We start from the raw sequence: 119,565 nt of genomic DNA, 5'->3' as shown, positions 1-119,565 counted from the left end.
GTACTTTGATTTCTGGGAGAGAGTAGGCTTTCTGTTTTCCTGTCATATAAAGGACACCAGGCTCACTCATTCCTCTTCCATCCAGTGTAGTCTGAGTGGGAGGCACCAAGGAATTGACCACCAGCACACTGCTTACCTGGGGTGAGTGGTTGGATGGGTTGTCACTTATTATTGACAGGGCGAGTTTCTGAGCTGGCCAGCAGACACTTCTTACAAGCAAGGGACAACTGATGCCTCTGAACCAGGTTTCAAGGACAAGGTCTCCCTAATACTGGCACTGAGTGGCTGGATAACCCCCCCCCCCCCCCCATTTCTCATGCTGGCCCTGACCTGCAGTTCCAATGGTCTTGTGCAGAAAGACCTCATCTGGCCTTACACAGTAGAAAAGTTATAATTTCAGCAGCAAAAATGGAACTAAGATGCCAAAGGTATCATTGCTGGATACATTGGCCAATCTATCCAAATAGTAGCCAACAGGTACTGGCAGACCTGCCTCTCTGCTCCATTCTGACTGCTGCAGTGAAGCCCTGAGCCATCTAGCAAGCTCACTATGCCTCCATGTGAGAGCAGCAAACTGTAGGCAGTGTAGAGTTTGGAGCAGGACTGACTTCCAGTCAGAACCATGATGTTCCACACTGTGAAAGCAATGGGAGGTGGTAGATGGACATGGGATGAGGGAGTCACAAAAGCCCCTTCCCTTTCAACCCAGAAAGTCAAGAAGATTCTTTCATTTGAGCCCATTTATGCCTGTAGTGTATTTTGTTATTAACTGAATAACTGATTCAGCACAGAATGTATGAAACACAGGAAAGTATGAAGGATAGAACCTAACGGTGCCCTTCCTCAAATCACCCAGGGTTAGTACTGGTGCATTTTCTGCTAGTCTTTCCTCCCTGGAGAGGCAAATCTCTACCCCTGATGACTTCTTGTGTTGCTCAAAGTTCTCCAGTTCCCTATCTGCCTGAAGGAAGTCAGCATTTGGAGCAAACTATGTGCCTATGTGGGTGCTGGAGCAGGACACTGAATGAGATGGCCTGTATCCTGCTCCTGTGGAGCTGAAGCTCTCGTGGAGGACAGTATATAGCAAAACATGGGCAATTCTGTTTCTTGATACTGATAATGGCTATGAGGAAAATAAGAACAGAATAATGGGAGTGAAGGGGAAACTTAGTGGTGGTAGGCACCCAGGAAGTGACATCAGGAAAGGTACCTGAGTTACAGCAAGAGTCATTCAATGAACCTGCAGAGCCCCCTCGTTGAGAGAAGGACGCAAGCAAAGGTACCAGGTGTGCAAGTCACACAGAGGCCGCCCAAGGACACCAAGGATTTTTACTCTGAGTGGATCTGAAGCTGCTAGAGGCTTAGAACAGGCAAGCGGCAGTCAGTAGTCTGATGATAGCCTTCATTCTGGGTATTTAATCTGGGATGCATGTGGGAATAAAACAGTATGTGAGCTGGGGCAGGGTGAGAAAAACCTTCCACAGCAACTTGAGTGAGTTGGAGGTAGGTTAGATTCAGGAACTAGGTGTGTTAATCAACTTGAGGTGGAGGATTAGGAAAGAGGTAATGTGAATGTACTTCCTTGGTTTCTAGCCTGAACAAACTGGATACAGAGATGTAACAGTATTGGAGATGAGGAATTCAGGTCAGAGAGAGCTGACCTCCAGGGAGACCAAGAGCTCTGTGTTAGATAGGTAGCTTGAGGTGCCTCCTGGATATCCAGATAGCTGTTGGGTGCCACAGGGTGATTGAGTCTGGCAGTCACAGGAAAGGTCTTCGCTGGTAATGGAATCCTGGAAACCATAGTGAGTGGGAATCTGTCCCCAACAGTCTCAGCTCGAGGCTAGGTGCCAACAGTGTGAGCCGATGACATGCAGAAAGCACTTAGTGTGTATTTATTAGGGGTCCAGGATGGGTCAGGTCACATCCATCTTAGATCCTCACTGTTTGTAACATAGAGATACCTCAGGAATGCCAAGTGACAGACAAGAGGCTGAATACTGCCCCTGAGTAACAGTCCCCAGATGAACATATGCTCTCATAGAAATTACCTGAAAATAATAGCACTGTGAAGATCTGCGTTTAGGAGCTTGGCCTGAATCATCTACGGCCGCCTAGTAGGTGAACGCCACAAAGACGTGTTGGTAACAAAGCAAACAGGATTTCAAACACCCACAGCCAACTGGTTTCTCAGGCTGCATCTCTAGTGCTCTCAAGAAATAGGGTCTAATCCCATGGCAGGCTTCAGAAATAAACTCACGTGTCTGGCTTGAGGCCGTTGCACAGGTCACAAATGTACTGCTTCCAGAGTTCATGCAGAGGGAGGAAGAGTCTGTATCTGTCATAAGTCAGGAACAGGTGCAAAGTCAGAAACATGAGCTTGGGATTTCCGGTGTTCAGCAAAACAGCTGGGCCAGGGCTGAGAATGAGCATGAGGGAGCACTTGAGACTGCGTGTAAGCCTCAATGACAGTGTGGCCAAGGTCAAGTACATTCCCCTCTTTGAACGTCAATTTCTTCCCTCGTAGAACCTTCTCAAGGCTAAATTTCTGCTCTTGAGAAGGGAAGAGGTGGCCCTTTCCTTGATGCCCTTCCCGCTGGCCAGTTGCAGTTGTGATGGTGGAGCCCCTGGTTCAGAGCAGGAAGAGCGTCTGAAGGTGGCAATGCAGCATCAGCCCTAACAACCCAGGTGCTGTTCACTCAAACTCCTTTTCCCAAAAGAAATGAACACATGAACATCAGTCTTGTTTAATTCACTGTTATAGGAGGTACAGGTAGCTAACTAGGTGTTTGTGTAAGGTAGCAGGATTGTCTGGAAGGTGAGAGTAGAGGACCAAAAGTTTTTCTCTGAGGTTGTTACCATTTGTCTTGGTGCCCGTTCACACAAAGCCAGGGTCAGAGAGTCAAGAACACCAGGCTCAAACCTGAAACAAGCACTTCCTGAAAGGACCCCAGGGAGACAGTCCTAGGGCAAAGTGACACTCTCATGCCTTCTGGGACGTGGAAGGCTATGTGGCTATAGAGTGTTATACAAAGCCTATAAATAGCAGCTGTAAACACAAACTCAGAATTATCTTGAGGGAGACATCCTCCCACAAGACAGTGATACATTCCTTTCAGAAACTTTGGAAATGCGTAGGCAGGACCTCTCCTTGGCAGTAACCTTTGAGTGGGTGATTCTGTCTAGTGCTTATAAAAGCTACAGGAAAGTATATATTAAGGAATATCAGTTCCTCTTTTCTAGAAAACTAAAAGACAAACAGCCTGTTGCCATGGGCAACAGACTCACTTATTAGTGAGCCTTGGAGAGATGCTAAATGATGAAAGTCCTCAGGCTCACCAATGCCTGCCTTTTAGAGGCCAAGCTGGGGGACACAAGAGAATTGGTAGGGGAGGCTGCCCCCTTGTGGCAGAAGGAGGAGCAGACCCTGAGACTAAGGGGACATGGCTGCCCAGTGAGCCCCTGGAATCACCAGTCCACACCCTGAACAGAAAGACTAGGCAATGATGAGTGGCAAGGCCTTTAGGAAAGATGGGCGTACCTCTGTTGCTCTGGGTTAATGTCAAAGAGCCTCATGTCTCTCCTCTGTTTGGCAGTGAGGCCTTTGGATTTCTTCTTCTGCTGCTTTGGCTTCTGACAAGTATTCCAAGACCACAGCCTTAAGTTGCAGATGGCTCTCAAAAGTCTTGCTGGCTCCAGTGAAGTATGCTCTGCTTCAGGAAGGCCCTCACAAAGGCCTCAGCCCGCTGGCTTCCCAGCTCCTGCTCGGAAACATGGTGGTGTGGTTTACTGTTCTGTTCTCAGACTCCAGGGTCCTCATGTCCTGTTCCTGAGAGCCACCATTTTTGCTGATCTAGGTTACAAATCCCTTGTCTTCCAAGTGTTTGCTACACACAACTGCCAAGATGTAAAAGTAACACTCACATGCTAACAGTGACACTGTCCTACACTGTAGCCAGGTCAAACACTGACTTCCTGTCCTGTTTCTCTGAGGTAACTCTATTGAGCATTCAAAATCCTTTGTAACACAAGACTTCTCTAATCCTTGTGGGGAAGGAAGCTTGAGAAATGGATGATACAGGTTATTTAATAAGTCATGACCACAAGACTAGCTTGAAGTGGAAGGGAGCTGGGGTTGTTAGGGAAATGAGCCATTCCAGAACTAGGGGAAATTGCCTGGGGGTTCCAGGCAGGTCAAGGAGGAGGAAATCTGACACTGAGCACCACAATCTTCTTTTCTTGCTTTTCATCCTTGTGGACTCCATGTGGCTGCTGTTGGAGAGGTCTGCTCCAGTCCCCCTTGAGGCAGAAAGCATGAAGTGCATCTCGGGCACTACTCACTCTCATCCACAGGACTGTAATACCCTAGGCAAGAGAGGGTGAAACCACTTCACTGTTGCGCCCAGTCCTGAGACACTCTAGTTTCAGCACCTCACAAGTTGGGGCAGCAACAGTCTATTCTTCACTGGGCAGCAGGCATCTCACTTGGCCTTCATCTGCTGCAACCCGGACAGTGCTCTTTCCTGAGGACCTACCTCTTGGCTGGGCCATTTGCTGGGTTCTTTTTGCACTAACCAGACAGTAAAAACAAGTCTGAGGCTAACTGCCAGATTTAGGTTAACATCAACCTAAATCAACGGTTGCTGATCCCCTCTCTCTGATAAAGCAGGGGGTAAAAAGACAGAATACATAATCTTTGAGGTAGTCAAGGCAGGGATGGCTAAACAATCCATCATCGATATCAGGACAATTTGGTTCTTTTAAACACATATGTGGTCTCTCTTTCATGGGGAAATAAAATCAAGGCCTTAAAAATCTTGATTTCAAGTATATTCTCTCTCTCTCTCTCTGTTTTTTCAAGACAGGGTTTCTCTGTGTATCCCTGGCTGTCCTTGACCTCAGAGAACTACCTGCCTCTGCCTCCCAAGAACTGATTAAAGGCATGCGCCACACAGCCTGGTAGGACATGTGCTCTTTATGAGCCACAGGTGACACTTCTACCCAACTGACAAAGCATGCTCAAGCATCCAGATAGAATTTGTAACACTCACTTATGAAATGGCCTGAGCACTGAACACAGAAGCAAGAGCAAGACATGTTTGGAGTGGGAGATGACATGAAATCTAGGAGACCAAGTCCCTCAGAGCTGACTCTGGTACCCTAAGAAAGGAGTCTGGCACAAGAAGACATCAGCACAAAAGACCTCGATGGGGTCTAATATGCTGACTGTAAAGGTGAAGAGTAATCCTTGGGAAAGGACAGCTAGACCAGTCTTAGAAGACATTGAACCATCTTTGCTCTCAAGTCTACCCTCCCAGCCCACCTTTGAAAGACACTACCTGTACATCGTGCTCCTTGGCTTCCTCATGAGAAAAGGCATGGTAAATCACAGCTGGGGGATGAAAGACAAAAATAGAAGATTACTTCCTGTTAGGAATGAGTGTAATATCCAAGGCTCTTCTAAGTATGACCTACACTTATTTAGAGACAGAATACTTGGTTAATATGAAAAGGCAAAGCTTTCTTGGACGATCCTTTTATTTTACTCTGCAGTGCTACGGGATTAAACTCAGTGGGGTTTAATGCATGCCAGGCAAGTGCTTCACCATGGATCCATGTCCCTGGTCCTACTGAATGCTGCTTATTTACATATTTATTTAAAGACACAGTCTCACTTTGCTGACTTAGAATTTGCTACATAGACCACAATGGCCTTAAACCCCTAATACTCCTGTCTCAGGATTCCAAGTGCTAGTTCCTGGGATTACAGACATGTACCACCACAACTATCTTAGATACTTCTTAACTCTTCCCTCTGGCCAGATTTGTCCTAGAAATTCCCAGGATGAGGTTTAAAAAGAGTACCTCTCAGCCGGGCAGTGGTGGCCCACGCCTTTAATCCCAGCACTCGGGAGGCAGAGACAGGTGGATCTCTCTCTGAGTTTGAGGCCAGCCTGGTATACAGAGAGAGATTCAGGACAGGCACCAAAGCTACACAGAGAAACTCTGTCTTGAAAAACCAAAGAGTACCTCTCAAAGCTTTAATGTGTTTAAGAACCTCTGGAATCTTATTAAAACATGGGGTTTTAGTTCCTACTCTCCAAACTCTGAAGGTTCAAAAAATTTCTCATTGGAATCACATTTAGAGTAGTTCTGATTTAAAATACAAGTTATAATTATGCTGGGGCAGTTGCTCACTAAGGAATGAAGACACTAAAACTGAGGTGACATTAATGGTTAGGGGGTGGTTGGTTGAAACACTACATTTTGCTGACTACAAGAAGTTTAAAACAGATTTTTTTTTTTACTGTTTAGAATCTATAAAATTGGCCTGACAGATAAAATACAACAGTCTTTCTTTAAATTCTAAATATGACCAGCATGATGCCAAAATCTCTCTAAACCTCCATGCTTCTGTTTCTTATTTGTTCGGAGGAAACCATCATGGTGGCACTGGGGGACAGAGTACAGTTGTAAATGTGGTAAGAAAGGGCAAATGACCAGAAAACATAGCTCACACTACACTCTATACATTTAGTCCCTGAGATGAGTGTGGTAGCGCACACAGTTGATCCCATCACTTCAGAGGGAGAGGCCAGCCTCCTTTACAGTCTGTTTCCAGCCCAGTCAGAACTATATAGCGGACCTTATCCCAACAGCAACAATAATAACAAACAAACAAAAAAAAAACCAAAAACCCACCTCTGTTCTCCTGTGCTTCCCTGAGTACATGTTTGACCAAGCAAACAAACCAAGGTAGTTACCAGTTTTACATACAGAATCTAGTTCTCCGTTGAACTGTAGATTGAGACTCTAGTTTGTTTATTGAGATTAATGTGCAGGGCCTGGGACCCTAGGAATAACTTTGTTTTACCTACCCCAGATGCCTAGCAACAGAGTTGGAAGTCTTTCTGCAGCAGTACACATGTAATAGCTCTGGTACACTCACTGCTTGTCAAGTAGTTGATTTAAAACGACACAAATATACACTTATAGATGTGTGTATACATTTATTTTAATCTCATTAACTTTTTAAAACAATTTTATATATAGTTATTCCTAGTTGAGCATGTAATAATAGTGAAGTTGAGATATTCCAAGGTACTTGACCTCTGATAAAAGGACATGGCAGGAGTGTAAATCAACAGATCAGAGGCTTAATCTTTTTAAGATTTATTTATTTATTATGTATATAGCATGTATGACTGCACGCCAGAAGAGGGCACCAGATCTCATTATAGATGGTTGTGAGCCACCATGTGGTTGCTGGGAATTGAACTCAGGACGTCTGGAAGAGCAGTCAGTGCTCTTAACCTCTGAGCCATCTCTCCAGCCCAGAGGCTTAATCTTTACAGTATCCCCTCTCCCTCTAATATCGCTCCAGTGCTTGCTTCCTTTCCTGTAACATCTCTTTTCTGCTCAAATACCAATGCCTTAGGTTTGTGATACTGCACCTAAGAAGGTTTTTACATGACAAAGGGTGAAAAGCCAGATGGTAGACGGGAGCAGGTCCTGTCAGCAGTTATCTGGGCAGGTAGTGGCTAAGTCCCGCCAAGGTCTTGGATCCACCTCTTCTAGTTCCCCTGAGCAGCCCTAGCTCCCCTGGGGAAAACACACACACTGGATCTTGACATCTATTCCTAGCTTAGAGACTGTGTCCGGCCACTTCACACTCTGCACCTTGATTTCTTTTGTGTACTATGAGTCAGTTCCCTGGAAACTGTCTTGGGACTCTGTTGTGACAGGTATCCCTGATTCAGCTTCCTGTTCCAGACCCTCTATACTGTCATCCCGGCCCAATTTTGTGTCTCTCATCCAGCTTACCCTTCATTGTCGGACGCTTCCGGAGCGCTTTGATGACGTTTCCTTCAGGTCTCACTCACTTTTTCCCTTTCTTCGCTTTGTTCAGCAGCTTTCAGCCACCAGGACTCTTTCTTGTTTACATTTCCGCTGGAAAAATTCGCTGTGCCCAAGGAACAACATAGGCACAGTACAATAGCAGACTTGCTCCAGGCGGCATCAATGGATGGGACCAGATCTCGGACACGGCGCTTTGTGTGACGCCATCGAAACGCGACGGGCTCTGGCGGTGCAGCGCCTTGGGTTTAGCTCTGCTGCCGAGGGAGGGGCTAGCTAAGCGCCGGTTCTGTGGCGGGTGGAGTCTGTTATTTGTGGCCTCTTCAGTTTATGGCTGTCCTGGCCGAACAGGAGAATCCAGTTGCGGGTCAGGATTAATGAAGTGTAGCGAGGCAAGCTGTCATGGAGAGGATGCGCGGGAGATTGGGACTACGGAGGGCAGAAATGGGCCTGAAGTAGTGAACATAATGGATGTAGTGGGGTATTAGGATTTCTTTTGATGTTTTTTTTTTGTTTGTTTGTTTTGTTTTTTTGAGACAGGGTTTTCTTTGTTACAGCCCTGGCTATCCTGGAACTCACTCTGTAGACCAGGTGGCCTCAAACTCAGAGATCTGCCTGCCTTTGCCCACTGTGTGCTGGATTATTTCCCCCCCCCCCCCCCCCCCCCCCGTCTCCCCCCAGGGGACTCGTGTCCCTGGCTGGCCTAGAATTCACTCCTAAGTTTACTAGTTACCTTTTGTAATGGTGGCCGGGGATTTGCTTCTATTTAAGCTACTATGTAATTTTTATGACCTCGTTTAAGGGTCTCTTTCCTATGAGTAAAATAGAGTAGCTTTAGCTGGCTTTGGGCTTTTTTGATTTTATTTTTTCCTTCCGAAGACAAAGTCTCCCTGTGTAACCCAGACACTTGCTACATAGTCTAGGCTGAGCTCCTAAGTATAATCAATATTCCTGCTTCAGCTTCTGGAGCATTTAGATTTCTCTTACTGAATCCAACCCAGAAAGCATTCTTGAGACTTGGAGCATTAGTTTCTGTCAATATGATAAAAGACAAAAAGTGATTCTCGTGGCTGCAGATCTGGGACACAAAGGCCCAGCCCAGCCTTCTCAGCCTGCCTGGGTTCTGTCCAGACATCGCCCTTAATTTCTGATGAGTGCTGGATCTAACTTGGATGGTGGGTGAGAGAAAGCAGAATTATGGTCCCTGTGCTCTCTTTAGTCAGTGATTTTTTAATATTGAGTACTGTGCGACCTCCTTTTAAAGAGGGAAAAGAATTTTTAGAGAAACTTGGGCAAAGAGCACCACATTCTTGTTTAAGAAACATAGGCTTTATGTCTTTGGGTGATAATTGTGTGCCATTTTGATCTTTAGCAGTACAGGCCATGGTAACGCACATATGCTTTAGACTTTGAGGCCAGCCTGACAACAACAGGATGTACACCAAATGTGTTGCCTTTGCAAAGGCCTGACACTAGTTTAGCATGTATAAGACTGTGTGTGAGAAAGTGCCCCTGGGGACTCATAAATGTGAACTCAATAATGAACACTTGATTTCTTTTTTGAGATAGGCTTCCCTTTGTAGGCCTGGCTGTTCTGGAACTGGCTATGTAGATCAAATTGGCCACAAACTCACAGAGATCCACCTTCCTCTGTCTTAAAAGTGCTGGGATTAAAACATTGTAAAAGATTACTTGACAAAAATTGTATATATTTATGCATTTAAAATAACACTTTGAAATTTGTATGTTGTGAAATGGCTAAATCAGTCTAATTAACTCAATAACCTCATATAATTGTTTTTTTGTGAGACCTTTAATATTTTAGTGATTTTTTTCCAAGTATTTAATTAATGAATTTATTTATTTATTTTTAGTGCTTAGGATCAACCCAGGACCTACCTGATGCTCTGTATCACTGAGCTATTCCTCCTTCACAATTATGAATTTAGATAAGCATAAGACAGTAGTGGTAGAAAACTTGCTTTGTACATTGAGGCCCTGAGTTTGATTCACAGAGTAGCAGGTGGTGGGGGTGGGGTTAGACAACTGAAAATATATGGGTCATTTTGTGGGTTGTAGATTCAAAAGTAGCATGGCTTCTGTGCCTATAGTGACAGAGGCAAAGGCCAGCCTCTCTCAGGTAATTAGGAGTCTGTCATTTTGAAAAGAATGATTTTTATTTTATGAGTGGTTTTTCTTTTTGGTTTTCTGAGACAGAGTTTCTCTGTGTAACAACCCTAGCTGTCCTGGAACTCACTTTGTAGACCAGGCTGGTCTCCAACACACAGAGATCATCCTGCCTACCTCTTGAGTACTGGGGTTAAAGGCATGCGCAGCTCTGTTATAGTGTTTTGACTTCATGTAAGTATGTGCATTGTGTGTGTGTGGCTGGTGCCTGCAGAGGCCAGAAGAGGGTGCCAGATTCTCTGGAACTGGACTTACAGAGATGGTTGTAAGCCTTCATGTGTTCAATGTGTATTGAACCCTAATCCTCGGCAAGAGTAGCAGGTGCTCTTAGCTACTGAGTCCTCTTTCTAGCCCAGTTATTAGGAATCTCTTAATGACTCTGTTGTGGGAATGTTCTGTATGGCAAATGTGTTGCTAATTAGTCAATAAATAAAACACTGATTGGCTATTGGCTAGGCAGGAAGTGTAGGCGGGACAAGGAGAATAAAGCTGGGAAGTGGAAGGCTGAGTCAGAGAGACACTGCCAGCCACCATGATGAGAAACAGCATGTGAAGATGCCAGTAAGCCACGAGCCATGTGGCAAGGTGTAGATTGGTGGAAATGGGTTAATTTGAGCTGTAAGAGCAGTTAGCAGGAGGCCTGCCACGGCCATACAGTTTGTAACCAATATGGGTCTCTGTGTTTACTTGGTCGGGTCTGAGAGGCTGTGGGACTGGCAAGTGAGAGAGATTTGCTCTTAACCCCTGAGCCATATCCCCAGCTTCCAGAATCTGTATTTTTACAGAGTGTTCTCAAGTGAGGGTTTTTTTTTTTTGAGACAGGGTTTCTCGGTGTAGTTTTCTTACCTGCCCTGGATCTTGCTCTGTAGACCAGGCTGGCCTTGAACTCACAGAGATCTGCCTGGCTCTGCCTCCCAAGTGCTGGGATTAAAGGTGTGAGCCACCACCACCCGGCAAGTAAGGTTTTCTTATATTCAGGTATTTAGTAGGGTCTCATTGTAGGTTAGATAGTCACAATTTTTAGGATGGTTATAGAAATATTAGTAAATAAAACCAACTCTGTACAGAAAAATTATACAAATACATTGGAAGGTTTTATAAAGGAAAATTTTTTGCTTATTTAAAAAATTCATTTTATGAAAGTGACATCTTAATTTTTTCTCTTTGTAGCAATGAATGGTAAACTTTGCATCATGGATATTCATGCATTTTCCCATGAGTGAATCTATGAAAATTCTGTGAGAATTTGAGGTTCAATGGCATGATGGTGACTCCACCCACCTCCAACAACTCACTATGGAAAACTTGAAGTAGAATTGGTGAGATGGCCAGCAGGTAAGGGTGTTTGCCATCTAATTCTGACCACCTGAATTCCATCACCAAATTCCACCAGGACAGAAAAGGACTGACTCCAGAAAGCTGACCTCTGACCTCCCTACACATGCTGTGGCACGTGTGTACCACACTCACATACACCTACTCCAGTCAGTACCAGTATACTTCTATAGTTGACATCTTGCTACATTTGTGCAGATTATGTTGGCTTGCTGTCTTAAGACCTTCAGGCTGTCGTATCAAAGACAGAAGAAGCACATTTTCATACAGAGACTCAAGAATAACTTCAGTTATTAAACACATGAATATTTGAAAATCAGGCCATAAATTGGATTACTTTCTTTTTCTCCTTATTTTATTATTTTTTTTCATCTCTGTGCCTTGGTGTTTTCCCTGCTTATATATCTATATGAGTGTGTCAGGTACCTGGAACTGGAGCTACAGACAATTGTTAGCTGCCATGTAAGTACAGAGAATTGAACCTCTGGAAGAACAGCCAGTGCTCTTAACCACTACGCCATCTCTCCAGCCTCCCTTTTTCTATTACAGTTATTATGTGTGTCTGCGAGTGTTGGCATGTGTGTGCCACAGCATGTGTGATGGTCTAAGGAGAGCTGAAAGAATCAGTTCTCATGCTGCACTCTATGTGTCCCTGAAATTGAAGTCCTGTCATCAGGCTTGGAAGCCAGCACATTTACCCACTGTCTTAGGGTTTCAACTGCTGTGATGAAACACTATGACCAAAAGCAACTTGGGGAGGAAAGGGTCTATTTCTCTTATATATCCCCAGTCACAGTCCATTGAGGGAAGTCAAGGCAGGAACCCAAACTGGGAAGGAATCTGGAGGCAGGAGCTGATGCACAGGCCATGGAGGAGTGATGTTTACTGACTTACCCCTCATTGCTTGTTCAACCTGTTTTCTTACAGAACCTGGGACCACCAGCCCAGGCGGCACCAGCCACAATGGGCTGGGCCCTCCCACATCAATCCCTAATTAAGAAAGTTCCTTGCAGGTTTGCCTACAGCCTGACTTTCTGGAGGCATTTTCTCAGTGGAAACCTCCATTTTGCCTGCTCTCAGGTGACTTTAACTTGTGTCAAGTTGACACAAAACTAGACAGCACACCCACAGAACCATCTTGCCAGCCCCTTAGTTTACTTCTTGCTGCCATTGACACTATAGGTACAGAAACAAGGGTGGAAAGGTTAACTTTGGCTCAGGGTCAGTGATCTGCAGTCTATCACAGCAGGGTGGGCATGGTGTAGTGGCTCAGTCCATGGCAGCAGAAGTGTGTGGCAGTGCTACTCATGTCATGGCTGACCAGGACAAGCAGAATGACCAGAACTATGTCTGGGCTGTAACCTTAAAGGCCACTCCTAATTATCTACTTCTGCCAGGAAGCTGGGCTTCCTGAAGGTTCCATCGCCTTCCCAGATAGTGTCGCCAGCTGGGGAACAAGTGGTCAAAACATGAGCCTCTGGGAGACATTGCAGATTCAAACCATGTGTTCCATTAGTGAATGAGATCCATTTATCTAAGGACTTCTGGTGACAGTGGGAATTACTTTCTGTAGCCCACTTCACTTTTGGATTAAGGAGAAACATTTATACTCGAGTTTTTGTCACTGCTTAAAAACTTAGTGATTAGAAAGAAATTAACCCCAAGCATGCAATTAGAACCAGAGGCCTTGTTAATCATGAGAGTTGTAAATTGTTTCATTACTCTTTTATTTCATTTGTTGTATGAAATATGTATACACACATGCATACATGTGCCTCAGCCTGCCCAGTGACAGGACTATAGGAGATCACTATCAGGTCCAGTTCTGGTTCTTTCCAAAGGTTATTTTATGTGAGAGAGACAGGCCTTTTGGGCTTTCACACAAGAAAGCCCTGTGTGAATTACTATGAAAACAGCAGAGGGTGTGGTGATATATTGTGTCCCCCAATATATTGTGCATCCTAATAAACTTATCTGGGGTCAGAGGACAGAACAGCCACTAGATAGACATAGAGGCCAGAAAATGGTGGCACAAACGCCTTTAATCCTATCACTTGGGAGGCAGAGATTCATCCAGATCTATGTGAGTTTAAAGCCACACTGGAAACAGCCAGGCATGATGACTCATACCTTTAATCCTAGGAAGTGATGGCAGAAAGCAGAAAGGTATTTAAGGCATGAGGACCAGGAACTAGAGCTTTTTAAGCTTTTAGGCTTTTGAGCAGCCGTTCAGCTGAGATTCATTCTGGATGAGGACTCAGAGGCTTCCAGTCTAAGGAAACAGGATCAGCTGAGGAATTGGCAAGGTGAGGTGGCTGTGGCTTGTTCTGCTTCTCTGACCTTTCAGCTTTCACCCCAATACCCAGCTCCAGGCCTTTTTTTTATTAATAAGACTCTTTAAGATTCATGCTACATCAGGGTGAGTATTTCTCATCTTATCCAAAATATTTGGGACCAGCAGTGTGTCATACTTTGGAGCTTTCTGGACTGTGGGAATGTTGGCATGGATTTGCTGATTGAACAATGCTAATCTGAAACTTAAAGCTGTAAATTGATCTGAAATCTGAAGGTTTTTCAGGACACTTTGGGTTCTGGGTCATTGCATTTCTTGAATTGTGGGTTCTCCTGTGCTTACTTCATAGGCTGGCTTGGACTACTCTGCAAGACAGCACTGCTTGACATTAGATACCAGCTTTATCCATGCCCTCAAAAATACAAGGCACAGATTATGAACTTCCTGACCCTGTTTTGCACTTGATCCAAACTCTGGTGTCAGTACAGAGGACTGGCAAGCAGAACTACAGGTGTTGGATAGAGGAGAACATGGATCCAATGGCACCAGCATTCTTCAGGTTGGTTGGTTATTTATTGTGTTTGGGTGTATGTGTGTGTGTTCACCATGCCATTTATGTGTAGCTCAGAAGACAACTTAAAATAGTTGCTTCTTTCCTTCTATCATGTAAGTTTAGGATACTGAACTCAGGTTGTCAGGCTTGGCAGCCAGCTTCCTTACTCACTGCCTCATTTTGCTGGCTCCATTCTTCTAGTTTAATAATATCGTCAGAGGCCACTGGAGAATAAAGAGACTGCCGTTAGACTTTTCTTCCCTGGCTTTATTTTGTGATGCTCCAAAATGTTGTGGATGGAACCCAGGTTTCCCACTTGCTAGGCAACAGATCTACTGTTGAGCTCTACCCCATCTCAGCATTGGGCATTTCTGCAGGGCAAATCATTTTCTACGTTGAATAAGTTGACATATTGGCAATAGAAATCACAGGCATGATCACATGCATTCCCCTGGTCAACAGATGGCACCATATTTTAATATTTGGAATTATCAGCAGTAGAGACTATGACACATACCATGTGTAGCCAGCCAAACATCAGTTTTTCAAATGCAATTCCCTAGTCTCTCAACCTGTGAAAGTCACTTTTTAGGCTATCTTGATTCCATGTTGTGTACTATAAGGCTTCATCTATTTTCTTGTCTGAGGCAGTGTCTCACTATGTAGCCCTGGCTGTCCTGGAACTCACTCTGTAGATCAGGCTGGCCTTGAACTCAAGAGATTCACCTGCCTCTACCTCCTGAGTGCTGGGATTAAAGGTGTGAACCACTATACCAGGTTTTCAGTAGATCAAGTTACTGTGAGCTGATTCCATGGAGTACAACTTGGTTTGGTTTCTATGAGGGGCTCACATGAATTTGAGGCTCTTTGGATTTAGTAGATATTCCTGAGACCCTGGAGGAGTTCCCGAGGGCCTCCCTGTAGGCTGCAAGGGCATGCACTTAATTCGTACTTGTACTCTCCTTTCTGACATGTTCAGTCTCAGAGAAGTAGACGCTGGCTTCAGGCCTCATTTTCCCCTGTGCATGCCTCCACAGTGATTCCTAATATTGGGAAGTGAGAGAGAGAAAGGAGTGCAAGCAAATACTGAAGTTTGGCTGTGTCGCTTGTGTCCTAACACCTAGCTGGAAGGAAGAGACCTACCTCCCCTCAGGCCACAGCAGACCTGGAGCGAGGTTAGCCTAGTTCTGTGAAGAAGAGAGCCCCTCAGCACAGCTGCTTGCAGCAGTTTAAAAGGCACATGCTTTGTGAAAGGCAGAAATAACTTTAGCTTCTAATGTCTCTTCTGTTCTTTAATGTGCAACATGTAGCTTAAACTTTAAAAAGCGGTATAGAAGAATATATGCAAAAGCAATGTACAAGAAAAATATGTGCTGGGCAGTGGTGGTGCATGCCTTTAATCCCAGCACTTGGGAGGCAGAGGCAGGCGGATCTCTGTGAGTTTGAGGCCAGCTTGGTCTACAGAGCGAGTTCCAGGAAAGGCGCAAAGCTACACAGAGAAACCCTGTCTCAAAAAACAAAACAAAAACAAAACCAAAACAAAACTTAATGGCCGGCAGTGGTGGCGCACACCTTTAATTCCAGCACTTGGGAGGCAGAGGCAGGCGGATCTCTGTGAGTTTGAGGCCAGCTTGGTCTACAGAGCGAGATCCAGGAAAGGCACCAAAGCTACACAGAGAAACCTGTCTCGAAAAACCAAAAAAAAAAAAAAAAAAAAAAAAAAAAAGAAAAATACGCAGATGCAGCAAACTACAGGTTAGACCAAGAGTGGATATTGCTATCAGAAGCAGCAAACGGTAGGCTAGACCAGGAGAGGACAGAGCTGTGGATGTCCTAGCTACCTGAACTGGAAGAAAAGACCCATAAGATACATCAAACAGTTTAGAGGAAAGGATGGACTCAGTAGGTGAGCAAATGATCCACAATAAGAGCTATAAAGACCATGCTCATGGTTCTCACTGGCAGTCTCATGTATAAAGTAAGCACATGGATAATTACTGAACATCAATCCACCCCAAGGTCACAGACACACTTCCTGCTTAGTTGTCTGATAAACAGTTACATGTAAGATGACCTTGGCAGCTGAGGAAAGTGTTCTGCCACCGAGCCCAATCACTACCCTCCTTTTTGCATTTTATTTTGAGCCCAGGGTAGGGTGCCCAGGCTAGCCTTGAAGTTGTGATCTCCCTGCCTCAGCCTCTCAAGTAGGTGAGATAACAAATTTGCATCACCAGGCCTAGCAACACTCATCTTCTGCCAGCTCTGAGATCTTTCCCTGAAGGTGGGGTTGGAGAAGAACTGATCATCAAAGCTGCAGGGGGTCTTCAGAATGATTCTTTAGTTTCCCACTAGATGTCAGTGTAGGATCAGAAATGAAACAGGGCTGGCACCTTCTTCCTGAGTCAGTGATTTCCCTCCATGCCTGTTAAAAGTCAGGATTACCCACTACTTCTGGGGATCACAGCTGGTTCTTGTAAGAAGGAGCTGGGGACATTCAGGACCAGAGTTATTTCTCTGTAAACACTGTAGCTGGATTTTGATTTAATATCTCAACAGAGCCAGGGGGCTTCCATGAGACAGAGGTTAAAGGGAAAGAGAAAGAAGAGGTGTGGTTACAGCATTCCTGAGGCTGCTCAAGAGGGTGGAAGGGCAGGAGGCTGGCCATCCCAGAGGACAGGATGCACAGGTAGGTTTTAGTGAGTCCAATACAGGGCTGCTCTGATGAATGCAAGGGGGTTGTCTTGTCACTTGGACTTTATCTTATGTCTATTATTTATTTATTTTTGAAGGTATTCTTTCCTCTTTTTCCATGAAAGGATTTTCTGCCCAGTGACCTTGTTATGGCTTTGGAGGGACATTCATATCTGCAGAGTGTCTATGCATTATATACGATCACGAGCTCACAAATTTAAGGTGCCAGTGTCATTTTCCTATAACAGGTAGAAATCAGACAGAGGGAGCTGAAGTCACTTAGGAAAATTGTTACTAATCATGATTATTGATCTATTTTGGCACTTAGTGTGTGTTTGATGACATTTATCGGTTCATCTCATCGGGATTTAGATTTTACCTCTTCTTCAACGAGGGAGAAAAGTTCTTGTACGAGGGGCTTAAAGCAGGTGGGATGGCAGGGTCCCACAGTGCTGAGGTGTGTATGTGGGGTGCAGACAGCATTTGTCAAGGAGTGCAGCAATGACTGAGCAGCTGGTTCATGCTTCCTAAGTGGTGTGATTCCAGGGAACACCATAACATGCCACATCCCCTGTCACTGTCAGTGGAGTAACAAGCAAGCTCTTGTTCCAGGGGACTGCAGGGCCCAAGATCCAAACAACAGAGAGGAGAGTCCTTCCATCAGCAGAGGTTACCAGCTTTCTTCAGGGTCATATTCTGGAATGCAAATGCCCCTGGAGAAGCTGCTAAATAAGCCCTGCCATCTCCCAAGGTACATCTGTAGCCTGTGTCTCTGAAAAAGTTGTGGTTTGAAGGGGAGCAAGGGAGTAGGTAAAGATCAAAATTCGGGGATAGTTTGGGTTGTGGATCAGACTAACTGCATACACTGGTTTCACTTTCCCTCCTAATGATAGTAAGATTTCATCTGATGGGCTGGAGAGATAGCTCAGTGGTTAAGAGTACTGGCTGCTCTTCCTGAGGTCCTGAGTTTAATTCCCAGCAACAACATGGTGGCTCACAACCATCCATAATAAGATATGGTGCCCTCTTCTGGCCCACAGGGATACATGCACGCAGAACACTGTATACATAATAAATAAAATAAAATAAAATAAAATAAAATAAAATAAAATAAAATATTTCATCTGACTAGGACAGAGCCCCTGGGATTTTGACTTTATCTCTGGTTGATGTAACTAGGGACAAGTAGCTTGTTTCCTTTCATTATCCCCTGGACCCCACCCACCAAGGATCCCCATAGAGGGTTTCAGGAAGGCAGTATGTGAGGGGACAAAGTGTGAGGAGCTCACCTCTGTTTGTCACTTCCCTGAACTGACCTCTTAGTTTTTCCTGGCTGAGGCAGGCCTGCTGAGTTCTGTCTGTCCCAAGCACTGTGATTTTCAAAGCATTCTCCTTTCTCTGGAGATGCATTCTCTTCTGGAGCCACAGAGCACACAAGCATTTCTCACTGTTCTTGCAAAGTGAGCAGAGAGCCATCCCCAGTGGATTGAGAGCTGCACATAAATTCACTCTGATGGCCAGAGAGGTCCTTCCTTCTCTTTAATTAGGAAATTGATCAGTAACATTGATCAAAAAATTATGCCTGTTGACCATATTCCTGGATGATAATCAATGATGTTAATTTTCAGTACGTGAGTTCTGTACTAGGCACTAATTGGAAGGGATAAAGCTGTGTGATGGATCACAGTGTGAGATCCAGGACAGACAGACACTCAAAGGGTGCCCAGGAGATTTTCTTTTACCCACTAGTTAACAGATAATGAAGTGGGAAATCATCCCTGGTAGTTGAGCCCTGAAGATAAATGTTTAAAAGCTGCTCCCCAATGTCACATGTATGACCATTTATGCTCTCTGGGTTCCAGTGACAAGAAAATGACAGTGCAGAGCTTGCAGGAGACTCTGCTCCTTCTGATCCAGATGGGAGCCACCCCCTCTTTCCACCCAGTGTAACCTTTCTTTCCCAATCCATATATTTTGTCATCATTGAGAGGAAACTTTAAGTTGAAAGGTGACAATTGAGGTGTCAAGTAAGAAAGTCAGAAATAACAGAAATAGTTCAACATCAAAGGCAGCATCAGGATTTTAGTCTGAGTGCTGGCCAACCATGGGTGTGTGTGCGTGTGTGTGTGTGTGTGTGTGTGTGTGTGTGTGTGTGTGCACATGTGTGGTCTGAGAGAGGGTTTCATAACTGTCACCTTCATGATGAACACTTATGGCCTGAAGGCAGATGTGGGATGTTTTGACCACTGGTCAGGAAGTAGATGGGGAAGGCCTATTACTCAGGTGCAATGGTCTGGATCTTGAATGTCCCTCGAAGGTCCATGTCTTAAAGACTTGGTCCTTGTGGGGAGGGCTCTAAGGGGAAGCAATGGAACCATTAGGATGTGGGGACATGGGAGAAGTTAGGTTATAAAGAGGAGTGTAAGACCCTGGCCCTTCCTGACTTTCCTTGCTTTGTGACTTATGAGATGAGCAGTGCTTTCTGTCTCTGCCACTCAGCACACCTGCCATAAACCCAAAGCAGTGGGGCCATGTGACCTGGAATGAGAGCCTTCAGAACCCTGAGCTGCAGTGTCCTCTGCTTTGGACTCTGTGTCCCAGGGCTGGCAGGGCTCTGGCTATTTGTAGTCTTTGGGCTTCCTCCTCCTGATTGGCAAGCGCTTTTTCTTTTTTCCTCTTCTGGGACTCATTAGCTTACCAACTCTTGTGGCTCTTGTTTGTGTCCTGTAGCCTTCCTATGGCTGTCATTTTGACTATAGCAAAAAGTTGTCGCTGATACCAACCATTGCTTGAAGAATAGTGGTGTACTGTTCACACACAGGACCTCGTGGCATGTAGGGTCCAGCTTCTGGTCTGCCACTCCACGTTTGGAATGGCTGCAGCATCTGCATGCACATGTGATATGCTTATTGTCCACCAGGAAGTAAAGTGGCAACATTGAAATGCTCTCTCACCAGTTTGTTTTCATCACCTTGGCTTTCCAGAAGCTTGATGTAGATGGAGTCCAGCAGTATTGGGCATGTGCTAAGGGCACCACTTGGTTGACAATGGTCCTGGCTGCCTGCCAGTGAACCTGAAGGATCTCCTGCTGGCAGGCTACAATCAGCTTTTCCCTCTAGATGCTGTGTGGCAGATGCAGCTTCCCTTGTACAGCCTCCTGTAGCAAGCTTTCTTGTGGGACTATCTTTGGATTGCCAGCCCCTAATAATGACAGGGAGATTTCTTATTAATAATGAAAGCTTGACCTTTAGCTTAGGCTTGTCCAACTAGGTGTTTGTTTTTATATGAATTTAAAAATCTGATTTTTTATTAAGGAATTTTTTATTCATTTTACACATCGATGACAGATTCCCCTCTTTTCCCTCCTCCAGCCCTTCCAGCCTTCCACCCCCAACCCACTCCCCATTCTCTCCTCCAACAAGGTATGGCCTCCCATGGTGAGTCAGCAGAGCCCGGTACATTCAGTAGAGGCAGGTCCAAGCCCCACCACCTGCATCAAGGCTGTACAAGGTAGTGGCCCCGCCCCCTGCATCAAGGCTGTACCATAGGTAGTGGGCTCCAAAAAGCCAGCTCATGTACCAGGGATGGAACTGATCCTACTGCCAGGGGTCTCTTAAGTAGATCAAGTTATACAACTATCTGGCTTATGCAGAGGTCTAGTCCAGTCCCACGGAGGCTCCATAGCTATTGGTCCACAGTTCATAGTTCCCACTAGTTTGATTTGGTTGTCTCTGTATGTTTCCCCATCATGATCTTGATGCTCCTTGCTCATAGACTCCCTCTTCTCTCTCTTCGACTGGAATCCTGGTGCTCAGCCTGGTGCTTGGCTGTGGATCTTTGCATCTGTGTCTATTAGTTACTGGATGAAGGCTCTATGATGACAGAGTATTCACCAATCTGATAACTTGGGTAAGCCAGTTCAGCTACCCTCTCCACTATTGCTAGCAGTCTAAGCTGGGGTCATCTTTGTGGATTCCTGGGAACTTCCCTTTTACCTGGTTTCTCTCTATCCCTATGATGTCTCTCTCTCTCTCTCTCTCTCTCTCTCTCTCTCTCTCTCTCTCTCTCTCTCTCTCTCTCTCTATTATGGTATCTCTTTCATTGCTCTCCCACTCCATCCCTGTTCCAGCCCAACCATCCCATTTCTTTATGTTCTCATCCCCCATCCACTACCCTCCATTGCCCTCCCCAACCCCCAGTTTACTCATGAGATCTCATCTATGTCTCCTTCCCAGGGCAATCAATGCATCCCTCTTTGGGTCCTCCTGGTTACGTAGCTTCTCTGGAGCTGTAGGTTGTAGTCTGGTTATTATTTGCTTTACATCTAGTATCCACTTATGAGTGAGCATACCATGTTTATCCTTCTGAGTCTGGGTTACCTCACTTAGGATGATATTTTCTAGTTCCATCCATTTGCCTGCAAATTTCATGATATCATTGTTTTTTTACTGCTGAGTAGTATTCCATTGTGTATATGTGCCACATTTTCTTTATCTATTCTTCAGTTGAGGGGCATCTAGGTTGTTTCCAGTTCTGGTTATTATGAATAATGCTTCTATGAACATAGTTGAGCATGTATTTTTGTGGTATGATTGAGCATTCCTTGGGTATATGCCCAAGAGTGGTATAGCTGGGTCTTGAGGGAGACTTATTCCCAATTTTCTGAGAAACCACCATACTGATTTCCAAAGTGGCTGTACAGATTTGCACTCTCACCAACAGTGTAGAAGTGTTTCCCTTGCTCCACATGCTCTCCAACATAAACTTTTCTCACTGTTTTTGATCTTGGCCATTCTGACAGGCATAAGATGGTATCCCAGAGTCATTTTGATTTGCATTTCCCTGATGACTAAGGATGGTGAGCAATTCCTTAAAGGTTGCTTGGTCATTTGAGATTCTTCTGTTGAGAATTCTGTTTAGATATGTATCACATTTTTTTATTTGATTGGTATTTTGATGTCTAGTTTCTTGAATTCTTTATATATTCTGGAGATCAGCCCTCTGTCAGATGTGGGGTTGGTGAAGATCTTTACCCATTCTGCAGGATGTCTTTTGTCTTATTTACCGTGCCCTTTGCCTTACAGAAGCTTCTCAGTTTTAGGAGGTACCATTTATTAATTGTTACTCTCAGTGCCCATGCTATTGGTGTTATATTTAGGAAGTGGTCTCCTGTACCGATGCATTCAAGGTTACTCTCTACTTTCTCTTCTATCAGGTTCAGTGTACCTGGATTTATGTTGAGGCCTTTGATCCACTTGGACTTGAGTTTTGTGCATGGCAATAGATATGGATCTATTTGAAATCTTCTACATGTTGATACCCAATTATGCTAGCCCCATTTGTTGAAGATGCTTTCTTTTTTCCATTGTACAGTTTTGGTTTCTTTGTCAAAAATCAGTTGCTCATAGGTGTGTGGATTAATGTCAGGGTCTTCAATTCTATTCCATTGGTCCACATGACAATTTTTATGCTGATATCAAGCTGTTTTTATTACTATAGCTCTATAGTAAAGCTTGAAAGCAGGGATGGTGATGCCTCCAGAAGTTGCTTTATCATACAGGATTGTTTTAGCTATCCTTTTTTTTTTTTGTTTTTCCATATGAAGTTGAGTATTGTTTCGAGGTCTGTGAAGAATTGTGTTGGGATTTTGATGGGGATTGCATTGAATCTATAGGTTGCTTTTGGTAAGATTGCCATTTTTATTATGTCTGTTCTACCTATTTATGAGCATGGGAGATTTTTCCATTTTCTGAAATCTTCTTCAATTTCTTAGGACTTAAAGTTCTTGTCATACAAGTCTTTCACTTGTTTGATTAGAGTTACCCCAATATATTTTATATTATTTGTGGCTATTGCAAAGGGTGATGTTTCTCTGATTTCTTTCTCATCCCATTTATCATTTGTATATAGTAGGGCTACTGATTTTTTTGAGTTAATCTTATATCCTGCCACATTGTTGAAGGTGCTTATCAGTTCCAGGAGTTTCCTGGTAGATTTTTTGGGGTCATTTATGTATACTGTCATTTCATCTGCAAATAGCAAAAGTTTGACTTCTTCCTTTCCAATTTGTATTCCCTTAATCTTTTTTTTATCTTATTGCTCTAGCTAGAGCTAGAACTTCGAGTGCTGTATTGAATAGATAGGGGGAGAGGGGACAGCCTTATCTTGACTTGATTTTAGTGGAATTGCTTTGTGTTTCTCTCCATTTAATTTGATGTTGCCTATCGGCTTGCTGTAAATTGCCTTTATTATGTTTTGTTATATTCCTTGTATTCCTGATCTCTCCAAGACCTTTATCATGAAGGGGTGTTGGATTTTGTCGAAGGCTTTTTCAACATCTAATGAGATGATCATATGTTTTTTCCCCTTCAGTTTGTGTATATGATGGATTACATTGATAGATTTTCATATGTTGAACCATCCCTACATCTCTGGAATGAAGCCTAATTGATCATGGTGAATGATTTTTTTGATGTGCTCTTGGATTTGTTTTGCCTGTATTTTATTGAATATTTTTGCATCAATGCTCATGAGGGAGATTGGTCTGTAATTCTCTTTCTTTGTTGCATCTTTGTGTGGTTTGGATATCAGGGTGACTTTAGCCTCATAAAAAGAGTTTGGCAATGTTTCTTCTGTTTCTATTGTGTGGAACAATTTGAGGAGTATTGGTATTAGCTCTTCTTTGAAATTCTTTTAGAATTCTTTGCTGAAACCATTTGGCTCTTGGCCTTTTTTGTTGTTGTTGTTGGGATGAATTAATAGCTGCTTCTATTTCCTTAGGGGTTATAGGTCTATTTAAATTATTTATCTGGTCTTGACTTAATTTGAGTATATGGAATTGTCCATTTCTTTTAGATTTTCCAATTTTGTGGACTACAGGTTTTTGAATTATGACCTGGTGATTCTCTGGATTTCCTCATCTGTTCTTATGTCTCCTTTTTCATTTCTGATTTTGTTAATTTGAATATTCTCTCTCTGCCTTTTGGTTAGTTTGGACAAGGGTTTGTCTATCTTTTTGATTTTCTCAAAGAACTAACTCTTTGTTTCATTGCTTCTTTGTATTGTTCTGTTTCTATTTTATTGATTTAAGCCCTAAATTTGATTATTTCCTGGCATCTATTCCTCCTGGGTGAGATTGCTTCTTTTGTTCTAGAGCTTTCAGGTGTGCTGTTAAGTCACTAGTGTGAGATTTCTCCAGCTTCTTTATGTAGGCACTTAGTGTTATGAACTTTCCTCTTAGTACTGCTTTCATAGTGTCCCATAAGTTTGGGTATGCTGTAATTCATTTTCACTGAATTCTAGGAAGTCTTTAATTTTTTTCTTTATTTCCTTCTTGACCCAGTGGTGATTCAGTTGAGAATTATTTAGTTTCCATGTGTTTGTAGGCTTTTTGTAATTTATGTTGTCGTTGAATTCTAACTTTAAGGCATGGTGATCCGATAAGATACAGGAGGTTATTCCAATTTTTTTTTTTTGTGTGTGTTGAGATTTGCTTTGTGACTGAATATGTGGTCAATTTTAGAGAAATTTCCATGGGGTGCTGAGAAGAAGGTATATTCTCTTGTGTTTGAGTGGAATATTCTATAAATGTCTATTAAGACCATTTGAGTCATATCTGTTATTTCCCTTATTTCTCTGTTAAGTTTCAGTCTGGCAGACCTGTCCATTGGGGTTGAAGTCTCCCACAATTAGTGTGTGGAGTTTAATGTAGGATTTAAGCTTTGGTAATGTTTCTTTTACATATGTGGGTGCCCTTGTATTTAGGGCATAAATGTTCAGATTGAGACTTCATCTTGGTGTATTTTTCCTGTGATGAATATGTAATGTCCTTCTTGACCTCATTTGATTAATTTTAGTTGAAGTCTATTTTGTTAGATATTAGGATAGCTACTTCAGCTTGCTTTTTAAGTCCGTTTGACTGGAAAGACTTCTCCCAGCCCTTTACTCTGAGGTATTTTCTGTCTTTGAAGTTGAAGTCTGTTGTTGTATGAAGCAAAAGGATGGGTCCTGTTTTCATATCCATTCTGTTAACCCTTGTCTTTTTATAGGTGAATTGATTCCATTGATATTAAGGGATATTAATGACCAGTGATTGTTAAATCCTGTTATTTTTTGGTGATAGTGTAGTGCGTTTCCCTTCTTTGGAATTTGTTGGTGTGGGATTATGTATTGCCTGTGCTTTCATGGGTGCTTCTGACTTCCTTAGGTTGGATTTTTCTTCTTGTGCTTTCTGCAGGGCTGGATTTATGGATAGATATTGTTTGAATCTGGTTTTATCATGGAATAATACTCTGTTTACTCCATCTGTGGTGATTGAGAGTTTTGCTGGGTATAATAGTCTGGGTTGGCATCCGTGATCTCTTAGTGTCTGCATAATGTCTTTCCAGGACCTTCTGGCTTTAAGAGTCTCTATTGAGAAGTCAGGTGTTATTCTGATGGGTCTGCCTTTATATGTTACTTGGCCTTTTTCATTTGTAGCTCAACATTTTTCTTTATTCTGTATGTTTAATGGTTTGATTATTATGTGGCAAGGAAACTTTTTTGGGGTCCAGTCTATTTGGTGTTCTGTAACCTTCTTGTATCTTCATAGACATTTCCTTCTTTATGTTGGGAAAGTTTTCTTCTATGATTTTGTTGAATATATTTTCTGTGCCTTTGAGCCTTCATCTATCCCTATTATTCTTAGGTTTGGACTTTCACGGTATGCCAGATTTTCTGGATGTTTCGTGTTATGACTTTGTTGGCTTTAGTGTTTTCTTTGACTGATGAATCTATTCCTCTATTGTATTTTCAATGCCAGAGATTCTGTCTTCCATTTCTTTCATTCTGTTGGTTATGCTTGCATCTGTAGTTCCTGTTTGTTTACTCAGATTTTCCATTTCCAATATTCCTTCGGTTTGTGTCTTCCTTATTGCCTCTATTTCACGCAAGTCTTGAACTGTTTCCTTCACCTGTTTGATTGCCTTTTCTTGGCTTTCTTTAAAGGATTTCTTTCTTTCTTTCAATTTTTTTGTCTTTTCCTCAGTTTAAGGAAATTTTTCATTTCCTCTTTAAAGGCCTCTATCATCTTCTTAAAGTCATTTTTAAGGTCATTTTCTTCTGCTTCTTCTATGTTTGGATGTTCAGGTCTTGCTGATGTAGAACCACTAGGTTCTGGTGGTGCCATGTTGCTCTTTATGTTGTTGAATGTATTCTTGCACTGATATCTACCCATCTCTTCCTCCAATCAGTGCCAATGGTGTCTCTGTCCCAGGGAGCCACTGTTGGTCCAATTAGAACTCTTGGTCCAATCAGAGCTCTTGGTCCAATTGGGGCTCTTGGAGTCTGTCTTAGGAAGCAGTTGTAATCTTTGTTGGATGGGTGGGTTTGCGTGGTGAAGTGGGGCTTGTAGGTTACAGGGTCTTGTGGGGTGTGGTGGTGGTCAGGCCTTTTATTTCTTTCTCTCTTACTGTTCTAAGACTTCAAGTGCTATATTAAAAAAGGTGGAAAATGTAGCCAAAGTGCTGATTTTAGTGGAAATAATTTTTTCTTACTTAGTATAATAGTGGCTATACTTTTGTAGCCTTTATTGTGTTGAAGTATGTTCTTTTTATTTCTAGGATCTTTAGTTTTTTATTTTTTTTTTGTTTTTTTGAGACAGGATTTCTCTGTAGTTTTGGAGCCTGTCCTGGATCTTGCTCTGTAGACCAGGCTGGTCTTGAACTCACAGAGATCCACCTGGCTCTGCCTTCTGAGTGCTGGGATTAAAGGCGCATGCCACCACCACCTGGTGCTTTTTTTAAAATCATAAATGAATGTTGGACTGTTGGATCCCAAAGTTTAGGGTCTCAAGTGGGTGCCCCAAGAACCCAGACTCCAGCCCAGTTGATGCAACAGCATGAGGATTTTATTGGCTTCTGTACAGAAGGACAAACTCTGCTCCTAAGAGCAAGAGCCGCATCTTACTGCAGCCCACAAACCCCACAAGATTACAATTCCCATACAATTTCATGGCCTGATCACAGGGTGATCACAGAGTGGGTACAGTCACATCCACATGCACATTCTTCCTAAAACCTCAAGGGGGGTATCAGGGCGGGAGTGGAGTTTACACAAAGGTCACAGTGGTTCTTCCTGGAACACCTGCAACTATCCCAGTAACAGTTGAGCACATCTCTTAACAGAAATCTTTTTACATTGTTATATTGTTGCAGGGGTGATTGAGTAGTGGCTGAGTCAGATTGCCCTTGGAACTAGTTTTTTAGTTTCTCATTTCCTGGGGCTTGGAGTTTCTCTTGTCCTGAGACTTGGGGGTGTAAGCCTGAAGGGCTAGAGTCTTTCATTCCCCCATTTTCTTTTTGGCAAATTTTAATCTTAAAATTATGGTATTACACTTAGTAACTCATGGCCTATTTTAGTAACTCATGGCCTGTAGTGGCCATGCATAGTTAGCCATCCTGTCTCTATGCCAGGGAGTTTTCTTTTGACCCAGCATTTCAGCCTTTTCTGAACAAGGAATATGGGACAACGTATTCTCTTCTGGATATGCTTCAAGCTGGCATTGGGGCACCGTTATCAGGCCCCCCCAAAATAAAGGCTGAAAAACTATTCAAGGACTGGGCAAGGGGGCATTTGTCAGTAGCATGTAGCTGCCTGACCCCCTAGGGACAGAGAAGAATCATGTTAGCTGGGCTGGTCAATGTTAGCCTTTAGCAAGTCCGGAGCCCACAGTCATCTGGAGCAGTGGAGTCAGCAACTGAAACTTGGAGGTGTCTGCCAGCCAAGTAGAAATCTGTTGAGACAAATTTAGCTAGGAACAGAAGTTAAAATTTATGAACTTATTTGGAACCCTTAGGTCCATACCCTTAGAAATGGGAAAAGCAGTAGTCCCAAGACCAGGAGAGAGGAAAAATACCATCTTTAGGAATACTCATCTGGGGTCCTTTCGACCTCTGTGAAGTGGGTCTAGGTTTTTATGACTCTTTTGATCCTTTGAGGCCTACTTACAAAATAACATGAAAGTTAGATACATTAGTATTACCAATCTGTACTGAAATCCATATTGTAGACAAAGCAGGTAATGGGTATCAGTAAAACAGCAGAAGTGGACTCATACCTTTGAGTCCCAACAAGAACTACAGATTTGGGCATTTTTTTTTCTGTCCAGAAAGCCAGGTATAAGTTGGACAGAGATTTTTGGCTTGGTGAGAAGCACTTTTATATTTACATTTAGACATACTTAGATGACATCTAAAACAAATCTAAAATGTTGAGCTTGTGACTGAACAGCAAGTAGTCATTGCTCTACCAGCTCATCAGGACTCCTAAATGTTAAGCTCTGAACCATAGAACAGGAGAGTAATCTGAAACATATCTTATTTTATCTTATCTTAGACTCATTTATGACTTATTTAAATTTTTATATCTTAGAACATTTTTTTAAAAAAGTGAGCTAACAAGCTAGCTATGGCCTTGGAGAAGGATCTGGTTGTCTGATGCTGCCATGCTGACAAAGTTAGAGCTAGCCTAGCCATCAGTACTGTCAGAGATCTGAGAAGGATAAACTATATCTGAGTGCAGACCAAGACACATCCAATCCTATAAATTACAGGGACCGATCCCTACCCAGGTCTCTATAGCATTGGAGGCACCAGTCAGAACAGCATCAATCTTCTTCCGCCATCAGGCCCATAAGGCAGAGTATTTTTCCTGTGGAATAGGGACATGGAAGACTGACCTTGACCAGGCAAAAGGGTGCATTTAATTTCAGTGTCCTACTACTTGTCCATAGTCTGGGCTGGGTCCTGGTGGCAAGCGTTGCATTGGAGCATCTTGCCCTGTGGTCAGCGTTGTCATAATCCAGGCAGAGATGTTGTGGTGCCTCGTATGTAATCTTTTTCAGAGATCTTGGGTCACTGCTAGGATCTGGAAGCCTGTCTGATATAATAAACTTTTAGATCAACATTTAAATGCCATATTCTGCAGATCTCTGAAGTATGAGGGCTGTCCAGGTGTCTGAATAGACAAACTTTGCTTTTAATTACTTGTTTCAAGCTCAACCCTGGAAACATATGCAAGGGACTGAGTAAATGAGTAAACTTATTTCTGTAATATTACATCAGTACTTATTTACCCTGACTATAATTAAAAGGCAACTTGATTACTTATGACTGACTGTTAAAAACAATGTTTTTAAGTTGAAGCTTCTTCTAGCATCAAATACAGGTTCAGTAAAGAAATCAAAACAAAGTATCAATATATGTATCAGCTTATCCAGATAATTTAAGTTTAACAAACTTAGCAAATACAAAGAGGCTAGACAACATTCTTAAGCCTGAATGTACCTTGGGTAAGGAGAAACATTTTCAAGTCATTGGTTTTAACTATAAAAACTATTCTTAAAAGATTAAGATCTCTCAAATGTCTTCTGTAATAACAATAAAGTACCTTTTTTACTTTAAGGGGGAGAAAACATGGCATCCTCATAATCTGAAACCAAGCTCCAGAGTACAAACAATCTCAAAGTTTAATATCTGGGACTCATTTATAATCTTTTCGGTTCTTTTACTTAGAGGCTTGGATGATTTCTTTGACTCTACCTTTGGCAGCACATACATAGCCTGTCTGCTCTATTTTATTATGGCTGGTGTTTCCGGTGATCATCACCTGACACTGGCAATTTTAAAACTGCTAAGGTCCATCACTGCAACCAGACTTTTTCCTGCCATATATTTGCAAACCTCAACTGTTTCCTATGATCCTTTTATGTTTTTAAAATCATTATTATTTTACATGGGTAAATCTTAAATTACAAAGTTTAGCTGTCAGAGCAAGGTATATTCCTGTGTAAAAGCATTGATGTGCAGCTTTAATATTTATTAAATATCTTAAACATATGTTGTTATCTATTTAAATTTTCTAGAAACTTGTTGTTGAACACTTGGTAAAGACATAAGTACTTAGGTGTTACATATATATATATATATATATATATATATATATATATATACACAATAATTACTTGCACATATATACACAGTTGGATCCAAGTTACATACATGCATATATACATACAGTTAAAGCTTGTTTACATTTCCAAGTCACATATCTGTTCATATACACACATTAGCAGTTTGCAGAATCATTAGCCATTTTTAAGATGAAAGCCAACCAGAATTAACTTTCAAATTCAGTATTTGCAGGTATAAACAGTTTACTAACCTTTTATATTATAGCCTCATATAGGGAGTGACATTCCATTCTTGGAGCCAGATCCTGATCAGGTTTTAGCTCCCGGGCAGGTCTTGGGAGTCCCATCCAACAGCATGGGAGATTCCATGCCCCCCCTGGCTGTGCCCACAGACCTGTCAGCTGTGACCCTGGAAGAGCAGTTAGTTCTCCACTATCTCCCACATTCTGAGCTCCTCGAGGCTCTAGCTGGCTCCCGGCCAGCTCTGCCCCATACTTACAGGCTACCTAGCCAGTGTCTCTTCCCTCCTCCGCCCCATCAGGGAGGGAGTGGGAAATGGTCGGAGGGCAGCCTGGGCTGAAGGGACAAGGGGAGTAAGGGGAGTTTGAGAAGGAAGAGGTGGGGGTTGGAACCCCAGCATTGCTGGGGCAGGCAAAGCAGTGAGGAACGGCTTCACCCAGGCACCTGCGAAATGACATCAATCAATGTTAAAAGTCCCGTCTCCCGGCCAGCCGACCTCAAAGGCCGGCCGTTCCAAGGAACAGAAGGTGATTCATTTCTCTTTCTTGACTTCCAGAGAGGCATTGCGAGCCCGGGCGAGGACATCCTTCCAGTTATCTAAAGTCAAACTTAGGGGGGTAGTTAGTTGTTGCCCCATGGAGAGGAAATTAAAGAGCAGAAACAGACAAAGACAGATAGAACATAAAACAAACCATACAGACACAGTCCGCGCGGTAGTTGATTCAGTCACAAAACTGAAAGTACAGATTCAGATGGGAGTGGCCACAGACAGCCTGCAGCCTCACTCCCCGCCCCCAGGAAGGAGAGACACTATGTCTGCCTCCTTCCCCCCGACCACTCTGGAAGAAACCTCCAGAGGGGGCACCTGGGGGTGTCTGAGCATGTCTGCTCCCCTCACAGGTCCCAGACACTGACCACTCTGGAGGAAACCTCCAGAGGGGGGACCTGGGGGTGTCTGAGCATGTCTGCTCCCCTCACAGGTCCCAGACACTGACCACTCTGGAGGAAACCTCCAGAGGGGCGACCTGGGGGTGTCTGAGCATGTCTGCTCCCCTCACAGGTCCCAGACACTGACCACTCTGGAGGAAACCTCCAGAGGGGCGACCTGGGGGTGTCTGAGCATGTCTGCTCCCCTCACAGGTCCCAGACACCGACCACTCTGGAGGAAACCTCCAGAGGGGGGACCTGGGGAAGTCTGAGAATGTCTGCTCCCCTCACAGGTCCCAGACACAGGTCCTGCGCATACCTCATGCACAGGCACAGAATACAGATGCCAAATCAACCAGACAAAGGACAAGGACACAATAACATAAAACATAGATCGAGCTCGTTTTTACCTCCAACTGGCAGAGTGGGGGTCCTGGGGCACCCCAAAAATCTCGGTGGAACCTCCAATTGTTGGACCCCAAAGTTTAGGGTCTCAAGTGGGTGCCCCAAGAACCCAGACTCCAGCCCAGTTGATGCAACAGCACGAGGATTTTATTGGCTTCTGTACAAAAGGGCAAACTCTGCTCCTGAGAGCAAGAGCCGCATCTTACTGCAGCCCCATAAGGGCTTTTAAAGGAAAAACCCACAAACCCCACAAGATTACAATTCCCATACAATTTCATGGCCTGATCACAGGGTGATCACAGAGTGGGTACAGTCACATCCACATGCACATTCTTCCTGAAACCTCAAGGGGGGTATCAGGGCGGGAGTGGAGTTTACACAAAGGTCACAGTGGTTCTTCCTGGAACACCTGCAACTATCCCAGTAACAGTTGAGCACATCTCTTAACAGAAATCTTTTTACATTGTTATATTGTTGCAGGGGTGATTGAGTAGTGGCTGAGTCAGATTGCCCTTGGAACTAGTTTTTTAGTTTCTCATTTCCTGGGGCTTGGAGTTTCTCTTGTCCTGAGACTTGGGGGTGTAAGCCTGAAGGGCTAGGGTCTTTTAGGACTTTGTCAAAGGACCTTTCTGAATTTTTTGATATGGTCATGTGGTTTCTATCCTTGAGTTAATTTATGTGATATTTAATATTTATTGTTTTACATATGTTGAACCAACCTTGTATCTCTGGAATGAAGCCAAGTTGATAATGGTGCATGATGTTTTTGATATGTCATTAAATTTGGTTTGCCAGTTTATTGAGAATTTTTATTTCCATGTTCATTAGAAAGACTGGCAAATATTTTTTTTTGTTTATTTTTTTCAAGACAGGGTTTTTCTATGTAGCTTTGATTGTCATGGAACTCACTCTGTAGACCAGGTTGGCCTCAAACTCATAGGGATCCACATGCCTCTTTCTTCTAAGTGCTAGGATTAAAGGTGTGCACCACCACAGCCTGGCTGAATGAATTTACTTAGTGTTATTACTGGTTTTTTAATCAAGATGCAACTGGTTTTGTCAGATAGATTTGGTCCTCATGATTGTGCAGCAAGCATTCTTAATCACAGAGTATCTCTCCAGCCCCTCAAGACACATCATTAAAAAAAGCCTATCAGCTGGGCAGCTGTGGCACAATCCTTTAATCCCAGCACTCAGGAGGCAGAGCCAGGCAGATCTCTGTGAGTTCAAGGCCAGCCTGGTCTACAGCGAGAGATCCAGGACAGGCACCAAAACTACATAGAGAAACCCTGTCTTGAAAAACCAAAATAAAAATAAAAATAAATATAAAAAAGCCTCTCACTGAGTCAGAGGCTTGCCAGCTCTAGGCGCTCAATGAACTATACTCTTGGGAAATTCAGAGCAGTAATTTATGTGAATACGGGAGTCATGTGAGTATGTGTTGAGATCAGGCAAACAGAATATCTAGACTACAGGGAAGAATCTTTGCATCACAACTCTGCAATCCAGTAAGGTAGAAACCTGGGCAGAGACAGAGTCTTCAAGGAAACAGACTCAGGTTCTCAGTGATGTGGGAAGGACTACCTAGAAGCAGGACCGACATTAACAAACAGTTCCTGAAGGACCACCTGGTGATGACATTGTATCTGTGACCTATCTCATGAAGGACTGCTCACCAATGGGACCAGTATCTTAATGACCTGATCTTAATACCACAGAAACTACTCATAGGCAAGAAAGGCATTTGCAATCCAGCCCATGAAGGACCATCAAGTGACAGGACCTGCATGTGTGACTTGGCCTCACAAAGGGCTACCTAGGGCTGTAACAGGTATCTGGGATCCTGAGAAGACATCTAGGCTGCAAGAAGCAATCAGCAACTGAGATTATATACTCCCATTTAGCTCCCTCTCCTCCAAATTGATTCCTCCTTTATTTATGATCCAGTGTCAATTCAGTATGCTAGCTCTGTCCTTCTCATCTCTCTGTTATAGTATGGCTTAACAGGATTATCTCATTGCCATTTTCCAGTTAGATTACTTTGTTCTGGTAGCCATGGCAACTTACTAAACAGAAAATTATAGTGGTAGCTAGTATATGGTAATGGTAATGGAGTTATTAACACTCTTTAGTAGAAGGAAGGGAGCATCATAGGACTCTCAACAGGGATTGCAGCCATTACTTTCTCCTGATCTCCTACTCAGCTACCAGTGATCTTTGTATGTACACAGAAGATACTTTACATACAAGCAGAAGATTAACTGAAAGTAGGACTGGGTGATGTCGCTTCCATGAGGCCAGCATCCATGATGGAGTGGGATTTTGAAGTGAGAAAGCCATTTTGGGGACACTCATGCTCTTTTTTATAAATAAATTCATTGGTTCACCAAGTTGGATGTTGGTGAAAGGAAACCTTACTTTGGTTTATAATAGGTGCCCTACATAGGGAAAACACATATTTGTTCATATCTTCTCCAGATAAAGTTAATGCAACAAATTGGTGTCCATTGTGGGAGAGGACAGCACCAGAGATGACTTTGGGGGAGTTGGTAAGCTGGCTCAATTCTTGCCATCTACCTTGATGACATTGGACAAATTCCAGGGACCCATATAGAGTGAGAAGGAGAGTACAGACTCTCACAAGTTGTCCTCTGACTTCCCCATGTGCACTGTGTCATATTCAGATATGTGTGCATGCATGTGCACATATACACATAAATAAATGTAATAAAAATGAAAGGATGCATTTGGGAGTTGTTATTTCATGGACCTTGCTTTGGATGACAAAGCCCTCAACTGAAGCTGAACTGTCTGAAGGTAGAGCACCTGCAGGGGAAATCCTAATGTGGCCACCATTCCCCACATGGCATGTGGCAGTGTGCCTTGCTATGTTTGCAGTTGCATAGTCTTTGCTCAGGGTAGAACAACATACAACTAAGGCTGAGCCACCTCCTCTATGTAGTATGAATTTTGTACCTTCTTGATGAGGTTCATTGACTAGAGCACGATTTGCAGTCACTAAGAGTAGCAGGTATGGGACAGTATTGCTGAAAAGCCAACCATGAGGTTGTATGGCTGCTGCTAATCAAAGTAAGACATGCAACTGAAGCTGAAATGGCTGACCAGCAAGAATTTGCTTGTGTAAGGAAGGAATTAAAGAAAGAGATTTGTGGGCTGGAGAGATGGCTCAGAGGTTAAGAGCACTGACTGCTCTTCCAGAAGTCAGAGTTCAATTCCCAGCACCCACATGGTGGCTCACAACCATCTGTAATGAGATCTGGCACCCTCTTCTGTACATAATAAATAAAAAATTCTTAAAAAAGAAAGACTTGTGGCTAGTATCTTCCATGTTATTTTCTCAAGAAACGAGTAATTGGATAAGAAAGAGGACAAGATAGAGGTGTTCACTTGATGTTTCTTATTGCTGAAAGCAGGAAGGGAAAGAGAATCCAAACTTTATTGGTATTAAAGAGCCCATCCTGGGATCCCAGTACTTGCAAGGTGTGAGAAAAGAACAAGGTAAAGGTGACGGTGGATACTCCTCCTGTCTGATGCTGAACACAGGGAAGGGAAAAATCCATGATTCATCATTCAGGTGAAAGCTGGAGAGATAGCCTAGTGACTAGGAGCTCCTACTGCTTTTGCAGAGGACTCAAGTTTGGCTTCCAGCTCTCATACAGTAGCTCAGCCATCTGTAACTCCAGTTTCAAGATTCTTGTCCCCTCTTCTGGCCTCAATGGGCATTGCACCCATGTGAAGTACATACAGGCATGCAGACAACACACTCATATATGTAAAATTAAAAATTCCCAAACAGTGAGGCATTAAATGTTTTTGTAAATTTCCACAGGTAATTCTGAGTTCATGTTTCTGTTTGTAAAATCCAAGGTTTTGAGGTAAAATTTATTTTAATCATTCTGTGTATTTGATGATAGAATACTTCTGCATGATTGTGATTTTTTTACTAAAGTATAATATCTGTGTTGTGCAGACTAGTTGTCACATTATGGAACTGTAAATGTAATGTTCCTCCCAAATTGTTTTTGGTTCTAGTGTCTCATCCCAGCAATGAAAAAATTGTAAGACATGGATGTTCCACATTCAACCATAAAACAAATACACACACACACACACACACACACACACACACACACACACACACACCAAAAACCAAGTGTCCAGGGGCATGAAACCATGATAATCAGGGAGTATTTATTCTGCCTCTGAAATGATTGAGCTGGGAAAGGTTTTTGTTTTTGCTTTTTGTTGCCTCCCTCCAAATTATTCAGTGAAATTCCCTTCATTTGTGGAAAATGCTGAGGCTACCACATCCCAAGTTCAATGGATATGCTTTGCCTTGGGAAGAACACCTTCATGGTCATGGTATCTCCCCTGCCAGCTAAGTATGAAGGGGAAAGAATTTAAAGCAGGAAATGAAATGCTCTCTTACATCCTGGCTGGTGAGGCTGCGAAACACAGGGACTAGATGGAATCAATCTGGATGTGATGGCAACATGACATCTCCAAAATTACTGTTTCCACCATAATGCCCTCCACTGATAATGAAATAAATGAAATCTCAGACAAAGAATTCAAAAGAATACTTATAAGTATTTTTAAAGAACTCAAAGGACACAAATAACTTCTGAGTGTATTCCAGTAGACACAAATGGAAGCTAATAGAGGTTATAAAAATGTAATTCAACAAAGAGAAATACTGAGTAACAATCAAACCAACCAAAAAAGCTCTTTGGAAAGCTTCAGCATGAGAATGAGTCAGGGAGATCACTATATCAGGGAGTAAGTGAGACTTGCAGACCATGGTGAAGATAGGTAGGTGAGATGATAAAAACAGAACACTTGGGTTCCATGGGATGGGAAAGCAGAAAGTTTGAGGTCTATAAGTTGGTACAAACAGGACATTTGAGGTCTATGTGATGATGTGAAACACCCACTGTCTTGGTTAGGCTTTTGTTAATTCGGCACAAGCAAGAGTTATTGAGGAAGAGAAACCTCAATTGAAATTTCCTTAGGCAAGTCTTTGGGGATATTTTCTTGATTAATGATTGATGTGGGAGGGACCAGCTCACTATGGGCATTGCCACCCCTTGGCTGGTAGTCCTGGATGCTGTAATAACGCTCATTGGGTAAGCTAGTAAGCAGCATTCCTTCATGGTCTTTGCTTCAGTTCCTGCCTCCAGGTTCCTTCCTTGAATGATGGACTTCTTTCAATGATGGACTGTGAGCTGTAAGACGAAATAAATCTTTTTCTCCCCAAGTTGCTGTGATCATTATCTTAGTTAGGGTAACTCTAGCTATGATGAAACATTGTGCCCAAAAGCAGGTTGTGGAGGGGAGGGTTTATTTGACTTACACTTCCATACCATAGTCCATCATTGAAGGAAGTCAGGCCAGGAACCTGGAAAAGCCTCCTCTCAGATGACTTTAGTTTGAGTCAGGTTGAGATAAAACTAGTCAACTCAATTGACCCCTTGTCTTGAGACACAAACACATCAGTTTAAAGCCATAACTTTTCCTTTCTTATTCGTCCCCAAGATCTCACATTAACATTAATGTCACAATATAAAATATTCCAAGTTTTAAGATTTCCTTGGTTCTTTAAAACTTCAAATAAAGTATCTTTAAATATCTCAATTTTCTTTTCCAAATCCAGGTTCTTTGTAAAACTCCAAGATCTCTTTAAAATTTTAGTCTCAACTGTGGGCTCCTGTAAAATAAAAAAAATATTACTCTTTTACTTTAAGAGAGAAGAACTAGGGCACAGTCACAACCAGGCCAAAGCCAACCAAACTAACTATGTAAATACCACAATGTCCAATGTCTGGGATCTAATGATGGTCTTCTGGGGCTCTCTTAAAAGGCTTGTGTCACTTCTCTGGCTCTGCCATCTGCATCATCCATAGCTTCTAAGCTCAGGCTAGCTCTACTGAACCACTGCTGCTGTTTTTGGTGGTGGTCTCATAGTACTGGTCTCAAAAATGCTGGCATCTTCTGCTGCAAGTGGGATGTGCTTTCTCCAATAGCTTCTTCTGGGCTCTTGTCGTGGTGCAAGGTCTCAACTTTTCTCCATGGACCCCTTCATGACTTTAAAACTAGTACCTCCCAGGAGACTCTTACACTAACAAGTTCGGCTGCCAGCCTGAAGTTCAACCTTGGTTGCCTTTGGAACACAGCTTCTGTGTACTGACTCTGAGGAAACACTTACCTGGAGATTTCACTTCAATGGTGCAATCACTGATAATTTCTGAGCTCCAGATAAACAGCATCAATTGTTCCAGTAAAGCAAATGTTTACATTAGTGGTTCTGTGTAGCTAGAGTTTTCCTGCCTGGCTCACAGTCAGGACAAATCTCTGACACCCGCCAGTCCCACAGCCGCTCAGACCCAACCAAGTAAACACAGAGACTTATATTGCTTACAAACTGTATGGCCGTGGCATGCTTTTTGCTAACTGTTCTTATATCTTAAATTAATCCATTTCTATAAATCTATACCTTGCCACATGGCTCATGGCTTACCAGCATCTTCACATGCTGCTAGTCATGGCGGCGGCTGGCAGTGTCTCCTACTCAGGTTCCTGTTCTCTCAATTCTCCTCTCTGTTAGTCCTGCCTATACTTCCTGCCTGGCCACTGGCCAATCAGTGTTTTATTTATTGACCAATCAGAGCAATTTGACATACAGACCATCCCACAGCAGTTCTGATCTCTTGTTAATCATAGCTGATTCTCAGTTTCAGCTGACCAGACATCACAGATTCTTCATACAAATGACTTTGAAAAGTCTTTATTTCCCCCCGAAACTTCACAAGCCAGGACTCCATTGTTAATACTGCTGTCAAAATTCTTATTTTCCATCTCCCACAAAACAGTCAACTGAGCCCTCAATATTCAAAGGCTTTTCTAGCCCAGAGTTCCAAAGTCATTCCACATTCCTCCCCAAAACAACATGGTCATGTCTGTCACAGCAATATCCCATGATCTTGGTACCAACTTCTCTTAGGGTTACGATTGTGATGCTGAACACCATTACTGAAAGTTCAACCATTAGTTGAAAGGTATTATTTGGCTCACACTTCCACATCATTGTCCATCACTGAAGGAAGTTAGGGAAGGAACTTGGAAGCAGGAGCTGAAGCGGAGGCTGCAGAGGAGTGCTACTTACTGGCTTGCTCCTCACATATTGCTAAGTCTACTCTCTAGTAAATTGCAGGGCCACCAGCCCAGGTATAGCCCTATCCACAGTGGATTGGGCACTCCTCCAACCATCACTAGTGAAGAAAATGCCCTACAGCTTGCCTACAGCCTGATCTTATGGAGGCATTTTCTTTCTTTTGCTTTCTTGGAATCAGTGTTTTAATTGGTTTTTAATATTTTGAAGACATGAATGAATCCAGCACATTCATTAACAATATGCCAAAAGGAAGGATATTTGAATAAATGTGGAAGCATTTTCTTAATTGAGGTTCCCTCATCTCAGATGTCTTTAGCTTGTGTCAAGTTGACAAAAACTAGCCAGTCATAGTCTTTATCACATCAATAGAAACCAAACTAAGACTGCAACTCTATGAATCATGAGCATGGAAAAAAGGCAATAATTCTGTTCTAAAGGCATTTTCAATAAATTCATAACAACCTTTCTCAAATCTTGGGGAAGATATTCCCAGTTTATGTACAGGAGGTATTTATTACTATGAGTATCAAAGAGATAAATGCAATGAAAGGTCTCCCCAGGTAACCATATATTCAAAATACTAACTATATAAAACAAATGTGATATTGAAAGATGCAAGAGAGAAATACCAAGTGGTATATAATGGGAAACCCATCAGAAGAACATAATATTGAAAAGTCTGGTGAGCTAGGAATAATATATTTCATGCTTTGAAAGACAACTTGTGACCTATTGAACTGTAGCTAGCAAGACTCTGCCATAACTAAAGTAGAAAGAAAAAACTTTCCACAATAGAAACTGGCAAAAGTCATTCATGATCACTAAACTAACAACATAGAAGATACTAGAAGGCTAAAAACTGTGATGTGATTCTTGCCATACTTATGATGGCAAGAATTAATATTGTGAAAATGGCTATCAAGTCAGTCTGCAAGTTGAACAGTAATCTCCACCAAAATCCAAATGCCAGTCTTCCCAGGTGTAGGAAAAAACTCTGAATAGTCACATATGGACACACAAAGTCCCCCAGATACCCTAATTAAGACTGGGCAAAAACATTAATGCTGGTGATATCGCCAGTCCTGACATAAAGTAATATTACAGAGCAACAGTAACAAAATCAGCATAGCACTGGCACAAAAACAGACACATCCATTAATGGTATATAGAGGACTGAGATATAAGCCCACACAGCTACAGAGAACTGTTTTCTGACAAAAATACCAAGCATAGGCTTTGCAGAAAAAACAGAATCACAGTTTTTGCTAGGAAAAGTGGATATTCACTTGTAGAAGAATAAAACTAGATTCCTATCTCTTACCCTGTATTAAACTTAAGTCCAAATGCTCCTAAGAATTTAATGCAATGCTTGAAACTGTTAGAGGAGAAGTAAACACTTAATATAGAGCCAAACAATGACTGATAATAACCTCTGTCATTCAGGAAGTGATGCCTACTATTGACAAGTGGAACCTCATAAACTCTAAAAGCTTCTGCCAAGCAAGAGAAACAGTGAGGAGGCAGCCCATAGAATGGAAGAAAGTCTTTAGGTCTCTACATCTGATAGAAGATTACTATCTAGAGTGCAAGGAACTAAAAAGTTAAGAGAAAACATCCTAGTTAATAACTCATGAATTAAAAGATAGTTCACAAAAGATGGAATTCACCTGGCCAACACACACACACACACACACACACACAAAATGTTCAACCTCACTGGTTATCAGAGAAGTCCAAATTAAGATTACATTGAGATTCATTTTACCTGTTAGAATGACACTAATTAAGTCAAGAAATGACAAACTGTGTCAAGAACACAAACTGAAGAAAAACATGTCACTGGTGAGGAGATAAGTTATCAAGTACAAGAGTTCTAACAGGCCCCCAGACCTTAGCACAAGGGACACCATGTTGGAGGCATCATTCTGACTTCAGAACCTAGCATGTAGGCCCCAACACCTGCTAAAATGGGAACAAAGTCCTAACCCTCAAAGACAAAATCAATAATTCCAGCGTCCAGGAAAGCCTCTAAATGTACAAGTCTTGCCTGTTTTGGGGCTTCTGTAGTTGTGCTTCTTGCTAACTGTTCTTGCTCACTAAAGCATGTCAATCCAGGACATAGTTTTTGTGCTTTAAAGACCAGAGGCAGAGAGGCTTGGGGCTGCATGATTTGTGCAGGTTTCCCATGCAGCTGCTGGTCAGAAATACAGACTTTCTATTCAGCCATAAGAGTGTCCATGTGTGCTTTTTGCTAGAGTCACCACACAACAGAATCACAATGGAGGTTCTTAAAAAATTAAAAATGAATCTTTCACATGACCCAGTTATACCACTCGGGTATTTACAAGAAGGATTTCAACTCATTATATTAGGGACATATCTGCACATCAATATTGATTACAGCAGAATTATATTAGTCAGGATTCTCTAGAGGAACAGAACTGATAGAATCATTCAATCTATCCATCTCTCTCTATATAGAAAGGGGAATTATTAGAGTGGCTTACAGGCCATGGTCTATCAAGTCTAACAGTGACTATCTACCAACAGAAAGTTCAAGGGTAGAGTAGTTGTTCAGTCTATGAGGCCAGATATCTCAGTTGTTCTTCAGTATGCTCTAGAATCCTGAAGAAGTAGGATCTAATGCCAGTGAAGGAATGGATATGCTAGCAAGAGCAAGGGCAAGCAAGCAAAGAGCAAAGAGCTTCCTTCTTCCATGCCCTTTACATAGGCTGCCACTAGAAGGTATGGCCCAAATTAAAGGCATATCTTCCCATCTCAAAAGACTTCATATGATTTAATAATTTTTTTAATGAAGAAAAATCCCTCACAGGTGGACCTAATCAACCAATTCCACATGTATTCAGGTTGACACCAAAAATAGCCTTTGCAACAGTTCACAGCAGCAACATTAGGGAAATAGCCTGAGTGTCAAAAACAGAGAAAGGTATAAAGAAAATGTGATGTATTAACATGGTGGAAAATTATTAATTCATAAAATGAATGCAATTATGTTTTGTTCAGGAAAAAAATCTGTAGAGATTATCATATAAATTAACCAGGCTCAGTAAACTGTCCATGTTTTCTTTCATTCCTAGATTATATTTACATAAATGAAATCCAATGTGTGTATGTTTCATGAAATTAGAGGCAAAGCTCTGTAGCAGAAAAATGATGTCTAAGCGCTGTGGGGAGAGGTGAGAAATGGTCAGACTGTGGACATGGAGGAGGTGTGCTCAATACTCAGTATGTGCTTCAAGACATACCATGTCCAGTGAATGAAAAACTCCAGGATAATAATTTTAATACAACTAGAACATTTAATTGATTTAATATTTAAAAAGTATTTTATGAGTTTTATTTCATATAGAATATGATATTGTACTTAGAAAATGTAAAAATTGAATTATCAAAGTTAAGGTAAATATTGAAAGATACATTACTCACAAATGAAATAACAGACTTAAGACTTTTTAGGGAGTTTTACTAAGTACTCAAATATATGTGAATATAGATATTTTGTATATCCATCTATATCTACATAGTCATCTGTATTCCTACATTTGTACCCATGTATCTATACATTTCATTTAAGTCTTTAAACCCCATGTGTACATGTGTATCGTATTTATGTCTCTTCTTGTCCACATTGAAAAGCACTTGCTCTAAAAACCTGGCCTGCTCTTACATTGCATAGCCATAATATCGAGAAATTTCCATATCCTTCTCCCTCTGAAGGAAAAGCTGCCGTTTGCCCAGAGAGGTGTACTTGGCAGCATTCTCTCTCTCCCGTTGAGCCTGCCTCTTCATGGCCTCCCTCTCTGGTCTCTGCTCTTCTGTGATGGGCTGTGAGATGACTGGCCCTGGAATGTCAACTTTCCTCCATGGAATTGGTTGGCGGCTGAAGTCTTGCAGCAGATATTGGATTTGAGGTTTGGGAGGTGATGGGGCCTTATTCTTGTCAGCAGAAGCAAGCTCCCTTTGGAGTGAAGTGTGAGATGATGCCCTGTAGGATACTGGCCTACAGACAGCTGGCTGATGCCCAGTGCAAGGCTGGATGGGGTTGGTTATGTTAGGTCGTGTGGCACTGGTAGCAATAGGCAGAGCTGGCTTGTCAGAGGCCATCAAAGAAGTGCTGGCAGGAGCTGGTTGGGATGGCTTGAGTGTGTTAGGCTGAGCTGAGTATGAATGAGGCCTCACAGGATAAACTGTAGTGGGCCTGTGTGAAGCCAGGGAGAGAGGCTTTCTAGAAACAGATCTGGCTTGAGGCTTGTCCAGGGCTGGGAAAGGCAGTGGTACTAACTTGACCTTCCCAGGTGGGGGCAGCTCATAGTGGGATGGTGGACACTCCTTGTGAGCACTGCTTTCTGGTCTCTGAGCATCACCCAGGGGCTTAACAGGGCCTCGGCCATCACATGGCACATCCAGAAGGGATGTGGTGGCTGGGCCTGTCCTGGGATCTTTGTTGCTGCTGAAGTTTAGCAGAGTCCGGGAGGAGGAGATGCCAGTTTTGTCCTCACTCTTCTTCCCCAGTGGGTGAAAGACCTGCACGGATGCCAGCATGTGCATGCCGAGGTGAGTTCGAGGCTTTTTAAAGCTGTTGTGGCGGAGCTCAGGTGGATTCCTCTTCCTCTGGTTCTTTGGCTTGGTGGTATTTTCTTCTGCCTTGACTCTGTTCCTTAACTGCTTCAGCTCCTCTGTTTTCTTGGAGTTGTTTTCTCTGGTTCTCTTGGTCTTGTCTTGCCCCTGAGCCCTAGCTCTGCTGGGCCTGCTGGCTGTGGCTTTCTGGGCTTTGCCCTCCATGTGCTTGGGCATGTTGTCAATAGCCCCTTCACTGGACCCAGTACTGCCCACAGCCTCTTCTTCCTCCACCAGGCCCTGGAGCTGGATTCTGTCCTGAGGAGACCCATCAAGCATCTCAGAGGCTTTCTGACTATTCTTTTTCACTTGGTCCAAGGGTACACTGATGGTGCTGGAGCTTTCCTGGGCCTGATCCATCCTGATGTTTTTGGATTGGGTTGCTGTGGGATCTTGGAATTGGTTCATTCCAGTGAGGGAGTTGAAGAGTTGGGGAAGGTGAATATCTGCCACCAGTGTAGTCATGTCTGCAAAGTCCATGCTGGAGCCCATCACACACTCTGCAGGCTCATCCTGACCAAGGCTACTGCTTCCCAAGGTGGCATTGTCAGGAGAAAGCTTCTGCCTAAGGCCCTCAGAATCAGTGTAGTTCAAGGCCTGCTGCATGTTGGCATGTGCTAAAGGGAGAAGTGATGGGTCTTGGTTTTCTTTTATGCCCTCATAGGCACCCAGAGGAGTTGATAGGTCATCTGTCATCAAATCCAAGTCGTTATTCTCTGTTTGTTCCAAGCTTGGAGCAGAAGGCAAGGGCAGGAATTCCGAAGGATTGTCGATGGGGGCAGTTAATGACCTGTCCCCAATGACAGGTGGTGTCTTCATCTGGACATCCTGGGTGCAGGCACTACAGAGGTCTGGACTCTGCAGCAGACAGATTGTCTGGCCTGAAGTTGTAAGTCCCAGAGATGTCTCCATTTTCACCACTGAAAAAGAGTCAAGGAAGAAGTCAGTGCCTGGTAAGTGAGGTGCTCCCCACTTTTCAGTGCACCTCAGTACTCAGACCCCTACAGCAGTGGGGAAGGCATTCCTATGAGCTCTGCTTGAGTAGCACAGGCGGCACCTCTGTTGGGAGACTTGTGACCACTGTCTTATTTCTGGTAACCATGTGATATCATGTTTTCTCAGATGTTTGTTTTGTCCTCGGTGTTTGTGTGTTGTGTGCATGCATAGTGATCATGGGGAGGTGACAGAATTCCCTTGGGGTGTGGTCCTCCCTTTCCTTTCCCATGTCTCTGTAAGAGTGACCCTCATTCTGTGGAAGTTTCCTATCAGGCAGCTTGTCTGGTCCATAATTTTCAAGAACTTACCTGTGTCTGCCACCTTCTTGCCATTACTCAAATGCCCCCAGTAGCCTGGCTTTTTAAGTGGGTTCAGATATCTAAACCCAGTTCCTCACTCCTGCAAGGCAATCCTTTCAACAGCTCTGGATTTCCTCCAGCCCCACATTTCACAGCCTTGATATTAATGATGTGAAAATTGGTTTAAGAAGGTGAAATCTTTGGGTTTGTGTGACTGTGTAGTAGAGAATGTGTCCTAATGATCATGCATAGCCTTGGCTCACCTCTGAATAACCATAGCTAAAGAAAAGGAAAGAGAGCGAGAGAGTGAGAGAGTGAGACAGAGAGACAGAGAGAAAAGAGAGAGAAGCTTTGCTCAACTTAGCAGTTGTACACTGGTACACCGGGTATACTGGACTCTCAATGCACTTATATTTGTAAGAGAATGGCAGGGCCAGCACTTGGAATCTGAGAGTAATACTTCTTCTAGGACAGATTTGGAGTTGCACTGCTCTAGAGTCAGAATTCAACACAGAGAAAATAAAGTGTTACCAAACAGAAAGGCCTTGGTGTCCTCTAAATCCCTGAGCAATAGATTAGGAAGGAGGTGATTGCAGTGTAATGGTGCATGGGACTGATTAGCTAGGTCACTGATGTGTGTCTGTGGTGTGCTCCATGGACATGTCTTAATGAAGAATGGATGCCACTCATTACCCTGAATTGTCTGTCATTACAGCGACTGAAGATGGGGATGGTGAGCCAGAGCCTCTCAGGACTCCCATTCTTCCCCCATGTGGACATCCACTGATGAAAGGTAGAGCTGTGTCTCTTTTGAGTGCTGATATCACTCATTCCCCTCTTGGCTTTACTCACCTTGAAGACTGATGTCTGCCATGTCTTGAGCAGGTGTGGGATAGTAGATGGCAGAGGTGGAGAAAGGTGTTTGGACATTCGTTGGCTGAATCTCCTTTAGCATCATCACCATCTCTGGTTGCAGGGCAGAGGCCTGACCCCCAGAGTAGGACACAGAGTCACAGGCCTGCAGACACTGCCCAAGTTCTCCAGCCATCAGAGGGCCCAGGCTGTTGAGGTCATAGTAATAGACTTGGCTACCCTTCTGGTGGGAAGGTGCCAGGCTGTATCCTTGATTTGACACCTGTGGTGGTGTGGCCTGAACAAGGTTGGCAGAAAGTGTTGGACAGGAAAGGACTAAGGCATTGGGATCTAAAATATTGTCACCCTGGGCTGTCACAGACAGGGAGGAGAATGTGGTATTTTGATCAGTGACAGTTACAGTGAAGTCCTGGAGTGCAGCTCCCCTCCTGTCAGTGCTTCCCATGGGATCCCACTGGAGAACACCTGGCTAGGAGAGTGCTGAGGCAGAGCTCTGGCCCTGGTCAGTCAGTGCAGTCACCATGGTCATGCCAGCTGGTAGGTAGGGGTAAGCACTGTCCATGAGCTGCTGGCAACAAGTGCTGGAGTCGGATGGCAGGAGCCATGCTGAACTCACAGCTGGGGTGGAGACCCTGGAGAAGTTGCACACACTTCCTGCTAAGGGCATGACACTCCTCGGCACAGGCACAGAGGGTTGCAGAGTACATTCTGTCCCAAAGAAAGGTGCACTTTATCTATATATATATCTATATATCTATCTATATCTATATCTATATCTATATCTATATCTATATCTATCTATCTATCTATCTATCTATCTATCTATCTATCTATCTATCTATCTATCTATATATATATATATATGTTTTTCGAGACAAGGTTTCTCTGTGTAGCTTTGCACCTTTCCTGGAACTCACTCTGTAGACTAGGCTGGCCTTGAACTCACAGAGATCGCCTGCCTCTGCCTCCCGAGTGCTGGGATCAAAGGCTTGTGCCACCACCGCCGGGCTTAAAGAATACTTTTGTTGCTCATAAGAGAAAACTTGATTCCTGGAGAGGCGATAGACTAATCACTCTCTCTCAGGGTCTGGAGACAGAATTCTGGAGGGGTAGTTTGGCAGTTAAGAACACTGGCTGCTCTTACAAAAGACCAGAGTTCAGTTTCCAGCACCCACAGGGTGATTCAAAACCGTTTGTAATTCCAGTTCCAGGGGATCCCATGCCCACTTCCATCTTCTGCAATCACCAGACAGACTATGGAGACTACATGCAGACAGAACAGCTTTACATTAAAAAAAGATGAGAGAGAGAGAGAGAGAGAGAGAGAGAGAGAGAGAGAGAGAGAGAGAGAGAGAGAGAGAGAGATTTCTGTTTCTTAACTGGGGCTCCAAGGCTGGTCGCACCCCTTCAGCCTCCTTTTACTTACCGTTGTGTTCCGTCACCAGCAGTCTGTTGGCTATCTCCAGACGTGTGCGGTGCTTTCTGAACTCTTGAACGCAACTCTGAATGCTCATCTCATTCCCAGGACAGAGTCCTGCCCTTCCATGAGAGTTCACTTTCTTCTTTTAAGAGAAATGTCTTTCTTCTCCCAGGAACAGGTCATTGGTCCTTCGTTTTTCCTCCCATAGCTCTTTTCACCAGTTCAGCTAAGTCCGCCTTCTCTATTGTGACTCAGTTTCCATGTCTTTTCTACACTAATCCTAAACTGTTTGAAAGCGCAAGTTTATCGTTGACATTTCGTTCCTGTGTTTTTCTGTTGCCTACAGACACTGTTTACTCCACGAATATAGAACGTGTAGATCTATCCAAGGCTCTAGGTTTTAGAAACTATTTTGCCAGAGGAAATACTTTAGGGATACTCTCTTGGAGACTTCTAAGTGATAATATTACTTGGAGAACTCTGAGTATTTTAACTGATCTTTTTTTTCTTTATGTTTCTGAAGATTGTCACACTTGAAAGTAACAAGTCCGACTCAGATGATGATGAGCAGCAGATGGAGCTTGCTGAAGAAATGGAGAATGAAATTTGCAGAGTTGGGGATATGTCCATGGATGAGGTATGAGGATGGAAGTGAAATTCTGAAAAGACTCAAGAGTGAAGAGGTTTTAAAAAGATTCATTCCTTCACTGTTCAAGGGACTATAGTCATTCCAGTTTGTGGTTCAGGGTATGAAGTCCCAGGAGCTATTAATGTCAAAATTGTGCCTTGAACATATATGCAGTTTCATCCTATGGACAGCATAGTGTATTTAACATAAATGTGAACTAAGATAGCTATGACATCACTAGGCAGTATAATTTCATGGGGCCACCGACATACATATATATGTAGTCATCATCGACTAAAACTTCATTATGTAGTGTGTGTTTTATAATTGGCATACCCCACAGCTAACAGATTTAGCTTTTGTACCTTACATTCCTAGGTGAGAGCCATCTCTTTGGGGTCACATGTCCACTCTAGGTTCATCTGTGTGGTATGCCCCTCTAGGTGATATGGGTGGAACAAAATCTCCAGGGAGAAAGTTTCAGGGCTACTACTGTAGTTACTTTGTGAACAGAATTTTTTTTCTGTTAATTACCATCCCCCCCCCCCCCCCCCGCACATGCATGCGCACTTAATTTTTTTTTTTTTAAGGATTTTGGAAAGCCAAGTCCCGATATTGGACGTAACTCAGTAGCACTTATCTCAGTTTTAGGTTCTTACAGGGTAGGATTTAGGAGTTGACTCCTTCCCCATTCCCCTTTCTCACCCCCAGCTTCTAACTTAAATCTGGCAGTCGGCAAATGTGTTTGGATAACTTAATGAGAATTCTGGATGAACAGAAAAGATGTATTCGGTGCAGAATAAAAGGAAGGCTATTCTCAGTTGTGTCTCAGTCAGGGTTAGATTTGTTTATGGGTTTGTTCTACTGTCTTGGGACGCGAGTACCACAAAGGCTCTTCTGGTACGTTTATCTTTTTATTTGGTTGGGTTTTTTGTTTTGTATTTTTCAAGACAAGGTTTCTCTGTGTAGCCCTGGCTGTTCTGGAACTCACTCTGTAGACCAGGCAGGCTCAGACTTAACAGAGATCACCTGTCTCTGCTTCCCATGTGCTTATGGGATTAAAGGTGGGCACCACCACTTCCTGGCTTACTGTGTCTTTTTGACACTGTTCCTGACCTTTGATTTTCCCCTTGTGAATGAAAGGAAGCAAGCAGGAAATTAAACTTTTAGGGTTGTCTGAGCTCTGGAGCTTGAGCAGTATGCAGCATCTAAATTGCTAATCATTTTTGTTTGTAGGATGTGGCTTTATTTCTCCAAGAATTTAAGGCTCCTGACATATTCATGGGAGTGCTGGCCAAATCCAGGTGCCCCCGATTAAGAGTAAGTGTGTACAGTTCTTCTCTCTAGTTTTGCTTATGCAAATAAATGGATGTAAAAATACTTATTGGACATTCTTAGGTAACATACTCCTTGAAATGACTAGATATGTAGAATTTTAGATTTGGATTAGATTAGGGAGAGCAATAATTTAACAGCCGTGGAAACCAGATAGGCATAACCATACTAGGCTGCTAATAAGTGACAGAACCAGAAACAGTGCCTAGACCCGCTGTTTATTTCTCAGTTCATTGTTCTTTTTATTCACAAAGCCCTCCATTGCCTAACAACGTCTTAAAGTTGTTGCTGGTCAGGACTCCCACAGTCTGATTGTGAGAACTCTGGTGTACAATCTACCTGCACGCTCTTCCTGGTTGAGGGTGGTCTGTATCCCGGCTCACTAGCATGCCACCATTTCTGGCCTTCCCTTCCCTTTCAGTCTGTTACTCAGTGTGGCACTTTTCTGCCTTGTGGTCATTGCTGAGAGGCAAGCTCCCCAGAGCAACAGCTGGAACTCTGTGAGCAGTGCAGTGTCCCAAGCTTTCCTGCCTGTCTCTGTGTGCAGTGCACTCTGTGAGCAGTGCAGTGTCCCGAGCTTTCCTGTCTGTCTCTGTGTGCAGTGATCTCCGTGAGCAGTGCAGTGTCCAGAGCTTTCTTGCCTGTCTCTGTGTGCAGTGCACTCCGTGAGCAGTGCAGTGCCCCAGCTTTACTGTCTCTGTGTGCAGTGCACTCCATAAGCAGTGCAGTGCCCCGAGTTTTCCTGTCTGCCTCTGTGTGCAGTGCACTCCATAAGCAGTGCAGTGCCCCGAGCTTTCCTGCCTGTCTCTGTGTGCAGTGCACTCCGTGAGCAGTGCAGTGTCCCAAGCTTTACTGCCAGGTCTGTCTCTGTGTGCAGTGATCTCCGTGAGCAGTGCAGTGTCCGGGCTTTCCTGCTGTGTCTGTCTCTGTGTGCAGTGCACTCTGTGAGCAGTGCAGTGTCCCAAGCTTTCCTGTTTGTCTCTGTGTGCAGTGCACTCTGTGAGCATTGCAGTGTCCCGAGCTTTCCTGCCATGTCTGTCTCTATATGCAGTCGCACTCCATGAGCATTGCAGTGTCCCGGGCTTTCCTGCCATGTCTGTCTCTGTGTGCAGTGCACTCTGTGAGCATTGCAGTGTCCCGAGCTTTCCTGCCATGTCTGTCTCTATATGCAGTGCACTCCATGAGCATTGCAGTGTCCCGGGCTTTCCTGCCATGTCTGTCTCTGTGTGCAGTGCACTCTGTAAGCAGTGCAGTGCCCTGAGCTTTCCTGCCGTGTCTGTCTCTGTGTGCAGTACACTCTGTGAGCAGTGCAGTGTCCCGAGCTTTCCTGTCTGTCTCTGTGTGCAGTGCACTCCGTGAGCAGTGCAGTGCCCCGAGCTTTCCTGTCTGTCTCTGTGTGCAGTGCACTCCGTGAGCAGTGCAGTGCCCCGAGCTTTCCTGTCTGTCTCTGTGTGCAGTGCACTCCGTGAGCAGTGCAGTGCCCCGAGCTTTCCTGCCGTGTCTGTCTCTGTGTGCAGTGTACACGATGCGTGATTGTCAGTGTGTGTTAGGTGACTGTAGTTTGTGAACATGCACGCTCTACTCTTGGCCTTTACTCCTCCTTTGAGACACACGTAATAGATAAAGAGCCGAGTCTCAGACTTACTCCTTTTATCAACTTTGTTCCCTTTAAGTTTCTGGCCTGGATATCTGACACTCTGTCTGGAGCTGGAGAGAGGAGGGTGGCCTTCACCAACATTATGTATCTGAATGACATAAGCCTGATGGAAGGGGACAATGGTATGTAAATTCCAAATGTAACTCCTCATTGTGGTGTTCTGGAAGTCTCTCCTCACTTTTCAGTAAGCAAATTTGAACATTTTAGTGGTTGTCTACATAGTTTAGATAACTGTTAAAACTGTGGGGCCTTGCCTAGTCTTCGGTATATTATGGCTTTGTTTCTATTTAACAACTGCTTACCGTTTTAAGCACTATACTCCATGTTTTTACATGCTGTTGGAAGTGAGATAACTTGGGATAGGTAGTCTCAGAACTGGACATCTGCCTTTCATTCTTGCCCACTTTAAAGCTCTTTCTGTTCAGCAGCTAGAATGAGTCTTAAAAGAAAGAAAAAGAGGGCTGTGGTGGTATTGTGTTCCCCAAAATATTGTGTACCCTAATAAATTTATCTGGGGTCAGAGAACAGACAGCCAATAGATACAAAGGCTAGAAAGTGGTGGCACACACACCTTTAATCCTAGCACTCCAGAGGTAGAAATCCCTCTGGATCTCTGTGAGTTCAAGGCCACATTGAAAATGGCCAAGCATGGTGACACATGCCTTTAATCCCAGAAAGCAGCCTTTAATCCCAGGGAGTGATGGTAGAAAGGAAAAATATATAAGGCGTGAAGACCAGAAACAAGAAGCATTTGGCTGGTTAAGCATTTGGTTGGTTAAGCATTTGGCTAGTTAAGCTTTTAGGTTTTGAGCAGCACAGTTCAGCTGAGAGCCATTCGGATATGAGGACACAGAGGCTTCCAGTCTGAGGAAACAAGACCAGCCGAGAAGTTGGCAAGGTGAGGTAGCTGTGGCTTGTTCTGTCTCTCTGATCTTCCAGTGTTCACCCCATAACTGGCCTCGGGTTTGATCTTATTAATAAGAACTGTTAAGATTCATGCTACAGAGGGCTGGCAATTGGGATGGGATTGGATGCTGAGAGTAGAAGGTTACTGTCAATTCCCTCTCACCTGGAGTGCTGGGTTTGATCTGATTAGACAAGAATTCTCAGTAACTGAGAGTTTGGTGCTGTGTGAGAAGAGGTCCATGATTGTGATGTAGGAAGCTTTGCATGAAATATGGCAGAATCAACATGAGTGTGCAGTCTACTGAAGTCTGGAGTCTCTGAATTCTCATCTATCAACAGATTAACAATGAAACCATTCAGTTGTTCATTCACTGGGACCTCTTGTCTATCACAGTGCTTTATTCTCTGGCTGGGCAGTAGTACATTTAGCAAACGACCCCTCTGTCCTCAAAGAACTTGCATCCTGCATTCTAGAGTGAAAAATCTACAATGAGCAATTCAAATTAAAATTTTCAGAAAATGATAACTTTACAAATATAAGATGATAATGGCCAAAGGAGAGCACATATAGAAGTTGGGAAAGCAAGGGAGCATGGCTGGATATAAATGACAAGGCATCCATGAATTTGACACAGGGCATGTGACTCTGAGATAAAAGTTGGGTGATATGAATTCAGTTACAGAAAGTAAATACACCAGTTGTATTTATTTCTGTATAACATTGCAATAGTGATGACTACTTGTGAATTAGTGCTATGGGGTAAAAACAATGGTGTGGTAGTATTGTAATGCTCTGTGAATATTAGAACCTTATTATTTTGATGATTGTAATATGGCATTGTAAAAAAGTTTGGTGATGGTAGTTCTAGTAGTAGTTAGCCACTTCAAATTTTATCTCTTAAAAAGTGACATGTATTACTTGGAGAAATAATTTTGAGCAGGGATCTCTTTAGGACCATTTCAGAACTGTGATCCTCTTTAGAGATTCTTCTGGCCTGTGGAGCCTCAAACATACACACACACACACACACACACACACACACTGTCTAATAGAAGACCCTGCACTGAACTGACTAGCAGCAGGCTTTATATGTGAGCCTTGCAACTGACTTGCAGCAGGCTTTATATGTGAGCCTTGCACTTCCTGACTCCGTTAGACTGGGTGTATGTCATAGAATTGCTCTTCTCAATCGTCTGGATTGTTTGTTTATTGATTGATTGATTGATTGATTGATTGTGTGTGCCCCAACCATTTACTGACCTCTTAGTAGAAGGACCAGTCAGTATAATTCCTCTTATAAGCAGTTCAGTCTGCTTCTTCTTTCTGACACATCTTTTGTGTTGGACACAAAAATCTAGGAGTAATAAGAGTGTTACATGTTTGAGATGAACTCATAATTCAGTAAAATGGAAAGATCTAGGGAAATTATAGTTGTTATAAGTGGAACTGTAAGGACACATAAGGCATGGTGGGGCTAACCTGAATGTGTTTGCCTTGTATACTGTATGTAGTAATAAATAAGGAGACTATGATTATATGAAAATAGATACATAGATGATAGATAATTTAAAAATAAAGTTCCCATTGCTTCTGCTTTCCCTCTCAGGAACAACTCTTCAGGCAGTGTTTCATCCGACTTTTATCTAGTCTTTTTGTGTTATCCTTTGAATAGAAGCAGTATTTATTTATTGAGTGATTTACCCTTATTTTCTGGCTTCATATGTCTAGACTCCTGGGGGAGGGGGGCAGAAATCTGTTACTGTCCCAGAGTGTAATGTGTACTGTGGGGACACATTGTTTTCTCTAACATACTGTTTTAGAAATGAAAAGTACATCTTCAACTCATATAGCCCTGAGTACTTATAATAAGGCTTGATTTGGTTATTTTGAAACAGGAAACAGATAATAAGATGAAAGAACCAAAGATCACAAAGAAGTTAATACTGTTAGGCGTTAGGGTTTGATTCCACTCAAACATCCTCATTTGCACACATACTTAATTATAAGGTCATAGATTTTTTCCCCCATTTTTTAATCATTCTTCTCTCATATATTACATCCCAACTGCAGTTTCCCTTCCCTCTTCTCCTCCCAGATCCCTCCCCTCTCCCCCAGATCCACATTCCTCCTCTGTTTCTCTTCAGAAAAGGGCAGGCCTCCCAGGGTTATCAACCAAACATGACATATGTAGCAATGAGACTAGGCACATCCCCTCATATTAAGGCTCATACAAGGCAACCTAGTAGGAGGGAAAGAGTCCCAAAAGCAGGCAAAACAGTGACAGACAGCCCTCGCTCCCCACTCTTAGGTGTCCCCACAAGAACATCCAAATGCATAACCATAACATGTATGCAGAGGACATAGGTCAGACTCATACAGGCTCCCGGATTGTTGGTTCAATCTCTGTGTGCCTCTATGAGCCCTGGTTAATTGATTCTGTTGGCCATTTTCTTGTGGTATCCTTGACCCTTCTGGCTCCTACAATCCTTCCCCTCTTCTGCAGGATTCCCCGAGCTCCGTCTAATGCTTGATTGTGGGTCTCTGCATCTGCTCCCATCAGTTGTTGAATGAAGCTTCTCTGGTAATAACTATGCTATCCTCTACAAGTATATCAGAGTATCATAAGGAATCATTTCATTGACTTCCCCATCCCCAGGAACTGTTTGACTCTATTCTAGTTTTTTGGCTATCCAGACCCTGGTTCCTGGCCCTCCAGACAGTGTCAAACATGGGCGTTCTTTTGTGGTATGGGTCTCAGGCTGGACTAGTCATTGGTTTCACACTCCCACATGTTCTGTGCCACCTTTACTCCAGCACATCTTGCAGGTAGGAAAAATTGTAGGTGGAAGGATTTTGTGGCTGTGTTGGTATGGTGGTATTTTATTTGTACTGAAATGTGATTTTTAATCGTATGTTAATAAATAAAGTTGCCCGGGGGTCAGAGCTATTAGAGCCATAGAAAAAGCTGGGCAGTGGTGGTGCATGCCTTTAATCCCAGAACTTGGTAGGCAGAGCTAGGTAGATCTCTGTGTATTCAAGGATACAGCCAACAGACAGTGACGAGGCAGTCATGTGGTTGGTTTTACAACCAATGAGAAGACAGAACAGAAAGTCTATATAAAGACAAACAGACAGGAAGTAGGTCTCTTTCGGAGAGGTCTCTTGGCTGAAGAGGCTAGCTGCAGCAGGCGGGTAAGGCTCTTAGCTCTGATCTCTTGGCTTTCTTCTTTGCATTGGTTCTGTGTTTCTTATTTTAATAAGATGGTTGGTTACATCTACATGTTGGTGTCCCAGTCCCTCCACTGGAAGCCTTGCCTAGTTACAGAAGATGGCAGGTTCAGACTCTAACCCCCATTACTAGGAGTTTTCACTCCTGTAGATTCCTGGGATTTCCCATTGCACTAGGGTTCTGCCGCATTCCCGATATGCCCCTCACTTCCATGCATTTCTCACAGTCCTCTCTCTCTGCACTCCCCCACCTGTTCCCTCCCGTTCCCATCCCACCTTCCCCCAGTCTACCCACAAAATCTATTCCTTTCCCCCTTTCCAGGGAGATCTATTCACCTCCTATTGTTTCCTCCTTGTTACCTAGCCTCTCTGGAGCTGTGGATTGTAGCATGGTTATTTTTTACTTTACAGCTAATATCCACTTATAAGTGACTACATACCACGCTTATCTTTCGGGGTCTGAGTTACCACACTCTGGATGACTTTTCCTAGTTCCATCCATTTGCTTGCAAATTTCATGATGTTATTTCTTTTAACAGCAAAGTAATTGAAAAATGGATAATGAAAATGAGGTACAGTTACACAATGGTCATGGATATTATTTATAACTGAGGTATTCCTGTCCTAGGAATACCATCTCAGACTTCTATCTAGCCTTCTCTTTCAGCAGGTCCCTCCTCAGCTAACAGTATTTTCTTTTATAATGCAATCTGAACTGTTTCTAATTGAATCCCTCTTTCTTCTTCTCAGACATTTATCACTGTGGGCCATGTCTTCACAGACTCTTCAGGGCAGTGTCTCACAAACAGGAAGGGTTATAGTTGCCTCCCACTCATCTGTCTCTGCATGTGGTGCTCACCATTTACCTGTTGTGATCTAAAGATCTGGAAGGAAAAAAACTCCATGGATGTGATTCCCCCTCTTCATGGCAATGTCTCATCTCCCTCTGCAGCTGCTGTCCTCAGCCCTGCCTCCTGTCATGGCCTGAATATGAAGAAACACAGGAGGAAGAGGTGTTTTCATGGTACTGGAGTGAATTCCACAATTTAGGCCATTAGTCACAAAAAAGTAAGCCCTGTTTCCCATCATTTCAGTTGTTTCCAAGTGTCTGATTTTACCACTCTGGCTTTCTCATAAGAAAAACAAACCATTCATATCTGTCTTGCTAGAAGTCAGACTGTTTTCCTGAAAGACAACTAACACATTATGTCTTGCTCATGAAATACAGATTTTTTTTTCAGGTATGAGGGGTTCAACACCAGGACATGAAGCAGTGATCTTTCCAGAAGAAGGATCTATAATGAAGGATGTGTTCTTAGATTTTGAGAAAGATTGCCAGTCCTAGTAAAAATGGAAAGGCATATGAAAAGAAGCCCTTTTAATTTTGTTCTACCTCCCAGTGTGGAATTCTGTCCTCTCAAACTCTAATGCCTAGAGATGTGTCTGAGATATCAAGACCCTAAGGAGAGAAACTGCAAACTGTTTTATTTCTAGATGTGGCTGATCTATGGGAAGATACGATGCATTACATTGATGCCTAACATTCTTAAGTAATGGTAAGAGTTTTAAGAATTTCTATTCAATGATACAGCATCTCCTTCTACTTTTAAGATCTATTTTAGTTGAAAATTTCTTTCCTTTCAGTGAAATCCCCTTGCTGATAATTGTGGAACCCAGTGCCCCTCTTTGTTCCTTGGAAAGAGATAAGACACCAGCTGGTGGACTGATAGCAATAAAGAACTGAATTAGAGGAAGTGGAGATTGTAAGTGCAAAAGGGAAAAGAGTGCAGGTGGCTAAGGACAGAGAGTCATTCTAACTTGGCACAGCCATATCTGAATGGAATGGCAGAAGTCATAAAGCCAGCACAGCTGCTTGACAAAGATCCAGCAGAGCTGAGCCACATGATGGCTGCCATGCCACCTTTGGTTCTCATCTCTACCTGTTACATACTTGGGGCACTTTTAATATTTGTACAATTTGAGGATATTGGATGGATGGAAAATTTCTTATGAATCATTTATGCCTTTTCCCAGAAATGCTGCTTCTAAGCTTACCCAGGAAAGTCCTGAACATACTATCCCTCCCTCACTTTGAGGGAGATATCCTTATCTACTTGAAGGTCTTCCTTATGCCTTGGAGATTGTGACACATAAAGAAGAAGCCAGAGGTCTCTTCATGAGGCTATGAGACATTCTTGAAACATTTGTCCCTATACTTACACTGGAACAAGATATTCAAAACAAAGTAAATTCAAAAAGGTCAACAAGATCCGGTGGGATAGAGGAGATGGCCACAGTTCAGATTATAAGCCTCTTCCCACTGTACATTCAGACAATTACGTGGCATACAACTCTGCCCTACATAGAGACCTATTGATAAGTAAAGTATGGAGTGGAAAGATGATAAAAGTACGAGATGTCAGGACCTTCCTCTCTTAGAAGTTAGCTCATGTAGAGCCACTATAATGTCATATGACCAAGGAACAACAGAATGCCAAGATTAGACATATAGACAAATTCTATAAGGATATGAATATGAATATTGATTGTATTATGCCAGGATTTGAATAATAACTGCAGCAGCTTTAGCCTGAGGATTTTTCCTGGGCATTCTGACCACTAAGAGTTAATAATACACTGCTTGGGACATGGCAAAATGCCCAGGGAGGTTGAAGATTTTGTTTTGGTCTAGTGTCCTTGAAGCAGTCAAAACAACCAGCCTGAGCACAGGCTGTCATATGCCTCTAGATTCTCAAAAATTGGGTTATGGGGTTAATGAGTAAAAATGATAACTCTGTTTATTAATGATGTCAAAACTTGAGGGAAAATGATTGGAAATGATAACTCTGTTCTGTCATAGTTTATTAATGATTACTAAAAGATGAGCAAAAGGAAGTGAAACACATGTCCAAAACCAAAAATGATATGATCTATGTTTTGGAACATCATGAATGTATCCCTGCTAACTAAATTCTGTATAAATACAGAAACACTCTGGCTTCTAGTCAGTCAGGCTACAAGATTCTCCCGACCACCATGGCCTGGCTCACTTCTTTCACCACCGACTCCTTACATCCTCTGCAGGACCCATCCACTGCCGGGGATGGCTCCCAGCACTAACTCACATAAATCTCATTTTTTAAAGCAAAAGGAAAGTAGCACCATATAAAGTCCAAGGGGTGCTCTTGACTCTAACAATAAACATCTCCCCAGATCTCAGAGAACCTTCTGGAAGAGGAGTCAATGCCACAGTGAAGGTCAAGCGAGAAAGCTAAGCAAACTCCTTGCAAAGGCCAAGGAACTTAAAGCTGATGCTTTTGTAGTAAATCTTCCACCAAAGCAGACTTTTTGAGAGCTGTGTGGAGTCCTTGTTAAATGCCAGTATCCTTTCTGTTCCCGTTTATCTGTGTCTTATATTACATGCACAGGTTTCTGTTGGGAAAAAGGCTACTGGCCTCTGTTGGCTTCAAATATAAGATCTCATGATTGTTCTTGAATTGCATCAGCCAAGCAGTTCATTCTTGCCCAGTAGCTGGCATGACAAGAATATGTATAGGACATCCCAGTGTGCTGTGCAGTGTGGTCTGCACATCTCTATCCCTCATCAAGGCACATGGAACCTAATTTTCACTTTTGTCATATTTACAGGTCATTAAGACATACAAGTGGATGAAACTGTGAATGGTGTTATCCTAACAGGAAAACTTGAGGGAGCCTTTTTCTATTCTACTGTCTATACAGAGATGATGCTACGCACGAGGAAAGGCAAGTCTCAGCCTCCAGAATAATGAGCAATGAATTTCTCTTCTTTATAAATTGCTTAGTATAAGACATTTTCTTACAGCAGCCCAAAGTAGCTAAGACACTGTACTTCATACAATCAAATCAAATCAAATAGCCTTTCCTGAGAGTCTCAATGAATGCGAACTGGCTCTTTTAAACGTCTTTCAGGAATCATGATGCTACAGCACACAGATATTTTTTTCCAAATCCACACAGACATAAAGCAAAGGACATTCTTCCCCTTAAGCTAACATCCCTTTGTAGCTAATCTGGCATATTGAGATGCAGTAGTCATTTCTCAAACACAATATAAAATAACCATCCATCATTCTTCCTCCAGAACACTGTCATCAATAATATTTGGTTGGCCTTTCCAAGAAGAGTATAGAAACATTCTCAGAAATGAGTTATTATTTGTTTCTACACCATTTGTCAAGACCTCCTGGGATCTGAACACACACGTTAACGACGCTTCAATTGGGTTATGAGCTGAAGCATCAGAGAGAGTCCCAGCAAATGTAAACTGAACATTTACTCAGAGATTATCAGGAAGCTCCTAGAGTCTGAGAGGGACAAAGAACCAATCAGGGCTTAGTGCAGCAGCAGAGCAATGCTCAGATTCTGGAACAGCCCCAGTCTGGAGTAGCTTTCATCCCTATTGACACCATGCATCGGCTCTTGCACTCAGTTCCCTGGTGACATCAGGTCAGGCTGGCTGGCTTTATCGTAACCACCACTCTCGCTTCTGCAGATTAGTGTGGCTGCTGGAGCCATCAGACATTGCAGAAAGAATCTGGATAGGGCTCAAGTCTTTTCATTAACTGCGCATTACTCAGAATCCTAGATGGATACAGGTGAAAAGGGGGCCTGGTTCATGTCAATAGCCCTTATGGTGAAAAATGTTGAGATAGTAAATACAATGTGTTTTGCTTTTGAGTGGAGGACTTTGTTCTATGAGATTTTCTACACCCCATTAAGGAAGAAGTGTACTCAGAGAATATTTAACTTACCTAAAAAGAACAATCTTGATGGTAACTCATGGATGACGTCCAAACTCATGTCATTTCTACAGTTGCCTTCTAGGACCAATGACACTCATTTGTGATAGTTGACTGTGGTGATTCCTTATTTCTGGATGCAGCAAATGGGCATAGAGTGTGTTTGCTGATTTCATAGACTACTCTGATACTAAAAGAGCTAAGTGCATAGAAGACATAGATGTCACTCACTGCTCAGCCTGCTTCCAGCAGATCTCCACTCCAAAATTCAGATGCAAGTTATCAGCAATGGGTTTGACAGAGTGAATAGGCTGTTGTTTTAGGGTATCTCTTAATCCTGGGACCTACTTAGTAATGATAGACATGAAGACCTCTGAAAGAAGACATGGAACCTATGTGCCTAGTGAGTATCAGTGGCTGGTAGACAAGATGATGTAATAGACAGAAGGACTATGAGTGAGGGTGTGTTGGAGGCAGAGAAACCAGAGACATCCAAGCCAGCAAGTAAATTATTAGAATTTCTAAATATTTTCTGCTTCTCTCCTGGCATTCTTATGTTCTTTCTTTTACATTAACCATGTATTCTATTCTGAGTGAACCAAAAGAGGAGATGCAATGCATGGGTGAGGGGTGTTGGAGAAAGCTGGAGGTAGGGAGGAGGTGGATATGATCAAGGTACATTGAATTAATGTAAGAAATTTAAAAACAATAAATTAAATATCGTTAAAAATAATTACAGGGCATAGTAAAAAAATGATAATGCTAGGTGTTGAGCCCATCAAGAGGGAAGAAAGTGTGTTAGTTGTGCTAAATTAGAAAGCTTTTTCTTGCTAGGCAGATGGACGTATGTCTGTAACTGTATCAGTAGAATTGGCAGCAGGAATCTTATAGGGTTGAGGCCAGCCTGGATCACAGAGGCCCTATCTCTTCAACAAAAACAAAACAAAAGCAAGCAAACAAGAAAGAGCCAACTTTTCTTACTTCTCTCTCTTTTTAGCATTTAGTTACCACTTACAAGTATTTAAAGTAAGCAAAAATACCAGTTTTTATTTGTCATCAACTTTTGCATTGTGTAGTATTAGTTTTAAATGCTTTAAATTAAATCTTTCCTATTTTAATAATTAAGACACTTAGCTGTTACTTTTAAATTAGAAAATCCAAGATGTATGTGAAATCACTGAAATTACACAACATGCATTAGGAGCTTATATACATTGCTTTTCATTACATATAGTGTCTATATACCTTTTATATGTATATAAATATAAATATACATGTAGATATGTATTCATATGTGTTTTTTTATACAACAGTAGAATTGCACCATTTTAACCTAATGATTTCTTTTACTTTTTGGTTGCTGGAGGAGATACGAGCCCTGGTTATCTACTCTTTCCTTCTTCCTTCTCTGTATCTATTTCTACAATATCCGTTGGCTACTACAGTAATATCAAGTGAAGAACAATAAATACAATGGGGTTAGTTGGTTCTTGTTTTCTGAGTTAGAATAGTTTAACCATCCAAAACAGACTGAGAACATGTAATTCCCAACTTGACCTTTGGGGTCACTGGCCTCATAGACCTGCCTAATCTGATGCTCAGAGCATCATAGATGATACATGCAGACTCCAGTAGCAGGAAGTAGCGACAAGGTGTGCATAACCCTTTACCACCATCATCAGGTGGAAAGCTGCAAATTCAGAGAAACATTTTAAGAGTTTCGAGGTGGCAAAAGTAGGACATCAACCACACAGGCATGTGATTTGTGTTTGGGATCTCATCATTTCCCTTTGAAGAGCATCAAGCAAACCAACTTCTTTTTTAATGACTCAATGAGAATGTGTGTGTGTGTGTGTGTGTGTGTGTGTGTGTGTGTGTGTGTGTGTGTGTGAGACACCCCATGTGCTACATGCTGTGGTCTGCACAGAAGGTCATGTGTAAACTTAACAGTTCACTTTGGTGGTATTGAGAAGTTGAGTCTTTGTGGGTGATTAGGATGTGCAAGTAGGTGAAGCTAACTATGAATGTTGTTATCCTGAAACAAACAGGTTCATGTGACTGAACAAATGTTCACTTACTTCTCCCTAATGCTCCATCTCCTGCTTCCTGATATAAGGCCACATTATCATTACTTCTTAGCCTGGGAAATTAGGTCCACAGGAAGAATCAGAGTCAAGTAGTACATTCTTGAGAGTTCTCAGAAATCCGACTCGTTTCTCACTGGAACTCAAGTTTTGGCCAAAGATTGTAGGGAAAACAAACAAACAAACAAACAAAAAACAGAAACAAATTTTCAAACCTTCGGCTATGTCTTTGGTGTCTCTTACTAAGAAACCTTTAGAGGTCTCACCTAACCATACTTCTCAATGTCCTCACATGCTGCAAATTCAAAGAAGTCGGGGCTTCTTAGTCTAGTTTCTATTCTCCTCAAGGTCACAATGGTCAAAGGCATGCATATTCCACATGAGGATTTGGGGATGGTGTCAGTAGCAAAAGTGGTTTGAGAACATGTGGTGTGTGTCTACTTCTTGGTGTGTGTGTGTGTGTGTGTGTGTGTGTGTGTGTGTGTGTGTGTGTGTATGTGTGTGTGTGTGTGTCTACTTCTTGGTGTGTGTGTGTGTGTGTGTGTGTGTGTGTGTGTGCAAATCAATGTGTACATTTTAAAATCCCAGGAGTTCTACAATTTGAAGATGTCTCTTGCTGGGTTTATAACCTGAAAATACCCAAGAAGACTTTCATTTGATCCCTCATAGTGTGTTATAATTAGCATCAGCTTTTCTTCTTCTAATTTTAAATCTGAAATGCTAGCAACGATTATAAATGCAGCATTGATTTATTAACAGGCTTTTCTCAGAAATGAAAATGAGCATTATCACATTAAAATGTCGTGCATAATTTTTAAAAAATATTAAAATGGATAAAAAGTAGTAATTTTAGATCAAAGGAAATCCAGTGTGTGTTTATTCCCCATATGATACAGGGAAAACCTAGAGGATAAGAATTGGTGATTTGAATTTTGTTCATTACTTTCCAGACAGTAAGAAAATAGGCTAATTGTCACTATCAGAAGATATTTGTTTCAATTCTCATTTGTTTTTGTGTTTTGGGTGGCTTTTAGTTTCACTGGTTTCAGTATAATGGCTTTTGATCCATGAGACACTGTAGCCTAAGAATGACTGATGGAGCACATTCAGAGAGCCATGAACCTTGGACACAAGCCCATCTTGCTGTGGTACATCTGCAGCTGGAACTGCTCAGGGTCAGTGGGTGGTTGTTCAGATCTGGATTCCTAAGGACTCCTGCTGCCTGAGACAGACACCTGAATGTATGTCAGTGGCAGACTCCCAAGGCATAACACACTGTAACTGCACAATTCAGAGAGGTCTGATGCAGTGATAGGTACTGTGGCATGTCTGAATGTCACTTATGTCAATCAGTCTCTGCCCCTGTCACCAGCCAGGGTCTGTGCTGCATAAAGCTGACTGTACAGTAACCACAGTTAGATGACTAAATGCCTCAGAATTATGCAGAATTAAGATGAGCTTTTTACATCCTTGGTCTTTGGCTTAAATTTTATTTCAGGAAAATCTGGAGAAATGTGTGTTGGATAGACAGACTTGTGCTGCAGTTGAGAATATGGACACTATAGAGAGCTGCTGTTTCATGTGCTAAAATATGACTAGCAATATTCCAGTCTCTGCGTGCTAATTCACTTATTCCTCACGACAGACTCATGAGATGAAGTAAGTGCTGTTCTAGCTCTTCACAGATGCTGTGGGGTGGAAAGTTGGCTCAGCTGTTAATGGCTCTGGCTCACAACTAAAAGGACAAGAGAAGCTAAATGATTATACAACTTACCATAGCTGAAAACATCACTTATTCATTTGTTCATTCATTCATTCATTCATTCATTCATTCATTCATTAGTTAGACACCAAGGATCTGGGAAAGCAAATGTACTCACATATTCCTCTCTTTCCTTCAGTCTTCCTTGGGAATCTCTTTGCTCTAACCCTAGATGAAATTGATATAAATCTGCACATCAGAGCAGAGTAAGCAGCCACAGTAGAGACAGAATTAAGATATAAGCAGAGCACACCTGGCATGCATCCACACACTGGTAATTACCAATTACCACATTGACACCCTACTCATGCCCAGGGAAGATGCAGAATTGCTTCCTAGGATGGAGAGGTGTCCTCTTAACAGAAAGACAGAGTTAGTGAAGAAGTACTCTGTTTGGACTCTAGACTCAGAGTAATCAGTACAAACCAAAGCAACAGTGAGCCAACTAGAGTTAGCAAAAATTACAACAAAAAACTGGAGCCTAACTAATTTAATTTTAGAGTGTTAGTGCTTGGTAAGAGAGCATCAGATGAGCTGATAAAGCAACAATCTCACAGTCACTTTCTGTGGGAGTGTGCTTACAGCAAGAGGCACAGGAGCACTGAGCTGAGTGGCTGAAGAATAGTACCCTGTGAAAGAGGGGCTGCCAGCCTCTCCAAAGCCAGTCATTATGGAGCAGCCTTAGTTGTTGAGGCTGCCTTGTTTACTATACAAGGCTTGCTGGTGGGTAGTGGTGAAGACAATGTTTCCATCATAGAGATCTACTGAACTAAACTATCACTCTAGACTTTCACTGGAGTCCATGCTTTTTTTAAAAATCATTTTTTTTGTTTTTTTGAGACAGGGTTTCTCTGTGTAGCTTTGCGCCTTTCCTGGAACTCACTTGGCAGCCCAGGCTGGCCTCGAACTCACAGAGATCTGCCTGGCTCTACCTCCTGAGTTCTGGGATTAAAGGCGTGTGCCACCACTGCCCGGCTAAATCAATTTTTAAATGTAGTTGCAGTTGGGTGAATCCCTTGCCAACATCACTTAGATAATCGACAGTGATTCTATCTGAGCAGCAATTACACTGAATAATGTTTTATAGCATTAGTCTAGTTATTACTTTCAAGTATTATTATTATGTGAGTATCCCATTAGATGTCTGTAATTCATGCAATTTTTGTAATATACATCATATGTACTCACCTATAGAAAGGTGCACGAATGCATGTGTGTGTGCATGTGTGTGTATAAGTTGTATCATATATAGTAAGTAGCTTTATATTGCCACTGTCGTTTTGATGTTGTCAAGTAGAATATGAGAAAAATGACATACCAGTTTACATGGACATAACCATACCGACTTTCTATATATTTATCTTCCTATATTGTTCTCTATGACTTTATAACAGATGTCCACATTCTTGGTGGCATCACACATCTTGTTTTCATCTTACATATCTGTAGGTCAGAAGTCAAAGTGGGCTTCACTGAGCTGCAACCAGGATATCTATTTCCTTTCCTGATCCAGTTTATAAAGGCCACTAATACATGTGCATATATACTAATGTACACATATATTAGTATATACATATTTGCTGTACTGATGATGTACTGATAGACCTCATATATCTCATGCGTTCTAAATACTCTACTGTTGAGCTATATTCCTCACCCCTAGGCTTTACTATTTTATTTCCTGAATGTGCCAACATCCATGCTAACTGTATATTTCTCTTGGATGTTCATGTCTGAGATATTTCTCTGAGTTCTGCCTCACTTTGTTCAGGTCTTCACTGTAATGACAACTGTGTTGATCACATTTCATGCATTACTTCTTACAATTATCACATTCTCTGTGTCAATCAGAAACATATTCAGCTGGCATTAAGCCTATTTTCCTTATATATTTTTAACCAGCTTGTTCCAGTTCATGTGTAAATATATTCCATTGGGCTAGAAACTTATTTTATCCATTTATTGATGTGATAGTTTGTATATGGGTTGAATGTGGCGATCCTGTGGAAACACTGAAGGGAGAAGATGTTTAAAAGGCAAAAGCAACCATAAACTCCTGCAGTCCTCAGGAGCTACAGTCAGAAGAGATGGTCAGAATGAGCTGTTGTTACAAGTCAACCCCTACCCTCAGCCACTTGCTGGCTTCCTATTTCTCATGAGATGTCTTCTTCTTATATGTTTCCATGCTGTGTGATCTTAAACTTCACCAGAGGCCAAAACAAATAGGAATCCCCAGTCTTGGAACTTCAGCCTCCAAACTTTGGTGAAAAAATTACCTTCTTTACTATACAGAGTCAGGTTGCCTTAGGCATTTCGTTATTATAACAGTAAGAACAGCAGCAATCCCAAACAATCTGACTGCTATATCCAGTGCAAGTGAGTTAGACAGAGCCCCCATGTCCCCACAGTTTGTACTTGAAGATCCTTTAAAAAGGAGCAAGCTAGTCTTTAAAAAAGATTTATTTTATGTGTATTTGCCTGTAGGTGTGTATATGCTCTACATACTAGTGAATACTACAGGTGTCCATGGAAGCCAGTGATATGGTGTCCTCTGGAGCTGGAGTTACAGGAGACTGTAAAATACCTCTGTGATTCCTGACTTCATAAAATCTTAGATACAATTTACTCAAAGAAGTCTGCCAATGCACTCGTGATAAATATTTATCATGTATTTTTTTTACAGTTGAGTATCTTCACAAAATGTCTTCTGAGAATTAAATATGATAGTTTTCAAGCACCTAATAGCAGGCCTAAAATATCACTAATTCTTCTCACCCTGTCTGGTACCTATTTGTAGTAGAAATACATTTTCTCAATATTTTGATATTTTTTCTTTATGTCTTTCTTATTCTTTTTGTTAGCATTTTGTTTCTTGAAAAATATTCTCCTGGGCCAGGGAGATGTCTGAATGGACAAGAGCATACACAGAAGACCTGAGTTCAGTTTCCTTCTTAGGAACTCACAGCTTCTTGCCACTCTAGCTCCAGGAGATCTGATGCCCTCTTCTGGCCTCTATGGGCACTGCACTCAAGGGCAGGTAACAACACAGACACATAAGCATACACATAATTAAAATTAAATAAATCTTTTAAAAATTTATGCATAAGCACTTGTGTGCTGTAACTATATGCTGAAGAAATATATATATAAATATATATAATAAATATATATAAATATATATATTTATATATACACATTATGTATAATACAGAAAATATGCACATATACACCTTCTAAATAAGTTAGGTGCTTGAAAACTATCACATTTAATTCTTAGAAGATATTTTATGAAGATACTCATTTGTAGATAAATACATGATAAATATTTATTACAAGTGCAATGGCAGACTTCTTTGAGTAAATTGTACCCAGGATTTTATGAAGTCAGGAATCACAGAAGTGTTCAGTTTTGAGTGATAAAGGAGTAAACTCAGTGATGCCTTCAGTACATCACAAAACTTGAAGGTAATCATTTCCTTAGTAATTTTGCTTATTTCAAGGTCAGATAATTTTTTTAACTTGATGTACTAGTGTAATATCAAACAAGGTAATGCTAATTACTGTACAAATAACCTCCTAAATACAATGTCCCAGATAAAACAGATGTTTGGCTTTTGTCGTGTGAGCCAAAGGATCACCATCCCCTTGGTTGTCTTCCCCAGGTCTTCCCATCTCCGTCTCTAACTGACCTGAACTTTGGTACAGATATTGTATTAATCAATGGTTAACAATAATGAGTACCAGAACTTGAAAAGTTTTGACAAATCAGGGCTGGAAGTGAAGCAGTTAATAAATATCCTCATGGTCTATTCATTGGGATGTAATACAGAGCTAAAATCAATAGGATACTGATATTGGATACATAGGATAAGTGTAATATAGCTCTGTCCCAGGAATAAGAATGAAGTGTTCTTTTTTTTTTAAAAAAAAGATTTATTTATTATATATAGAGTGTTCTGCTTGCATGTATGCCTGCATGCCAGAAGAGGGCATTAGATCTCATTATAGATGGTTGTGAGCCATCATGTGGTTGCTGGGAATTGAACTCTGGACCTCTGGAAGAGCAGCCTGTGCTCTTAACCTCTGAGCCATCTCTCCAGCCCAGAATAAAGGGTTTCATTGGTGGTGAAAAGACATGAGACATCTCAGGATTTTTGAAAAGTTAATTAAATACTACCAAATGTAAATTATTATTAGTGAACTAGTAAATATTTTAAGATTTTGGGACCACATATGGGTTTTTATTATAAAAAAAGAATGACACCAAACATATTCATGAATTGTACATTGATTTCAAAATAATGACATAATTAATAGAAAAGAAGGTAATAGGAAAAGGTTACTGGTTAACTTGTTTGTCTAATTGGATGCACTGAGAAATACCCTGCAGGACAGTAAAGCACTCCTCTCAGTGTGTCTAGTTTGGATTATTCACCCCCCTCAGGGCAGAGATGGCAGACCCAGTGGGTTTATCTTGTTCCTTATACCAGCATGAGTATCTCAGACAGCTGTATAACTGAGAATCCCCACCCCAGCTGGAGGGATGAACACTAGTTGTCTTGATTTTGCTTTTCCTAATAAATTTACATGTTTTTGATATAAAAGAAAAAACCACTTCCTCTTTATGTGTTCCCTTTCTTTTATATTTAGCAGTATACAACTATGAACATTTCCCAAATCTTTCAGTTTTCAAAATGTCCTTCATATATTTTCATGTATTCCTTATTTCAGTTTGCTCAGAATATTTTCTATTCTTACATACAGTGTTACTGCTTTAGAGCATGCATCATAATATACACACCACACTCACACACACACACATGCATTCACACACACACACACACACACACACGAACATACACGTGCACACACATGCACACACACAGACACACACGCACATACACACACATGCACACACACATACACACATATACACACACACAGGCACACACACAGGCACACACACAGACACACACACATGCACACGCACATGCACACACACACACGCACGCACACACACAGAGACACACACACACGCAGTAGCAAGAACTAACATTGTCCTGATCCAGTGCAGTTGAGCTGCCCATGATACGTTTGCTGCTTGTTTCAGAAGGCATTTTCCTGAGAACAATTAAGACTAAACTCATAAATAAAAACCATTGTTTGGCTAAAAAGAAAAATTCCTCCATATCTATTTATCCCGACAAACTGCTCACTTGTTAAACAACTTCCCAAGGTCCATTTTAAACACTCAGTTTCTTGTATTAATCTTTGAAACTCTTCCATTCCAACCTTACAGCTTCAGTAACTCTGTTCATTTAAAAGACCCATCACAAGCCCCTGGGAACTTGACCTAAAGAATTCTGTGAAGCCAATGTTTCCCTGTAGGTCGTGAGTTTGAAGAATATAAATGATATTTTCTCGAGGGCTGTCGCATAGCATGTTGTGGGATTCAACAACACTATCTTAGATTTTCCAACTGTATCTGGAGAGAAGTGGATGAAATAGACCTGCAGTGTTGTTTGTAATGCTCGCTTTATTATTTTCTATGTGATTGATGTATGTCACAACTGAAAATTATAAAACAATGTAGCGAGACAAGAGGAATGAAAAACTGCATGAGATTCTATTCTTGATAGCTTTTATACAATAATATATATCATTATCATTAAACTGCTTATGTCATTGGAAAGGCTAATAAATGAATGAAGTAGCCAATATTATTAAGTTTATTTTACACTAAATTTACATCTCATATAGCTATAGGACAATGTATTCCTAATCAGATATTGTGGGAATCATTTAACTAAGTCTTTATAAGACTTATTTTCCAATTAATTTCATTTATGTACAGGGGTGTGTGTGTGTGTGTGTGTGTGTGTGTGTGTGTGTGTGTGTGTTTGCGTGTGTGTGTGTGTGCGTGTGTGTGTGTGTGTGTGTGTGTGTGTGTGTATGTGCACTTGTGAGTACAGGTGGCTGCAGAAGGAGAAGCCAGACATGGGGTCAGGTTCCTTGAATCCAGAGTAAGGGGTCTGTCAGCCGTCCAATATGGGTGCTGGGAACTGAACTCAGGTCTTCTCCATAGACACTAAGGGCTCATAAGTGCTGAAGCATCTTTCTAGCCCCCAATGAAGCCCTTAAATGCATCTCTGATCGTATTTATGATAACTTTCACTGGAGCGCACATGTAATTTATTGAATAAAGTACGCTTTTGTACTGATCTTAAATTAGCTTCTCAGTGTCTATGTGATGGTGATGTAACTTGGGAGTTGCTTGGGAATTAGCATAGTGCCCTCCTGGTCAACACTTGAGGATGGGGAGGAGACAGAGTGGAGATGAGTCTCAGGTATGTCCTGCATTGGGAAACAGAACCAGAACATGTATTAGCATACCTTGGGTGCTTCCTCCCTGCTGAGATTTGTTCTTGGACAAGGCACTTCCCTTTCTCTGAGGCAGTGTTGTTTGCATATTTGTTTGCCCTTGAGACAGGGTTGCTCTGTGATAAACTGAAACTCACTTCATAAGAGCCATCAAGACTTTACTTGTTTTCTAAAACTTTAAGATTATCAAAGATCCTTAAGGGGCCCTAGCTTAGTGCTCTATATCACTAGGCTGATAATTTATAGGCAGTAGGACTTGCCTTTATCTATTAAATAAAACCCCAAAAGTTAATAATATTTGGTATAATCCATATAAAGGAAAGTGCTTTAAGTAGATAAAATGAAATTACACATTATTTTAAAATATAAAAAAATTTTCACTTTCAAAATTCAATTGCAAGTACGAAACTGGCAAGCTTTCTTTGAGCAATGTTAATATAAGTTGCCATTTCCAATAGAAATGTTTCTCAGCCTTCAGTAAAATCTATAAAGGTCTTTAGTGTTAAACGGATCTGTAGGTCATGTGGGAGGCTGTTTGTTTCAGTTTCATAGGTTGATAATTCTGAAGTCATAAAAGTTGCTATAGCTAATGTCAAATTGTTGCATAAATTAAGGATGGTAATTCAGGATTCTTTTTTATAACTTATATGTAGCACATTTTCCTCAAATCCATGGTGTGAAAAATAAAAGACAGATAAAGGTCAGATATGATTGTGGTTTAATTTTAGTTTTATTTAATTTCTCTTGAGTTCTTATGCCATATATTTGGCATTGTACATGAAACCATAGTAATGTACAAAGCATTTGTGCTTTAGAAGTTGTATTAGTTGTGTTAGTCAGGGTTGTCTACGTGAACAGAACTGATAGAATGGACATGTATGTGTATATGCATGCATGTTTGTTTGTATGGGACTTATTAGAGTGACTTCCAGGCTGTGGTCCAGCTAGTCCAACAATGGCCATCTTCTGATGGAAAGTCCAGAATGTAACAGTTGTTCAGCAAATAAGGCTGGGTGTCTCAGCTGGTTCTCAGTATATGTCAGAATCCTGAAGAAGTAGGCTCTAATGTCAGTGAAGGAATGCCTTGGCAGCAGGATATATGAATTTACAAGTGAGAATGAGGGCAAGCATGCAAAAAGCAAAATCTTATTTCTCCCATATCTTTTATATGTTCCACAAGATGTGGCCCAGTCTTAGGATGGGTCTTCCCACATCAAATAATCCAGTTAACTAAAAATCCCTCACAGTTGTACCAAGTTGCTTGGGTTTTTAGTGAGTTCCAGATGTAGTCAAATTGATAGCAAATGATAATTATCATAGAAATTTATTACCATTTGACAGGGAAAAAATCTTGTTTGATATTTCACTCCATTACTTCATTTCTTTGTTTTCTTACCTCTTTCCCTTTTTACCTCTATTTTTCTTCATCTTTTTCATATTTATGTTTAATAATTCTTGGAGGGTCAGAAAAGCTGTTTACAGTAAAGCAACACTTCTGCATTTTTATAAAATCTGATAAAAAATAGTATTTCAAACTGTACAGTCACCAGAAGTACACAGTTATCAAAAATGCACACATTTCACTTGGCACTTCTGCATTTTTATAAAATCTGATAAAAAATAGTATTTCAAACTGTACAGTCACCAGAAGTACACAGTTATCAAAAATGCACACATTTCACTTGGCATCTCCAGCACCTTCAGCTTTCTGTGCCTGGTCTGTTTTGGCATCTCCATTTTCTGCAGGATTATTCTCATCCTTACCAGCATCTACTTTCCCCTTCTTGTACTTGCGGACCTTCTCTCCCTTCTTTGCAGGGGCCTTTTTAGGCTTGGGCTCTGGCTTTGGAGGAGCAGGTTTAGCAGACAACCTTGCAGATCTTCTCTGTGGCTCATCCTTCACCTTGGCTTTATCTCCTTTAGTATCCCCTTCAGCCTTTCTTTTGAGCATGGCGGCGGCCAGGGACGTCCGTGCTGAAGGTGGGGATGCAGTGGTGCTCGGGTTTGGTCCGTCCGGGGGTCGTTCTCTCTGTTTCTTCACACTCCTCAAGACTAAGTTACTCTTGACTAGTTCCTCCAATAAATTTCAAATATACAGTGTGGCCTAAGTTTTGTACAGTGTACCACACTGTAAGTAGATAATGCTGGCTTTGTCCAAGGTCTCCAAGTACGTAGAGGCATTGTCTACAGGTGGTACACTCCATATCTTGCAGTTCAATAAACTGATCTAGGCAAGGAACATTTTTATTCCTTTAAGTTTTTAAAAATGCTATTGTAAAGGCAGGAAAAAAAAGTACTTTTAAACCAATAATGTTGGGATAGCTAGATGACCCTGGGGGAGAAATCAAACTCAATTCCTACGTAGTGTCTACAAGATACTTTCAATTACATATATAAAAAAAATCATACCAAGGTAAAAATTCAGTACTTCCAGATAAATACAGGAGACTTGCTTAAGACTTTGTAGTAAGAAATCAAAATAACCTGTAAGAGTGTCACAGACTTTCCCTAGAAATTTATATACAAAAACAGCCAGTGAGAAAAAATTAAAACTGATATACAATAGTTATACCCTGCATATTTTAAACATTATTTGCGTTTAGGGTACATAAAGAAAATTTACTTGTCAATGGATCAAAACAGGTAAACATATTCATCAGAAACTAAAGATGACAAGGAGGCTTGCTCAGATATTTTACAAAAGAATATATGAAAGTAAATAATTAGATTAGTAGACATTAAGAGAATGCAAATAAAAGTTACAATTTAAGGAAACCATAATTCGAAAACATCCCAGGGCCATAGAGTAACTGGGATCCCACATCAATTCAGAGTGTGAAGTGGATACCGTGTTTGGGAATCATTGTGGAAGTTTTAACTTAGTGTACAATGGCCACGTGATGCAGTAATTGTCTAATAAATTCATAACTATATCACAAAAGCATAATGTTGAATTAAGTAATGCTCTGGGCAACATAAAGTGGACACGGCATGTGCACTGTGTGTATCTTGTTTTTGTTTTTGTTTTGTTTCTACCAGGCTTTAGAACCGGGGAAACTAAAGATAAAAACCAAAATAAGAGCTTTCTGATGCAGCCTGTGGAATATGCAGCAGAGGTATGTGAGGAAACCGTTTGAAGTGTTTTAAGAATTATCAATCTTTGTTGAGACAGCAGTTCTTGGCTGTATGCGATTTTTGAAACTTAGTGAAAACACGTTTGAAATGTGTACATTTTATTGGATCTGAGGCACATTGGCAAATGTGATACAGATGTTTATTAATGTGGCCACCTAGTTTTCTTAAATATATTACATGTTTTTTTGCCTACTATCTAAGTATTGCACTGTAGTCCCCACATTCATTGGATAATGCTGGGTCCAGTAGGCAGAGTAAGGAATAAGAATGGAGATTTTCTCACCAAAAATGTAAAGGACAACAAGCTTCAATTTAGTGCTTCATGATGTCATGATGTAGCTTTCCTTACCTGAGGGAGGAATATATTTTTGATGGGGAAAACACACACACACACACACACACACACACACACACACACACACACACTTTGAAGGATGGCTGTAGAAGAAAGATAATTCTACCTACTTAGTCATGAGTCTGTACCAGGAAACAAATGAATTTCTTGTGTCTATAAGAAGCAGGACTGGGAATTTCATTTACAGATGCTGGGAATGGCTGAGCTTTATGAAGTGCTGAGGGAGCCAATTAATGACAGCATCTTGAGTAAAGAGTTTATGAATATGTATAGTTTTCAGGCTCCATAACAATTGATGCTAGATGCAGCCAGATGGGGTGAATGGAGAAAATTCTCCACGTTCGTTATTAATTCCAGAAAAAGTATATAAAAGAAAAATAGATTGCATCAACATCTATATTTCTATGATTTCTAGAGAAAGGGTGAAACATGACATTTTAATTGCAATAATATTGAATGATTGATTATTCCATAGAGAAAGATGAAGCCAAGCACAAGTGTGTATTACCAAGTCTAGGTCACGATTGTACCAAGAAGATGCACATCAGTGTAAAGTATCCTTGGAAGAAGGATTCATTATTAAAAATAAAACAAAACAAAAAACTTCAACATTATTAGTTTGAGATGGATACATGAAATCAGCAAAATATGTTTGTGTGTATCTGTATCTGTCTATCTGTGCATATGTGTAAAAGGGAAAAGGGTGAGTAAAGGAGAGGGAGGGCATGTGAGAGGGAGGAAGGCAGAGAAACAAGTAAAATTGCACTTAATATGTAGCTCCTCCTTCTCCATAACCCCAACCTGTAGCTGCCTTCATTGGAGTTTCATTCATAGACCTTGTTGAGAACCAGGCTACCCTTCTCTCATTCGAATGGGGGTAATAGTACTCAATGTGTGTGGGAATTACAATTCTGCAGAAATGTGATGAGGTTGTATGCTTATGTACTGGGGGTGCTTCACGCTGGCTCATCTGGACAAAATGTGCAATTTTTAATCATTTTGATCCAATGTTTGAAAATTGTTGTTGTTAAACCTTCAATTACAGAGAACTCTCATGATGGTATTTTCATAGCTAAGAAGCGTATAACACATTTTGGGTATCTATTCTTCTGTTGATTGACATCAAAGCTGACTCTTGAATTTAACTGCTGCAGATGGTTTGACCATGAGCATAGAGATACAGTTGTCTCTGTGGCACACCGCCTTAGAGTTCTTCATGTATATATTCACACACTAGGTAAGCTATCACTCTGTCTTATGGTAGATCTAACTTTAGGTTTTGGAGGAACCACCATACAGATTTTCAATAGCCATGAAATCAATACTACTCTGACACAGGGGCCACTTGGTCCTAACTCAAGTCCCGTTTGGACACTTTGCTTTGTGCTTTATCCCTTGCATTAGTTTGAGGGCATTTTCAATGTCCTGGTAACACAGCTGAAATAAATGCAGCCAGGAGTACTGATTTTTTTCTTTGACAGTAATTATCTATTTTGTCCATTACTATTCTCTTCTCATTGTGTACCCAAGTTTTTGAATTCTTTGGGTCCTAGTAGTAACTCATATGCAGGATTAGTATTTTTAAAATAAACCTGGATTACTCATCAACCGAGGCATGTAATGAAAAAAGAGATTAATGTGTAATAAAATAACTCAGAACACTGGAGGCAAGAACCGAGTCACATGCATGGGAGTATAGCTTGTGTGAGATCTGTCACTGAGGTGATGAAAATGAGAGGAAGATGATTAGTAGAGAGTTCACCAAGTGATGGTATCTCAGCTGTCTCCTGAGAAATGACTTAGCTTTGCACAAACTTTCATGAAATTCCCAGATGCATTATGTAAGGAGGAGACCATACACAAGAACAAACTTTCTAACAGAGAGGCATGAAGCAGAGCTATGTTTAATAATTCCCATTTCCAATCAACATTACAATGGGAAAACCTAAACTTGAGGAAAATTCAGGGAAAGAAGTGGGACTCTGTCATTAAGTCAATGGTGTTCAGCTTCAGAGTACTCTAATGGGAAAGGTCCCAACCCTGAGAGCCTCAACTTGGCCTTCTTATCAGAATGCTGGTGAGAGGAGAGTTGGTCCTTATTTGTTCCTCTTCCTTGCCCACTTTTGGTTCTCTCCTACACTACAAAGAGTAGTATGTGTTGCTTATGCCTTTGACATCTTGGACAGTACAGCTTTTCCCCCACCAGAGAGGCATCAACATACAATTGGGTACTATGTTGTTCTCATCTTTGGGAAAGAAAATGGGCAGAAGAGAAGCAGAGTGATGCTCTTCAGTGTATGATGTCAGCCTTTCATGTTTACTATAAAAACCTAGAGAACTTCATGCAAAATACTGTCAGTTACTGAATATGTCAGTCATGAATTAGTGTAAGGCATAATAGGAATAATTTTCCTTGCCTGAGGATGCAACATAGTACTTACATGTCAACTTTCTTAAAAAACAAAAACAAAAACAAAAAAAAACCCTTCATTTATGTCTTGTATAGTGTGGCACACACCTTTAATTCCAGTGCTTAGGAGGCAGAGGCAGGTCTATCTCCATGAGTTCAAAGCCAGATTGATCTATGTAGAAAATCTCTTGAGCAGCCAAGGGCTACATTGAGAGACATTATCTTTTTTTTTTTTTTTTTTTTTTTTGGTTTTTCGAGACAGGGTTTCTCTGTGTAGCTTTGCGCCTTTTCCTGGAACTCACTTGGTAGCCCAGGCTGGCCTCGAACTCACAGAGATCCGCCTGGCTCTGCCTCCCGAGTGCTGGGATTAAAGGCGTGCGCCACCATCGCCCGGCGAGAGACATTATCTTAAAAATAAATAACCTTCATTTATTAAAGTACTGCTTGATAAATATTGAAGAAAAAAAGAAGAAATGAAGTATGGCTTACAGCTACCATTACAGTCAGTAAACAGCTAAATAAAGTGTACAGAGGCATTGACCAGCTGTAAATTGCACCATGCAGTTCAAGAAGAGAAGTTAACACAGGTCTTTATTGGGGGATTTATTAATGCAACTCCACATAGTTAAAAGTAAGTTTATTTTGGGGTAATTTACAGCCAGTAAAGGGGTTGATTACAGGGTCTGGGAGAGGTGAAGTGCAGTCCAGCAGTGTTCTCTGGAGAACTCTGCTTGGTTTACCATCCAGCATCTAGGATCACAAGGAACCAAGAGAGCCTGCATATCCAGATCTCAGGTCTTAAGCACTCCCTTCTCGGCCCTGCCTCAAGGGCAGGTCAGAGGTAGGCATGACAGTTGCCAGAAGCCTCGCTGGGGATGGTACTTTCAGGTCAAAGCTGGAACAGCTACCCACTACAGGGTTTCACAAATTCAGTCTTCTAAAGAGACTCCCCCAGGATTGGGAACAATCACCTTTGATGAAATAAGACTAACAGATCTCTGTGCTGAGCCTCAGGTCACACTGACCCTGAAATATTTGTTCATTTAGTTAAGAAAAGCAAGAGGCCAACATGAGAGGAACTGAACTGGCTTAAACTGGAAAGAGGATCTAAGATGCTCTGGTTCAAACAGATTTTCCAACTGTTCTTTCCAATGTGCAGTGAAAGGATAGCTCTTCCCCACACTAGCTCACACCAGGAGACCATGTGGCTTATAATGCCTCAATTGTTTACACTTTAATGAGGAAAAAGTACCAATTAACCAACTTTACTGTGTCTTTCATTTATTTATTTATTTAAAATTTGTTTTTCATTTATATACCTACCAGTCCCCCCTCTCAGCCCTCCCCCCATCTACTTCTCCAAAAAGTTAAGGCCTCCCATAGCGAGTCAACAAAGCTTGGTACATTCAGTTGAGGCTGGACCAACCCCCTCCCCCCCCCCATGTCAATCTCTGTACAAAGAAAATAGCAGAGAGGGGAGACTCAATGAATGAACTGAAACATGTGAAGTTCAACCACATTTTCTGTTAACATTTCATGCACTAATTGTGTCTTGACCATTGAAAGCAAGGAAATCCCACTGTTTAGTTACTATCTGTAGAGAGTTTGGGATTTCCAAGTAAGGGGAAGTTAGACAGGAGCCTGTGCCCAACTTTTAGAATAACAGCATTTACAAGGACTTTGGGATACATTCCAAGAAAATAGAAAACAAAGCTCCACTCACATGAAATATGGCTTTTATCATTTATTTCAGATGGTTTTTACACAGCCTTTTTTTTTTTTGCCTATGCTGGTCAGCTTAAAGGGCCTGCTCCACAAATAATCTTCACCTGTTGCTTCCAGATGAGGGTTGACTGATCTTTAGTGTCACTGATCTTCTGACAGTGTAAGGAAGTTGTGAACTCTTCCCTTAGAAAAAGGCATTTTGACCCCAACACCTCATTCAGACATTTTCATGGAGGGAATGCCCATGGTGCAGCCTATGTGTGGGAGATCTTCAGGACCGGGGGACTCTGTCCATAGCAGTTGTGTGCAGCGGTTCCTGCTATAGAATTACTTGCATGCAGTAGGTACTTACTCAGTGCAGCTTCGGCAAATGCTACTTGATGGAGTCTATGCTTAATATACTTCATGAACTGTAATAGTTACCTTCTTATGAGAAATTGAATCTTCAATACAAAAGATCAAATTCAATTACTTTTTAGGGCTGTGTTTATAGTGAACATTTTCTATAGATTCTGTTATATATGTAGTAGTGTCAACTTTTTGACCAACCTGTGCAGATCTTGTCTTCTGGACCCATGATCTGAGGACCTGAAAGGATGGGGCAGACTACAGTCTAATGCTGTAGACAACTAAAGCGATAAATCCACGGGAGTCTGTTTAAGAAGTATTAGGGAAATTTATTAAGGTGAATTGAGAAAATACATCATGAATACAGACCACGGTAGACAGCTGAAGTCATCCTCTGATCTGACCAGGAGCGAATCTACCTCTCAGGCAGGAGCAGGGAAAAGGGGAATGGGACCCTTCTCCCTCTCCTTTTAAGAGGTCATGTACAGCAGCAGAAAGCATCACCTCCTTTGGGCCCTATAGCCAAAGGTCATTGGCGGAATAAATACCACTACAGAGAGCCTTGCTTCAGTTTCAGTATACTTTATACATAGAAGTAACAAAAAAAGCAATGATCCAAGGACGGCTGTTTGAGTTCAGCAAAGCATGATCAGAAAATAAATGTAAATAAATGTCAATAACCTCATACTAAATATTAATAGAGTTAACCTTTCCCAGAACTTTCTCAGGTCAGATCAATTTAAACACAATTGCCTGGAATATACTATAGATTATATCTAGGAAAGCAGGAAAGCAAGGCAGAAGGCCATATCCAGATTCAGGTAAACTGAGGACGGCACTCCACACATCCTTTCACCAGATTGGGTTCTATAGCTATGCTCTGACATCCAGCAAGAATAGACATGTCTTGTAAATTGAATGTAAATGTTTAACACAGGAGACATGAAATCACACCCATGACCAATCCAGTGAACAAAATGCACCTGAGGTAAAAGGCCCTCTGCCTCTTTTCCTGGAGACTCTCTCCCAGTTCCTCAAGGCAGTGTTCACCATGGGTCATTCTTTTGACTGTTTTTGGACACAGTAGTAATGTTTAAGAACATATTCTAGTATCAAATGGTGAAACTAAATTCATTTAGCAAAGTGAGAAAAATATTTAGCAAATATATTTTTTATGTTAATTAAACAAGTAAAAGCACAAAATTGTAGCTAAATATTCGGCACAGTGTGATTAACATTTAGTTGTAATTATTGTAAGAATGAATTTGTTACATAAGTTTTACTTTCTCATGTCCATGTTTAATAAAGCAACCATCTAGAAAATTATGGGAACTGACAATTTACTTTTCAGCTGAAAAATAAGTGTGTGTGTGTGTGTGTGTGTGTGTGTATGTGTTTCATAGAACTCCTATTGAGAAGACCAAACCTCCTTTGGATTAGGAACTGAGAGAAGTGGTAATTTAATCACTCAGATTAATTTGAAGTTGATGTGAAATAACTGAAAAACTATTGATTGTAGATTCAGAATGGCTGTCATTGATCTCCTGACGAATCAATCTGCCTCGAATCTTTGGCATTAGCACTGCTAGTTCATTTCCTCAGAAAACTGTGACATTTTTCTTTTCTTTTTAATGAAAAAATTGAGAGAATACAGTGACTAAGCATTGCTGGGCTTGGCAGGGTCACTGTTTCAGGGCCTCTTTCCTGGCCCTTCCTAGTTTCCTCCTAAAGCCATTCCATGCAAATGAGAGAATTGGGGGTGTCAGCTGTGGCAATGAAGCTTGGTGATAGATCTCCTCCATGTCTGCTTCTCCTAGTGATGCAAGAGAGGGCATTCAGAGTCTCATGGGCCGTGGACATGAGGATACTATGGCTGACCAGGAAGCGAACAGATGGGGCCACAGTGGCAAGGACCCCAATCACTACAGACCTGCAGGACTGCCTGACAAATACTGAGCATCCTCCTTACTGCCTCAGGAGGCTGTGCTGCGGGCTCTGGGGTCAGGACATGGGGTTCTTCACTTTTGTGTCTACTGTGGGTGTGGAGGACATACAGTGCACAAATAATAAATTTGTAAGAGATGAAGTTTCCTGTCATTGTGTTTTAGTGGGTGGAGCTGTTTGGTATAAAGGGTCAATACTAAACACAGTGGGGAATAGAATATTTAGGCTTAGGACTGATGTTCTCAGAAGTTACATAGAGAGATAGCTCTGATGACTGCCCCATTCCCCATTTAGGCTCAGGTTCCTGCTTTGCAGAAGAAACTGCCAGATATTCTATAGGACACAGAGAGAAGCAACTAAGAAACTCTAGGCCTATAGGCTGAAGAAAGATGCCCAACATTTCAGAGGAACTTTGAATGACTATACAGGCAAGCAGCTGTCTCTGTCATTTCCAGAATTTTTAGAAGTTGCTTAAAATGGTACTTCCTATTTACTTAGGTAATATTATATCTTTCTGAGGTCTTTGATGTAGTTGAAGACTAGATAGTTATAATTTTCCTTGGCTATGATAAAAGATAAATTGGATATGGAACTTTAGACTCACAAATATAGGATAAATGATAGAATATTTTCTTTAATTTTGCCAAATACAAATAGACTAGATATTGTAACTGTAATTCTTGCTTGATAACAGTTCTATTATATGTAATTTTACTATGTTAACATTAAAATGTTTCTTTTTGATTACACAGAGAAGGGGAAATGCTGTGAGGTATTACTTTTGTACACTGGTTTAATAAAATGCTGATTGGTCAATAGCAAGGCAGAAAGTATAGGTGGGGCAAGCAGATGAGGAGAATTCTGGGAGAAGAAAGGGTTGAGTCAGGAGTCACCAGCCAGACACAGAGGAAGCAAGATGAGAAGGCAGAACTGAGAAAAGGTACCAAGCCACATGGCAAAACAAAACTAAAAGAATTATGGGTTAATTTAAGTGTAAGAGCTTGTCAGTAATAAGTCTGAGCTAATGGTCATAGAGTTGATAATTAATATGTCCCTGTGTATTTATTTCGGTCTGAGTGGCTGCAGACCAGGTGGGACACAGGGAAGCCCCCAACTACACTCGGAGAAAACTAAATTTTCACTTGCAAGTAGTTATCAACTGGAAATAGCTTCTGGGTTATGGATAGGGTTATGTGTCCAAATTTCTTTTCAGGTCTAGGACCCAATTTGGTGTAGACTCATGCAGGCCCTGTGCATGCTGCCACAGTCCTTGTGAAATTCAATTGTACGTCAATCTTCTTGATTTAGAGAACCTGTACTCTTGGTTTTCTCCATCTATTCTGGGTCCCACACTCTATCTGCCTCCTCTTTCAAAACACCCCCTGAGGCCTGAGGGGAAGGATTTGATAGAGACATCTGTTCTAAGCTAAGCAATCTAAATTCTTTCACTCTCTGCATAGTGTCTGACTGTAGGTCTCTGCACCTTAACCTATTATCCACTGGAGAAAGTCCTCTTGATGACTGAGCAGTTAACTATGAGTATGTCATAGATATGCCGTAGATATATTTGAGTATGCCATACTCTGAGTATGTGGAATATCATTAGGCGGTTTTTCTTCTTATGTTTTGTTTCATTTGGAAAGGTGTTATTTGGTTTCATACTAGATCCCCGACCTATCTAGTCACAGGTTCTTGCTTATCCAACCAGTGTCCAGTATATGTTCTATATCATGGTGTGGGCCTTAAGTCCAATAAGATATTGGTTGTTTACTCCCAAAAGATTTGTAGCACCATTGCACTAAGTATATTTTGTTGGCAGAACACCATTGTAGATCAAGGGGTTCATGGCTGTGTTACTGTTTATGTTTCCCCTTCGGTAGAGTACCTCCTTGTACCAAAGATGCTAGACTATAGGTGTGAAGGCTGTATGTAGGCACTAGTTTGACTTCTCTGTGTGCATGTTCAATGAGTTGTTGGTGTTCTATTCAACAGTTGATGTCTTGCTGTCATTTTGTAGATAACAACCTATAGTCCTGGCAATAACCTCAGTTATTTGGAGATTCACAAAAACCCCTTTGGCCAGCAGCTCAATTAGATGGAACCCAATCCTGCTAATGAATGCTTCATTTGGTGACAAGAGATGTCCTGTTGGAGCTCTGTCTCCCCAGTATTTGGTGATTTCATGTACATCATCTGCATATATGTATATATTTTAGGAATCTTTTTCTCTGTCAGATTTCTATACTACCCATTCAGATGGCTCTTAGTTTTAGCTGTCTCTCCATGTATTTCCTTCCTTGTCTTCTTCCCTTCTCCTCTCCATGATCCTCCACTTCCAGCTCCCCCTTATCTATCCATAATTGTTCTATTTTCCTCTCCTAGAGAGATCTACCTGTGCTCAGTTCTCTACTCTATAACAAACCTTGTGGTTATATGGATTTTTGCTTGGTTATGATTATGATTGCCTTAACAGCTAATATTTACATATAAGCTAGTATATACCTTATTTGTCTTTCTAGGTGTGGTATACTTCACTAAAGATGAGGTATTTTTTAATAAATATTTTTATTTTATAATTTAACTTTTTATCAGCCATGATTCCCCTGTCCTCCCTCCTCTCACGCCCCAACCTTACCCCCTCCAATCCACCTCCCATTCCCACCTCCTCCAAGGCAAGGTCTCCACTGGGGAGTCAGCTCAGCCTGGTAGATTCAGTTGAGGCAAGTCCAGTCTCCTCCTCCCTGCACCAAGGCTGAGCAAAATGTCTCAGCATAGGCCCTAGGTTCCAAAAAGCCAGCTCCTTCACTGAGGACAGGTCCTGGTCCCACTGCCTGGGGGCCTCCTAAACAGTTCAAGTTCATCAACTGTCTCACTTATCCAGAGGGCCTGGTCCAGTTTCATGGGGGCTCCTCAGCTATTGGTTCACAGTTTATGTGTTTCCACTAGTTTGGATATTTGTCCCTGTGCTTTATCCAATCATAGTCTTGATATCTCTTACTCATATAATCCCTCCTCTCTCTCACCAACTGGACTCCTGGAGCTCCACCTGGAGTAGTCTTGGCTGTGGTGACTCTTCACAGCAATAAAACAGTATCTAAGATGCTCACCAAGGACATCATCTGTGCATTTAAATACATTTTTATCTGTTGAAATGTGAAAATCATGTGTCAATAATAAATGACTTTATTAATGATCACTTGTGTGAAACACTTGACACTCTTCCTGAACTAAGGGTCTGGGACTAGAAATTGTCATATCTGGGTTATGTGCTTTCAGATTCCCAGATTGCAGCCATGTAAAGCTGCTCTAGTCTTCCTGCAGGTGTCCAACTGTCGCTTTTTTTTTTTTCAACTGTCCCTTTTTAAACATGGCTTCTGGGAATCCTATTGGCTTTCTTTCATCTGCTTTATGACATCATTCCTCCCTCAACCAATCAGCACCAGATAAAGTCTTGAGGTTGCCGTGTGTGACCAAATGTGCCTCAGTACTGAGCATCTTTGATCCTGCACAGACGTGATTTTTTTTTACTGCGAAACCTAACAACCCACTCTCTCATCCCTTTATCCAGATCCTACTCCTGTTTTGTCCCCATTCCTTTATCCAGATCCTACTCCTGTTTTGTCCCCATCCCTTTACCTAGATCCTACTCCTGTTTTGTCCCCATCCCTTTACCCAGATCCTACTCCTATTTTGTCCCCATCCCTCTATCCAGATCCTACTCCTGTTCTGTTCCTGACTTGAAGATGTCAGGTAGGAAAAGAAACTTTAATGTTTGTTTAATTGGACAGCTCACTAAATTGGGAAGCATCAAAACAATGTGGGATAGAGGGGAAAGTGGTGAACAAGAGGTTGGTGCCCTAACGTGGTCTCATCTTTGACATTCCCTAGGGTTGAGGTTTGGACAGAGTATTTCCTCATCCTCTCAGTGAATGTTCCTTCACCTTCCTTGGTGAGATAACAGGCTGGCAGGGCTCAGGGTTCTCTGAGGTATTGAGTGTTTAGGAGCAAGACATAGAGAAGAAAATCAAAGTTTCTGGGACTGTTTCAGCTGAAGCAGAGAGAGAGAGCTGGGTATGTAATGAGGAGAACTGAGGGCCAAGACACTTCACTCCACACAGTTTCCCACAATGATACTTCACAGTTGGTGCTGGTCAACATTAGTGGTGAAATACAAGGGAACTCGAGAGTGTGTCTGGCAGTGTTCCATTCGCAGCTGAGATGAGCTGACCTTTTCTGGCTAGGCAGATGTCCCTCCCTCTTCTGTGTCCTCACATGTATCCTAAAGCAGTGGGGGCGAGGAAATCTGCTGTCCCTGCTAAAGCAGGACTGTTTGTTACAGTGAACGACAGGAGCAGCTGTGCTCTCTCTGGCACCTGCACACTGGGACAATGACAGGCACCTTCCTGATAATAAAGGTCCTCACCCATGTTTTGTGCAGTTTCAGATAGCTGTACAACCCTGGCTCAGACTCAACACAAACTCCTAATGTGATTAGTCAGAGCATGGTGCCATACCCCTGCAATCTTGGCCCTTGGGAAACAGAGGCAGAAGAATCAAGGAGACCATGCCAGTCTCTAGCTGCACAGTGACTTTGGTGATAGCCTGGGTGTTAAAGACCATTCTTGAAGAAATAAAATAAAACCAATGGAGTTTTAAAAATCAGCATTCCCAATATTTGGAGTCTTTTGTCTAGTTAAAAGAGAACTAGAGAGGAGGAAGAAACACAGGGCAGGGAGGCTGAAGCTATTGGAAGAGCACTTCGGGGCTTTTTACAAAAAGGAACAGGCCACCTGGACCTGGAGATAGTCAAGAAAACAGAAAAATGCAGTGGTGGGGGATAAAATAGAATGGAGGAAAGGGAGAACATGGAACTTGGAGGTGTTAACCATGGTAACATAGGATTTGTGGGACTGAATGCTGAAGGGAGCCAAAAGACTTCATTGAATAATAAATTTCTCTGGTGATTGAGTAATTTGCTCAGCACAGGGCAAACAGAGATGGATTTAGTGAACATGTAGGTTAGTAGACCAGGAAGTAAACTGAGGCTGGAAAAATGTGTAACTAGGACAGCAAACTTGTCAGGAAAGAAACCTTTTGTGTTTGTTTTTTCTCTGCTGTTTTCTTGAATACTGGTGATGCTTAACAATTATGAAAATGAACTGGGTGCTGGTGCATGCTTTTAACCCCAGCACTTGGGAGGTAGAGGCAGGTGGATCTCTGTGAGTTCGAGTCCAGCCTGCTCTACAGAGCGAGATTCAGTACAGGCACCAAAACTACACAGAGAAACCATGTCTCTAAAAAAAAAGAAAAAATATGAAAATAAGCATGCTATAGATATATCATAACAATTCTGATCTGAGTGTCTGGGCTCATAGGTGAAATCTCAGCACCCAGGAGGCTGAAGCTGGAGGACTGATGCTGGTTGTTGGCAAATGTAGGATAAATGGTGAATCTCAAGCCAGCTTCAGTCACAAAGACAAACTTATTCCTGAAAAAAATAAGAAAATAGAATTCTTTCTGCACACACTGCTAGCTCAGTTAGAAAGGACTGAGAGAAAGTGCTGGGTCCTTTATTTCTCTGACCTCTGGAGAACACATGAATTGTCGAATGTGTGGCAGAGCCTATGAGCCTTCAGGATCAGCTTTCAAACTGAAGCTGCTTCTTCATTTTCACAGTCATTGTCTTCACTAGAGTACAGACTTGCAGATCATAAGGAATCATAGAAGTACAAAGAAAAGATAGGAACCCAACAAAACTCAGGTCTGCATCTCTAATTTATTTGCTCTTTTTTTCAAGAAGTCTTTGACTAGGGTACCAGTGTAGTTTTATGACATCACTCTACCTCTTAGCCCACCAGTACCTGAATGGTCTTTTGGTCTTTATGATGCTGACAAACTTCATTTTCCTCAGTGTCCAGTATCTCTGACCCTGGACATGTGGGTTTTTTGTTTCAGAATCCAGACAGTGTTTTTGTCTCTTTATCTGATTCTTATAACTGTGTTTTTATTATCTTCCCAACAATGTCTGGTAAGTAAAGAAATTGAAACATTTCTTTCATTCAATTTTCCCACACATTTTGAGAAGTCCAGAAAGTGTGGAATCATGGGTAGAATACTGAACTAGAAGCTGTTGTCCTAACTAGAATCTTATCCCTGATCTATGTGGGGTTATGATTTTGGACAGAACATTTCCTCTCTCACTAAATGGATCTTTACATTCCACAGTGGAATATCTGACAGACTGGGCTCTGGGCTCACTGAAGTGTTAAGTGTTTATGAGCTCAGTGTAGACAAAATACTCAAGTAGTTCCTGAGAGCATTTCCACAGAAGTAGGGAAAGAGCCAGGTGTGTAGATAGGCACACTCAGAGCCAAGATGTTCCACTGCAGCAGCATCAACCCTCCACTCAGTTTTCCACGTTAGCATTTCCATGTTAGTGCTGTTGAGCAGTAGTGTTGGGATGTGAGAGGAACTGGTGGCCACATCTGCCACTCATCCATGAGTAGGGTTGCCTTGGAGGAGCTGGCTGGATAGGCAGCTGTGTCCTACCTAGAGATCAGTGAGCAACCCTCAGGACAGGACCTTCAGGGTAGAGAATTGGGACTGTCTAGGGCACATGAGCAACTGTGTCTCCTGCTGTGGTCCCCAAAGAAACTCTCTAAAAGTAGTTCAGGGACAGGACTGCTTATTCAGGAGTGTCCCCTGAGCACTTGGGAGATGAGATAGCTGAGTAACCACTAATTCATGGCTAGCACCCTCTGTTGCATAACGAGTTCCTGGAGAGCATGCCCTAAAAATAAATCCCTGTAGAGTTTTAAGGGAATCTTTTCTATTCATTGTACATTTTTTCTAACATATTTTTACTGATTATTTGGCAATGTTATATAATGCACCTGATCAAAATAGCTTCCCATTCCTTCCAAAGGCATTCTCCCACCCTGTGCCTGCCCAAAAGAAGAAAAAAAAACATAAATTCTAATTTGTGTTTTCCACGTAGTCATTGGAGCATGGTGAAAGTCTCATTGGCCAGCCCCTTTAAAATAACTGAGTCCTTCCCCACACTCAACAGCCACATCTCCTGCTGGAAGACATCAACTGAAAAGAGCTACATTTCAGCATCTTTATCACACTTTAAGGACTCTCTTCAGTGGCTTACTGTCTAGACTGCTTCCTTTTTTATTTGAAGGTGGGAAAAGGCTTCTGTGATAGGTTTCTCATTCTCAACTACGAGTCTACAGTCATTGTTACCACTGCAAAAGAAGCTTCCTTACCCGGAACAGCCAGTGGCAGCACAGCTCATTGACTTCCATATGGTTTCTGGTGGCAGCATGGTTTATGGACACCAACATGGCCTCCAGCTACAGCACAGTCTCCAGAGGCTTTTTGAGCTAACCCAATCCAGAAAATGAACCATTCTCCATCTCCATTAGTGTGAGCTTCAGCAGCTGTAGGTTCACTTATCTCTGGCCCATGTATGGAATCTGCTCTGCTATTCTTCTTCTTTTTTTTTTCAATTTCATGAGACCACTTCTTAAAAGCATCTTCCCATATGACCTACCATATTTTAGTTGTTTTTGAGATTCTGTGCTCTCTCAGATTCATCCTCTGCTGCCCTATCTCCAATCTTACCCTCCTTGGGTCTCTCAGGCTCCTTAGAGCTGCTCCATGGGCCTGTGGATGCCAGCAGCCACTGCCATCTTGAATTGATCTCCTTTGTAAACTCTTGAAAAAATTTATTTAATCCCAGTTTTTAAATTAAAATAGAATTCAGGTTGTAACTACTATCTCAGCCATGAAATTGCAGGATTAAAGCCTGTATCTCCATGGCCATTGTGGTCAGTGAGTTAGCAATACGTAAATTAACATAAACTAATATTGATCATTGGAGAAGCAAAGTAGCTCCTTTCCTAACTACTTGTATCTGGTAACAGGTGATATTCTCACACCTTGGCTCACAGACCATCAGAGCTGTCCAGATATTAAAGGACCTTTCATTGCTGGAGCTCCAAAGAAGGTAAGTCTCATTGCTGCTGAAAAGAGAGGTCATTTGTATGTAATCCTATGGAGCAAATGTAAAAGCCTGGTGCCCTTTTCTATGTTTAAACTAGCGAACCTCACTTTTTTTTCTCCCTGGTGGACATGTCTTACTTTGTCTTTCATCAGAAGTGTGATCACAGAAAGCAGGTCAATAGTGTGAGCAGTTTGTCTCTAGAATTCATTACACTTCTGCTCTCAAAGACACTGACAGCCAAGAAAGGTTCAAGAAAGGCTTGTGCAATGCTGTGGTCCACGGAGCTCACAGTTCCCAAAGGTTTTTTTTGTTTTTCTGCTGCTTCTGAGCCTTAGTTCCTGGAATCTTTAAATAGCAGGAACTGAGTTTTCCTTGCTCATTGTCTCACAGAGGCTCTTGGAGACTTGAGTATCCTAAATACTAATTAAATCACTTTGGGCACCCCATCACAAATCCTTTTGCTTCCAGCTGGGATTGCATTGTGGAAGGCATGAATAGGGTTTCCTCCAAGCTTGGGTGCTCTCTGATTGCCTTCGTAACATCAGGAGAAGCCCTTGTGGTAACTGTTGGGTTTATGCTTAAGCACAATCCTCTGATGTGTGCACAACCACTCATAGCTACATATGTCTTCTAGTGCGAATCTCACTGAATGTGTGTAAGGTCTGTTCCTTAGGTTAAATGCTAATCAAGAGCTCCTTCATATTGTTTTCAAAGGACACAGACATCCCTATTCCCAACTCTACCTCTTTACTACTGTAGTAAGAGGATCCCAGGCTGGGTTTGTTCATACATTTATTGAGCTGAATCACCAATGTGGTGTTTTATTTACTCTAATTTCATTAGGGAGATGTATGTGTGCGTGTGCACGTGTGCGTGTGCATGTTTGTGTGTTCTAGACCGCTAGAATGGCAGGATGGCAGGAGATGCATTTTGATGTTCCCCATCTTCTCTTTTTCTTAGATCAGGAGCACCATTCGCAGACATAACAATGCCACTCTTCTGACCCAAGAGCAGTTCCAACTTTTAAGCTCTCTGGAGAATATTTACATCAATAATAACATTCCCTGGAAATCTTACCTTGAACTGAAGATCTATCAGATAAAAGCAGAAGTCCTGCTAAATCAAGGCCTCACAGAGGAAGCACTTGTGATGTATCACAAATTTTCAACGTGAGAACCTGCAGTTTTCCACCTCCTTTCCCATGACTGATCCCTCACTCATCCTATCCTCCTCTTCATGCTTCTTACCCTTGCTGACCATATGGAACTTGAAAAAGTCATCTTTTAATCAGATGACAGATTTCTCTGGCAGATCTGACACATGCTTTTCCTTACTGTTCAAAGACATGAGGACCAAAGTTGGTGGTATCCCATATAAGGGACTTCATGAGTAGGAGAGTTCTTGAGCTTGTGTCCACAGGGCCCAGCTTTTAGACAAAAGAGTTGACAGATGAACAGGATGTGTCTGCACTGGTGAGTGTTTTGAGTGCTCTATCTCTACCCAGGCAGCCAGTCGTAGGCTTATTGCTGTGTGTGGCAGAGCCAGATTCCTCTTCTCTACATCCTGTAGCCTATTGATTGGTATAGCAAAGAGGTTAGCCTTTCCTGTAGCTACACAGCCACCAGAGGACTGGGCTGTGGACCACCTAGTGTTGGAGTGGCTCAGCACAGTCCCTGAGCTGTTCACCATACTTGGGTAGGCAGAATAAGATTGCAGAGCTGTCCCCAGGGAATGACTCCTATAGTCTTAATGACAAGAACATTGTGTGTTTGAGGAAGGGAATGATGGTAAAGGTCTCACCAGTCCTATTTAGCCCTGAGATCACCAGAGTAGGTCAGCTCAGGCACTCTCTCGACCATTTCCAGTAGTCTATAGTGGAGGCATCTTTGTGGATTTCTGGGAACTCTCTAGCACTCTGCTTCTTCCTATTCCCACGGGGTCTTTATTTATCATGGTATCTTTTTCCTTCTTCTCCCACTGTGTTTCTGATCCAGCTGGGACCTCCTGCTCCCTTAAGCTCTCTTTCCCCTGACCCTTGATCTCCATTACCGCCCCCCCCATCCCCAGTTTGCTCATGTAGATCTCATCCATTTCTCTGTCGTTGGGTGATCCCTGTGTCTTTCTTCGGGTCCTCTTTACTAGGTAGCCTCCCTGGAGTTGTCAGTTGCAGTCTGGTTATCCTTTGCTTTACATCTAGTATCCACTTATGAGTACATACCAGGTTTGTCTTTCTGAGTCTGGGTTACCTCACTCAGGATGATGTTTTCTAGTTCCATCCATTTGCCTGCAAGTCTCATGATGTCATTGTTTTTCTCTTCTGAGTAGTACTCCATTGTGTATATGTACCACATTTTATTTATCCATTCTTCAGTTGAAGGGCATCTAGGTTGTTTCCACATTCTGGCTATTACAAATCATGCTGCTTTGAACATAGATGAGCATGTGTCCTTGTGGTATGATGGAGCATTCCTTGGGTATATGCCCAGGAGTGCTATAGCTGGGTCTTGAGGGAGGTTGATTGCCAATTTTAAAGAAAGCTCCATAACGATTTCCAAAGTGGCTGTACCAGTTTGCATTCCCACCAACAGTGTAGGAGTGTTCCCTTTTCTCCACATCCTCTCCAACATAAGCTGTCTTTAGTGTTTTTGATCTTAGCATTCTGACGGGTGTAAGATGGATATCTCAGAGGCATTTTGATTTGCATTTCCCTGATGATTAAGAATGTTGAGCAATTCCTTAAATGTCTTTCAGCCATTTGAGCTTCTTCTATTGAGAATTCTCTGTTTAGCTCTATAGCCCATTTTTTAATTGGACTGTTGGTTATTTTGATATCTAATTTCTTGAGTTCTTTATATGTTCTGGATATCAGCCCTCTGTCAGATGTGGGGTTGGTGAAGACCTTTTCCCATTCTGTAGGCTGTTGTTTTGTCTTGTTGACCATGTCCTTTGCCCTACAAAAGCTTCTCAGTTTCAAGAGGTCCCATTGATTAATTGTTTCTCTCAGTGTCTGTGCTACTGGTGTTATATTTAGGAAGTGATCTCCAGTGCCAATGCGTTTGAGACTACCTACTTTCTTCTTTCAGGTTCAGAGTAACTGGATATATGTTGAGGTCTTTGATCCACTTGGACTTAAGTTTTGTGCACGTTGACAGATATGGATCTATTTGCAGTCTTCTACATGTTGACATCTAGTTATGCCAGCACGATTTGTTGAAGATGCTTTCTTTTTTTCCACTGTACTGTTTTGGCTTCTTTATTGAAAATCATATGTTCATAGGAGTGTGGATTAATGTCAGGGTCTTCAGTTCAGTTCCATGGTCCACATGTTTTTATGACAGTATCAAGCTGTTTTTATTATTTTAGCTGTATAGTAGAGCTTGAAGTGAGGGATTGTGATGCCTCCAGAGGTTGTTTTATACTTCTTGATAGCTGATGTTTGCTGAATGTTCCAGTAGATAGAAGAGTGAAGACTTTTCTCTCTCCAGGCACTGGGGGATAAGGGGATGTGGGATTTCAGGGTGTGCCTTTACTCACTCCATGAACTTCTCAAACCCTGAATTTCTTCAGGGCCTCATTTTGATACTTGTAACTTTTTGTCCATCTTAGTCACTCTGCTCTATTCCTTTAGACTCTTTATGGAGAAACTCAGAAAAGGCCCGAATAAGTGTCTTTCAGCTCGAATAAGATCCAAAATCAACAAGGTGAGTCTTCATTGTCTATGTGACTGATCTAAAATCTCCAGAACAGCAGTGAACTACTTAGAAAAAAGCAACAGATCAGGACCCTGGGTATGATGGGAGCTGATGCTGCCTCAGCATAGCAGTACAGAGGAGAGGGATGGCAGGAAATGGGGTTCAAGTCATGTATGAGATACTGATGCCTCTCCCCACTTGTTTTCTTATTCTCTTTTCTGACATTAGAACTGTTGTAATTCTTCATTTCTGTTTTGTATTGCAGACTATAAATAACATTTTTGAAAAATTTGAGAGCCTTAAATTCACACTCCGAAGAAATCATACTAAGGAGTATGAAGGCTACCTAGATAAGGTCAGTGTGTGAGCATGGAGGAAGGAGGATTGTGTGTCACCTGCTCAGCCTGTGTCCTGGGGTTGTGTTGTGTTGTTGTTTCAGTGAGTCTGTGATGCAATGGATAGGCTCCACACTCAATTGAACACACATGCACTTTATCCAGGTGAACCAACACACACACACACACACACACACACACACACACACACACACACACACACACAAAGTGCAGTAGGACTCTGAGAATATTGAGACTTGGTTGTTACTGAAGAAGGCTATACAGGAACTGACTAAGGTGGTGGTGGCTGTTCTCCATAGAACTGCTGCTCCATGAGCCCTAAGCTGAGATGTCAGACCTAAACAGACCTATACTTTGAAAATCTTTTTTGCTGGTAAGGCTTTTTCTTCTGGGATTTGAAGATGTAACCTAAATCTGTTTTTCTTTCTGTAGATGAAAAGAAAAGAGGAAGAGGCAAAAAACAAGGGGTTCGGGAAGCATAGAAAATATCATAGACGAAACTCCCGAGACTTCCCCAAATTCAACTCTCTTCTACAAAGACTTATGAGTCGTGGAAAGGTGGGCCCCAGCCTGACACCAACATCTACAAAGTCTGAAGAGCCTTCAGGAGGAAGCACACCTGTGAAACAAACAGTGGTGTGTGGCCCACAGGAAGCCATCGAGGAGATAACCCCCACCCCTTCAGCAGACACTCCTGGGGAGACTAAGGTGGCGAAAAGCCCAGGTGAGTCACCACAGGTCCATGACTTGGAAATGACTTGTGTATAAGTGTTTCCCATTGCATCTGGGTCAGCCACACAAAACTGAGACTGCAGCTCTCCAGTAAAGTAAGGCGGTACTGGTGCACAGGTGTCCGAGGTCTAGAGCACTGAGCAACACAGAGAACGTCCCTTCCCCTTGTCCATGTCCTCAGCCGTTTGCTTCCACGGATCCACTTTGCTGTGGTAACAGAACCTCCTGTGATGAGTGTTGTCTTGTTCCTTCCTGCCATCTAACTGTCTTGTCAAAATAACCTTTAACTTAGTTTACTCAGATAAGTTTCCTCAAAACTTGCTTGAGTTCAGATCCTCATCTTTTCTGAGCTCTGTAGAGATTTGAAGAAGCACATTAAGAAAATACTAAATCATTTTCCATCATAAGAAATGGTTACTTTATGAAACTTGGACTCTCAGATAATTTTAGGACATAATGGAGAGATGTGAGGGCAACAGAATTTCAGGTGCATGAGATTATGTTTTCAGCATTTGGTAGACTCTCACAAAAAATCCTCAAGTAGGGCCAGAGATGTTGACTCTGTGGGTGAAGCGCTAGCAGTGACAGTGTCCAAACCTGAGATGGAATCTCCAGAAAGCACGTGACAGTGGGGTGTGTTTGGCCACCTCTACATTCAAGGTTCTTTTCAGGTGAGATGGGACAGGGAGACAGGAGAAGACCTGGTTTCTTACAGCACAGCTAGCTGGGCAGACACAGAAGCACAGAAGAGATTCTGTTGGACCAAAGGGGCCAGGGAAGATCAGCACTCCAGGCAGTCAGTTCACATCTGCAGATATGCTGAAGCACCTGTGCATCCTTGCTCACACATCAGCATGGACATTCTGAAAAACAAACACAGATCACGGACATGTGCAAACACACTCACAGTTCATACATAAAGGATTTTAAAGGGAAAATACACATATTTCTGAAAAAAAGTTCTCAAGTATCTCATCTCATTTGGTTTATGTTGTTTGTTTCATTTGTAACAACTACTTTTACAGCCTGAATAGACTTGACTTGAGATCCTGCCACCTCAGCAGGCAAATGTTGAAATTCCAAGTGTGCATCACCAAAGCTGACTTTTCAGATGTTTCTAAAGTATTGGTTGATTCTTGTCTTGCCTTGCAAGAGTCAAAAGTCTCTTCTTGAGTGAGGAGGAGCTATAAGCCAATTTTTAGTACTCTGTCTCAGTTAGGCACAGGTGAGAGAGTTGGCCTTTGCCAGAATTGAGCCTGTGCACTAAGCAATCCACACATTTCCAGATGTAAGAGTTAGCCTTTCCCAGCTGTGAGCCTGTGCACTCAGCAATCTACACATCTGTGTAATGTAATGAAAAAGCAAGAGTAAGCTGCTCAATAGGAACCTATTGGACTGGAGAATAATCAGGAAAGGGATGACTGGTTCCAGCTAAGTGGAGCCATCTGTCCTTGGAACTTTGCTGAGCTAAGTGCACCATTTTCACTCACATTTGGATTTGAGGCTGCGACTTCTCTAGGCGGTGTGTGCCATGGGTGACCCTGTAGTTCCAGGGTCTCAAGGGTTTCCTCCATCCCTACGACATACCCTATTAGGGACAGTATGTGATAGTATGACCTTGAGAAAATCTTTGTATGCTTTCATGCAACTGCAACCTCTTGAAATCTGGTGGGGTTTATTGTGGCCTCAAAACTCTTGGGGAAAATGGTCTGCATGACTGAGCATGCTCACAACAGGCTTTCCTCAAGTGGAAGTTCTGGAATACTTGTAGTTTGGCTCAGTCTAAGTCTGAAAGGTACAGACAATGGAAGCCAATTTTGTGAAACTCAGTCTCAAAACCCATGAGGACCCAGGGAAAACTAAGTCCAGACCTGAGAGTCCAGTGGCCAGCAGACCTGGAGATCTGAACCACAGATAAAGAAGACATGTCTGTCCCAGGAGGGACTCAGCAGAAGTTTATATTTTCTCTGCCTGTTTGTCCTGTTTAGTCTTCATGTTACCCACCAGAGTTGAGAGGGCCCTTTGCTCACTGAGTCTGTGAACCCACACAGAAATTTCTTTGCAACCAACTCATGGTCACACCCAAAAATATGTTGTTCCATCCACTTAAGCTGACAGTAAAGACCATGCTCACAGTTACCACTCAGCTGTGGCCAGAGCTTGGAGAAAAAAACTCCCTGCCTATTTTGTGGTTCCATCATGGGGAGAGGGGCTGCTGTAGAGAATACCAATGACTTTGTGTTTTTCCTCCAGGCTACCAGACTGAGTTCTGCTCAGGGACACCAGGCCCTGTAACCTCAGATTTCTTTCTCTTTTCCATTGCAGTTCCGAACTCCAAAGGCCTCCGCCCTGTGATCCTTCCAAAAGACTTATGGGATAGGTTCCTGCTTTCTGCCAAAAACAACACAAAAAAAGGAGTGGAAACATGCGGAGTCTTATGTGGTACCCTGGTAAAGATATGAAAACTCCTTGTTCTGAGACTGTTTCTTCCCCCTTGGCTTCCTATGACTCCCAGAAAACATATCCAGGGGCTGTGTCTATACTTATCACTCCACAGAAGGAACCATGGATGACAAGGCCTGGCCACCTTGAATTTGATGATTTTGCAATTGGTTGCTTTTCAGAGTCCCTTGAATTGAATAATTTGCTTCAGTGCTATAGTTAGAAATTTTCACTCTAGTGGTGCCTAGTGCCTGTAACCCCAGTCATTGGCAAACTGAGGCTGGAGGCTTCCTACAAGTTCAAACCTGGCTCACATACAGAGTGAGACATTGAAGTAAAAGCAGGCAGGTTGTCAGGCAGAATGTCAGGTATGAGACATGGAGACAGGCACATTGACTACTTCTAAAAGGAGGAGGACTCAGTTCCTTTTGTAGCCTGGTCTGACCACCTACTCTGTGGTAAGCCTTGGAATATAAATTAAACACTTCAAGACCCTCAATCAGACCTATTGCCTGCTGCAGGGAAGACTCTAGTCTCAGGATGTGCTAGGAGGGACATGTCAGGTTCATCTTATCCTCTGTGCCTTCATACAGTTCCCAGCAAAGCACTGGAGCAGTTAAGGTGGAGAAACACTGAGGTGAGGGAGAAGGATGAGAGTCATTCACTGGGGTGGGGGCTTCACTTACTTGTGTTATGAGAGAGTGGGTTGACAGTGCCAGGGAATTGTAACAAGTTGTTTTCTCTTGGCAGGAAAAGGAAGAATACCACATCAGTCATGTTATAATCCCTGTGCAGAAGGGAAAGTCTAATTACTGTTGTATGGAGAACGAGGAGGATCTCCTTTTTGTTCAAGAAGAGCTGGGGCTTCTCACCTTAGGTTGGATTCATGTAAGCAAACTGACCTCCCTGTGGCAGCTCCTCTTCTAAACACACTGCCTATTTCTTTCTCATCACAAAGTTAATCCATTCCAGATCATCTGTCTCTGAGCACATGCAGTCACTAGTGTTTCAGCGTTGAGTCAAAGGCACGTTTCCTGGTGTATTTCCAGCTCTACTAATTTTATCTCTTATTCAAAGTAATTCTTCAAAGTTCCAATACTTTGTGAATAGATGAATAATGGTAGCTTTCCTAGGATGTATGAGAACATGGTGTAGAGACCATGTCCCTAAAAGCTGTATGACTGGACGTATTTTAACGTCAAGATAATTCATTCTAATGATTGCATTTTGTCTTTATGGAGAAGCACTTGCTTTGTGCACACCAAAAGAGCACCTTCATGCAAGATTTTCAAGTAGTTGGCCATGCTGTGCAGGCTTGTGGTGATCTTGAAGGAAATAGAGTTCCTTCCCTAGAGAGTTCTTCTGAATGATTCTCTCATTTTCATGGCTTCAAACTCACAGAACATGCAGTTTCTCTTAGAATGGGACAGGTGTAAGCCACAATCAGTTGGTTATTTCTAGGTTTTGCGAGATCACAAGTACTTTTGTACTCACAGCTTGGGAATTGCTGATATGTGAGGCAGTTTCCTGTATCTTTATGCTCCAGTTACATAAATTCTTACTGCTTTGCCTAACAATAATATACCACGGCAGATGGAAATTTGTCCTTTTGTGCCTGGAGATCACACAGAAAATGAGCACCAGTTTTGATGAGGCAGAGTCCATTCTACTTTTCAGGAGATAAATATAGGGCACTGTGGGTTTCATGGAAAGAGGAGTCCCACTTGAGGTGACTTATAATGACTTACAAAGAAGCCCAAGGAGAGCTTCCTGGGGAAGTGGTCCTGCATCAGTGAGCAGTCTTGTCCGTTGGGATTTGTGGTTGATATTAGGAAAGGATGGCAGATTTGTGTTGACATGACCCTTCAGAGCCATGCTCTCCATTGTCGGGTGAGGGCAGAAAGAACAGACCTGTTTTTGAGTAAAGGGAGAACTCTTTGGGTGTTCTGGGCAGAACAATGATGTGATCAAAGCCAGATACAGAAGGTAAAATGAAGGAATTGCAAGGCTGGTAACAGTGGGGAGGTCAGTTAACATTTGGGAGCTGGTGACTTCCAATGAAGATGAGAGGGTGATGGCCATGTGCACAGGGATGTGGGATTTCAGGGATCCAGGGTCTGAGGAATAGAGGTTGTCCAGTCTGTGACAGGGCAGGCTTGGAGTGGGACCCATGGGGATGGTAGTTATCATAAGCATGAGTAGGGCATCTAGAGGAAGATGGACTTTGGAAGTGGGGTTCAGTCCTACCTTGTGGAATTTAAGGCACTTGTGAGATATCACATCTATGGAGCCTTTGCTGGCAGTTGGATGGAGGTTTGGGGAAGCCCAGTGAAGGTAGGAGAGGAATCTGTGTGGCTTCTGAATGGAGGTGGTCCAGAAAACCTGGTAAATAAGGAGTGTTGACAGCAAGAGAAGTGATTGGCTGACAGCTGAGGAGGAGATCTAATGAGGAGAGCGGGAACACAGTGGGGGATGACAGAGACACAGGCTGCAGGAGAAATGGTTATGGGGTTCACAGAAGATGCACAGCAGGGACAGTGGGGGAATGAGTTCAGTATGTGACCCAGGGACAGGCTCCAACAGAAGAGGATCAGCTCATTGAGCATGGTGGCTAATGACTTTTACGCCTTGGTTGGTAGAGACTGCAAGGTTTAAAGAAGCCATGGAAAGCTTGGTGTACGGCACAGTCCTGGAAGCCTAGCCTTCAGGAAGGTGGGCCTGCTGGATGGTGACTTTGGCACCAACCTGTGCTACACAGGCAGACCGTGGCTTGAAAACAAAGTCATCTGATGAAATTACTGCTATTGTGGAGCTTGTCAGGACTGCCATATTGAGGATCACATCTATCTAGGCCAAGATTCTAAGCGAAAGGGAGAGAGATGAGGCTGCTTTTTGTAGAGTTGGGTTAACAGAGTACGGACATGTACAAGAATTGGGAAATGGTTTCATCATGATTTTGTCTAGTTATTTTTTGTTTCCTTCACTTTAGTTTTTTCTTTGACTTTTAGTTTTACAAGTGCTTGATATTTTAAAATATAGCTTACTTGTAGTGTACATATATGAACAGCAGAGTTTAATGACTCCTTGAGGAAAGAGGAATTTGCTGAGAGCCTGGTCCATCTTTCCAAATTCCTTCCTCTGAGACTGATCCCCCTCTTGCTCTAACTGTCTCTACTTTGATCTCTATAGAGTTAATCTCCTAAGTGTGCCCCCTCCCTGCTATCAGTACTTCATATTTGCTTATGTCCTGAAATGCAATGGATAGATACATGACTTTCACATCTGGCTTTCTTGGCTTAACATCTGCAAGGTTCCTCCCCATTCTGGCATGCAGTTGTTTGATGTGTGTTTACACCTGGTGAGCAAGTGAAGGAGGGAAGGGAAGGGAAGGAAAGAGGGGTAAGATAATGTGGCAGTAGTGTTTACAGCACCACACCCGAAGGGCAGAAGGGTCTCCTCTTAACAGGGAGAAATCACATAGGGAGGTCTCAGAGGCAGGTTTGAAGGCTTGGAGCTGAAGACCCTGAGAGTCTGTTGAACTGATGTTTGAAGTAGTCATGGGAACTCTGAGGGAGATGGAATCAGAGTCTGCTGTTAGCAGGAGGGAAGCAGAGGTAAGTTAGATGCTGAAGGACAAAACTTGGTTACTCTTTAGGCAGTCAGTATAACTAGGCTTGGATGAATAAAGGGATCTTGTCCTCAGTGAATGACCAGCTTAGGACCTTTATGGATCAGGAAGACAAAAGAGATAATTCCTTCTTCCTTCTCCACCTAGTAGACCAGAGTGTTTTCCTGGCGTGATTTCGGGATTCATGGTGGGAACCAGTTGTTGAAGCTCCTCGGGACTGCTTTCCTTTGTGGATCAGGCATGGGGCTCACTGGGAATTCTTGGCTTCTTTTGTCTTCTCAGACCCATCCAACCCAGACAGCCTTCTTGTCGAGTGTGGATTTACACACTCATTTTTGTTACCAGAAGATGCTCCCAGAATCCATTGCAGTGGTGTGTGCACCCAAGTATAAACAGTGAGTATGTAGGATTCAGGTCTGGATGGTACAAGAGCAAAATGCTCCATGGCTCAGAACACTGTGAAAATGAATATCCAGAGTGTCTTAAGTGATTGCTATGAAAGCCTCCCTTTAAGGTGCATATTCTAATTAAAACCAGCTGCTCTTAAAAGACGTGCTGAGCCGGGCGGTGGTGGCGCACGCCTTTAATCCCAGCACTCGGGAGGCAGAGCCAGGCAGATCTCTGTGAGTTCGAGGCCAGCCTGGGCTACCAAGTGAGTTCCAGGAGAGGCGCAAAGCTACACAGAGAAACCCTGTCTCGAAAAACCAAAAAAAAAAAAAAAAAAAAAAAAAAAAAAAAAAAAAAAAAAAAAAAAAAAAAAAAAAAAGACGTCCTGACACCATTGCTGGGCTCCATCTTCAAGAAGTGACTTCAAGAGCCAGAGGTTAAAGAAATTCCACACTGGACACTGCATACGAGTGTCATCTCTTATCATTCCCAATGTCATGTTAATCTGAGTTTCTCGGCAGAGCTAATGTTGAGAAAGCAATGAATCATCTTGTTTTGTTTTGTAATAAATTTTTGTACACTGGATATTGTCTCACAGGGGCTATTGGACCCTGGTTTCAGCACACCCCCAACTTGCTACTCAAAATTATTGCCCTAACAGACCTAACTTTTTGTTTGAATCTTCTTCCTTCTCATTTCTACTGTTGAGTTCCTTTGCATCATTAGGCCAAGAAAGGGATCCAGAGAGAGTGAGACAGAGAGGGCGGTACACGTACAGGGGTAAAAAGAAGGGGAGGAAGGAGGAGGAGGACAAGAAAAGGATGAGGAGGAGAAGAAAGAGAGGGGGAGGGAGGGTGGTTGAGACTATGACAAAGAAGACAAGGTCTAACAGTACAATGACAATGATGACTAGGAATAGGAGAAGGAGTTCCACATGGTCTATGATGGAGGAAGAGTTGTGCAGAGAAGAGGAGAGACAGGAAGAGAGGAGGGGAGAAGGGTAGAAAGGTGAAGAGAAAGGGGAGGAGGAAGAGGAGGAAAAGAAAGGAAAAGAAGGGGGACAAGAGGAAAGATGGAGAGGAGAGAGAAGAAAGAGACGGGGGATATCTGCTCGACTGTAATTTTACTTTTTCTCATTTCAGAGTCGGAATTTTTACACTAACATCTTATGGATTAAAAGTAATAGAATTCTGTCCCCAGAGAGGATTTCATTCTCATAATCAGGACTCAGCTCTCTTCTGTGTATGTATCTGTGTACAAGAAATCAAGGCCATATTCCCAGCCAGGACATAGAGCTGATATGATTGAACATCTTTTTGATCCTCATGGAAGATCAACCTCATCACCCACCTTCCTAGAAATCCATAATAACCATGTATCTAGGAAGCAGTGGGCTGTGGATATCAGTTTCTTATATTTGCAACCTGGTCATTTACTGTCTTTGAGGGTGCTGGCCATCTGGACCATTTTTCCTGATAACTGGGGATACTAATACTATGTACTTTACAGGCTGCTGAGAGGATAAAGGAAGAGGGACTGGGGTGGACTTAGGGGCAGAGTGTGTCCTCAGCATGCTTGATACCTTGGATTCCATCCCCAGTAACATGGGGAAAAGAAATAACCCACAAAGTATGGAATCCATTAGCTTATTCAAGGCTTATTACTTATTCATTTGTTCTTCATCAATGTCAGTTACTAGGTTTCAGAGGGTGATCAGAATGCCAAAGAAAAAGCCATGTAAGATAGATAAATTAAGCATATTTCATTCTGAAGTTTTGTGCTCACCTGCCTAGGGAGGTGGTTTTTTTCTCCCAGTTTGTATCTGTGATAACAACACACTTAGTGTGATCAGGCCTCAGGGCCTCAGATCAGCCTCAGATCAATGAGATTCTGGCACTTTACTTCACATTAACCTGGACTTTTTCATCCACTTTGATTCAGAAGGAATGCAACAACATAGTGAAAAGACCAGAACCCAGTCCTATAAAATATATAAGATTGAGGGATACAGCACAGAGATTGAAGGAAGGCTAAGATACTGAGATCAGAGTGCTAATTCCAAGTGGTAGAACTCTGTATGTGTTTTCTATGTATTATACTGAACGCGTGTGTGTATTTATATATAGTTTGCATCATACTCCTGATCCTAACAGTAAAATAAGACCTAAGGAAACTTCAGCTTTCTTTAAAAAGTATATATATATATATATACTTTTATTTCATTATTTTTATTTCTTTAACTTCATTGTGTAGTCTTTTAAAAGTAGACCCTGTTTTGACTTTAATTCTCTTTCTATTTGGATTTTCACATGAGTTTAGTGCCTGTGTGGTTAGAAGAAGTTGGCAGATGCCCTAGATCTGGAGTCAAGCCATTGCTCACTGCCCACTTCCCTGCAAGAGCAGTGGGTGTTGTTAAACACTGTACCATATACTCCAGTCCCTGTTTTCTAGTCTCATGGATCAAACCAGGTTTTCAGTTGAATGTGGGGAAGATCTTTCTAAAAAAGATCTGTTAAAAAATAGATAGCTCTATCTTGGAATACAAAATGATTAGGTGCTAGAATTTTGAAAGATGTTGCACAAGTAAAAAAAAAGTCTAAAACACCAGTTCTCAAGTTCCCAATTGGCAAGACCTCCTCCAAACCCGACCATGGTGAAGCACACCTGTAGCGCCAGCACTTAGACAGCTGCCGCTGGAGATCACAAGTTTGAGGCCAGCTGAGGCTACATAGCCAGGCTTTCAGATTGGTAAATCCTTATGACTTTGTATGCCAAGTGTGAGTATCTCCTCAAGGACTATTAGGTCCCCTTTACCATCTGATTGACATCATGATTCCAATACTGCACTGAACTTCCTGGTCCCTTTTAATAAAGGAATGTTTCACAAGTGACTCTGGAAAATAGATGCAAAGATACACGGGGAGACACTGAATCCGACCATGTGGAGAACTTGGTAGGAGTGTTGGGTGCCAGATCTTTTGACATTGCTTCTATTGACATCAGGATTTCAGTGCTAGGATGAGAACTATGTAACTTCAGTGAGCTTCTCCAATCAGAGGCTTATTGCTTGGGATGTGGCTCAGTTGGGAGAGTGCTCCTGTTTCAAGCACCAGGCCCTGGACTCATTTCCCAGAACTACTGAAATCTTCCATGGTGGTGTTTGCCTATAATCCAGCACTTTGGAGCTAGTGGCAAGAGAGTAATTTCAGGATCCCTCTGGCATACCTAGGTTACGTGTTCTAGCCTGGGTCACATGAAGCTCTCTTTTGGTATAATATAAAAGGTATAAGCTGTTTCAAAACAGGAGTTGTCCATGCCTTAACCACATTTCCTTTTCTCCAATTGCAGGACTGCAGTCACGTCACCATCCAAAACAGCCTGGTGACTGTCACAGATTTGCGATGAGTTAAATCCCACACACCTACATCAGTGGGAGCGTGTGTGTGTGTGTGTGTGTGTGTGTGTGTGTGTGTGTATGTGTGTGTGTGTATTGTGCGTGTGTATTTTGTTTATATGTGAGTGAATGTAGGATGGTGTATGTGTATATGTATATGTGTTCAATCTATGTTGTGTATGTTACATCTGTTTCATGTATGTTACATCTTTGTCATGTATGTTCACTGGTGTGTATGAATGGCACACTGTACTCATTCACAGAGCCCAGAGGAAGACACTGATGTGTGCTCTATTAATGAATTAGAATAGTATATCAGTCATTCATAATGACTAGAAATTGATTTTATTATATAGTTTACTTGTTATTAGTTTTAGATGATATTTTCTGGCCAGGATCCAGTATAGGAGTAAGGGCCCAATGCACGCACTTGCTGGCTTGCCTCACCTGCCTCAGGGAGCCTAGAGGACAGGTTGTAATGCCAACGCTCACTGTCCTGAAGACAGTCCTCCTGAGTGACCACTCTGGCTACAACACAACTCTAAAGGATGTTTGGCCAAGAGAGAGAAGTCTACTTACCTAAAAAGCTTGTTTTGAAGTATGTAAAGTTCCCTAGCTGTGATGAACTCACCATTGAGGCTAATGCTTACAGCAAACTGCAAATAAAAATGCTGTCCTGCGCAAGGGATGCTGGGACAAATTCACTGCCAGTGACAGTCTGGCCAAAGCAGCTCACATGAACTGTGCTCGGGCGCACACTCTCTGCTCACATTGGCCCTGTCTAGAAATTTCCCATAAATTTCACAGAAACTTGTATTTTCTTTATATAAGTGTGTTTTGAAACAGATTTGTAGTTTCTTAAAAATTCTATTTAGTTCTGTAATTAAAGTTGAGTTTCGTGTCAAGCTCTTGAGTCTTCCTTCTGATCAGGAGTCACATAACCATGTTAAGTGAGAGGTGTGATTGCCAGCTAATAGGATTAGTAGGTACTGGTGGGCAACCTTGTCCTAGTTGCCTGTTTCTCCTTTATTTCCTTTTTCATTTTTCTGTCTTTCTTATTTATTGTGACTGGATCTCAGTGTGAAGCAATGTCTAGTCTGAAATTCACTTTATAGTCCAGGCTGACCTGGAACTTACAAAAACTCACCTACTTCTGCTTCTCAAGGGTTGGGATTAAACATTTCATTGCTGTGGTTTTAAATTTTAAGCATCTGACATTGTTCTGTATGTCTATAATTGATCTTGGTCATACTTAGTCCTCACCTCCCTCACCCACGCTCCTCCAACCCCATCTGAAACCCCTATTCTAAACTTGTCAGGCTTGGTGTCAAGGGTCTTGTTGTATGAAGCCAAGTTGCCTGCCCTGTTTTCTATTTTGAACAGCCCACTGAGTTTAATCAGGGTTTCTTGCATGTGCATGCTTGTGGGGTTCTATTGAATCATGGGCAACTTCCCATTTTCTACACCCCTAAAGAAAAATGACTCCTCCTTCCCCCTAAAGAAGTATGAATCGGGACTTCCCTTCTGAAGCACAGGTGAGTGCCCTAGCTTGCCCCCGACCCCATCCCTGGGCACCAGCCACTCCCGGGAAGACCTGCCCAACTTGGCCCCAGGTTCTGGTCACAGGGCAGGTTCCCTTCTAGTCCCACCGGGAAGGATCCCCTTCTCTAAGACCCCTGGCAGACCCTGCAGTCTCCACGCCCTGCCCCCACGCCCATCCGCCTGAGCCCCAAACCTCTTCCTGAGACTTAGAGGCCGGCCCCCAGCTCCCATCTTGCCCCGGACTTCCCTTCTGAAGCACAGGTGAGTCCCCTAACTTGCCCCCGACCCCATCCCTGGGCACCAGCCACTCCCGGGAAGACCTGCCCAACTTGGCCCCAGGTTCTGGGCACTGGGCAGGTTCCCTTCTAGCCCCACCGGGAAGGATCCCCTTCTCCAAGACCCCTGGCAGACCCTGCAGTCTCCACGCCCTGCCCCCACGCCCATCTGCCTGAGCCCCAAGCCTCTTCCTGAGACTTAGAGGCCGGCCCCCAGCTCCCATCTTGCCCCGGACTTCCCTTCTGAAGCACAGGTGAGTGCCCTAGCTTGCCCCCGACCCCATCCCTGGGCACCAGCCACTCCGGGGAAGACCTGCCCAACTTGGCCCCAGGTTCTGGTCACAGGGCAGGTTCCCTTCTAGCCCCACCGGGAAGGATCCCCTTCTCCAAGACCCCTGGCAGACCCTGCAGTCTCCACGCCCTGCCCCCACGCCCATCTGCCTGAGCCCCAAGCCTCTTCCTGAGACTTAGAGGCCGGCCCCCAGCTCCCATCTTGCCCCAGACTTCCCTTCTGAAGCACAGGTGAGTGCCCTAACTTGCCCCCGACCCCATCCCTGGGCACCAGCCACTCCGGGGAAGACCTGCCCAACTTGGCCCCAGGTTCTGGTCACAGGGCAGGTTCCCTTCTAGCCCCACCGGGAAGGATCCCCTTCTCCAAGACCCCTGGCAGACCCTGCAGTCTCCACGCCCTGCCCCCACCCCCATCCGCCTGAGCCCCAAGCCTCTTCCTGAGACTTAGAGGCCGGCCCCCAGCTCCCAGCTCCCATCTTGCCCTGGACTTCCCTTCTGAAGCACAGGTGAGTCCCCTAACTTGCCCCCAACCCCATCCCTGGGCACCAGCCACTCGGGAAGATCTGTCCCACTTGGCCCCAGGTTGTGGTCACCGGGCAAGTTCCCTTCTAGCCCCACCGGGAAGGATCCCCTTCTCCAAGACCCCTGGCAGACCCTGCAGTCTCCACGCCCTGACCCCACGCCCATCTGCCCGAGCCCCAAGCCTCTTCTTGAGACTTAGAGGCTGGCCCCCAGCTCCCATCTTGCCCCGGATTTCCCATCTGGAGGAGAGAGAGAGAGAGAGAGAGAGAGAGAGAGAGAGAGAGAGAGGAGAGCACCCATCCTCCCCCGGACATCCCTTCTGAACAAGAGTTCCCATCCTGCCCCGGACTTCCAATTTGGACAAGAGAGCTCCCATCTGGACAAGAGAGAGAGACTTCCTGAATCTGTCAGCTCTGTCTGAACCAAGTGTGTGGATAAGGACAAGAACGAACCACAAGGAGATGGGCAGACGTCAAGGCAGAAACACATACAACAAAATGAATAGCAATACACCATCATCAGGCCCTAGCCCTCCTCCAACACCTAGACCTGAACATCAGAAATTGGAAGAAGCAGAAGAAAATAGCCTTATGAATGTCATCATGAAGAAGCTAGAGGCTCGTGTAGAGGAAAAGACAAAAAAATGTGAAGAACACTGTAAACAACTAGAGGAAAGGGCAAACAAATTAGAAGAAATCAAAAAAGTCCTGGAAGAGAACAATAAAATACTGAAAGAAAATCAAGAATAATTAATGAAACAAATGAAGGAAACAGTCCAAGACCTGAAAAGGGAAATAGAAAAAATGAAGAAGACACAAACAGAGGGAATGCTGGAAATAGAAAATCTGAGAAAACGATTGGGAACTTCAGATGCAAGTATAATCAACAGAATGCAAGAGATGGAAGAGAGAATCTCTAGCGTTGAAGATACAATAGAAGAAATAGATTCATCAGTCAAAGAAAACACTAAAATCAACAAAGTCATGAACCAAAATGTCCAAGAAATTTGGGACACCATGAAAAGACCAAACCTACGAATAATAGGGGTAGAAGAAGGAGAAGAATACCAACTCAAGGGCACAGAAAATATATTCAACAAGATCATAGAAGAAAACTTTCCCAACTTAAAGAAGGAAATGCCTATGAAGATACAGGAAGCCTATAGAACACCAAACAGACTAGACCCCCAAAATAAGTCCCCTCGCCACATAATAATTAAACAATTAAACGTATAGAATAAAGAAAGAATATTAAGAGCAGCAAAGGAAAAAGGCCAAGTGACATATAAAGGCAAACCTATCAGAATAACACCCGATTTCTCAATGGAGACTTTGAAAGCCAGAAGGTCCTGGACAGATGTAATGCAGACACTAAGAGACCATGGATGTCAGCCTAGACTAATATACCCAGCAAAACTTTCAATCGTCATAGATGGAGTGAACAAGACATTCCATGACAAAGCCAGATTTAAACAATATTTATCCACAAATCCAGCCCTACAGAAAGCACTAGAAGGAAAATTTCAACCTAAGGAAGTCAGATACACCCTCGAAAACACAGGCAATAGATAAAGCCACAGCAGTAAACCCCAACGAAGAAAAGTACACACACATCACCACCAAAAAATAACAGGAATGAACAATCACTGGACATTAATATCCCTCAATATCAATGGACTTAATTCACCTATAAAAAGACATAGGCTTACAGAATGGATACGAAAGCAGGACCCATCTTTCTGCTGCATACAAGAAACACATCTCAAATTCAAAGATAGACACTACCTAAAAATAAAAGGTTGGGAAAAGACTTTCCAATCAAACGGTCTTAAGAAACAAGCGGGTGTAGCCATCCTGATATCCAGCAAAATAGACTTCAAACTAAAATCAATCAAAAGAGATCAAGAAGGGCATTATATACTCATCACAGGAAAGATCCACTAAGATGAAGTCTCAATTCCGAACATTTATGCCCCAAACACAAGGGCACCCACATATGTAAAAGAAACATTATTAAAGCTTAAATCACATATAAAACCCCACACATTAATAGTGGGAGACCTCAACACCCCACTTTCACCACTGGACAGATCCCCCAAATCGAAACTTAACAGAGAAATAAAGGACTTAACTGATGTCATGACTCAAATGGACTTAATCGACATCTACAGAACATTCCATCCTAACAAAAAAGAATATACCTTCTTCTCAGCACCCCATGGAACCTTCTCTAAAATCGACCACATACTTGGTCACAAAACAAATCTAAACAGATACAAAACAATTGGAATAACCTCCTGTGTTCTATCAGACCACCATGGTCTAAAGTTGCATTTCAACAACAACAAAAACTACAGAAAACCTACAATCTCATGGAAACTGAACAATACCCAACTGAATCACCAATGGGTTAAGGAAGAAATAAAGAAAGAAATTAAAGACTTCCTAGAGATCAACGAAAATGAAGACACCACATATCCAAACCTATGGGACACTATGAAAGCAGTACTAAGAGGGAAATTCATAGCACTAAACGCCCACATAAATAAGCTGGAGAAATCTCACACTAGTGACTTAACAGCACACCTGAAAGTTCTAGAAAAGGAAGAAGCAAAGTCTCCCAGGAAAAATAGATGCCAGGAAATTATCAAAGTGAGAGCTGAAATCAATAGAATAGAAACAAAGAGAACAATACAAAAAATTAATGAAACAAAGAGTTGGTTCTTTGAGAAAATCAACAAGATAGACAAGCCCTTATCCAAACTAACCAAAAGACAGAGAGAGAGCAACCAAATCAACAAAATCAGAAATGAAAAGGGGGACATAACAACAGACACTGAGGAAATCCAGAGAATCATCAGGTCATACTTCAAAAACCTCTATTCCACAAAACTGGAAAACCTAAAAGAAATGGATAATTTTCTGGATAGTTACCACATACCTAAATTAAATCAAGACCAGATAAACTATTTAAATAGTCCAATAACCCCTAACGAAATAGAAACAGTCATTAAAAGTCTCCCAACCAAAAAAAGCCCAGGACCAGATGGTTTCAGTGCAGAATTCTACCAGATCTTCAAAGAAGAGTTAATACCAATACTCTCTAAATTGTTCCATACAATAGAAACAGAAGGAACATTACCAAACTCCTTCTATGAGGCTACAATTACCCTGATTCCCAAACCAAACAAGGATACAACAAAGAAAGAGAACTACAGACCGATCTCCCTCATGAACATTGATGCAAAAATACTCAATAAAATACTGGCAAACAGACTCCAAGAACACATCAAAACAATTATCCACCATGATCAAGTAGGATTCATTCCAGGGATGCAAGGATGGTTCAACATACGAAAGTCTGTCAATGTGATACACCATATAAACAAACTCAAAGAAAAAACCACATGATCATCTCACTAGATGCTGAAAAGGCATTTGACAAAATCCAACACCCCTTCATGATAAAGGTCTTGGAGCGATCAGGAATACAGGGAACATACCTAAACATAATAAAGGCAATTTACAGCAAGCCAACAGCCAATATCAAATTAAATGGAGAGAAACTCAAAGCAATTTCACTAAAATCAGGAACGAGGCAAGGCTGTCCACTCTCCCCATACTTATTCAATATAGTACTTGAAGTTCTAGCCAGAGCAATAAGACAACATAAGGAGATTAAGGGGATACAAATCGGAAAGGAAGAAGTCAAGCTTTCCCTATTTGCAGATGACATGATAGTATACTTGAGCAACCCCAAAGATTCCACCAAGGAACTGATACAACTTATAAACACCTTCAGCAACATAGCAGGATACAAGATCAACTCAAAAAAATCAGTAGCCCTCCTATATACAATGGACAAAAAAGCGGAGAAGGAAATCAGAGATACATCACCCTTTACTATAGCCACAAATGACATAAAATACCTTGGGGTAACACTAACCAAGCAAGTGAAGGACTTATATGACAAGAACTTTAAGTCCCTGAAAAAAGAAATTGAAGAAGATGTCAGAAAATGGAAAGATCTCCCATGCTCATGGATAGGCAGAACTAACATAGTAAAAATGGCAATCTTACCAAAAGCAATCTACAGATTCAATGCAATCCCCATCAAAATACCAACACAATTCTTCTCAGACCTGGAAAGAATAATACTCAACTTCATATGGAAAAACAAAAACCCCAGGATAGCCAAAAGAATCCTGTACAATAAAACAACCTCTGGAGGCATCACGATCCCTGACTTCAAGCTGTACTATAGAGCTACAGTAATAAAAACAGCTTGGTACTGGCATAAAAACCGACATGTGGACCAATGGAATTGAATTGAAGACCCTGACATTAATCCGCACACCTATGAACAAATAATTTTTGACAAAGAAGCCAAAAGTGCACAATGGAAAAAAGAAAGCATCTTCAACAAATGGTGCTGGCAAAACTAGATATCAACATGTAGAAGGCTGCAAATAGATCCATATCTATCACCGTGCACAAAACTTAAGTCCAAGTGGATCAAGGACCTCAACATAAATCCAGCTACTCTGAACCTGCTAGAAGAGAAAGTTGGAAGTAGTCTTGAACGCATTGGCATAGGAGACCACTTTCTAAATAGAACACCAGTAGCACAGACACTGAGAGAAACAATCAATCAATGGGACCTCTTGAAACTGAGAAGCTTTTGTAGGGCAAAGGATACGGTCAACAAAGCAAAGCGACAGCCTACAGAATGGGAAAAGATATTCACCAATCCCACATCTGACAGAGGACTGATATCCAGAATATATAAGGAACTCAAGAAATTAGACACCAAAATGCCCAACAGTCCAATTAAGAAATGGGCTATAGAACTAAACAGAGAATTCTCAACAGAGGAAACTCAAATGGCTGAAAGACATTTAAGGAATTGCTCAACATCCCTAATCATCAGGGAAATGCAAATCAAAACAACTCTGAGATACCACCTTACGCCTGTCAGAATGGCTAAGATCAAAAACACTGAAGACACCTTATGCTGGAGAGGATGTGGAGCTAGGGGAACTCTCCTCCACTGCTGGTGGGAATGCAAGCTTGTACAACCACTTTGGAAATCAATATGGCGATTTCTTAGAAAATTGGGAATCCATCTCCCCCAAGATCCAGCTATACCACTCTTGGGCATATACCCAAGGAATGCTCAACCACACCACAAGAGCACTTGTTCAGCTATGTTCATATCAGCATTGTTTGTAATAGCCAGAACATGGAAACAACCTAGATGCCCTTCAACTGAAGAATGGATAAACAAAATGTGGTACATATACACAATGGAATACTACTCAGCAGAGAAAAACAATGACATCATGAGGTTTGCAGACAAATGGATGGATCTAGAAAAAATCATCCTGAGTGAGGTATCCCAAACTCAGAAAGACAAACATGGTATGTACTCACTCATAACAGGATACTAGATGTGGAACAAGGATGACTGGACTGCTACTCACATCACCAAGCAGGCTACCTGGAAAACAGGACCCCAAGAAAGACACAGGGATCGTCCAATGACAGAGAAATGGAATGAGATCTACATGAACAGCCTGGATATGAGTGGGGGTAGTGAAGGGCGAAGGTCGAGGGAAAGAGAGCTTGGGTGAGTGGGAGATCCCAGCTGGATCAACAACAGAGAGGGAGAACAAGGAATAGGAGACCATGGTAAATGAAGACCACATGAGAATAGGAAGAAACAAAGTGCTAGAGAGGCCCACAGAAATCCACAAAGATACCCCCACAACAGACTGCTGGCAATGGTCGAGAGACAGTCCGAACTGACCTACTCTGGCGATGGGATGGCCAAACACCCTAATTGTCGTGCTAGAAACCTCATCCAACTACTGAGGGATCTGGATGCAGAGATCCATGACTAGGCCCCAGGTGGATCTCTGGGAGTCCAATTAGCGAGAATGAGGAGGGTTTATATGAGCGAGAATTGTTGAGACCAAGGTCGGATTAAGCACAGAGACAAATAGCCGAACGAACGGAAACACATGAAATATGAACCAATGGCTGAGGGGTCACCAACTGGATCAGGCCCTCTGAGTGGGTGAGACAGTTGATTGGCCTGATCTGTTTGGGAGGCATCCAGGCAGTGGCACCGGGGCCTGTGCTCATTGCATGAGTCGGCTGTTTGAAACCTGGGGCCTATGCAGGGTCCCTTGGCTCGGCCTGGGAGGAGGGGACTGGGCCTACCTGGACTGAGTCCACCAGGTTGATCTCAGTCTGTGGGGAAGGCTTTGCCCTGGAGGAGATTGGAATCGGGGGCGGGCTGGGGGGGAAGGTGAGGGGGGCGGGAGGGGGGAGAACAAGGGAATCTGTGCCTGATATGTAGAACTGAATTGTATTACAAAATAAAAATTAAAAAAAAAAAGAAGAGAATTTTCCTCTTTAACCACTTTTATGCTTTCCACACCCATATTTTCACGTTTCCTCTGCTAAGAACTGCTAAAGGTGTTGAATTTTTACTTTATCAGACACTGTGTTACTCAGCTACCAAAGGGAACTTCTCTGATTCAGTTTCCTAGTCCACAGCATAGGGTGGAGAGTATTTCAGTACAACAATCTCACAGGACTGTCACCTAAGCACGTGTGAGGTAGAAGACTTGAGCATTTCTCCCTAAACCACACTTGGGTATGGAATCACAGAGTTTATCAGGAAACAAACAAACAGAATCCTTGCAGGGATTTGAAAAATATTGGAGGTTGAACAGAGGATTTGAGGTCTGAAGAAAGCAAATTCACACATTGTTGGTGAAATACACATGCACTGTAGTCCCAGTTTTCAGGACAAACTTCTTGAGCCCAGAAGTTCAAGGCCATCCTAGGAAACAGAGAGCTGCTTGCTCATATATCAAGGAAAGGAGAGGACAAGATTGGGTGAGTAAGGCAGTGGCGGTTTGGAGAGAGGAGAGAAGAAAGAGAGGAAATAGGAGGATGATGACAAGAAAGGAAAGAAGAAGAAAATAAAGGAATGTCTCCCCTCTGCTGATGTAGGTGTAGACCACAGATTTCCTCAGTCCTGAAATGTGCTTTTTCATATTTATTCTCATTTCACTCCCATGGCCACCTAAGAGGAACTTCATATCTTCAATAAACTTTTAAGTTGTTCAACAATTGCACCTATCCATATACTGTCTGTCCCCATTCTCTTTCAAAATGAAAGAGAGAGAAGGGGGAGGGAAAGAAAATTTAATATGGGGTTTAAAAGAGTTTTCTAGATACACTCCTATAAAATCTTTTTTCTTTATTATAGGAATTCAAGACTGATTTCTGTGTTTTATAAAGGCTCTCTTTCAAAACACAGGGCATTCCCACACAGGCCTGTGCAAAGGCTTGTAGATTTGCCTAGAAAGATCATTCTGGAGAACAGAAAACAAATTGCTGTAGATGTTGAACTTAACTTCATTTTCCTCCCTTTGGTGCCTGGCAGGAAATTACATGGACCACCAAAGACTCAAATAGATAAATCAGTCATGACAAAAGAAATAATCTTAGTTAAAACTAATGAGAAAGCTAATTATAGTCATTTATCTTCATATCAGATCCATTATTACAGCAAAGATCTTTGAGTGAAAATGGTCAAGGTGTGCATGTGAATAAAGAGTTCATGACCCACAGCATTGCTGAGGTAAGGATATAGAAACGGACCTTATATTTGCTAAAAAGATTCTGAAGAAAATATCAGATGAAATATACCACTCTCCTTGTTTGCTATAGTAAAACTATATGTATATATATGCTCCATTATATATTTAGCTGAGCTCCAGAGTTATTTGTCCTTTTGGGGACCATTTCTCTTTATGTATTATTTTTAACATTTCAGCCAAAGATGGTTTTTGGTAGGATTTAGTGGATATTGCAAAATATAAGACTAAGCAACATTTCATAGGCTTTGTTTAATGACACTTTCATATAAAAATAATTTTTTTTCAATAATTTTTTTTTTCTTTTTTTTTTTTTGGAGACAGGGTTTCTCTGTGTAGCTTTGCGCCTTTTCCTGGAACTCACTTGGTAGCCCAGGATGGCCTCGAACTCACAGAGATCTGCCTGGCTCTGCCTCCAGAGTGCTGGGATTAAAGGCGTGCGCCACCACCGCCCGGCAATTTTTCTTTTTAAAGAATATTTTTTAAAGATCAAATCACGATCCTTTGACAAATAAAATATTTCCCTCCAATTTTTGCCTTGGTTTATTGAATAATAAATAATAAGTGACATTAGAGATTACAGTGTCTGCCACGTCTCATAACTGATACATTACAAAGGTGAGATTTAAAGGAGCCTAGTGATGCCCAATGCCAGGACCTGGTCTCTATATATGTCAGGAACACAGCACCTCCAGGTGTTTTGCAGAGGGCTGAGGCTATATTGGAAAAGCATGTGGGAAAGGGTGTTTAAAGAGAAAACTAATGAAAATTCTAATGATGAAAGCAATGATAAAGAATAATGAATAGTAGAGGGAATTTGTTCTGGGTCATGGATTGTGAACATGTAATGATTATCACAGCATCCCAGAGATTTTAGCACTGAATTTAACTGACTTAGCCTCTTCTATTTGCTGTGCTTTCTACAAAGTAATATCTAATCTCCATTGGAATTGAAGGCCCTGGAAGATGGTCCACTTTAACTTTGATTTTACCCTGAGGTGTTTGCCAATAATTGATCTTTGTTTCACTATGCTAGCTTTGGATAAGGAAAAGGCCTTTCTCCATTACAAAGGAAAAACCAATCTTATTATTTAAGGGTCCTTTGAGTTTCGTGTTGAGCACTCAAGAGTGACTTATTTCTAATTCAAGTTAATACTGTACTTGTCTAGAGGCTAAAAAGCTAAGCTAGAGATACTTCCTCTCTGTGGACTGTGTGACAGATATCTCCACATGTTAATTAAAGTAGAACAGAGTGATTACCATATGACTAACCATTTGAGAGTTGGTTCTACTGCCAAAGAGCAAGCCTACTCTAGTAGATTAACTGTCAACATTGACACCCTGCCAGTTTGGCATCCAAACTCATTTCTTTTATCCATATGATTTAACTACTGGCCTTTATATGATCACAGCCATGGCAAAATACAAAATGCATCCAAATGGAACTAAGGAGTCCTACAGATAACAACACTTGAAAATGTGGCTGAACGTTTTCCTATGTCCTCCTGGTCCGCAGCCCCTCAGGCACAAGTAAATGCAGAGGCTTATATTAATTAAAACTGCGTGGCCATTAGCTCAGGCTTACCATTGACTAGCTCTTACACTTAACTCAGCCCATTTTTGTTAATCTATATGTTGCCATGTGTTCCCTGGCTTTACCTGTGTGTCATTACATGCTGCTCCCTGGACAGCAGGCTGGCGTCTCCCCATCAGCCTTCCTCTTCCCAGAATTCTCCTTGTCTGCTTATCCTGCCTATAATTCCTGCCTGGCTACTGGCCAATCAGCATTTTATTTATCAACCAATCAGAGCAACACATTCACAGCATACAGAGCACCATCACCCATCATGAAAATTCCATTCTCCTCTAAGACTCAAGGTTGTCTGTTATCCATGGGCCTTGCAAAAGCAAGAAGTTTGAGCCATAGGCCATGGTCATGCAATTTGTAATTGATATAAGCCTCTATATATTTACTTGGGTCTGAGCAGTTGCAGGACCACGCAGGACACAGGAATTTTATAAGTGGCTGTGGGACCTTGATGCTGGGCAAGACCAGGAAAACTTGCAACTATAGCCTGGGAACTCAGCATGTGTATTAGATAAAGTTAAAAGAAAAGGTGGGAGCTGGGCGGTGGTGGCACACACCTTTAATCCCAGCACTTAGGAGGCAGAGGCAGGTGGATCTCTGTGAGTTTGAGGCCAGCCTGGGCAACAGAGTGAGTTCCAGGAAAGTTGCAAATCTACACAGACAAACCCTGTCTCGAAAAACCAAAAAAAAAAAAAAAAAGATGGTGGGTTTATTAAATACAGCTGAACGAGGAGGTGAGTCATCTCATCTCTGTATGGGAACAGTCTCAGGAAGCAGTCCGTAAGAAGAGGAAGCTACAGTTGGTATTTTGTGCACATTCAATTAGCCGCTATACTTGGATCACTGGGAGGTCATTCCATATTACCTAGCCTGACCTGGGGAAGGCTTTCCCATTTCCATGAGTCTGAGACTCTGATGTCCTAGACATCCCATGCTCATGCCAACAACAGAAATTTACTCAGGATCTCATCTACTCTCCTGTTGATTATAAGCAGCATTCATCAGGAGGGATGAACATCAGAAAAATCTGCCTGGGTTTGCATACCTTGGGAAATTTTGAAAAATCACAAGTCTAGAAGCCTAAGAAAGGCTCCCAGTCCTGTCTAGTCTTTTGACTTTGCAACACCATGTTATCACTCATACTTGCAAACCATACAATTGAGTTACAAAGCAAAATCACAAATACAAAAATCATAATGTTGTAAGTTTGTAATTTTGTGTTGTGTCATGTTCAGTGCCGTCTTGGGGTAAATGGATGCTGCTGGCTGTCAAGAGGATTCACTTTTACTGTCCTTCTAATTTTCAATATTCCTGCAAGACTTTAACATTTTGTTAGTTACAAGCATATATTTTGCAAGACATAGCAACTGTGCCAGAAAACCAAGTAAAAAAATGGTTGGTTTATGACTAAGAGATAATGAATTAATACCTGCTAGAAAAAAAATCCCTGAATATTTATAAACTCAAATTATGTAAAGTATATTGCTCATCTATGTTACTTTAAATAAAAAATACTATAAAATTAATGACATTTAACAATATTTAGGATTTCCCTAATGCCTAGGGAATATGTTGGTACCTTTTTATTAACGCTTGTATGTACATCATGTATCATTTTAGGCAAATGTGTGTACATGACATAATCACATACCATGTAATTTGTATTGGACAGTGGGGTGAGAGAAAGATTTCTGCCATTTCAGAGTGTGGAATATAATCAGTGAATGCAATCCTCATAAAAATATTCCCATTCAGTTCTTTAAAATTGATCTCTAGGAATGACTGGGGGGGGATTAAGACTTTACTCTTTTTTTGCAGAAGATGCACATTTGATAGCCAACACTCGTTATTGGTTGTAGTAAGGCAACTCCACATAGTTAAATGGAGATTTATTTTGTGGGGTAACTTACAAGTAAAGGGATAGGTTACAGTGTCTGGAAAAGGTGTAGCGCCATCCAGCTGTGTTCTCTGGAAAACTCTTATCAGTCTACCTCCAGCGTCCAGGATGTAGAAACCAAGAGGTGGCACAATGGGATCTCAGGTCTTAAGGGCTCCTGTCTCGGCTCTGCCTTGTATGCGTGACAGTTACCAAAGCCTCAATGGGTGTAGTACTTCCAGGTCAAAGCTGGAACAGCTACCCACTACAACCCAGGTCTGGCTGCTCACAATAGCCTATAACTCCAGCCTTTGACATTTGCCCTGTCTTCCCTTGGTGTTTTGTGTATTAATTCTTTAGTTTAAAATCTCAAATGTATTTCAGCACTTTGGGACAACATGCTTTAGTTGAGGCTGCACTTTTTTTTGCTATGAAATATATCACTAATCCAGTCATTTCCATAGACATTGTTTAAGTATAGAGTTTTAGAAAATGTTGTGTCGTTTGGAAAAACACCAATCTACCAACTTCATGTCTTATTCCTTTATTGTTTTCACTACCATGCCTTCCTTGTTGCAGTATCTTGTTATTTTATATAATTTTTAAATTTTTATTCTTTTATTTTCTGCATAGGTTTTACTCACATCCTCTTTCTGGATTCTTCTCATTCCTTCTATATTTTACTAATAATCTAAGTGAAATGGCACATAGGAAGTAGAAAATGTCCCTATTGAGGACTCTCCTGCAGCCAGGGCTTCCTTGCAGGACACACTCTCCTCCTGCACCTTGTTAGGACTTTCTTTTTAATGCAGGGATTGAGAGCTGTGGTGGAGGCGCAACTGCCCAGGGTGTTGATGACCTGATTCATGAGATGACAGCGATGGGGCACATGCAGCTGGAAAGGTGTGGGAACTTCTCCCTAGAGTTCAGAGTGTCCTGAGAGTTTCCACAATGAGTTTGTGAAGAAAGCAAAAGGATTTCTTTCCTCTACCAAGAAATTCGTACTGCTGAGTGATGAGAGAAATCGTTGGTGGCCAGAGGTTCATATAGAGAGCTGACCAGGGAACCTACAGGCTACAGAAAGCCTTTCTGAGATCTGTGGTAACTAGTCTGGCTCTTTGGTCCTGACAATGCTTATGGACTTGCTCTGAACTGTGTCCTCTTGAAGGAATTGGTCCTTTGCTTCACTTTCATGTCAATCTGCAAACTTTCTGACATTAGAATTTTCTTCTTAAAAATTTAGAACTATATTATTTATATGTGCTGGGTGGTTTTTATGTCAATTTGACACAAGCTACAGTCATCTGACAGGAGGAAACCTTGACTGGAAAACTTCCTTCATAAGATCAGGCTGTAGACAAGTCTTCAGAGCATTTTCCTAATTAGTGATTGATGCCTATTGCTTGTGGTACCTTCTTTGTTCTGGTGGTCCTGGGTTAAGAAAGCATGCTGAGCAAGCTGTGTGAGCTAGACAGTAAGTAGTGTTCCTCCCTGGATTCTGTATCAGCTCCTGCCTCCAGGTTCCTGCCCTGTTTGTGTTCCTGCCCTGACTTCCTTCAGTGATGAACAGAGATGTGGAAGCATAAGCCAAATAAAGCTTTTCCTCTCCTAGTTGCTTTGGTCATAGCATTTCATCACTGCAATATTAAACATAACTACAGCAATATGGTTATTTTGTACTCATATGTGTGTGCACATAAGCATGTGTCTCATCCCATGATATGAGGGTACAAGTCACAGGACAAATGTGGTTCTTTTCATGCACCATGAGGGTCTTGAGGATGGAATTCAGGTAATCAGACTTGGTGGCAGGCACCTTTACTCAGCAAGCCATCACACCAGGTCCAGACAATTTTTAAACTATGTTTTTTTGTACTTGGAAGACTTTATTCCCATCTTCACCTCTTCATCACAGACTTTTTATTTGTCTTAGTTAGAGTTAATGTTGTTAGGATGGAACACTATTGCCAAAATCAAATGGAGTAGGAAAGGACTTATGTGGATTATACTTCTGTATCGCTGTTCATCATCAAAAGAAGTCAGGACAGGGAATCAAGCAGGGCGGGAACCTAGAGATAGAAGCTGATATAGAGGCCATGGAGAGGTGCTGCTTACTGGTTTGCTCTTTATTATGGCTTGCTCAGCTCTCTTTCTTATAGAACCCAGGACCATCAGCATAGGGTGGCACCATCCACAATGAGATGGGCCATCCACCATTAATCACTAATTAAGAAAATGTTTTACAGGTTTGCTTACAGCCCATTCTAATACCAAGACTTTCTCAACTGAGGTCCCATCTTCTCCAGTGACTCTAGTTTGTGTAAAGTTGACATTAAATCCAGCCAGACCATACCTCTACCTTGAGTGTATGTTCTCTGAGTCTGTTCTGGCTTACTCCAGCCCACAATCATGGAAAGAGGACATAGTGGAAACTCTTTGAGTGTTGGCTCTAGGTTAACCAATTAATGCAATTTTACATTATTGCATTACCAAGTTGTGGAAACAAGGAAGGCTGAAAAATAAAACAATTCTGTCAGCAACAATTTCTCTTTACATTAAGTGTGGAAACTGACCTTCAAAGTATGAAGTGTTAGAACTTTTTGTATAAGAGTAAACTAAGAATTTAAGGATTATTAAACAATTGGAAGATGAGTGAAGACATATTTTTCCACAGCCCACACATGGTCACATGGATGTATATTTTTCCTGAAAGGTCAGACTTGTCAAGATTTTAGACAGAACATTCTGTGACTTAGCATCTGAAAATATGACCTTTACACTGCATTATTAAACATAGAATATATTCCTGAAAACAAAGCTATTATCCTGTTAAATTTCAAAGTTCATATGCTTGGAGATGCCATGCACACATGTCTTCTGAGGAAATGAGGCAGTTTAAGATATTTCCATAGAGCATGTTTAAAATCCATATTTGTCAAAAAACAGCAACCCAGAAAGACAGTAAAGCTTGTGCACCTCGGAGTTTCAGGCTCATATATATTAAAGCAATTATCAGCTAATTAACACCAGTGTGTACTGCGGTGGTAATATGCCTGCATAACCTTTGACAATACACACATGCCACGGATTGGCCTATTGGGGGGTACCACAACCGTAGGAGAACCAGGGCTTGGGTAGTCAGGAAGGCAAGGATTTGGCGAAGGACAGACAGACAACACACTCAGAAGCGGTTTGAATCTGCTGCAGTTTTACTTCTGCAAATCAGTAGTTTATATACAGAAAAGAAAACTATCAATTCATACAGGGAGCAACAAGAGCTCGGCAATAATTACATCTTTTTAAAAAACAGCAAGCACACAATTATTAATCGGTGCTAGACATATTCCTTCACCCACAAGAACTTTATGACCCAAAGAGCAGTCTGTGATTTCTAAACTTAGTACAGTCCCTAGACTTGTGTAGACTTCTTGCGGTTGCAGCTGTGTCCTTTATCTTATCTCAGCAGTTTTCTAGTTTCTTATACATTTCTATTTTTCTGGTTCTCATGACCCACTTAGCCAATTTGGATGCTGCAGACCTTCTCTAAGTCTTTCTTCAGTTCTTCCATCACATATCTCTTCTAATATAAAACCTTTTTACCTGCTGGAATATAGACTCT

The 119,565-nt window shown here is 42.1% G+C and overlaps 3 protein-coding genes and 2 long non-coding RNA genes across 18 annotated transcripts; 3 read left to right on the top strand and 2 right to left on the bottom strand.

The window, feature by feature from the left end:
- Window positions 1–42,300: 42,300 nt before the first annotated feature.
- Window positions 42,301–46,949, bottom strand: LOC131921942 (uncharacterized protein C2orf78 homolog). Its single transcript, XM_059276722.1, is given in 4 exon segments — window positions 42,301–44,187; window positions 45,415–46,163; window positions 46,626–46,698; window positions 46,862–46,949. Coding segments are annotated over 4 exon segments (2,784 nt in total). The 3' UTR covers window positions 42,301–42,313.
- A 433-nt stretch (window positions 46,950–47,382) lies between these two features.
- Window positions 47,383–50,531, top strand: LOC131920354 (uncharacterized). Its single transcript, XR_009381633.1, has 3 exons — window positions 47,383–47,492; window positions 48,720–48,803; window positions 50,492–50,531. It is a non-coding gene; the product is annotated as an uncharacterized LOC131920354 (long non-coding RNA).
- Window positions 50,532–50,541: 10 nt separating this feature from the next.
- Window positions 50,542–58,375, top strand: LOC131920317 (uncharacterized). 5 transcript variants are annotated; one of them, XR_009381614.1, is made up of 6 exons: window positions 53,704–53,963; window positions 54,077–54,208; window positions 55,563–55,678; window positions 56,105–56,166; window positions 56,255–56,373; window positions 58,259–58,375. It is a non-coding gene; the product is annotated as an uncharacterized LOC131920317 (long non-coding RNA). The 5 variants fall into 5 exon arrangements; XR_009381619.1 differs by lacking the exons at window positions 53,704–53,963; window positions 54,077–54,208 and adding an exon at window positions 50,542–50,597; XR_009381613.1 differs by having other exon boundaries at window positions 53,704–54,208.
- A 1,380-nt stretch (window positions 58,376–59,755) lies between these two features.
- Window positions 59,756–103,082, top strand: LOC131920236 (STAM-binding protein-like). 10 transcript variants are annotated; one of them, XM_059274581.1, is made up of 16 exons: window positions 59,756–59,895; window positions 62,974–63,134; window positions 66,099–66,274; window positions 72,658–72,734; window positions 79,409–79,591; window positions 79,830–80,033; window positions 87,467–87,549; window positions 88,507–88,715; window positions 91,175–91,247; window positions 91,504–91,593; window positions 92,027–92,318; window positions 94,652–94,776; window positions 95,519–95,656; window positions 98,679–98,791; window positions 99,926–100,025; window positions 102,132–103,082. In XM_059274581.1, exons 6-16 carry the CDS (start codon window positions 80,012–80,014, stop codon window positions 102,186–102,188), a joined length of 1,302 nt encoding a protein of 433 aa, XP_059130564.1. In that variant the 5' UTR covers window positions 59,756–59,895; window positions 62,974–63,134; window positions 66,099–66,274; window positions 72,658–72,734; window positions 79,409–79,591; window positions 79,830–80,011; the 3' UTR covers window positions 102,189–103,082. The 10 variants fall into 10 exon arrangements, with proteins under 10 accessions (XP_059130564.1, XP_059130563.1, XP_059130576.1 ...); XM_059274580.1 differs by lacking the exon at window positions 66,099–66,274; XM_059274593.1 differs by lacking the exon at window positions 72,658–72,734.
- Window positions 70,330–71,587, bottom strand: LOC131920313 (non-histone chromosomal protein HMG-17-like). The gene has a single exon (XM_059274633.1). The coding sequence runs from the start codon at window positions 71,567–71,569 to the stop codon at window positions 71,297–71,299; it is 273 nt and encodes a 90-aa protein (XP_059130616.1). The 5' UTR covers window positions 71,570–71,587; the 3' UTR covers window positions 70,330–71,296.
- Window positions 103,083–119,565: the final 16,483 nt, after the last annotated feature.

The sequence above is a fragment of the Peromyscus eremicus genome, chromosome 1, assembly GCF_949786415.1.
Source record: "Peromyscus eremicus chromosome 1, PerEre_H2_v1, whole genome shotgun sequence".
NCBI classification, from domain to species: domain Eukaryota; kingdom Metazoa; phylum Chordata; class Mammalia; order Rodentia; family Cricetidae; genus Peromyscus; species Peromyscus eremicus.
This window is presented reverse-complemented; position numbering and strand designations above follow the sequence as displayed.

Bases quoted from the DNA above. Each gene is read 5' to 3' on its own strand.
- LOC131920313 (XM_059274633.1), bottom strand. From the start codon at position 71,569: ATGCTCAAAAGAAAGGCTGAAGGGGATACTAAAGGAGATAAAGCCAAG.
- LOC131920236 (XM_059274606.1), top strand. From the start codon at position 80,012: ATGGTACTTCCTATTTACTTAG. The intron at 91,248-91,503 runs GTGAGTCTTCAT...TTTGTATTGCAG, and splicing joins TAAGATCCAAAATCAACAAG to ACTATAAATAACATTTTTGA. The intron at 95,657-98,678 runs GTAAGCAAACTG...TTGTCTTCTCAG, and splicing joins TCACCTTAGGTTGGATTCAT to ACCCATCCAACCCAGACAGC.